Raw genomic sequence first — 122820 nt, forward strand, 5'->3', positions numbered from 1 at the left:
ATCCAGACCTTTTCAGAAAAGAAATCTTTGCTACAAAATTGCATTTCTCCGTAGAGAAAGAAGACGGACAAAAACCCTCCAAGGGAACATTTCTTGTGATTTAGAGTATTACACTAACCATTTCTCATTTCCAAATAGATACATAATTTGTGGCATGACTAAGGCCATTGCCTATTTAAAATATTGCTTGAGGCAAAGGTTAATTTCCAAGTGCACTATTTACAGAGCTCCTTGAACACACTGGACATGGCACCATCTCGTACGCCCTCATCCTGTGTTTGCTTCTCATGATTAAATGTGGCAGGATAATTTTTCCAAAGAAGTCAGCCTGCATTCAGTCACATGGTGTTTCTGAAGCAGGTGCTTCAGAAACATCATGTGACTGATCTGTGCTGCCCAGATCACCCTACTGAAAATAGCTCAGGAGACAATAAGCTCTTCCAAAAAGGAACTTCCTTCTGCACAGATGAACTCTTGGCTTGCTTCACACAAGCCGTAAAATGAAATCCAAACCACATCTGACCAGATGATTGAAGAACTCAGAGTTAAGGATTTCAACTCATGTATTTTTAAGCCCATTAATAACACAACATTCATCCTTCTGAATTTCAAATAACTTGCCTTTTTTCCTCTCTGGCTTAGCAATGAACTGTTCAAGATGTGTCTTTTCTCTGCACAGAGGAACAATAGAGATAAGATAAACCAAGAGGGAAAATTCAGCCTAAGAAAAAGTGGATGATACCTAGAAGCTTTTCAGCAAGAGACAATGAGATTCCAAAATATTTTGGTTTGTAGCACAGAGAGGGACACCTACTATCAAAACCTTCTCAGGTGTCCACAATTAGAAACACTAAAATGCAAGGGCAAAAGGGAAATCCTGTATCTTCTCTTACGTATAGTGGCAAAAGAGGAGAGAAAATGGAGGAGAGAAACTGGATGCTGAAAAAAAAAAAAACCAAACCATGATGACTGGGGAGAAAATAGCAAAGATGTGCTGCAACAGGAATGGAGGAATTCTACGAATGGATTGGAGCTGTCACTAAGAATTAGTGAAACTCTCAGAAAGTCATGTTGGATGCTGTATTTCACCTGCATGACAATGACAAGATATTTCTATGTCATCAGCAAAAGGAACGTTGATCAATGATACAAGAGACCAGCAGGTTTCCATCAGCAGATACCAGCTGGGTGACTTGAAATCTCTAATTGCTTGTGGAACTTTGGAGCAGAGATCCACAGAGGCTGCTACTAGGCTTGATGCTCTTCAACATTTTCCTCAATCATCTGAAAATAAATCTAAAATTATTGCTGATACAATGCACGGACAACACAGAGACCACTGTGGTGAGTCACAGGGATCACTTGGGGGCCGTACAGCCAAAATACATGTTCGTAAAGCCAAAAAGATCTTGGAATCTGGGGAAATGCAGGAGGCTGTGGCCTGAAATGTGCACATGATTTCTTGGGAAGAAGGGCTCTGAATAGGCTTTGGGGGTCACCAAGAGCAGGCAGTAAGTGTTATCTTCTGAGGAAAAGGGGCTAGTGAAATCCTTCAAAAGAGGAAACCATTGCCATCAAGAGAAGCTCCTAAAGATTCAGTGGGGCTGTTTATTATCAGACAAAATAAAGCAATGCATATGTAAGTGTCAAGGGAGAAGAGCTTTGTGAGGTAAGGTGTGACTTGCTCATCTCTGGGGATATTAGACCAAGATGAGATGCCCTGCTAGACGAGAAGGATTGACTCTGAGCTCTGTTCAGAGCGTAACTGGGAAGGGTGGAAAAGATTTGGCCACAGAGCCTGTCCAGAGAGGAATCATCTGACTATGCATTGCCATGAGGAGGGGATTGCAGGATCTTCCTATTTCTGTGAACCTGCTAACCTATTTTTATTTCTGTATGACTGGAAAGCTGAACCACAAGCACAGCTGCACACATATCACATTTCCTCCTTATGCAACTGTTCCAAAAACTAACACCTGTCACACAAACCAAAGACAGACACACCTCATACTACATATTGGGCAGGATGGAGGGCCTTTGTTGCTACTAGCCCAGAAAGGTGAACTGAGGAATTAAGCTGATATTAATTCAGCTTTGATGGTGAAACCAAGACCTGGGTTTCTTCACTCGGTGCTAAATGGTTGGTCTGGGACACCACTGTCACAGGCAGTCCCACCAGCTGAATGGTGATACCTGTTTGCATGGACTTGTGGACCACAACAACCCCAGGTGGGCATAAAGCCTTGCAGGATTGGGTCTTCTGGATGACTGGATGTATAAGAAATGACTGTTTGCAGTGGGAATCCCCTCTTGGGAGAAATTTCTTTTGCAGCTGTGGCCGTTACACTTCTAGGGGCTGTCACCGAGCAATGGAGGAGTATCGTTGCCTTGAAATCCCATCAAGGACAGTGGAAATCACTGAATTGCTGTGCTGGATAAAACTGGTCATCTCTCCAGTGTCCTAGTACTAATGAGGCCAGCTCTTGAGGGATCAGAGGAGAAGCAGCAAAAACAATGAAAGAATAACAGTGACAACACAGACTCACAGAAGATCTGAAGTTTACTTCACTCCATTGAGCCCTTCCTCATTTTGTGGTCTCTTAAGACCAAACTCAGTCTGTTCTTAAGAAAGTATATATGTCCCTTTTCCTGCGCTTCCAGCCAGGTTGTCCTACAGCACAAATCTGTAGATGGCACAATTTGTAGAAAGCCAGAACATCAGGGTTCAAATTCGGTAATGGAGACACCAGCTTAACCATGGGCCAAGCCAGTAACAAGTGTCCCTGTGGAGAAATGATTGAATCTACAAGGCTGGACATTGATTGACAGCACAGAGGTGCTTGTAAGCATTTTTTCTCCAGTTACTTTGATCACATTGCATGCACATCTTAAATGATCTCACTGTAAGAGAAAGCTGTTGAGACTCCTTCTGCCATGGATAACTGTCTTGGGGTGACTTTATAATGTGTATCCCATGTCGCTGCCCTATGCCCAGAAATTAACTTTGTGCCTTTCTATGCCTCTAAACTGAGCCTGAGAGGCGGAAGGAAAAACTGAGCAAAACTTTTTCAAAGCAGTGTGCAGCTCGTTCAAGGTCACACAGAGACAGCAACTTTTATTCCCCAGCTGTGGCAGAGGAGCGAGGAAGCACCCGGCTTGCTGTTTTCCAGTCAGCTTTTAGCCAGTTGTTCAGTTTCTTTTTCTCCGGAGAGAGACTGAGAGTTGGACTTTGCTTTTCCTTCCCTGGAATTTTGGATTTTCTCCCTTTTCTACTGGACTGCTTCAACCTCCGAGCACATCAGGAGGACTTTCCACCGGGCAGAGAGGGCCTGGCCCTGGGCCAAGCCCCATCTCCAAGGAGACCAAGGGGAGGACTCTAACACTTTTCCCAGGTTTTCCTCCACAGTGAGAGGCTTTATTATTTAGCATTATTTTCCTTTTCCCATGTGTTTGGTAAATAAATAGTTTTATCTCCTTCACTTTCCTTCAAGGCAAATTTATTTCTTTTCCTGAACCTGGTGGGGGAGGGGTGGTTGTGCCTTCTCTCAGAGTATATATTTCTAAATTTGGCCAAACCGGAACAATAACATGGAGTGACTTCAACATCTGAAGCGTGCAAATGGGATTTTCAAGCACAGAAAAACAGGGTTCCAGTGAAATTCAGAGGAGTATGGACAAAGATCTTCTTCCTTCACCCTTTTAATCCAAACTTTCTCTACTTATGCCAAGTATATGGCAATTCATATATAAACAAGCAGCGGGTTCGTTATTTTCCCCTACTGGAAATCTGGCCCCCAGTTTTTCTTTTAAGTAATGGGCACAAGAGATTTCAGACACTTGGAAATCCAGCAGTAAAGAACTGGATTTTTTTTTATGCTGGAGGTGAAAGTATTGCCCCTGCTGTGCATTATATCTCGCGTAATGCTTGATGTGTGATATTTTGGGGGAAAAACAGTCTAGAAGGAACACTGCAAAAATACCTTATCATGAGAAGAAATGACTATCCTAATTGAAGCAAGAGCACATATTTACAGGTCCATAAAAGTATACACAGGAAAGACAGTGACTTGTTGGAGCGAATCCAGAGGCCACCAAGTTGATCAGAGAGGTGGAGCACCTCTGCTGTGAGGAAAGGCAGAGAGAGTTGGGATTGTTCAGCCTGGAGAAGGCTTAGGGATGACCTAATTGTGGCTTTCCACTACTTGAAGGGAGTCCACAGGAGAGATGGAGGGAACTGTTTACAAGGGCCTGGAGTGACGGGACAAGGAAGAATGGCCTCCCACTGCCAGAGGGCAGAGTTAGATTGGATTTTAAGAGGAAATTTTACCCTGTGAGGGTGGTGAGGCCCTGACACAGGCTTCCCAGAGGAGCTGTGGCTGCCCCATCCCTGGAAGTGTTCAAGGCCAGGTTGGACAGGGCTTGGAGCAACCTGGTCTTGATGCCTTTTCCTGGTCTTAAAATCAAGAGTCATACATGGTTAGAAGGGAAAAAGGGATTTTACCTTGGTATTTATTTTAAGGATCCTTAGGTGCACACGTCCAGGTCATATGCATCGAAATGCACCCCGCCGAGTATCCCCAAAAGATCGGGTATAACATTATAGGTTTTACTAATTAGCATATCTATCAAAGATTCCCCAATGAGAGACTCAAGTGAGCCCCCCTCCCAAGGAACCTTCCCCTGGATGGTTCCATCTTGGTTTACAGAATGTGTTCTGGAGAGGACCTTGGTGTCTGGGGCACACTGATCCCTAACTACGAAGCTTCTAAAATGTTTAGTCTCTTAGCTTGACAAACAAGTCCAAGAATGTAGGCAAAAAGCACTAGGAATACAGAAATTGTAAAAAGGTATAACAGGGGTATAAAAGAAAAGGCAAAAAATCTTCATGGCATCAGTCTAGTGGAAGATGTCTCTGACCATGGCAAGGGGTGGAATTGGACAATCTTTAAGGTCCCTTCCAACCCATATCTGTTGGGGTCCCTTCCCCCTGCCATGGAGCCCTGGGAGAGGGGCCCTAGGGGGGAGACACGGGGTTTCCCTGCCCCTGCTCAGCTTCATTCCCCATTGGTTGGTTTGGGTTCCCTGATAACGCCAAGGACTCTCGGGTCCCGTGACTGGGGAGTTCCTGAGCTGAGCCCCGGCCATGCGGCTGGAGAAATAAACATCTCTGAAACATCTACCACGAATCTGTCCATATATACTTCGCTTTCCACGGGACTCCTGGTTTGAAATATGCTTGTTGCAGTAATCCCCGCTGCGACAAACTGGTGGAGGAATGCGAGCAAGATACCGATCCCTGAGGAAAATTCGTGAGTAAAATAACCACTCTAGACCTCTCTCTTCTCATCTTGGTTTGGATATTCTCTCTGGACTATGGAAGAATCGTGGGAAATGGGGCTCTCTGAGCCACAGAAAGAAATGTACCTAGAAGTTAAAGGAATCCTTGAACAACAAAACAAAAAAGTAATGGAACCGGGAGATCTAGAACTTTTTTTTAACTGGCTTTTCAAAAATTTCTCCTATATTTCTCGAGAGTTACTTTTTGATATTGAACCTCCTGGATCTTGTCAGGAGTGGTTTTGGGACGAGATCTTCTGGGAAATGAAAGATCAAACAGAACATGTATTGGTGATTGAACCCTTGCGTGGATCCATGGTAGTCAGTGAAGCTATTCAGGAGCATTTATATGGTCCTACTAAAGCAAAGGATGGCCATAGTCCCACGGCCGAGGCCGCGCGGCCGCCATCCCTGTGGCACACGCCGGTGGAGGTCCCTGCGCTGGATGCGCCCGGCCCCCTCGGGAGTGCGCGCCTTATCGCGGACCCCATCCCTGTCTCGGTGTCCCCGGCCACGCGGCCGCGAGTGAGGGGGTGATGCCGCAGGCACCGCAGGTGCCGTGGGCCACGAGCAGCCAGGAACCAGGCATCGGCGTGGAAGCCCGCTCCGAGCACACAGCTCGGAGAGCCCTGTGGAGGGAGAAGCGGCGGTTTCCACAGCGACACGAGAAGCCGCGCAGCGCCGAGCCGGAACGGGGCCACACCCAAAGCAGCGTGGAGTTGGCGGAGCGGAACCGCTTGCAGGGCACGGAGCCAGCAGTGATGGCAACGCGGGGCCGCGCAGAGCCCGGACACACACCGGAGCAGCGCCGCTCGGAGGGCGCGGAGCTGCCGCAATGCGGGGGCCCGGCTGAGACGTCGGAGTCAGCGAGGCAGCAGCCACGCGGGACAGGCACCCACGACGAACACGCAAGCATGTGATAGGAAGAGTTATAGCAACGAAAGTCACAGGAACTGTGAAATGGTACAATGTCAAAAACAACTATGGGTTTATAACATGAGATGATACAGGGGAAGATCTATTCATCCATAGAACTGCCATTAAAAGGAATAACCCTAAAAATTACCTGCAAAGTGTAGGAGATGGAGAAGTTGTACAGTTTGATATAGTGCAAGGAAAGAAGGGATTACAAGCAGCAAATGTTACTGGGCCTGGAGGTATTCCAGTCAAAGGCAGCCGTTATGCACAAAATTATAAACAATATCCATCCCTGCAATTTCCCTACCCACAGCCTACTTCCCCCTTTTATCCTATACCCAATATGAACCCCTTCCTAAGTTTACCCTATCCCCAGTTTATTCCTAATCCGTTTTTCACCCCATGGCTTCCCTATACAATTCCATTTCCCTACAATTCCTCTCTGATGCCGAGGGGGGGATGAAAAGAGGGAGAGAAGAAATTAAACCCTCTCCTGCCTCAGTTTCCCCACAAAGCATGCCCGGAGAGTTTTGTCTCCCTTGTGTCAGCCCTAAGATGTTCCACAGAATCTGTTTGGACATTTAAAGACTCAGGAGGGTGGCTTGTTTTGTCTTGAAACTGTTCTTGTTATGTTTATCCAGTTGTTTTCATTCTCCTTTTATTAAAATAAAACGGGTGAGATGTTGGGGTCCCTCCCCCTGCCATGGATCCCTGGGAGATGGGCCCTGGGGGGGAGACACGGGGTTTCCCTGCCCCTGCTCAGCTTCATTCCCCATTGGTTGGTTTGGGTTCCCTGATAACGCCAAGGACTCTCGGGTCCCGTGACTGGGGAGTTCCTGAGCTGAGCCCCGGCCATGCGGCTGGAGAAATAAACATCTCTGAAACATCTACCACGAATCTGTCCATATATACTTCGCTTTCCACGGGACTCCTGGTTTGAAATATACTTGTTGCAGTAATCCCCGATGCGACACATATCATTCTGTGATTTTGTGACTTGAGAAGTTTTCTAAGGTTTTGACTCTAAAGTCTGTTTGGAAGAAGTGGTGAGCACTGTGGGGAGGGTGGATAGATAAGGAGTATCGAGTTCTTCCCAAATCTCTTTGTAGTACACCTTTGGTTTAACCTTTTCCTTGCACTTTTTACTGGGGAATCCAGCATCTCATGTATATAATGCCATGCAAATTAAGACAAATAAAAATGTTGCTGTAGTAATTATGAATAATTTGTGTGTATCTAGACATAAGCAGGAAATCCATTACTTGCTCATTTCTAAGGTTGGGATGTGCCATTATTATACTATACAAATGCGTGAAAGTGAATACATTCTTTGTGATTTGGTTTTCTACTTGGAAACAAAAAACCAAAAAGTATCTTGCTTTTCTACAGCATCAGAGCAGATGATCTAATGTTGTGTTAATAGATGTAGCCCTGGCATTGTTTGGGGTTTGTGTGTGTACGTATTAAATTTAGATGCAAAGAATCCACATTTTGCTATTGTAGCAAGGCTTCGTCCTCCATTTTTTTATGCAATCCTGCACACTTCATGTAAGAAGTTTCCAGACTTTTGTATATGCTTCTATGGGCCACAGGATGCCAACATTAGGGAGTTCAATTCCCTGGACATCAGACATGTAAATAAAATTTAAATATTTGAGATTATCATCCCTGGCTCAGTTCTCTGGAACATGATTCATGCAAGCTATTTTTACCGTTTCCCTTAGGATGAGTTCTGTTGTCTCCCAGAAGTTCTTGTTTCTCTCCTTTGGCTGTAAGGCTGGAGTGAACATCTCGGGTGGAGTGGACTTCTGTACTTGCAATTTCAAACCTTCTGCCCTTCTCTTCTGCTGCCAGTCTCCCAGGTCACTGCCTGGACCAGTGCCTGGGCCTGCTGGGAAATCTGTCTCTCTTTCCACTCGTTCTAGGCTGAGGCTGGACCAGTCATCCTTTCAGGATGTCCCCAGTCACTCTAATTCCAAGTGAAGTGCAATAGAGGCATTTGTGGTAATCCTAGAATAATCTGAATAAAACATGGCTCTGGTAATAACTTTCAGCTCCTGGTTGCCTTTACTCATGTGTAGAACTATAGAACCATAGAATTACGTAATGGTTTGGGTTGACAGAGATCTTAAAGATCATCTTGTTCCAACCCTTGTCATGGGCAGGGATGCCTTCCACTAGACCAGGTTGCTCCAAGCCCCATCCAGCCTGGTCTTGAACACTTCCAGGGATGAGGCAACTAGAGCTTCTCTGGGCAACCTGGGCCAGGACCTCACCATCCTGAAAACTAAGAGTATTTTGCTTGTGCCTTGTAATTGGTTGTGGCTATTAAAATACTGCATGTGTACATTTGACTTCTTAATCCAAGGACACTTGAAGGGTCTGGACCAACATCCTCAACTCAACTTGGTGCAGCAGTTCTGATCCTGAGAAAATGTCCTCTCAAACCCTTGTTCCTCTTTGTAGTGGGTTGACTTTGGCTGGATGCCAGGTGCCCAGCAAGCCACTTCATTATCCCCCTTCTCAGTGGGACAAGAGAGGGAAAATAAGACAGAAAACAACTAGTAGGTTGAGATAAGGCAGTTTAATAAAGAAAAAAGAAAGTGAAAGTTTTTTCACCCATAAGCAAAGGGGAAGAAAGTTTAGTCTTTACTTCCAAAGTTCAGCCACTTGCCCAAAAGCAGGGCTTCAGCACACATAGCAGTTGCTCTGGAAGGCAAACATTGTAGAATAATGAATGCCCCCTGTTCTTCCTTCCTCCCTTAGCTTTTATATCTGAGCTGACATCATACAGTGTGGAATATCCCTTAGGTTAATTTGGTCAGCTGGCCTGGTTCTGTCCCATTCCAAGATCTTGCCACTCCCAGACCCTTGATGGGGAAAGGGAACGTTAGAGAGACAGCGCTGCTCAGAAGTAGCCAAAACACTGGTGTGTTATCAACACCTTTCTAGCTACCGCTGCAAAACATAGCACTGTGAAGGCTGTTATGGGAAAACGAACTCAATCTCAGACAGACCAAATACATTCATCCAATAAAAGATAAAACAGCTACCAACCTTGCCTTACAGGTATCCCTAGATCACCAGGACTACAGCAGCTCTCCCATCACTGTGAATTCGTGAGGGTCATAAGCCTCATTTACATCTTGTGATCCATTTTGGCCCAGCATGGGGAAATATGCAGCTCAGGAAAGGTATGTAATGGAATGGTTTTGGAATCCTGAGATGTGTGAATAAGATTTTATGGCAAAGATGTTTTGAGTCTTTCTCTTTAGAGCGGTTCATCTCTGTGCTGCTTAGCTCTGAGACAAAGGTCATCAGTGAAAGTATTTCAGTGGTTTACATCTGTCCTGGTTTTGGCTGGGATAGGGATAATTTTGTTCTTAGGCTTTTGATGTTCTCCACTATAAGGCAAGGTAAAGGTGGGTCCATTCCTTTCTCTTCTAATCCAGACCCCAAACATTAGCATCTTCTCAGCTGTTCCAGCTTTCTCTTTCCCCTGAATCTTGTGGCTCATTTTGCACCAAAATACTATCCAGCCCATCTGTTTCATTACCTCAACATGGAAAAGCCATGTCAGGATGGTGATTTCATTATACATTTTTGATGTGGGATAAATTATTAAAGCAGATTCATACAAAATGAAAGACATTTTATGCAGGGAAGGAGTCCTGACAGTAACCTAGACATGCCACAAAACCTGACTGCCACCAGTAGGAAAATCTGCCCCTTGCCAGAGCAAAGTAGGGTAAATTATGAAAGATGCATAAAGGTAGAAGATGGAGAAATGAAGTGACTGGAATGACAGAGCAGAAAATAAACATATCAATGTAAAGGAAACAAAAGATAAAAGTCAGTGGAGAAAAGGGGGAGTGAATGGGGTTAAATTATTCAAATTAGGATTTATAAGAGTCTTGAGGAAACAAGGGAGCATAAGACATCTAGGAATCACTGGTGGAGGGGAGGGAACCAAACAAAACCAACATGCTATTTATGGCATTAAAAAGAGCTGTTGGATATTTTGTGCCATTGAAAAAGGAATTTATTTTACATAAGCAAGCACAAGCAATAAGCATAAGTAAACATGTACTTAGCACAAGTATACATCAGTGCTTAGCACAAGTTAGCATAAGAAAGCCTGGCAGGCCTATCTTGACGTGAGTGTGACTTGACAAAAAGCTTTAGACTTAGTATACCAGAATAGCTAACAGGCGAGTAGGGAATCGCCCCTGTGCAAGGTAGCGATAAGGAAGACTAGCTGCTTTAGGCTATGTAGACTGCGCGTGGACAGCTCGCGGACACTAGCTTAAAGTATAGCAATGTATTTCTAACCACTTGCTTATCGAATACTAACCTTTGAAGTGTAAGGATGTATGGTAATTTTAGTAAAATTGCTATATAAGCCCACTGAAATTTGTAAGTGTCGGAGGAGCATTTATTTGTGCCTCAACATTGTCCGCATTTTATGTTACAAACCCATTTTCTGACATCGGCTGGAAAATTACTACATGGGTGAGCCCTAATACGTGGCATGTGTAGAAGGTGGGTAACACGTGTGTGGGGAGGGTGGAGATTGCCGACATTACAGTCTCTAAGCAGGCAACCCCTTTAGAAAATGGAGGGAAGCTCTGTCTCTGGGGGGACTTCGCCTGACAGCCGATCAGTGGAGAGAAAACTTTCACCACTGGTCTGCAAGCGACTCCCCCTGCAGGCAAACCCCTGATGCCCGAGAAAAATTTCCCTGACTAGCCAATGGTCATCCTCAAAGGACCGGATTATGAGAGCAGCCTTAGCATATAAAAATGTTAACTGTGTCATAACTGGTTCCCGCCATCTCAATTTCTTGTAGTGGAGGTTTGGCTCGTTCGATCTCTGCTCGCCTTCTCCTTGCTATCCTGCTTCTTCCCCGCCCGTCTCCCCTGTCAGCGCCTGTTCCGTCTACCCTTGCTTCGCTGCTTCCCCGCAACAGCCTGGATGCCGCCGCTACCCGCAGTAGCCGCGCCTCGAGCCTGCCCGTCGCCACTGGCAACAACCCGCTGCGCCTCGAGCCCGCTCCCACCGCAGCTGGTCCCGCCGTTGCCCGGCAACAGCCCATCGCTGCCCGCGATCCCGCTGCGACGCTGTTCATGGTTCTGATCGCCGCCACGATCCCGCCACAGCCCGTCGGGACGCCATCGAGAGTTCTGACCACCACTGCGATCCCGCAGCCTGTCCTGCCCGCCACTCCGCCCGAGCGGCGACTCACCGGGTATCCTGCCGCCCGTCGATGGGGGAGATACGCTGTCCGTCGACCATCGAAGCCATGGCTCTCGCGAAAGCTGCACAAGCTCCCCCGGCAGGGAGCGCACAGGCGCCAGCTGCCGATCCGATACCGACGGTGCATCCCAGGATCCTGGTGGTAGCGTTCTGTCCCTGTCCTCCTTTCTCTCTCTCTGTCTTTCTTTTCCTCTCTCTGCTTAACTTTCTGTCCTTCTCTGGTCGGGACACATACCCTTCCTTATGAATAAACAGTTCTCACATGTCATATTTGCCTCATTTGTGCTTGCTTTCGTCCAAGAGGCCTGTTTCCCTTGCAGTGGAACGTGACAAGGACATAACGCATAAATCAGGACAGATTCAACAGCTGCCTTTCTCATCGCAACAGTTCTGGTCACTTTACACCACAGGTGCTGTTGGCGTCAAATCCTAATTGAATCCTCCCTCAGTTCTGCCCAGGTCTTTGATGGATCTGTCTGGGAGCTCTCCTTAGCCACTGAACAACTTCAGTCGCTGCCTCATTAAAAAGAAACAGCCCATAAATAAGGAGCTTTGCAGCATTAATCCCTCATGCTGCCAGTGCTGCTGGTGAGCAAAGCATGTCCAGTGTGAACTTTACACATCTCCTCATCCTTGGGCAATGCTGTTCCCTGAAAAATCAGCAAATACCCTCAAAGCTGTGAGGTCTGGAGCCTACAAAGGGTGAAATCCAGTCTGAAACACTCTCCCAAGCACTTTCATCTCCTTCATTTTTCAGTACTGCTGCTCCTCTTCTCTAGGGGATATGCTCTCCCTGGACCAGATTATTACCCAGCTCCTGGGTGGAGGAACAGAAAACTTTGCCTCTTGCCCCTATCTCTCTCTATTGCATTAATTTCTGAGGTTGAAATACTACTTCTCTTTCATTGCTCTAATTTCTGGTCTCCTGTGTTGCTCTTATTTCAGCCTTGGCTTTTTTTTTTGCTTTGGGGATTCCCTGCTCTCCCTCAGCCTTACACACTTACACCACTGCTAACACAAACCACAGCCAGGGCTGGAAGAATGTGCCACATACACCACAGAAAAAAAGCAGGCATGCAAAATTCAGCAGTATTGAATTAAGCTTGTTGGTGGGAGGATAATTTCTATAATCACATGTATTACTGTAATACCTCAGGATAAGATCAAGATGAGCAGGGCACAAAATTAGGGAAACTTCCAGCTGCAAAGGCTTTGCAATCTAAAAGGAAAAACAAGGAAGGAAATAATCTATAATACATGGGATGGTCAGTGCAGTTAGTAGCTTGATTATGTTTGAGAGTAGGAGGAACCTGAGGAGAACACAATATGTAGGGAAAGAAAAGTTAATGGAACAAAAAGTGGAAGGAAGTAGGTGTCTGAGGATAGCAGCTGACACCAAGAGGGAGGGGAGAGAAATACTAGGAATGGAGAAATTATTACTTTTTCTTAATAAACTGTAAATATTCCAGCTTGTGGCAAAACGAAAATTTTAAGGTGATAAGGAGGTAATGCTGGCCTGCATTCCCACAGCATGGGCAGCAGAGGAGACGGAGACTCTGCCCTGTTCATGAGCTCCCCACCTGCAGTGCTACCTCCAGCTCTGGGGTCCAATATTAGAAGGACACGGAGCTGCTGGAGCAAGTCCAGAGGAGACCATGGAAATGCTCCAAGGAATAGAGCACCTCTGTTATGCAGACAGGCTGAGAGAACTGGGGGTGTTCTGACCGGACAGGAGAAGGGTCTGGGGAGACTTTTGAGTCCCTGCCAGTACCTAAAGGGGCTCCAAGAGAGCTGGAGAGGGACTTTGGACAAGAGCTTGGAGTGACAGGACAAAAGATAATGGCTTCCCACTGACAGAGGGCAGGGTTAGATGGGATATTGGGAAGAAATTCTTGGCTGTGAGGGTGCTGAGGCCCTGGCATGGATTACCCAGAGAAGCTGTGGCTGCCCCATCCCTGGAATTGTTCAAGGCCAGGTTAGACAGGGCTTGGAGCAACCTGGTCTAGTGGAAGGTGTCCCTTTTCATGGCAGGGGGGTGGAATGAAATGGTCTTTAAGCTCCCAACACAAACCATTCTATGATTTTATGGTAAGTAAGAACACTGCAGTACTATATGAAATGAAATTAGAGTTTTAAGTTTTTTTGGTTTGCCTGAAATACTGTACCCAGTCTGGTGGAAAAAACATATGTCACTATTTATGGGTTACACAAATGTTTTTTTCTGCTGTGATTTAGGTCATCATTTGAATCAACTCTACTGCTTCAAAACCTACCTCTGGGAAATTTCACCTTCCTACTTCAGACACACTTCCCTACATTTTCCACTGGTGAAATGAAAGCTGGTGGCCACTTGTTCCTGCTCTCACCTTCAGGAAACTAAAGAGGCAGACAAAATATCTGTCTTTTGGTGCATGCTTGGGTTGGATTTTCTGCCTCTCCAAGCGACTCCCTGAAAATCAGATACTGATGGAAGAACAAGCCTTTTTTTCTCAAGTTTTCCACCATGGATATCTGAGTTACTACAAATAATTCAAATAATTGTGTATAGATAAGATCTTTGGCTAACTGGACACCAACAGCTCCAGGGAACTAGAGCAAAACCTCTTGCAGGCAACCAACATCTGGCACTCGACCTTTGGACTGGTCTCCTCTTTAATAATTGTGCAATCATGGTAATTATATACAGGAACAGTTAATTTTTAATCATGTGTAACTAGAATCCTTGACCTACTGAGCGAGGCACACACTCGGTGCACTTATTCATAGGCATGTAATCTCCATCCCTTTGTAGTAAATATTTCATTAGTTACTATTAGTTACTCTTGTCAGAGTAACTCCTCACAGGAGGACTTATCTGTTCTGCCTATCAGCTGGTACGATGGCTCAGGGCATCTTCCCCGTTGCATGAATTTGCTAAATGGTGACATAACTCAAGCTGGACATCTGTCTGGTAGTGAGTTATTTCTGGCGCCATTGAGGTGGTATTCCCAGCTGACAATCTTGCGTTGAGAGTGAGATTGAAGGAAGATAAGATCAAATTTCTGACTGAAAGACACTTTACAAACTGTAAAAGCTACACAAAACTTTGACAAAGCAGAAGTCTTCTGCACATTCCCTGGAAATGTGTGGGGCTTTTCCTTGAAGTCAGGACTACGCTCCGTGGTTACGCTTCCAGAGGTTGAGTGAAAGGACTCTGTGTGTGATTGACTCATCCTCAGTTGGTGGTAAGTTACATTGACTCCTAATTTATACTATTTCTTTGCTAGCTATAATATAGGTACTTTTATGTTGTACACTGTTTTATGTAAATCTACTAGTGGTTCTTTGTTTTTACCTGTGTAGTAAGTGACTCTTTTTAAGGCCTTTTGTCTGTTAATCTCCTGTCTATTCAATAAATAATGCATTTTATAATAGACCTGATTGGCCATTCTTGAGAATTTGCGAGCCAGAACTTTTTAGGTGCAGGTTGTCTGAGTAAAGCTGCTGCCAAAAATCTGAACCTAAGGCAGGGCTGGTCTAAAGGTTCTCACTTGATCTATAACAGGTTGTAGAAAGGCAGTCGTGACAAATATTCCTCTGTATTTAATCCCTTTAACAAGGAGGTTCTTTCCAACCTTCCTGCTATGAAAGAGAACTCACCACAATGGGAACATTAGGAGGAGAAGAAGGAGGAGGAGGAGAACGAGGATGAGGACAAGGAGGATGAGAAGGAAGAAGAGGTGGAGGAGGAGGTGGAAGAGGAGGAGGCATATCATGGACTTGCATTTTCACTTTGAAATACATGAATGACTTCTCCAACCCCAAGGAAATTTTCTTAAGAACTAGACCCAGCAAGCCAAACCCTCTGGGTCTGGAAGGCTATGGAGCTGCCAGGCTCCATGGAGTTCTCCCCACCTCCAGTGAAGTACCTGCTTTGCATAACTAATTTGTGAAGGAAGAGCGGCCTTTTGCCTAAAGTTACCACTTTAGGAAAGTAAACCTAATCTCAGCTCTAAGTGTTAGAACACTTCAGCCTAAACCTAGAAATATTTATTGAAGTGTTCTGAGCCACTGCCTTGCTGGAATTGCAGTCTGGGGACTCCATGCCATCTGTACAGGACAGGCTGTAAGACTGGACTGCATCTCCCTTCATGGTGCTGTATGCATCCTACAGGAATCATAAAGGTTGGAAAAGATCTCCAGGATCATCAAGTCCAATCTTATTAATACACAGAACCTCACCCAGAAAATATGAACATACAGAACAACCATGAATTGACTAAATTTTTCCTACATTTCCAACTGTGAACAACTTCACAACTTTTCAGTAAAACATTTTTAGAAAATAAGCTGAGAAGAAATACTAATTTGCCAGCAAGTTTTGATGTCTTGTCCAGCATTTCATAAGGACTCTAGAACACCTCCCCTAAGAAGACAGGCTGAGAAAGTTGGTGCTGTTCAGCCTGGAAAAGAGAAGGTTGCCTAGATACCTCAGAACATCTTCCAGTATCTGAAGGAGCCTACAAAGAAGGCAGAGAGGAACTCTGCATCAGGAAATGTAGTGACAGGGCAAGGGCTCAGACTGAAAAAAGGAAAATTTAGGTTAGATATCAGGAAGAAATTCCTCCCCATGAGGGTGGCAGACCCTGGCCCAGGTTGCCCAGAGAAGCTGTGGCTGCCCCATCCCTGGAAGTGTTCAAGGCCAGGTTGGATGGGGCTTGGAGCAACCGGGTCTACTGGAATATGTCCCTGTCCATGCAGGGGGGTGGAACTGGATGATCTAAAAGGTCCCTTCCAACCCAAATAATTCTATGATTTGCCTGAAGTGATACCCAAATTTGTGATCAGTTGAATATTAGCAACCTCAGAAGAAGGTCTGAAATATTCTTGGCTACAACGCAGTGACGAGGGGATCTGCCAGATGTTGCACGATGTGTGCCTCACCTGGCAATATCCAAACACAAGCTCCTGACAGTGGTTAAGAATTTATAGTGCATTAAATCTTCCAAGGATCTTTGAAGAGAGTTGTTGCTTCTATCAACTAGGATTCTGGCATAATCTCTGAAATCCAATGTGATATTTCCACAAGCTATGGATGTGAATCTATCTCTGTTGCCCATGTCAAATAGGGAGACCTTTAAAACCAGTGCTGCTTCCCATCTATGAATAAAGGGAGAATGGGACCCATCTTTTTCTGTAACTTTACTATACATAAATCAAGGCACAGACATGCTAATTGTATCACACAGTAACTTCAAAATGCTTGAGAGACAACAGAAATTGTCATTCAGCTCTCATCATCAGCTTTATTTTATGCCAGCCAGACAATACACATTTCATGCAGACTATACATTTGCTTCAGCTGCTGCTCAGACGAAAGTTCCTGACTTCATGTGAGTTGGTCCTGCACTAAGGTACTTGGTTCTTGGTCTGTAGCACCAGTGTTTTTTTCAGGGGTCCTGGAAGCAGAGAAAGAGCATCATTGCAAAGCTGTCAGAGCAATCAGCTGGCCTGTGACAACAAAATGCCACCCCTGGGCTGGACTTTGCCCCATGACCAGTGGCTCTGCTGAGTGCTCCCCAATCAACCACACGTGGTGCATCCTCAGGCTGGCTAGTGAGTGGTCCTGGTCCCTGCAAGGAACTGGTCCAAAATGCATGGATGTCCACAAAACCTGTGAGGGCTTGGGCTGGATTTTTTGACCAGCCCTTGGTTTAACTGTGACCATGATCATGTCCACCATCAGTTACAAAAAACACTTGCCAATTGATTATAACCTGCATCAAACAAGTGCCTTGCTGTAAAATTGTCTCACAAAGAAGCAGTTTGTTTTCCTCATGATGAGTGGTAAAAGTCCTATCACAGTGCAACCGAGCTCTTGTGCTGCTCAGGAAGCACCTGGAGCCTGTTAAAACAACCAGCAGGAAATTAAGCTCAGCTAATATATGGTAGCCCCAATTTGAGAACACCCCTTCTCTTTGATACCCCCTAGAGACACCAGGAGGTGATGGTGGCACCAAGGTACTGGATGCCTGGTAGGGTCACTTCTGTACCTGGATAGTCTTGGATGGCAGTGTAAAAGAACAAAGGCACCCTGGAGTTAGGGTAGATGCTACCAGTAGAAGCTCTGGATGTGTGTTGGAAGGAAGGCCAGGTCTTGAGGAAGCACAGAGGGAGGGATGGGAAAGGAAAGACCTGTAGGGAACACAGGAATCAGTCTTCCCTAGGAAAGAGGAGGAGGATCTCTAGGGATGAGGAGAGACATGGATGGATGGGAATGGGTCTGTGAGGATGCAGAAAGGCAGAAAGCAGTTGACAAGGCACAAGAAACCTGCTAAGATTTAAAATGGGCAGCTTTACATGGCGATTGCATCAAGGGACTGTGGAGATTCCCATTTATCCCCCAGTCTTGCATCATTTTTGTACAGGGAATGGTTCCAGGTTAGAGGAGGGAAGGAGGGGCTGACACCATGGAGTGGCAGGTTACCATTTTCTTGGTCTATGAAATCAGCCCAACCAAGACACAAGATCACGTGAACACACGAGACATGAAACCATCTCTATGTGAGAGGCTCATGGGGCAGGACAATGTGAAGAGCCCTGGCAGGACAGCTTTCTCTCAAATACTCACCCTCACCCTGCCCTTTTTGCTTACCACAAAGAGACATTTGCTGCCAGAAGCTGTTGGCAGAGGTTGGTAGGAAATCTGCTGAGTTCTTTCAGCCCACGAGTTCCTATGGGAATGAGGTGAGCCCAGCACCATAAACCAAAGGATTAGGGGGAAAATGCAGAGCAGCTTCTCTTTGTAAAGATGCCCCACTCCCAGGGTAGACCGGGTCCATACTACTGATGCACAGGAATCTGCTAGGACAGGACCCCCTGCCTGGTCTCTAGAGAAGGCTGGAGATGCCTGCACATCCTTGCCAGTGGAAATGGTGCCCCAAGGGCACCTGCACTTGCAGGCTGAAGGCTGTCAACAGTTACTCCAGCACATCTTCACACCTCATTTAGTGAGAGAGGATGCAGGAACTATGGGGCATGATCTCAGGTTGTCCTGTGCCAGTGCGTACATGATGATCCAGGTTCAACCAGATCCTGGTGGGTCAAAACCAGAGCCATCCCACCTCTTCCTTGGTATCCAACCCTGCTCTTGCTGCTACCCTGCATTTCAGAAGAGAGCTTTAAAAGCCAAAAATCGTCTCTCCCTGAAGCAACATGAACTGTTTTTAATCCACCAGCATTTTCCTGAGCCCTTGCTAGAGTTACCAGGGGAATTCTTCCATCTCAGCAGCACTGGGGTCATCCCTCCTTGTTGAGACAGTCAAAATGCTGGTGCCTGCAGTGAATGTTCTTCATTTTAATCTACTGGCTCTTTTCCCATGACTGTGTGCATCCTTCAGCCATGGATTTCAGGCTATGAACCTGAGGAGGAAAAAGAGACTGTGTCCCATCTCATCTCCTGGCTTCCTCTTTGCATGAATATAGACAACTGTGTGATTGTCCGTGCAAACCTGTTTTAAATTGGAAGGAGTGTGAGGGGTAGGTAATTACATTATTTTCCCCAATAGTTGGTATTCAGAGACAACAGAGCATGCACAGCAGAGCAAAGCCCTGGTTGCACTCTGCAGGGCTATACAACAAGGTTTAGCCCTAGGTACCAGCCTTGGGAAGAGTGAGCTGGGAGTGTGCAAATTGGAGAATTGAAAGGAAGGTCTGATCCTGAAACATAACACACATGCAGCAGCAACATTTGTAAATTATCTTTGTTTAAGACAAGCGAGGAAAGAGTTTGGAGATCTTTGCCCTCATGAGGGCTGCTGATGGCAAATTGTTGGGTTAATTATGTGAGAAGGTGAGAAATGTAGAAGAGATGAATTGGAGGTAACAGATTTCTACTTCTGTTATGTCTGAGAGAGGTGCAGAAAGAGTATGAAATTCAGCAGGAGTTCATTTCTCAGAGGCAAGCACGAGGTGTCTGGAAATAACCAAGGATGTTCATGGGCCACCATGAGCACACACAGCACCATCTCCTCTTTGTTGGTCCTGGTATAGCCACATGGAGCTGGGATTTTGTGACTTGGGGTCTAAACTTCCCTCTGACAGCTCCAGCAATTATTATCCTGTTCCTCAGAGATGTGGAGGACCTGCTCACATCTCATCCCTGTTCCTCTATGAATTCACATCTTGATGTTTTAGTGGCCTCATATCAAAATGAGCTGATGACTTGTATTCTCTTCTGCAAAATTACTTTAGTTCAAAGCAGTTTAGATATTTGGGAGCTGTTATGAGTCTGTATAGGCCCATGGAAAATTAAAAGTTGCCTTTAGGAGAACTAAAAGCAGCAGGAATCCTCTACCAGTGCCTCAGAAACAGCAAACAGCCTCAGGCACAGAACTTTGGTGCTGAAGGAACATTTTAAGAAAAAACCATGAGAAGTTTGTCCTTTCTTTCCCAGAGAATTCAGGTGAGGAGACAGCTCTATTCTGTGGAGGAACCCACCTTTTGGTTAGTGCCCTTATCCAGGAGGACATTGGCAGGTTCATGTTCCTCAGAAGATAGAAACTCATTGATTTCTGGGCAAATGCAATTCCCAGTTAGATTATGAGAGGTTATGACAAGTCACTTCTGTCTTCTGAATGCTGTGTTGCCCTTTGTGCACTGAAGTTTATTGTCTTTACAAAACAGCAACAAAAATACAAACCTTTTTTGTCCCAAAAATGGTCTTAACATTGTACTATATAATTGGTCTCAACTGCATTCTTTGGAAAAGGCACATCAAGCAGTAGAGGTAATGCTCTAAGTTGTATCAGGGAAATGCAGAATTTCAGCCTTGCTCTATCCCTCAGCAAGCAGAGGGGTTGCTGTTCTTGCAAAGGTTGGGTGAGACCTGGAAATGTGCACCAGTTTGGGGCCAGCAAGGTCTGAAGAAGAAAGTGCCTGGTTGTGAAATCTGGCCTGATGTAGGTGTGCAGTGAGCAACAAGGAGCTCAGCCCTTCGAAGTTCAAAGCAGCAGATAGGCAAGCTCTTACAAAGCTCTGCTAGCAGAAATCTAGATGTTAGAAAACTTTTGCATACCTCCAAGTCAGATGAGGACCTCAGCAGCATGGAGGAATCATGTCCTAAATACTAGTCAGCCCTTAAAACTGTGGCTGAGATTTTTTTCAGTGCTTTTGAATGGTGGAATCTACAACTTGGAGGAGGAGGCAGCAGCACTGTGGAAGCAAGGCAGGTGGAAGTAAGTCATGGTGGCACATAGGAAAGGATGCAGGATATCACCTACATCAAGGGATTGATCCTCTTTACCAATGCCTCTTTCCAGCACCCACACTGAAATTCCTATATCCTGGAGATGTCAGGCACAACCCAGCTGCAATTCTTGCTTGTCCTAGATGGCATTTTCAGGCTCCTCACTGAGGATTTTAGCTCTCCACACATTTCATCTCTTCTGTCGGCTCATGCAGGCATGATGGGACAGGAACAGGCACTGAAGGAAGCCCAGGGGACCGAGCACTGCTTGATCCCTCTCCCATCCACGTCCACCAAACTGCTTCAGTTTTGCCTCTCATTAGGTCCTTAGACCTAACTCCTGCAGATGGCCCATGAAACCAGACTGGTGACCATGCTCTGAGCTCACTCAGCATGATCAGGAGTCTCCTTTGCTTTCTGGCAGGCTGATGTCACACCACAGGCAGTGAGGGTCACTGTAAGGGTAGAGGAACTGAGCTGCTCCTACAACTTTCCATATTTGTATGGAGCACCTGGGAAGAAGCACCATCTCCATGTGCACCAACAGCTCCAGCCAGCACAGACCAAACTAGCACTTTGTGGCCATACATTAGGACAAGGAGGCAGCAAGGAGCCATCTGAGACTGACTCACAACTGGTCCTTGCTGTACTCACAGGTAGAAGGGACCACGGGCAGGTTTAGTCCTCGCCTGGGATGGAGGAAACAGATGTCCACAGCACCTTCTGAGCCACAAGAAGCCTTCTGGGGATCCATCTCTGAAACATGCTAAGCCAGCTTTTGCTGCTTCTCCTGAGAGATGTATCTGCTTGGATTTGCACTGACACATCTCTGCCCACCGCTTTCTGTTACAAGGGAATGTCATTCCTTTACCATCAGCTGCTTCTGCTCCAGGCTACAAGACTTCTCCTTCATTCTCCTCAGCTGCTGCATTTGTTGAGCCACCTGGCAGCACAGGACATCTCTGCATGAAGCTGGGAGAAAAGCAGCTGGACAGATTCAACAGCTGGGAGAAGATCCTGCAGCTCTGAATATGCCAGGTTCCTACACTGACAACAAAGCTTGTCCCTGTGGCTGTAAAGAAAAAAACAAAGGTACCAGAGGACAAAAGCATGAGCAGTGTCATCCCAAAAGACAGACAGATCTGCAAAAGCAAGGCCAACTGCTTGACTGGCTACCAGAACAGACACACAATGCACTTCCAGACACATATAGTGAAGTCACACCAAGAAAGGAGAGAGAGAGAAGGGGCAGTTGGTAGGTGAGGTATCATTTATTCCAAGTAGTGAGTGATATCACATAGTACAGGCAAAGAAAAAGGCTTACAGTCCAAGAGAGACAGGACATGAGACAGTAACTGGGGGCGGGATGGGAAGGAGAAGGTCCTTGATGGAGCTTGGTATTTGGGGTAATGTGGAGGGGAAAGGTGCTGGAGGGGGAGAGGTGGGAGAAAGCAAAGGATTGGAGAAGCAGCTGTGGGAGAGACACAGAAAAGCTGGCAGAGAGGATGGAGGGAAAATTATTTTGAAGGCAAGAAGGAATGGTGGTGTGGTGGGCAAATGGGGTCAGACAGGGAGGTGAGGGCATTGCAGACTGCAAGAGAAGGAGCCAACAGTGAGAGATCTCTGATCAGCAATGAACCTTGGGGAGAGGGGAGGGAGCAGAGGCAAGGGAGGCAAAGACATTCACTGTCCTGTGGCTCCAAAGCACTATCTGTTGCATTAAATTCAAGGTACTCTGGGGGGTTGTGTCTCTGCAGGATCACAGAATTATTTGGGTGGGAAGGATCTTCAAGATCCTCTTGTTCCAACCTCCCTGCCATGGACAGGGACACCTTACACTAGAACAGGTTGCTCCAGCTCCAGTCCCACCTGGCCTTGAACACTTCCAGGGATGGGGCAGCCACAGCTTCTCTGGGCAAATCTCTTGGGTACAAACAGGGTGGCTACAGCTGAACTTGTCTTCAGTTGGGTACTAAATCCTGAACCAGGCCAAGGAGCAGGTCAGTCCAATGTCCAGGGGCTGCCCTCAGGATTTCCCTACCTTGACCATCTGGTATTGGAACCAAGTGCTCATGGGTGTTATTAACTGACAAGAACAGACCCATCTAACACCCATCAATGTGGGAGATTCCCTCTACCATGTTCCATGCAGAGTGCTCCTCACACTTTGCTGTGACCCAGTTCTCCAGACCTCTCTCAGAGCTAGGGAGGACACACCAGTCTCTCCAAGTAGATAGGGCAAGATCCAGCTTTGTTTGAGGGCTTGGGGTTGTTGCACGCCACAGGCTAGGTTGGAGTAGGCGGAGGACAACAAGGAGGGTTCAGAAATGCTTTCCCCTTCCCATCCCTCACACCACTGAACACATTGAAAGCACAGTTATCATTCTCAGGGCTCTCACATATCACTAAGATCTGCCACTACTCCCATCCATCATTTTTCTGGTGGTTGGTCCTTGTCATTGGCTTCCATGGAATAGACTGCCTGAAGGGCAAGCTGGCATTTTAGAAAGCATAAAGATGCCTTCAGTCCAGTAGTACGATTTTCTTTTATTCTTGCCTCACATGTCCTCCACATGACAGACAGGATTAGGGAGTTATTCCCAAGGCACCCTGCAACAGAAATTAAGAGTATTTATAAGCAATTCAGAGTTAGTGACAGACCACCAGTCCTGAAGTACTCAGAGCTGTGTTACCCCTCATCACACATCCCCGAGCTTGGAAGTAGACCCAGTGGCATTAGTGGAATTGCTCCCGACCCAGAAAGCTCAAGCGAATATGGGCAAATGGAAGTGAGTTGCCAATTCCCCAACTGGATCAAACTTACCATGACACTGCTGGAATAAGGCAGAGCAGACGCCCATGTATGAACATCACAATATTTTCCAAATGTGGAAAAGATACTGTTCTTAGAGCTGAGCACATCCATATCATCATGTGTATACTAGGGGATTTCTTCTTCCTGTATGGCTCCTCTTCTTGATCTGATGTCACTAGGGATGGTTGTTATTCCTTGGACGTTGGGAGGTACAAGCTATGTCAGAAGCATCTTCTTTAAAAGTCCCTTTCTCTCCTGCACTGGCACATCTCTAAATAAACCCTAAACCAAAAGAATATCATGACAGAAGAGGTTGTATTTGTATAAGGGCTGATATGTCAGCTGATGAAACATCCTTTTACCAGTCAGGGATGTAAAAATGACAACTGAGGTTTTCAAAGGGAGCTCAGTTGTGTGCCCAAGCTGGAGTGGAAGGATGGAGAGTGTCAAGGAAAACTTTTTCATCCACCCATGCACAAGGATCCTAATGAGTGAACACAATGTATTTAAAAGCAGCTCATTAAAATTGGAAGCATGGAGACAACTCCTCAGGAGACTGCTCATGGCAGTCAGAGCGACACCTCTGCAAAGCCACTCTCAAATCACAGAATTATTTAGGCTGGAAAAGACCTCTAAGATGCTCTGTAATTAAGTATTTGAGAAGCGGACTCAACTTTCAAAATTCAGTTTATTGTCTCCCCTCCTTGTTCACTTCACCCAGACACCAACATTGACAATTAAGACATTTCTCCTCCAGCCAGTGCCTCCACACCTCCACACTAAATGCTCCTGTAAGACAAAACACTTTATTTTCAGTAAAGCCCTCCCAGCACAGCCCTTGGAGAGAGATGGGCAGTGCCAGTCACTAGTGACTTGGCAAAGATTAAGGAGTCAGTCAGCACCAGTGGGTTCAGAAAGTGATGGTTAAAGACCAGGGAGTCCAGGCCTTCCATCAGCCCAATAGGTCCTACTGTCCCCTTGAAATGCATCCTGCCCCTTTGAACTCACTCAGCCTTGCAAAGCCCAAACGCACAAAGAACAACAGGGCAGCAAAGGCATGTTTTCCAGCATTCACTCTGGGCAGCTGCAGGGGAGCAGATGGATTACCTATCCAGACTGCAGCATGGAAAAGACCCTCTACCTTTGTGTCATGGGAGAAGGACTTTGTTGCCCATCAGGGTTGTCCCAGATAAGCCCCAATAATAACCAGTCTTTTAAAAATGAGCATTTTCTCTGATACCAGCTGTAGAGAGTGAAATGATAAATCCTGAGACCTACAGCCCAGGTGAAACACTCAGCAAATCATATAGGTAGGTGTGATTGATGAATGGATGAAGCTGGTGGGGAAGGGTGCAGGAAGGCAGGGTGATACAGTGGACATCAGAAAGCAGGACTGTTACTAGCATGTGGTCACAGATGGAATAAATTCAGAAAGTGATTTGTAAACCAGGCAGGGATGAGAAATAGCACCCTTAGCAACAGGAAGGCAGAAAAGGTTTGGTGATCCATGGATGTCAACAGAGTTATGGTGGAGCAGAGTTTTCAAAATCATAGAACCATGGAATGGTTTGGGTTGGATGGGACTTGAAAGACCATCTAGTTCCAAACCCCCTGCCATGGGAAGAGACACATTCCACTAGACCAGGTTGCTCAAAAATACAGTAATTTTCTTCAGGTTGGTGGGGATATCCATTAAAGGAGAAAACATGATTAAAATTTGAATTGCAGGCTAATTAAAAGAAAAAAGAGATTAAGCTAAGATTAGGGTTCACAATTTAAAATAAAATTGTGCCCTCAGTCCTGCTTTCTTCTCAAGTATTATTTTCTCCTGATAGCCAATGCTTTCATTAATATAAAACCACTGTTTTACATTTCTACAGACTCTGCCAAGCACTTGTTCAGCAGTGGCTGGGTTTGCAGTGCACTGAAAGTGCTCAACCCAAGAACTTGCCACCGCCTTTCAAAGAGGATTTATAGCCCCGTGACCGCTCTCATTGGCCTTTCAGGTGTTTTTCACAGAATAGAAAGGTTCGGGCTGGAAGGGACGTTAAAGCTCAATTAGTTCTAATCTTCTGCCATGGGCAGGGACACCTTCCAGTAGACCAGGTTGTTCAGGTTTGGTTCAGGGAGAAAACAAAACCTGTAGGCAGTTGAAAAAAATGTAATTAACATTGGATCTACCAATGATTAACATAATCTACCCTCCTTCCAGCTCTCAGTGGAGTTGGTCTCTGCTCCCTGAGCCAGTACAAGGTGGACATGAGCAAGGCACTGCACAGACCCTCTACTAAAAGATATTTTATATAGAAAATAAAAGAAAACTTGCTCCGTCCACATGACTTCACTGTCCATCTTTGCATTTGCAAATGTTTAGTGCTTATGCCAGACTGGTCTGAGGTTAGCAGCCACCTAAAGGGAGTCAGACTGTGCCATCCCAGCTGTCCCTACAGCAGGCATGAAAGTGACAACTCTAAGAAACACAAGCCTCATTTTGGTTGGATGGGCATTTCTTTCACTTAACTGTGCTTCTGATTGAGAAAACAAGATCAAGGAGGTGGTATTTGTCTTCAGCATTTATTTATCATTGGAAAAAGAACCCTTTGAGCAAGCGAAGATCACAAGCACGTCACAATCAATTGGCTGTACATTAACGTGTGTGTGTGTGTGAGAGAGAGAGAGAGAGAGACTTTCATCAGAATACCAACAATGAAAAAGCACCACAAGGAGGTGTGCTTCACATGTTTACAAGAGACAATTTGTGATATGCAACCAAACCCAGGCCACAAAATATTAATTAGACACTTCCTATCTGCCTCCAAGAGGCAAGAGTTTGTGGAATTCATGGGCGCCAGGCTGTGCTGCAAATGCAGCACTGGCTGTGCTGCAAATGAAGAAGCAGGTGATCGGTGTGCGAAGCAGTCAGAAAACAGGAGCTCAGTCAGAAATTAGCACCATTTTGCAGAAAGGAGTAACAGTACAATACAGTGAAAATGCAAAAGCAAGCAATAGCATGGGAATAGCAAGCAATCACAGGGTAAAAAGCAAAACATTTCTTTTTTCTTTTTACAAGAAAAGTAAAACATATTACAAATAGCAGTGGAACACAATCAGCATTGTGGTAGCTGGAAACACAGAACAGCAGAGCACTATTTCCCAGTGGGATTGACAAGCTCAGAGCCCAAAGTGAACTTGAAATGTTAGAGATTTGGTCTCCTTTCTGACAAACCTGAGTGGGTTGGATGGGCATAGAGTCTGTGGAAGGTAGAGCAATGCAGGATTTCACCCTGAGGCTTGCCTCTGCTGCAGTTCCTGGTATTCAATGCAATGCCAGCCTGTGTGCTTGGATATGTGTGTGTGCTTGGATGCATGCTGCAGATCTGGTACACATGGAACACAGGCCAGGATTTCTATCCCTATTTTGCTGCTGTCTGAGAGGGAGGTATCCAGGCCTTACCAGTCTCCCAGGCTCTTTCTGCAAAGAAAACCTTTCAAGGACCATTCATCCCACCCAAAGACAGGTGTTAAAAATAGGCAGCTCAATGGCCCTTGGAAAGTTCCTTCACTAGAGAGGGAATTAAAACCACTGGCTAACACTTTATACCTAGCTTTGTAGTGAACTCATGGAATGGCTTGAGTTGAAAGGGACCTTAAAGGTCTTCTAGTGCCAAGCTCCCTGACACCAAAGAGCTTCATGTATTATGGAAACATAAAGCTATATTCTGACCACTCACCATGTATGTTTCAAACAATGTGATGGATGCTCTTCACTGAGGAGAAACCATCCCGAAGATGTTGGATGATCAGCAGTTCATCCAGAGCCATGGAGATGCTTGGATTAGGTGGTCTGAGCATCTCAGTGGTGTTCCCTGGGCAAAATTTAGTTCACCTTGAAGTCAAGGGCTAAATTCCCATTGAATTCCAAGTGAAACAGTGGCAAGTGTGGTGTCTTCAAATGTGAAGCTTAGGGCTGAAAAATAATAGGGAGAATTGTTTTGCATGGTCTGTCCTTATGTAAGATTGGTGTGTTGAGCTATTTGAACTGTCTACTGCCTTCCTGATGTGTTCTGCCTGCTGTGACATATCTTCATAGATGATGCTACATCCTGTGATAGGAAAGGATGTTACTGAGGAGTGTGAAGATACATGAAGCATCTTAAAAGCTAAGGAATCACACAAAGTCTTGGGAGCTCATCTTCTCTGGCCAGTTGTCTCTTATGTGACAGGTAGGAAGAGCTGCGAGCAGCACATCTCTACCAGCTCAACACAAGCCTTTTGCTGAGCTGCTCTGGTGACAGAGCTGAGCAATGTTGCAGGGGCTTCTGAGCACTCAGAAAAGCAATGATCAGTATGGACAGATCAGTGTCTCCATGAGGCATGCACATCAAAAAAAAAAAAAAAAAAGCACTACATTCACAAAGATTTCCACTGTTTTACTTCCTGGAGGATTTTCCCTGGTTTCCTCCTAAGCAGTGGAGGTTTAAATATATATATATATTTCTATATATGAATATATATATTTCCACATACACAACCTGACTAGCTCATAGCACACAGTTCTAGCACACAAGCTAAGCTTGGAATTACACCACTGAATTCAGAACACTACACTTACTGATACTCAAAGGTTTAGGCTGTTAGCGCAAGGCAAACAGGACACATCACATGATACACTGAACTTGGCATTTATTCATTACTAAGGCCAGCAAATGTCACTATCTGTATATCACAGACCTTTCCTCCTCATTGGAAATTTTCACTCAACCTTGTAACCCACCACTCATTTATGTTTCCAAAAGACCCAATTCTAATGGGATGAAACCCCAAAATCAGGACTCCTCACTCTCCCAACCCATCCATTTTTCTGCTAGTTTCACTATCTGCTAGATATCTCTATAATACCCCTAGCAGTAAGATTTTCCTTATTCCACCACCTCTGCAGTAACACACCACCTCCCTACTCTATTTCCCATCTCTGTCTTCATGCTTCCCAACTGTCCTCTGGAAGTTTCAAGGTGGACTCTATATTAGAGAAAATTTGGAGCTGCAAGAATAAGTAACAAGAACCCTGTATCATAACTTGCAGCCACTCCGCTATGGGAGAGTTTAACAGCTCTATTTGGTGGGATGAAGATTAATCCTCATGTATTTAGGACCCAATCCAGAAGTTAGGCACATAAATTTGGATTGGGACCACAACTCTCCCACTGATCCAGTGACCCAGATTCTGTGGCATGCAATGCCAGTCTGTTGGGCCAGATCATACTCACTGACAAATGGTCCTGCTGTGTTTAGGGCTTCCAAACTAGTCGTGGGGATTTCCTAGAGTAAGAGCACAGTAAATATGATTGAAACCCTGAGATCTTATCTGGAGGGAGTCTAGGGATCCCAGCAACATTTTTATGGCCCTCTTGGGATGCTCATGAGCCAACATGAACATGAACAGCTGGAAGAATAAATGCAACGGGGGCTGACAGCTCTAGCCATCCTTGATGACACATTTCTTTCTACCCCTTTGAAGGTCACACCTGCAAACTAACCACTTTCTGAAACCTAGCTCTGTTGGCACCCCAGAAGTGAAGAAAGCAGACCAAGATTCAAAACAAAACAGGAATAATTAAAAAGATCCATAACTTAGGGGAAACAATAGGGAAGAACAACCTGCTGATAATAGTCTAACCTGCTGTGTGCTTAGAAAGTCTACACTGCTCACTGCACCTTCCCTCACTCACTTTTTTTTAAATCAAGGACTTCAAGTAGTGTTGATGAGTGAAGTTGCCTTGATGCAGCTAGACCTACTCCCAGCTACCGCTGGGGAGGATTCGGCTCCTTACTTCCTTCTCCTTACCCTTTGCTTCTTGGAGCAGAATTCCCATCAGTGTCACCAGGGGAAATTGTTCTTGGCCACACCACTGATTTTGTTGGATTTACAGCAGATCCATGGCAGCACGAATTAACCTGATCCTCTCTGCCTCGAAAACCCTTTACCCATTGACACCAGTGGGAGATGACACAACAATGGCCAACCCAAAAGGACCTCATGGGATGCGAGCACAGCCCCTGCATGGCTCAATGGGCACTTTGATGCTGTCAAAGCACTGAAGAACCAAGCCCGAGGAAAGGGACAAGCTGTTGGATGTAATCACGGCTGATCCATTACCTTCATCTCTTAGGACCCTGCTTATGCATTCCCACATCCCTCACTCTGTGCAGAGCCATGTTGTGCAGGCAAAGCAGAACAACCTGACCTCAGAAACAAGGATTTCTTAATCCTCCTCGGAAATAAAACAGAAAAGCTTCTAATACAATCAGAACAAAAAGCAGATTAGAAGCCTCTAATTAATTTTGTGGCCTTTATTTAATCAAAGGGGCAAAAAAAAAAAAAAGGAACAAAGGAAGAAAGAAAAGGAAAAAATGAGAAATAAAGGAAAGTGCAGTAACATTTACTCTTTTGCCTCAGCCAGTTTATTGTTCATCTCTTTACTTTTCTCCTTATCCTCTGGCTTTGCAGTGTTGGAGGTCTCGGCGCTCTTTTTCTTGGCAGCCCGGCCAGATGCAATCTGCTTGTCTTTGGCCTTTTTCAGGGGTTTATGGCTTGTTGTGGTCTTTTTTGGTTTGGAAGGCTTTATGCTAGGCTTTTCCACCTGCATGGAGGGCGATAGGCAAAACAACAACACAGAGATGAAGAAAGAGAGAGAGAGAAGGAGAGACACAAGGACAGGTGGAAAACAGGATTTAGATCTTAAACAGCACAAATGTTACTTATCTGCTCAGCTCTGCCCTGCCACAAAGGCAGGGGAGGAGCTGGGCTTATGCTGAGTTGCAAATGGCCAGCTCCTTTCAGGATGCCCTGAAGTCACAGTGCCCCTGGAGCCAGCAGAGCCCATTGTATCCAGATCAGGATAGAGCAGGGTGAATCAGAGAGGGAATATTATCAGTAATTTTATCAATTTCTGCATCTTTCTCTGACTTCACGAGGGGTTTTACAAAGCCACAGAGGATTGTCTCTCTCTGGACTGGAAGCAGAGAAATGATGCTCAGGACAAAGAGGCTGCTAGTTATAGTTGTCCCTCTCCATCTTGCAGGAGAGGACTCCTCTGTTTGTTTGTCCTTAACAGATTCCCAAAATGGAGGAAAATTACTTTGGGATACGTGAGGTGCAAAACTCGGATTGGCACATGAGAAAATTCCACAACAATGTCTTGTTTCTACAGCCCCAAAACAGGAAGGACTGTTACCAAAATTAAGGGAGAACAGAAGCCTCCATCTCCTACATGCTCTCCCTGCAATCCCTCTCAGTCCTCACACATCTAAGCACTCATCAACTCAGGGAACAACGTATGGTCCTATGTTTAAAACTTCACAGACTTTTTATATGTAGATCCTCTGCTGCTCTTAGAAAAAACGGCTGGATGACATTTCAGCTCAGGCCCTTCTCAACATATGTTCTTGATCTGATCAAAGCCAGAAGTGCATACTGTCAAAATCTGAGGAATGCTCTGAATTAACAGCAGATGTCTGGCTCCTGGCATAAAATGTAATATGGGGCTGCTATAGTTTTGGAGGGAGAAAGAAAAAGCTGCCTGGATAATCACATAGGAAATGAAAACTGAAAAACCTCTTCATCTTGGCCCTGTGCTCACTTCTATACAATTTGACGTATAGCACTATTGTCTCAGAAGTGTCTCAAGTCCTAGAGCCCATAGAATTATGGGTTTGGGTTGGAAGAGTCCTTAAAAGACCATCTCATTCCCCACCCTCTGCATGGGCTGGGACACTTCCTAATAGACCAGGTTGCTCCAAGCTCCCTCAAACCTAGCATTGGACAATTCCAGGGATGGGGCAGCCACAGCTGCTCTGGGAAACCTGTGCCAGGGCCACGCCACCCTTACAGCCAAGAATTTCTTCCCCAATATCCATTCTAACCCTGCCCTCTGGCAGTGGGAAGCCATTCTCCCTCGACTGTCCCTCCAGGCCCTTGACGGAAGTCCCTCTCCAGCTCCCCCGGAGCCCTGTTAGGCACTGAGAGGGGCCCTAAGGTCTCTCCAGAGCCTTCTCCAGACTGAACACCCTCAGCTCTCCCAGCCTGTCTCCATAACAGAGGTGCTCCATCTCTTGGAGCGTCTCCATGGCCTCCTCTGGACTCAGTCCAACAGATCCATGTTCTTCCTGTGCTGAGGACCCCAGAGCTGGAGGCAGCGCTAAAGGTGGGGTCTCGAGCAGAGGGGCAGAACAGGACAGCGAAGCAGAATACCCTCCCTGACCTCCCTGTCCACGCTGTGGGATCAACCCAGGACCCTGTTGGCTTTCTGGGCTGGCAGTGTATGTGGCTGGGACATGTTTAGTTTTTTATTCACCACCATCTCCAAGGTGGATCATGAAATGCACCTGTTGGTTGGAATGAGGATGCCACATAAGGGGAGCGAGAGCATGCAGTGTTCAGCCCAGCCTTACTGTGTTGGACATGTGCCACCAGGAACAGTGATGGCCCTGGGTCCCTTCTGCCGTGTTTCTCACCTTTGGAGGTTCTTTGTAGGGTTCGCTGTAGAGAGTGCGTATCCTTCTGCGTTCCAGGTATTTGTTATCAGCTGGGGAAGGCTTACTGGTTTCCCCCTTGAACTGAGCACTGTAACTGGTTTCATGGGTCATTTTCTCCTCTGGCGGTTTGTACTGGGGCTTCGCTTTTATCGCTTTCACAGGCTTGACGTCTATCCAGGGTCTGAACTCATTTCTGAAGATCAAAAAGGAAAAGGCTTCAGGAATTAAACCAACAGGAGAGCAGTGATAACATGGGAATGGAGTCTTGCACTGCTCAACCAAGTCTATGTGGAAAGGATTTTGCTTCCATTCGATCAGGTTTACATAGAAACTGGCTCCCAACAATTCATTTTTTACCTCATCCAAAACCCACTGACGCATTATGAGAAATTCAAATGAAACGCAGTCTATTAAAATCAGCCAGTCCTGGACACCCCTTAGCCACACCTGTAAGTAGAGATTTGTATGATTCCACCTATATTGCACCAAATTAGAAAGAACAGTTTTGTTAATTCCATACTAACAGATAAATAATTAAGACTAACATAACTAATTAACACAAAACCAACTTAGAGGTAAACTCAAGCAGAGCAGGGAATGCACAGTTTATCAGATACATTGAAAACTACAGCTTCTCTCTATTAACTGATAGCGGATTCCTGAATTACAGGGAAGAAATAACACCATCTTTCATTTCTTTTGGACTGAGCTGCAACTTCTGGTAGAAAAAGCCCCAAACACAGTTGAAAGTGTGGATCACTGTCTTCTGGACACATTCTGGTTCCCATCCACGGCTTCCTTCTCTTGCTTTTTGTAGTTCTTCCCAATGCAACATCAACAACCTTCCAGGTTTGAAGCAAACCATTTCAATTTCTCTCTGAAAATCACCATTCACCTGAGAATGGGGAAGGAGAAACCCTAAATGTGTTGCTATCTTAGGAGGTTGTACTCAGACATAGATCAAGACAGTGTTTTAAGGATCTAAACTCCAGTGGAAGCCAGGATCTGTCCTAACAGTGCTGATACAAACCCTCTGGGGGGTGAACTTTCCTGGGAAATCACAGAATTGCAGAATGGTTTGAGTTGGCCAGGACCTTAAAGCTCATCTCGTTACAACCCCCTGCCATGGGCAGAGACACCTTCCACCAGACCAGGTTGCTCCAAGCTCTTGCCTTAATTTCAGGACTTCCAAGGCATTAACCCTTTTAAGTTACAGACCCTGCCCCTCCTGCCTGTTCCACTTAACCACTTTTGGGTTGTATTACTCATTTTCAGCCTGGATTACTAGGTGTCCTGGTTTAAAAGACAGGTGTCTGCCAAGGAAGGTGGGAACCTGCCTGGAATGGGAAAGACGACTCCCTCCTCACTATTATAACTTTGAAATTATGGGGCTTTCAGGCAAAAATAAAGGAAAAGGAGTAACAATTCTTTACTAGAATATATATATATAAATATGTATAAAAACAACGCAGACAAACAACAACGACACCACTACCACCACCAAAACAGAAAAAAATCCCCAATAACAGCCCTTCTCTGCCCATCAAGCGATTTCCCCTTTGGTGTAGGTACGATCACAACCGGCAGTGGGCGCTGTTGGCTCCTGGTGAAGCAGAGGGCGGCCGAAGCAAGCTGTGAGTCTCCCCAGGGCGTAATGGTGAGAGAAGGTGGGGGGTGTTTCGGTTTTTCCCTGGCTCTCACGTGTCCCGAGGGTGTCCTGGCGACGGCAGTAGCAGCCGAGGCTCCAGTAAGCAGCCGCGAGGTGCTCCCTCCGGAGAGAGGGAGGAGACAGGGGCCACGTTTTCCCCTGAGGCGCCCATGCAGATGGTGGATCGTCTTTCTCCCAGACACGGCGGGTGCCGAAAGTCCAACGGCCGCTTCTGCGAGCAGTGATCTCCAACGGCAAGGAGAAATGGCAAGGAAGGCTCAGCTGTAGCAGCGAGTCCCCCTGGGCAGGAGAAGTCCAGCACCAAACCCACAACCCACAACCCTCCAAGCGAGGCAAAGACTGACCCACCCCCAGCTAAGAAACTGCCAACCATCACACCGCTTCTCCCCCTCCCCCAGAACCATTCTAATGATATGCCAAAGCCCTGGCTACATCTTTTGTCTTTTAAATCGACGTCCATTCACCATCTCTATGACAACAAATGGAGGAAAATTCCCTAAAGAAAAAAAAAAGAAAACCTAACCCCCAACACTGGGGAAATGAGCTCTGTGTAAGTGGGCTGCCAGTCAATCCCTTCCCGTAATACTTTTGAACATCTTAATCAGCTTCTACCAAATTTGACAAACGGGAATGGAGATACTCGGTTTCACTTTTATGAAGATAAGCAACTGGATTGAGCCCAGAGGATAAGGAAAGCTTAAGTATGGACATGCGCATGTCATCAGAGGATGCTAGGCTGCAAAAGGTCATCTGTTGTCCTGGCTGAAGACAGAACACCATGAGTTGTCCTAGCCCAGTCACCCTGCCTTACCTGCCCTGTCGTCTCTTGCTGCAAGTAAGGCGAAGTCCTTCCGCGAGTTCTAGCCCCTTGACCCAGAGAATACAAGTTGGAGCTCTAGTTGTCCTGGAGGAAGAGCGGGGGGGGTGGGGGAAAGACTGATACTACCTTTCCCTTTGTCCTTCAAACCACAAGCTCGGCTGTGGAGCGCCCATCTTGGTGGGTGTGTGCGTGTGTGTGTCCCTGGCATTTTTGGGTGTCTTTTTGTTCTGGGGGGAGTCTATGAGATTTAGCAATTTTGTATCTAGCAGGTTATTTTTGCCTGTTGCTGTTCTGCTTGTTAGTAAACTGTTACTTTTTCAGTTATCTACTCATATATGTTCCTTATTGGTGGAAAGGGATTGTTAGAACCTATAAAGGCAGACAACTCATTCCAGAGCGTTCTCCTTTAAATTGTCTCAAACCAAGACAGAATGACAAAGTTCATCTTAAACTCATCAGAAGATAAGAGGTGTCTTTCTAGGATCCACTTGTGTTCCAAAGTAGACTATGTATTTTTGAAAGGAATGAGATAGATTTGTCTTTACAAACTGTGGGTCTGCTGATAGGTAAAAGCTAGATACTGAGAGGTGAAAGAAACAATGGGAGGATTTCCACTGATTGATGAAAGGACTGAGAGGGATTTGTCTTTACAAACTGTGATAGATAAATGTTACAATATTGGCTTTCTGCAAATGTTAAAATGAGTGATGTTAAAGTAGCTTTATTATTGTGATATATATTATAATAGTGGCTTTCTACAAATACATGCTATATGTAAAAATAGCTTTGTTACAAATAGATGCTATATGTATAATGTTAAAGCAGCTTCGTTATAAAGACATAATAGTGAAATAGCTAATATAGTTATGCTTGTTGGTAATTGAACTGTCTGCTTGGTTGGATAACATCCAACCAACGTGTGTCAAAGACCCCTGCTACTGACACGCCAACTATCAGCAACTACCGCAGAAACCATGGACCAAAGCCCACTCTGAGGATGATAATAAAAACTGACTAAAAGCACAACCACGAAATGCGCATGCTCTAAAAGGGCGGACCCAAGGAAGAGCCATGCCAAACGTCCTGGAACATGTGAACTAGTTTAAGGAAAAGTTTGAATATGCATAATTGATTATGAATATGCACTAGGCTGATGCAATAGGACAGGTATGTAAAGGGTGTCCCCGAAATAACAGCTGTGCTCTTGGCTGAGTGCCAAGGCACCCGGAGCCGTGAATTTTGCTTTATTATCTTTGTCCCTTATAGTCCTTTTATTAAACTTTTAAATCCTAACAGGAGAGTGAACCTCATCTTTCACACAAACAAACTGTGGGTTTGCTGATAGGTAAAGATAGATACCGAGAGATGAAAGAAGCAATAGGAAGAACCATAAATTCCATAGGAAAAGCAAAAGGGTGGGTATGCATTAGAAGGGGGTCTGTATTAGGCGATTCGGGAAGTCTGTACCTCCCAAGTACCTCAGCCAATGGGGAAAAAGAGAGGGAAATGCGGCTGGGAAATTAGGATAGAAAGGAGGCTGCATCCTCTAACAATTTGAGAGACCCCAGGGGAATGCCCCATGGCCTCTCCCTTTATTCGAATAAAGTAACAGGACTCCTCTGTCTTTTTTTTGGACACAAACCTCTGGTGTTTGTGGATTAATTTTCCTGACATTTTCAATATACGGAAATAAATAAATAAAATGGTGGACTAATTTTCTCTGCCCATATCTATCTGTCCTTAAGATTTCTTTCCTAACAACTTCAGAACCAATTAGCTATTTTCTATTGTATTTGTGGCAGAAGTAGAAATCTCAAAGGTTAAAATCACAATACCTTTCCTCAAGATCAGTGAATGGGCACATGGGGAACATCCAAACAGTGTTCTGCAGCTGAGGGAAAGAGGTAAAATTCACATTTCTCACTCAGTGTCAAGACAGCTGAACAACCAGCCACCACTGGTCATCAGGTCAACCACAGACAAAGGATGAAAGCTGTTGTACTGCGGATGCAGGGAGTGGATTTTAAAGGTGGAACACAAACCAGGATTTATCCAATCTGCTGCTCAAAGAATGCTGGTTTATACAGAAGTCAGTTCTGAAGCAGCATGACTGTATTTCTAGAGCCTGGCAACTTTATTAGCAGCTGTATTATGCAAACATAAACATGCAGGAAGTGACAGGCTTTTCCCCCAAGCCCCTGTGATCTTGGCAGAAAAGGCACAGAAAAGCCTTGTACTCCCTGTGGGCTGTCAGGGAATGATTTCTGCAATAGAGCTTGGCTGTTAATGCAACAAGTCTCATCTAACTGAAAAATGAGACTGCTTGTCTCCACCCTGCTTTGCTGGTCTGAATGCAAATGTAACAATTCTGTGAGTACTCAGCTCCACTGTTCTTGGTGATCGGACTTGACCCTTGACTACATTATGTCTCCCAAGATGAGGCTTTGCACGCAAAGAATGGAATAACAGCCATTCTTAGGTGGATGCGCACTGATGCACTGTGTCTATCAGCTCTGGAGTAGCTCAGCCACAACCTCTGGAGATGGAGGATAGAAGGCTATTGATCTAGAAATCCCATACTTTGTTGACAAACAAATTCTAAATACCAGTATGCCACGTGGATTCAGTGCACATCTAGAAATAATGGGTGGCCCAGAGAAGCTGTGGCTGCCCCATCCCTGGAAGAATTCGAGACCAGGTTGGATGGGGCTTGGAGCAACCTGGTCGAGTGGAAGTTGTTCCTGCCCATGGCAGGAGGGTTGGAATAAGATGACTTCTAAACGTCCTTTACAACCCCAACCATTCTGTGATTCTGTGTTTATATTCTAAATCTAAATCTAAATCCTTTTCAGGCAAATGTTTTAACATCACCAGCTGTTACACTACAAACGGTCCCTTTAAGTATGTGAGAGTGCACGGGCCACATTCATATGGAGTCCTACCACACCTGGAATGGACCAGCCACTCCCTGTTGTTACCACATACACAGAATCAGACTGGTTTAAGTTGAAAGAGACTTATAAGCTCATGTTGTTCCAACTGCCCTGCCATGATGGGCAGGGACACTTCCCACTAGACCACTGAAACATCCAATGTGTCCAGTTCTCCACATCTGCCATCCAGAGCACACAGAGACAGCAGAAGGAGGAGAGAATCTCCACCATTTATGACAGCTACAGCTGGCGCAACAGGCTGGTCTCAAAGTCTATTTATGATATTCAGGCAACACATTAAGTAAGTGTTACTAGAATAAACACAGGCTATTCTCTGTCATCAGTGCCCAGGAACTCAACATGGTTAATTAGAACTAATTCCTAACTCTCTTCATCTTCACCACAGATGAGTGAGGGAAAACAACTTATTGGGAAGTGCCCTTGGAATATGCCAGCTCCTGAATCCAACCCAACAATTGCTTGGAAAAGCATCAGTTACAATGGGCCAAAATTGTAGCCACGAGTGTGGATCACCATATTTGAGTGTCAGGAAGAGGGAATTTCCTAACGCAGAGTATGAATGAGGAGGCAGGTGCCCTGCTTGGGGCCTGCATCTCTATTGCTTGTAAAGATGAAGGGGATGTCTCAGGAAGGTAACCTAAATCCCCCTTCCAAGTCTGATGACTCTCAATCAAATGTGTCTGATACTGTTTGATGTCACCATGACGTAGTGTTGTCCAAACAGTGCATGGTACAGCTACACTCTTTTAAGGCAGTTGCACTGTACTTCCTGTGCAATGCCCCATTGCTGGAAGGGTTCAAGGCCAGGTTGGACAGGACTTGGAGCAACCCGGTCTAGTGGAAGGTATCCCTGCAGGACAGGGGGTTGGAACTGGATGGTCTTTAAGGTCCTTTCCAACCCAAACCATTCTGTGAGTCTATCATCTGCAACTGGCCTGATTCACCAGGATCTTTATGTCACTCAGAGATGTTGTGTTACACGTTTAAAAACTTCTTATATGCAGCAAAGAAGTGAGAGGAAATTTAGCAGCTTTAAGAGGGTTTTTTTAAAAATTTTTTATTCTGGGTATAGTAAAAATATCTGTACTCTAAGATACCATATTGGTTGCTCCTGTAACACTAAACCTTATGCTGGTTTGGAGAAAGATCCTGTCATTCTGAGACATCCCTCATTATTGTTTAACATTCCAATACCAGTTTGTGGGGAAGGTGCCCAAAAGTTACAAATTCCTTAGGCAATCTCAAACAAGCCCTGAAAATATTGCTTTCCCCCTATTTTCAGAACACCAGGTCATAGTGGTGTCTGGAGCTTTGCAGAATTCTGCACATCAAATTAGCTCTTGAAGTATTCAAGGAACGTGCTAGAACCCATCCTAAAAGAGGTCGGTCTCACAGCTCACTTAAACCTTTGCTCAAGCAGCAAATATGAACCACGCACCAGCTCCAGTCTGGATGTAGCCAACAGGCACAGCTTTGTCCAGCTCCGAAATTCTTAATCGAAGGGATTTTAAATGCTCTTAATTTTGCTGAGAAAGATTTTAAGAACTGCTCTCTTGGCATGAAATGGAGGGTTGAACTGAAATAGCAGAAAATTACAGGTCTCCTGATTTTCTGCCTTGTTCTGGTCCCAGCCTTAGAAAGAATAATTAGAATCTACACGGAACGCAGTGCTGACCTGAAATGGCACTTGAAATAAAACTCAGTGAAAAAGAGTATGAGGCATCAGATGACCTTTAGCAAGCCAAGTTCAACATGAAAATTTCCCAGTGAGGTTAAAGAGAGTTTATCCATCTACAGACCTGATGAGAACATAAGGCTGTACAGGACAGGGCAGATGCCTTACAAATGTATAGGCAGCAGATCTTATCAGATGACAGTAGCCTCGGGAGGTAGTGGCCTGATCTATATGCATTAAAGCCAAGCCTGCTCTCCACATGTATCAGTGAACACAACACTGCTCTTGAGTGAGGTTTCATCCACCCTGCTTGTTTTAATTGCATTTTCCCCTTGACTGAGGATTGCTGAAGGTGGTGGCAGATGAAGGTGACATAAATACCCTCTTTCAGCCCAGCCAGGGTGCATTGGGGTTGAAATGAGCTCCCAGCTGACTCTGGAGATGCTTGTCAAAGCCCCATGTAGGCATGGATTGCCTTTATCTACTGATGTCAAAGGAAAGCCAAAAGGGGGAAGGCACAACAGGACAGGGCAAGGTTTAACCACTTCAAGGCTTCCACCTTCTATGAAGAACTTTAAAGAGAGGCTACATTTGCTCAGCAACAGCACAGGGTGTTTAATGTATTCTGCTGACAGTAGCTCTGCTGGCACTGAGCCAGGCCAATTCCCTCTTCTTGATGCACACATACGAAATAATGAATAATGCAGAAAAAGGAGATGGGGGACTTCATGGTGGAGTCCTGCACAGGAGGGATATTTCTAGCTTAATCTGGAAAAGTACATCTCGATGAAAAAAGAAAAATATTCAGATTTTTCACTGAAAAAGAAGATACTTTACAAAATGTTAGGCCTGAAGCATTTAATTAATTCTAAAATGAAAATTTAATTTTCTTTTTCAGTTTCTTTAATTCTTTACCATCCCATAATTTTTTCCTTATTCTACTCAGGACAACACCAAAGACTATGAATCCTCTTATGATGCAAAACATCAAAGTGCTTCACAAGGAGTATTTCAGAACGTCAGATTTCTCTTTAATGTTTCTCTAAACAAAACAGCAATGAAAAGAAAATACATTTGGGCCAAACTAAGTAGAAAATATGTCTGGGATTTTCAAATTATTTTGCCTTCCTGGAATACAGTGTCACTTGCTCTTAAGTATTCTCCAGCTCTTAAAGCAGGAAAAGAGATGTTTGGTGAATGAAATAGTGGGAAACCCAAATCCATGATAATGGCTGGTTGAACTCAGTGCTAAAGGAGGACACTGAACTTCAGTATATAATGAGATTTAATTCAGTCATGGCTGTTTAGATGGATATTGAGAGTATTCAGAGTTGTCTTCAGCATTTAACTGCTCCCAAAAAACAACCACGGGCCAAAGCAGGAGTTATTCCATGATGTAGGAATCTCCTCCAACCTCCCTGGGGTTGTCTGGTTCTGGCTGTGATTGGCCGAAGACGCTGGACTACATGGATTCCAGGCAAATTCAGCTCAGAAAGGATTGCTCAGATGAGGAGCAGGCTTGTGTTTCAATCCTAAAGCTGTTCTCTTTGCTAATGTGAACAGGAAGAAATACATTTGGACTCAGCATAAACAGGTGCATCCTCCTGCAAACACAACTGATTTTAAAGACAGCCTGATACAATAGTTTCTGCTCTGAAAGAGCCAAAAACCTGCCCTCTAACTCATTTCCAGCATCAAAGGAATGCTGGCCCATGCTGAGGTCCCTCATGTCATAGTAAACAGTGCAATGTGCTCTTGCCTCCCAGAGAAATAAACCTTAACTTCTGGGCTGGAGTGATTCCTTGCTTCTGCTGACAGCCTGACATTTTACTGCGACATGTCACCTGCACCCCAAGACACTGGAAGCTGGTTGGAATGAGTTTAGAGGAGGCAACGAGAGATGCTGTGAGGGCTGGAATCCCTCTGCTCTGGAGGACAAGCTGGAGAGCTGAGGTTTCACCTGGAGAAGGCTCCAGGAGACCTTAGAGCCCCTGCCAGTACTTAAAGAGACTCCAAGAGAGCTGGAGAGCAACTTTAGACAAGGGCCTGGAGTGAAAGGACAAGGGGAATGGCTTTCCGCTGACAGAGAGCAGGGTTAGATGGGATATTGGGCAAAAATTCTTGGCTGTGAGGGTGCTGAGGTCCTGTCATTGGTTGCCCAGAGAAGCTGTGACTGCCCCATCCCTGGAAGTGTTCAAGGCCAGGTTGGCCATGGCTTGGAGCAACCTGGTCTAGTGGAAGGTGTCCCTGCCAATGGCAGGGGGCTGGAACAAGATGATCTTTAAGGTCCCTTCTGACCCAAACTAGTCTGTGATTCTGTGATCCAACCATTTAATCATGGATATTGCGTTGCCTGAGTGTTAGGGAGGATGAAAGTTTGGTAAGAAAGTTTCACAGATAAGTAGGCTTGACAGAAAGATCTCTGAATGTAGAAACTGAGGATGAGGTAGAAATGGAAGCAAGTTTTGATATAGAGTAAAAGATGTTTTGCTGAAACACTGATCGCTGAGTAACTGAGAAGGCAAAGGTTGGAGATGAGTTGGAAGGAGATTTTTAGGAGTAGGACAAAGGTATGTGACTACAACAAAGGACATGTTTTTCACCAAGTAAAATAAGTCTCAGGAAGAGCATAAGTAAATAGAAAAACATGTCTTTACCAAAAGAGAGATATGGCAGGCAAACAAGAAATGTCGATGTAGGAAGAAAAAGAGAGGTTTGAGAATTTTCTGTTGTAAGCTTAAATTGTAACTTACTTACTCTTGTGATTGGGTAATAATGACTATAATATGGTGATGGTAGTAGTTATGATAGGCTATAGGCAAATGTAAAGGTATTGTGTATGGTGCTTATTGGTTGTTATGTATTAAGATACTCTGCAAAGAAAAGTATATAATGCTTTGTAACGTGAATAGAAAGCGGCTTCAGGTATGCCTACAGCTGGAGCTGGCAGCTGTAGGGCTGGCTCTGGATACTCACTCCCTGAAATGCTGTAACTTTACCTATGCAATAAACAGCTTTCAAGAGAGCCGCCTGAAGTCCAGACATCCTTCGTGAAACTTTCTCCTATACCTGAGGAACATGGAATGTGGGCTTTCAAGAAGGAAGAATTACTGTGCAGGTTGTCATGACTAAAACATCACAAAACCAGGACTGAAGGTGATGGTGAACACTGCAGAAGGCCAAAGAGCTGAGTGAGAAACATAGCTGTGGGTGAGTAACTCTATGAGTAACAGCCCAGCCAGTGTGTAGAGGTACATGTATGATGCAAAAGGGTGAGATAAATCCTCACACTCAGACTCATCTAGGCAGCTTTGTCACACAAAATCAACTTTGTGAACCTCAGGGTAAACACCAGCACCCCCCAGATTGTTTCCTTCTTTCCACTACTGCCTTCACGTTAGATCTGCTCTCCAGCTTCCCCTGCACTCAGTTCCTTGTGCTGCCCAGCCACAGGGAGAGCGTAGTCTGAGCCTCATAAAAGATATCTATCAGCACCTGCAACAGCCCAGGAGCCCAAAGCCATCCCTACACCCTGGCAGCTAAACACCTGCCAAAGGGAGCAGCATGGACTCTGGGGAGCATAACACTGGGAGATCCCACAGCAGAAATCCCAGAAACCAGGAAAAGGTGTATCTGGGGATCTGGAGAGAGGTTAAACTAAACAATACTGAGACCTCCTGGTGTGAATCACCACCTTGTGGAAATCTTCCAGTTTATACCACTCTGAACTTCCCTGCATATTATAAGCTTATGGGTCCTGCTAAGAAAGGGACACATGCTGGCCATTCCATATAGTAGTTTTCATGCTGTCTCCACATAGGCTCAAGCGTGTACAGATGATAAACTCGATATTGGTGTCAACAACGAAGCCAGCCCATCCAGCCTGCTGGAAAAGCTCCCAGGGCGATCACAGCCTGAGCTTGCTTGCAGAAGTAATCCATCTGCAAATGTCATGTTCACCCCTGGAAAATGGGTCAGGATCAGGTCAAAGTTCTGCCAACATCCCCTTTAAATGCCTGTATGTCTATTCTCCAGTGGGTTGGTCTAGGAGCAGCAACTCAGCCCCCATGTCCTCCAAAAGGACAAATGACTAAAATCTGCCACACAAACAAACAAAGCAGTTCACAGCATGGATGCTTTGACACAACACCATATTTATCGACAGAGTGCTGTAGGATTGGGAAAAGTGTTGCCACAGGCTGATCTGGATAGGCTGCAGGAACCTGAAGAGCATGAGGAGAGCCTGTAGCAGGACTTCTGCCCCTGCCACAGGAAAGCTTATCTGTTGTTTGTTAGCAGGCACAATAACTCAGGGCATCTTGCTTCAGAGCACCACATAAGCCCTGGTGAAAGACAGTTTTGCCTTGTGAGTTATTTTGGTGCCATAGGATTGATGCTTTCAGCTGACAGTAAACATCTTGCTGCGGAAGCAGATGTGGGAAGGTAAGCTGAAATTTCTGACTGACAGGCATTTCACTTTACAAACTATAAAAGCTACACCATATTTTCACAAAGCAGAAATCTTCTGCACATTCCTCAGAATGTGTGGAGTCTTCTCCTGAAATCGGGATGCTGACTTTCATGGTTACTCTCCTGGGGGTTGAGTGAAAGGACTTTATGTACCACCTCATCAATTGGTGGTAAATTACATTGATTCCTAACCTAGGAATTTCTTTGCTAGCTATAATATAGATACATTTATATAATGCACTGTTTTATGTAATCTAGTAGTGGTTCTTTGTTTTATCCTGTGTAGTAAGTAACTCTGTTTAAGGCCTTTTGTCTGTTAATCTCCTGTCTATTCAATAAATAATGCATTTTATAATAGACCTGATTGGCCATTCTTAAGAACTTGCAAGACAGAGCTTTTTAGGTGGAGGTCACCTGAGTAAAGCTGCTGCCAAAAATCTCAACCTAAGGCAGGGCTTGTCTAACACTCTCACTTGATCCATAACAGAGCCAAAGTGCTCTTTTGAGAGTTTGCTGGGCCAAAGAGCATCACATATATGACTCTCTGTTCAAGACAACACACACAACTGCACAGAAATATGGACATGTGAATTAAGTAGGCTCATCTATTAGGGTCCCAGGGATAAAAACCCTTGAGAAGAAACCTTCATGTTGGGAAAAGTGGAAGAAATTGCAAAGACAACATAGCATTGGAAATTCTTCTCCTCTCTAAGTGCAGAGATTTTTTAGTGCAATTCATGGTGAATGCAATGAACTAATTCAAATATCCAATGGGATGCAGAGAAACTGTCAGCTGCCTGCCTCTGCTCATCCCCATGCAAAAAGGGCACAATGAATCACTGAATCTTTAAGAAAGACAAAGCCTTCTAAGATCATTGAGTCCAACCAGTCCTCCAGCACTGCCAAGTCCACCACTAACCCATGTTTCCAAGTGCCATATCTACCTGGCCCTGTTAAATCTATCTGTTAAATCCCTCCAGGGAGGGGGACTCTACCACTGCCCTGGGCAGCCTGTGCCAAGGCTGGACAACCCTTATCTGATGGCCTTGTGAGCCTTTGGTTCTAGTGGGATTCTTGGCAGAGAGATGTTTTCAGCACCTCATTTAAAGTGTCTGAAGACAGAAACTGCAGATGAACTAAAAATGCCTTATTTCAGTTCATCAAAAAACTTCAGCACATGCATAGTGGCCCTTAGCTGCTCCACAGATGTAAATATGGACAATAAACAACTTCCTGAATCGAGCTTCATACTGCAAAAGCTACATGTGAATCCACGATGTGACTTGTAAGAGGGGAATCTGGTGCAGCAAGATGTGCTAATGAACACATAGGAAAATGAAGATTGTTAGGCCAAATGAAGCAATTGCATTTCACAAACTCATAGTGTCATCAGTCTTTGACAGAGATCCAGCAGCAGGATGGGGAGAGAAGCCAAAGGCATCACCTTTCAGCAAAGACAGGACAGATGGTTGGTTAAAGAATTGAAGAGCTACTGCCCAAGGAGATGAAGGACAAGTGCATCTCACTGACTGGCAGCGCTGACAACAGCTCTGGTCCAAATTCGTCGAATACTAGAACGGTTGAAGGGACCTTAAAGCTCATGTCACTCTTAATTGCCCTGCCATGGGCAGGGACACCTTTGTAGTGGGTTGAACCTGAGTTGATGGACAGTCTTTTAGACTAATGACGCTTCTCATAATTTACATATTTAAACCGCACGGAAAGGCGCGATTTCCCTTTTGTCCCAGCTCGCCTGCTGGACGGTGCGGGGGGCTCCGAGCGTCCCGGCCCCGCCGGGCCAGGCTGGGGCCACTGCCCCTTCCCCCTTTCCCAATGCCGCGGCAAGGACCCTGGGTCGCTGGGGGGGGGGGGGGACTGTCCCAGAGCCGCAGGCAGCTAAAACCAGCCATAGACTGCTCACAGCTAAACCCATGCAGCGCGGCTTCTGGGGACAGGCGGGTCCCTCTCCTCTCCATGCGGAGCCGGCGGAGTCAACGGGAGCCGGCAGAGCCTCCTGTCTGCAGCCAGCACACTTCGTGCTGAACTGAAGAAGACACCATGCAGCCAGCAGCACAAAGGGAGCAAGCCTTTTTCTACCATAAAGCCTGAACAAGAACACTCTTCAACATGGCAGCTTCAGAGTCAGAGAGGAAGAGAAAGTGAGCCATGTGAGACGAAGCTGGAAATGGCGACGGGAGAAAAGAGGGCAGTGCCGCGATTCTGGCGCGCAGCTTAAAAAAACTTCTTGCATGCCGTGGTAAGAAACTGTAATACCACAAACTGTTTGTCTCTTTAATCCATTTGAAGAACATGGGGGGATGGAGAATCAACGTGTGGCCTGTGAAGATTGTGAAGAGTGCCTATGCCAGGCTATATAGAAGCAGTGAGAGGCTTCTTAGAGACTTGTGGCGAAGAAAGCCTTCGTGTGCAGGCAAAAAATAACTTATCCTTAAAAAGATGAATAACCCCATGTGATGGCCTATGTCTTGCAGTGTGAAGGAACTGTGAGATTTTTCATGGGAGAGATGTTCTACACACAGCAGATTGATTGTTTCCGGGCGGGTCTGCTGTTGGTGGCAGTTTGGGAACCACGTGCAACTGAAGGAAAACCCTTTTTTCCTTAAGCATAAGAGAGAGACTTTTCAAGAACTGGAACACTGACTAACATCCCATGTTCTGTTATCCTTTGTGTGAGTTGGGTAAAAGGAGAGAAGTGCTGGAAGGGGGGGGGGGGGGGATTTGCTTTAATTTCTTGTTATTTCTCTTTACTTTTAATTCTATTAGTAATAAAACTCTTTCATTGTACTGCAACTGTTTAAGGTTTGTGCCTGCTTTCTCCTAATTCTTACCTCACAGAAGGAAAATAAGTAAGTAATGAATATTTTGAACCAAAACCACTACACTTAATTGGTGTTTCTGCCCGGTTTCGAACTCAACCCACTACAACCTTCCACTATACCAGGTTGCCAGAAGTCCCACACAGCCTGGCCTTGAACACTTTCACGGATGGGACTGCCACAGCTTCTCTGGGAAACCTGTGCCAATGTCCATTCACACTGCTGGGGGGGAGTTCATTAAGTCCATTTACTCTCATAGTGCTGGGCAGGGACTGCTGGGGATACCCCCTCCTGCCGAGACTTTATGGGAAGATCTGCTGTGAAGCTGCTTGAGCCCATTGTCAGCTCCTGTTTCCTAAATCCTGGCCCTTCTCCAATATGTGATACTGCATGGGAACTGCGAAGTTTGTCCTTGAGGCAAAAGATGGAGATGGCTGGTGCTTGTGACCACCAGTAAGATTTTGTCTGAATTTCTTCAATTATCATCCAAATCATGGATACAGAAGGATGGGTCTCCCTGGAGAAAGGTCAGGACATCACTGTTTGACAAGAAGTAGCTTTTCTGATGCAGCAGTATAATTCGACTTGCTGTATTTTGCTGCTCCCTGCAGGGAATCATTACTTCCCTTCTTCCTCAGTGTTGCTCTTCGATTTCATTTCTAGTCTGCATGACAGTGTAATTGCTCACATGGGAGTAGAAATAGATTAACCAGTAAAGTGGGTAAAGAAGGAAGATGGTGAAAATTAAATAGCTGCTATATTGTTTTGCCACTCCATTGATGATTTGGGCAATATTATCTGCTCCTCACTACAGTAGCTACTATATGACTGTATCTCAATATCCTTTAAATGCTGATTGTGCAGGTGTCCTAATTTAACTGTACACATGAAAAATGGAGAAATTAGTTAATCACATGTCTTGTAGTGATTTATGATGATCGTCTATTCCATGATCCTCTGCTTTACGCCCAAAAATGGTTGTTGTATCTTTAAGGCCCGGGATCGGGTGTGTGCGGGGCCGGGGAGGGGGGAGCTTTGAGCTCTTCGGCTGGTTTGTCCAAAGCCTTACTACCCAGGCGTTCCATGGGCCTGTGCGGTTTGGTTTTGCATGGCTAGCTTGGTTCTGTTGGCCCAGGAGAGAATCTTTTTCCTTCCCTGGCCTTAGAGAATCTGCAGCAGCAATCTTTCAGCTGCCTTTGAAGTGAACTGAACAGCTGGTAGACTGAGACCAGAGAAGCGCAACTGGCGGCACTGGGAGACGGATCGCTCCGTTCCAGCCCCCAAACTTCGGGAAGCCAAGACGGGGAGAGAAAGCACAGCAAGAGGCTCCAGCCCAGCTGCTTCGTCTGCTGTGGAGAGGAGGTTAGCGCCAGAGAGTCACCGAATTTTCATCTGCTGCTCAAACTGCTGTGTGAAGCTCCTGTTTGGTTTTTTCCCCTGAGAGAGAAGCTGGCGCCATTTTGTACTGCATGTCGTGAGCGGGTATTTTCCTTGGCATTTTGGGTTTTTGTTTCTGTGTGTGTGTGTGGGTAAGGTCTGAAAGTTTAATATTTAGCAGTTATTTACTTTTTTCCCCCCTTGCCTTGTGGGCATTCTGTTTGTTAATAAAATATTGGGTTTGAGGGTTTTTTTACTTTCAGCCATTAATATTCATTTCCTATTGGTGGAAAGGGAACCCTTTTAGAGGAGACGACTCATTAGAAGGGTGTCTTCTCCTAAATTTGTCTCAAAACTGAGACATCGCAATCTGAGTTTCAGTTAATATACGAAAGCAATTCCAGTATGGGCTTTCACAGAAGAACTAGTCACCTGGTTTCAAATAGTTTACATGTCCGAGGTGGCAACAAGGCAAATAAGAGGAAAAGGGAGGTAATGGATAGGGATCTCCATGAATATTCATGGCGGAGACATTGAGGAACAAAGACCTTGAGCACTAAACAAAGAAGCAGTAAACCAAGTCCCATGGCAAAGTTAGCACCCAGAATATCAATTGAATTGCAGAATGGTTTGGGTTGGAAGGGACATTAAAGACCATCTTGTTCCAGCCCCCTGCCATGGGCAGGGACACCTTCCACTAGACCAGGTTGCTCCAAGCCCCATTCCACATGGCTTTGAACACTTCCAGGCATGGGGCAGCCACAGCTTCTCTGGGCAACCTCTGCCAGGGCCTCACCACCCTCACAGGAAGGAATTTCTTCCCAATATCCCACCTAACCCTGCCTTCTGTCAGTGTAAAGGCATTCCCCCTCGTCCTGTCACCCCTTGTCCAAAGTCCCTCTCTGTGTCTGTTGAAGCCCTTTTAAGTACTAGAAGAGGCTCTAACGTCTCCCCAGAGCCTTGACCCTGTGGTAATTAAGTTTTTCGTGGCACTGGGCTGGAGCAGTGACACACTGCTGAAAGTCCAATGCAAAGAGAGTTTTGAATACCACCTACTTCTTCTGTCCATACTGCTCGTGACAGGTAAATTTATCATCTAACTCTGCAGTGGTCTGGCATTCCTGCCTCCATCTTCAGTGACTCTGCAGAGCTGAGGGAGATGCTGATGTGAGATCACAGCTCTAATTGCTCTCATGCCAATGGATGCCTACAGGATGGACAAGCCTGCAGCTCGGCTCAGAGACCAAGCAACCAGGATAGCCTCTTGTTTTCTGTTTGATCACTGCACTTGGGGTTGTTTTAACAACCAGGTACCACCTAAGTGATCTTAACATCTTTGACATCTCAGAGCCTCCAAGCCAAAAGTGCCTCCTGTGAAAGCAAAGCACACACACATGCTTAGGGTCCAAAGACACCCAATTTTATCCCATTTTAGTGTATAAAGTAAAATACAGACATATAATCACAACTTCTTGTATTTATATATGCCTTGGATCCATAATATCATATTCTTCGAAATGGAAAGAGAATTCAAATCCATGATGCTTTATCCATCCTCGAGGCACATCTTCTAGTGGCACTCCCACTGTGCAGAGGTTTAAAATCATAGAATCATGGTATTGTTCAGGTTGGAAGGGAAAGATCATATAGTCCACCTTCCCTGAAATGAGCAGGGATATTTTCAACTAGATCAGCTTGCCCAGATCAGGTCATGGTTTATGGGGATAAATACAAATAAAGTAATTTAAAAAAAGCATAATACTAGTAAAATACATAAATTTTAATATATACAATATAAACATTTATACATACTGTATAAAATGCATAGTAATAAAAATACTGTTGCAGATATTTTTTGCAAGAACTACTCTGGCAGAAAACCCTTGAATCCATCCACTGAGGCACCAGGTGCAACACAATGAATATTCCACAGCAAACATTTTTGCAGCTTGATTAGCTGCATTTCCCCATTTTCAACCATGTTCCAAGTGTGTAACACAAGTCAGGAATAGTGAGACATGCTACACACAACATAGGCAGTGTGACAACAACACATCCTTGAATAATGCAATACAGATGTGGATGAATGCAGATTAACCTACATTTGGTCCGATCGCCCGCCTCTGCCATGCTTGTGTGTGTGTGTATTTGAGCTTGTCCTATTTCTTTACAAAATTTTATACATATTTATAATGAATCTAAAGTATTTTTTAACATTCAAAAGTGTCAAGCCAGTCACTGGCTTTGACTGAATTCTGCTTGTCAGTTTATGCTTTCCTGCGCAATGCCCCCATTGAATGTTTCTGTTGTTGAAATTAAGAGACTGTAATTCTTTTCAACTAGAAAAACCATAACAGATCTGGGTGTGATCTAAGTAGATGAAAGAAGAGAGCTGAGGTTTGAGCAAAGATCTTAAAATAAAGGATTACTAACCTAAGAGAAAGGCTGAGTTGAATTTCCCCTCCCATCTTTACCCTTAAATACTGTGCTATTGCAAAGACTGCAAAATCCAGTTATAAAATTGGTTTCTGCTGTAGACATTAAGGTGCAGTGTTTGCATAACATACATGGAATTACTGGAGAGGAAATGTGGATTATTCCATTGAAATCACCCTTGGTATGAGGAAGGTTGTTGTAAAAAGCACCATGAAAGTCTAGGACAAGGCAGAAGGGGTTTAAACTGGAAGAAGGATGATTTAGATTAGATATTGGGAAGAAATTCCGCCTTGTGAGGGTGGTAAGGCCCTGGCACAGGTTGCCCAGAGCAGCTGTCACTGCCCCATCCCTGAAGTGTTCAAGGCCAAGCTGGATGTGGCTTGGAGTAACCTGGTCTAGTCGAAGGTATCCCTGTCCATGGCAGGGGGCATGGAACTGGGTGGTCTTCTAAGGTCTCTTCCAACCCAAACCCTTCTGCAACTCTGTGACTAAAGTGGGATGAGCAGACAGTTTCAGAGAACAGTATGGGAGAACTGGGAGGTGGGAAAGCTTTGGGAAGAGACAAAGCTTAAAATGCCCATGCATCCTTTTAGGAAACCATACAACACACCAGCACAAGTCACTGGGACTGTGTTGGTGTAATGGGGAGCAGAATAAGGGTCATTAAAGTTTATCACTTTTAACATGTAATACTCAGTTCATTCCACTTCCAGATAACATATCTTTCTTTAGAAGTGATCCCTGCCAGAGGGAGGCACAAAAGTTAGATGAATTGCAGGAAATGATAGAATGGTCTGCATTTTTCCACCCCAAGCTTGGGAAACTGCCAGGATCACTTAAGCATCAATCATGTTATGGGGAGGACTCACAGACTCCAGCTCTTTACGAACTAGATTAGTCCCATGGTACCAAATCTGTAAATACTGGGACCACCAAAGCTGTGTCGGGGGAGTATGGGGAAGAGACAGCAGAAGGCACTGGAACAGATGGCTCTATTGTGAAATCTCCTCCTAATTACTTAAAAAGGAGGACTGATATGAGAGAATGAAGCAGCTCATGGTATCTGCAGATACCACGCTGTCCACACCAAAGCCGTCACAGTGAAATATAAAGGGGTAAGGATGACTGTAGGAAAGCTTTATATGGAAAACGGTGAGAAAGCATGTTATGGAAGAAGGTTGTTTTATAATTAACTGGTTATTTTCAAGGGCTCCTTCAGTGTTTGCAAGGAGTGTGAAGCTCTGAAAACAAAGCTCAGACCAAATGGATTATGTCTTTATATGAAAGGTGCTCATGTTCAGAGGGCCCCACTGTGCTCCATCAAAAGCATGGTGCTGATCACACCAAAAATATCAGGGAGACACACCATTCACACATGCATGAGAAAGAAAATCCCAGGCTATGTGCACAGCTACCTGTGCCAGCAAAGGGGCTCTAGACATGTTGTGTGCAGGAAACAAAGCCTGGAGAGCTGCACAGGATGGGACAAAACCCCAGAAACACTCAAGAGACTCAGAGCCTATTCCCATTTTGGGGAGCATCTTGAGTTGTCATGATTTGCGAAGCTGATGGGATATTATAATGCAGGGATGTCCTGGGGTCTTTTGGCACCTCCAGGCCCAGCCTGAAACATTCAGAGGAGGTTGCAAAATGGGCCACTTGCTTTGAGACAGTGCTGCACTGATGCTCATGTGGCCAGAGGATGGTGCCTCACCTGGTCTAGAGGATGGTGCCATTGTAATGCGGCTGTAAATAGCCTTAAAAATATATTTGGATCATGGAAACCCACTTTCCAAGAAAGGTATCATTAACATAGAACTGAATAAAAATACTCCTCCACTGCATGCTCTCCACATTCACCACCCATGCCAGACCTACCTGCCAAACCCAGCTGCCAGCACACAAAAGAGTGCCCAGCAATCCCTTTCCTTAAGAAAACAAAGCTCCCAGGCAGTAAATTTAGGAACTAAAAATTAAAAGCACCACTTTTATAAGTCTTCTGTGAAGAACTAGAAGGAGGATTTGTTGTTACAATGCACTTTTTCCACACAGCAAATGTTTACAGCCTCTCCAAGCCATTTGTATCCTGCTGGGTTTAATAATTTATCTCATTTGAAAATGAGGCGATCTGCAAATACTTCTTCCTTTGAAGTTGTTCCAAGCTTAATCGAAAAATAAAACATGCTAGGGACAAACATATGCAGCAGGTATTTAATTGAGAGAAGAGATGATGGAAAAAGGCAGAGTTCTCATCTCCCAGGCAGAGCATGCAAGCTTTAAACACACTCTTAGACTGATATTTATTGCAACTGACAGAGCAGAAAGGTTCAGAAAAAGCACTCCTTCCCCTCCCATAAATAATTCACCTCCTGCAGCAGTTCATAAAATGTTTATATTAAGTAATAATTCAATTTTGCATTGCAAAAACCCCCAAACTAACATGCTAGGCAAGAGAAAAATCAACCCAAAGGAAGATGGGGGAAATGATTGCTTGGAAGCGGTCACGTTGGATTTCCTCTGCTAAAGCAGTTAAATGGGGTCATTCTTGCTTTGTTGGGTCAAATCCTGATCTTGCCCTGAATAGGGTGTTTTCCATTGATCTCTGCAACAGCTACATGAAGCCTGCTCTTGAGTCATAGAGTCATAGAATCATTTATATTGGAAATTACCTCTATGATCATCAAGTCCAACCATTAACCCAGCACTGCCAAGCCCACCACTAACCCATGACCCCAAGAGCTACATCCACACACTTTCTGAACACCACAAGACGTTTTCCAGCCAGGCAGGGCAGGTTCAGTGGTCCCATATTAAGCTCTGCTGTCAAGAAATGACGCTTTTGATTTCAAGGCACCATGAATGTGAGGAGGCTGTGAGCCCACTAACAGGTTATTTCGTCTTGGTTGCAAAGATACACAAGGTCCAACAACATGGGGTAAGACTCCCAACAGTTGGACCCCAACATGGGCTAGAGGATGAAGAACATGGCAGGGAGGAGAGAGGGCAGTGGGACAATGACTGATGATCAGCAGAAGCCATCAAAATAATAGAAATCAAATGTCACCATGGATACACCCAGGCAGCTTTTATTAAAACTCTAATTGCTTGATCCAACCTGTGCCCTGGTGAGCATAAAGAAAAGCTAGCAGCACCAAGGTCACTGCAGACAAAAAAATCAATGCAAAGAATGAGTGATAGTGACTTCTTTTCTCCTAGATTCACAGAGAAGGACTGTGGAGATATCCTCCTGGCATCTCCAGAGGTACGCCATATCCCTTGGACTTTCTCCAGGAATGCACTTAATACATTTTTAACTTTTGACATCCAAGTTTTGCTCCTCTTGGCTGTGACAACAGCAGGTTTGAGCATCCTAACCCACTGTTACATTTCATAGATGCAAAGATAATAATCCATTTCTCTCTTCCAAAACCATTCCATACTTTCCAGCTTCCTGCAACGACCGTGTCTACTGCACTCCTGGCCTCTCTAATGGGTGTCCTCAGAACCTTCTCTGATCCATGACTGCTCAAGTACAAAATCAAAACCTGAACAAAAAAAATCTACATGAGTCTTGACTAATGTGGAAAGATATCACATCCTCTCCATATATCTCAGTACATTACTTGCCCCAAAGTATTTATTTTTGAGTGCTTTTGTTGTTAATTTATTGTTTTTTAGATGAAATAACATTACTGACATGTGATTTGTGATTCCCTGCAGAACTGTTCCTCCACCAGCTGTTCCCATATGCACTGGCACCACTGCTGATCCCTACCTCTCTGTCATTCCCTGCCCTCACCTCTCCTAAACTGCCACTTCTTTGTTTCAAACTATTTCTTCAATATGTCAAGATCTCTTTGAATTCCAATTCATGCAAAATGATTTAGCCAAACATAAGTGAAGGGCTCAGCACAAGATTACATAGATGAAATACGGCTCTGGACAGGCCCTCAGGTGGGAGAAGCCTAATGCCACATTCTGCCCTTACAAATCTCTTACCTGTAATAAGGTATCAGTTAGAATTACAGGAGGAACATAGTGCTATATATTTAAATTGCCTGTGGGATATTTAAGGCATCCTACACCTAGAGAGGCTCCAAGAGAGCTGGAGAGGGACTTTGGACAAGAATCTGGATGAACAGGACAAGGGGGAATGGCTTCCCACTGCCAGGGGGCAGGGTTAGATGGGATGTTGGGAAGAAATTCTTCCTTGTATGGCCCTGGCACAGGTTGCCCAGAGCAGCTACGGCTGCCCCATCCCTGGAAGTGTTCAGCATCAGAGAGTCCTATTGATGGGCTATTCAAGGATGAATCTGAAATAAATAACCCCTAAGTGATATGAAAGACCTGCCCAAAACTGAGTTTGTAGTCGTCAGCTGAGAAAAACCCAAGGAATGACATAAGAACTCGAAAGCTGGTGTCCCTCAGGCTGTCCACCAGTGATCCTTGTCAGATCACCTGAACATGGACATCTCTCTACCTGCAGGGTGGGTTTAAATGAGTGAAATCAAAGAAAAAAGAGGAAAAAGCTAGTTTTTTATGTATTTTGTAAATTAATATCTTCTTCCACAAGATCTTACACTGAACATTATACAGTAATATCCTATAATATTTCATAAGTAGAATATCCTTGATCATTTGTTCCTGTGGAAGCCTGAACACATCTCCAGCACCTGTGCAGCTTTCCAAGGGATGTCTCCACACAGCAAAGAGGGGATAGAGTGTGCACAAATATTGGGGTCATGGTGATTCCCCTCATTTCCCCGTCTGCATAGCACATCCATGCAGTTTCTATATCAAGGGCATAGTCCTGAACCTGGACACTGCCAGGCTCTGGTCTAGTACCCAGCAATACTCCTGTGGGCTGGAATGTAGTATCTGCCGAAATCCAGACTGGGGACCAGGTTAAATCGGAATTGCTGGCAAGTGTTTTGAGACCTTAAAACTAAATACAGCCTCTATTTCAGTGCTTCCACCTCCCCTCATTAGAGCAACACAGGTATGAAAGTGAGATACAGCAGTGCACCACCTTCAGACATCTTCACTCTTCCCAGGCCATAACTGCAAGACAAGCCTCTGTTTCCTCCTATTTTGCATCATGTCCTAAGTCTGACATGAAAAGACCAATTTTACACAATCATCCAGTATGACTTCCCACCCAATTTCCCTATCAAACATCAATGTGATATAGTCCGAAGCCTGGTTACTAGATCCCAGGACTAACTCCTTGGAGCACCCCTGTAGGTACAAAAATGCTGCTAGCGAGGGTTTTCTTGCTATTTTCTAAGTCCGTGAGAGATATTTCTCTCTCACAGAAGAGGTAGCAGGGAATGTAAACAACCAAGCCACCTGCAACCTTGAAAAGTCTAGTTTATGGTATAGTAGAAAATATTTTGACAATGGATGTTTTAGGATTTAGGCCAATCACCCCCAAGGGGTGGTTGGTCCTTTGTCCAATTAGACTATGAAGAAAAAAGTCTATAAAGAGTTTGTAAAATAATTAAATAAATCCATCTTGCTGCACAATGCCTGCCTGCTGGATCTTCTCTCCTCCTCCTCCCTATGGCTGTGGGACACGGTGATATACCGTAGGAACCAGGCCTGCGGTAATATTTGGTGCTGCCCGATGTGATCTGCCCTCTCTGACGTGTTCTGCTGTTGCGAGCCAAGCTGAATTTCTCTAGAGGTACGTTGTTCCCCTACCGGGAGGTCCGACAGGACTGAGAAATGGCGAACAGCGGCTCACAAACCGACACTGTGGTACTGGTCTGGAAAGGTGTGTTTAGCATATTGCACACCTCCATTCCTCAAAACTCAGTTCGGGAATTATTAGACTGGGCTACTTTAAAAGGGATTTCCATGGACAGAGATACTGCCCTGGACTTTGCCTTATGGCAGGAACTCGGCTGTGCTGTCCGACACGAGCTCCCGACTGGGGACCCAGCAGCGTTAGAATTATACAAAACCTGGCGGTCCTTATTTATCCTGCTGACAGACCTTGACTGTGATAGCAGGGCTGGCTCGCCTATTTCGGTGATGAGTGACGGAGGAATGTCCGAGGGGGGCCCCGCTGACTGGGCTTCCGGGGAAAATGATGGTGGATTCGGAAAACCTCCCCCCCGGCTCCACAGGCAGAGCCTGCGCCGGCTCACCCTGTGCAATCGCAGGACTCCACAGCCCCAGGGACCCCGCGCCGCCAGAGGCGGTGGGGTCAGGGCAGAGACAGGGTGCACAGCCTGCCTTGCCGTTCGGCTGGACAGCGGCCACGGCTTATCCAGGGCTGCAAATCAGCGGCTTAGCCAACTGGACCCCCAGAGCGGCTCCTAGCTTGGTTGCGTATGCACCTGGATCCAACTTCTTAGCCGGCGTAGCGCCGGGCGTGCCTGCCCCGAGACTGCCTCGTTATGGTCCGCTGCCCTCCCTGGCGCTGGACTGTTCTGCGCAGTCGCAGAACCGAGCCATCGACCTTTTAATACAGCATCTGCCTTTGCTGACAGAATTACCGAACCTATCCCGAAGGATGGAGGACCTGCTCAGCCTGCTAGAGCGGCGGATGCCCGAGGCACCCTGCCGTGCGGGGCGCGCCGAGCCCGCGCCGGCCGCGGGAGCCGCGGCTCCGAGCCAGGAAACGGTGGGGCCAGCGGTGAAACCGGAAGCAGCGCTGCCACGGGAAAACCCGGAAGCGGCGGCGGCTGCGGAGACGCGGCCAGAGACGGCGGCGCCGGGCACGGCCGGGGAGTGCGAAACAGCCGTGGGCAGCGGTGCCGAGCGCGGCCGGGGAGCACGAAACAGCTGCGGGGGCAGCGGCGCTGAGCGCGGCCGGGGAGCGAGAAACAGCAGTGGAAGCGGCGACCGCGCCGAACGCAGCCGCAGTGCAAGAGGCAAGCGCGGCGCCAAGCGCGGCCGCAGCCCCAGAGACGGCGGCTGCAGCTCCAGTACCGGTTCAGTTGGGACCGGCCGAGACAGCATCCCGTAAAGAAACTGCTGTCCAAACTGCCGCACAGCCAGCTGCAGTCTGTACTGTCTGTTCTGCCTCTAGCGAACTTAGCCAAAGTGCCCCTATCCGTCCATTTCTGTTCACTCCCAGCACCGCAGAGTTGCCTTTGCCTGATGACTCATCGTCAGGCAGTGAGGCAGATGAGGTTCTGGCCCCAGGTCGTCAGGCGGCTGTAGCCGCGCGGCGAAGAAAAAGGCTGCGCCGGTCTCACCCCTGGACCTTTCAGAACTGCACGGTAACACTGCGTCCAACCCACTACGGTCGCTTCTTAGAGTCAGTTAAGATGCGAGCATTGGAGGAGGGTGACTGGGGGTTATTAGAAACCCTTGGAATGCCAAACAGATCTGAGGATTCTGGGGGTAACCGGGGAGCTGTTACACTCCATCCGCAGGCTGTGCCAGTAGTTCCGGATGGTAGTGGTTCCCCAAAAGAGATCCAAGCTTTCCCAGTGTATAAGGCTCTCCCAGATTCAGGGGAGCATGACAAGCATGAGGTAATTGCTTGGAAAGTTGCCCAGGACCTCCAATCCAAGGTGGCACAATATGGGCTAGGTTCTGCTGAGGTTATGCAGATAATAAGGGTGATAAATACAGATTTGCTTTCTCCATTTGATATCAGACACTTAGGTCAAATTCTATTTCAACCTGTACAATTTACACTTTTTGAAAAAACCTGGAGAAAGCTGGCCGGCAAGGCTGCATTAGCAAATATGCAGCTCCCTGCTGCTGATTCTAGACGGACAGCAGGAGTGGATGCTTTGATGAGGACTGGTCCCTTCTCTGATCCCAGTCTACAGGGTAACTTGTCCTCTAGCGTCCTGCAGCAAGCACAACAGGTCGGCATGGCTGCACTGTTGAAAATCATAGAGTTGTCAGCACCCAGAAAGCGATATACTGAAATAGTTCAAGGGAAATCAGAGTCATTCCTCTCTTTTGTAGAGAAAGTCGCTGCTTCTCTCGAGAAGCAGGTTGAGGATGACGGGTTAAGACAGTTGTTGTTAAGGCAGTTAGTGAGAGATAACGCAAATGAAGAGTGCAGAAAAATCACAGATGCCTTACCAGGGGATCCTGAGGTAACAGACATGGTCGAAGCCTGTGCTAAGGTGGGATCTGGGAACCAGAAAAGGCCTGCTTTGGCTGCGTTCCTGCAGCTTGTTCACGCATCTTCTGGTCGTGAACCAAAGCAACCAAAACAGGTGAAGAAACGGAAGCCACCTAAGCCGAGCCAAAAAGAGAACACACCGATCCCCCAGTGCAAGAGGTGTGGCAGGCCAGGGCATTGCTCGGACTACTGTAGATCCCAGACTCATGCCGATGGTTGGCCGTTGCCGGGAAACTTCCGCCGGGGTGCAAGGAGGGGGAATTGCTCTCCGTTGCAGTCGCTCCCCCAGAGAGTGGCACAGGTACAGGCACAGGCCTACCCAGCCACGCTAGAGACAGCACCCAGGGATCAGACGGGCTTGACGTCCACACCACAGCCACAGTCGTCTTAGACTCTAGCGGTATTTATAAGGTTCCCTTGGATGCATATGGACCCTTAGCCCAGGGATCCAGTGCGATGCTGGTGGGAAAACCTGACGTTGCCCATCAAGGAATCTTAGTGCACTCAGGAGTTATTGATGCTGACTTTAAAGGTCAGATTTGCGCTATGGTCTCCACGCAAAAACCCCCTGTAACTATTCCTGAAAAGACCTGCCTTGCTAAATTAGTGCCTTTTAAGTCTTGTGTCCTCAGGATAGAACAAACTCACGAAGATAATGGCAGTGGATCTACGGGACTTCTGCAGGCCTTCTGGACTGCAGACATCTCTGACCAAAGGCCACAGATGACATGTACCCTGATCCTGCCGAACGCCCGTCCACCCTGGATTCAGCTTCGAGGTTTGATTGATACGGGTGCTGATGTAACGATCATCTCCTTCTCTGCATGGCCTCCCTCATGGCCTTTAGCCCCGGTGGGATCGGCCATTGCAGGAGTAGGAGGAACCACACGGAGCTATTTAAGCGAACGGCTTGTGGTGGTGAAGGATTCAGAGGGGCACACAGCTACGATTAGGCCTTATGTTGCTACCACTTCCCTTAACCTTTGGGGACGGGATGTGTTGGTAGCTTGGGGCATACGGATTGGGACAAATTTTTAGCAGGGGTCACTGTGCGTAAGGGCGCACAGTATCCTACACTGCCTTTGCGGTGGCTGATTAACACACCAATCCGAGTCAGACTCTGCTCAGTTAGTTGAATTAAGGGCTGTTATCATGGCTTTTCAGCGATTCTCACAGGAACCTTTGAATTTGGTTACTGACTCTGCTTATGTAGCAGATATCACCCAACGCTTAGATTGTTCACTTCTGAAGGAGGTGAACAATGCGGCTCTGTTTTCGCTGTTGCAAACCTCGTGGTCTGCAATTCAGGCTCGAGTGCATCCGTATTACATTCTGCACATTCGAAGCCACACCAATTTACCAGGGTTTCTAACAGAAGGCAGTGCCAGGGCTGACATGCTGGCCAACCCTGCGTGGGTAGGGCCTCAGCCTCACAAAATTGCACAAGCCAAGGCATCGCACGGTTTCTTCCATCAAAGTGCACATACCCTGCAGAAGCAGTTTCATTTAACGCCAACCAAGGCGCGCGACATTGTCAGCGCTTGGGCTGACTGTCACGGACTCGCTGCACCTTTGCCAGTGGGGGTAAACCCCAGAGGGCTAAAAGCCTTGCAGATTTGGCAAACGGATGTAACTCACATCCCAGAATTTGGTCGGCTGAAATATGTGCACGTGTCTATTGACACTTTCTCCTCGGCTATGTGGGCTTCTGCTCACACTGGAGAGAAGGGACGTGATGTCATTGCCCACTGGAAATTGGCTTTCTCAGTCCTGGGCGTGCCAGCTTCTGTGAAAACCGATAATGGTCCTGCCTACGCCTCGGAGAAGACGCGGCAGTTTTTACACCTATGGGGTGTAGACCATACCTTTGGTATCTCACATTCTCCTACTGGCCAAGCCATTGTTGAATGCGCTCATGGTACCTTGAAGCGTGTTTTGGACAAACAGAAAAGGGGAATGCATGGAGAAACCCCACAGAGCCGACTAGCAAAAGCTTTGTATACAATTAATCACCTTACAGTACCACAAAATTCAAATAATCCTGTTATTCTGAATCATTTTCTCTCATTGCAGTCTTCAGGCGAGACACAACTGCCCCGGGCAAAAGTCTGGGTACAGAATTTACTCACTAACCAGTGGGAAGGCCCGCATGAGCTTATTGTTTGCGGTCACAGGTATGCTTGCTTTTCCACAGATACTGGGGTATGGTGGCAACCTTCAAAATGCGTTCGCCCTGACCTACGGCACCAGAGGCAGAACAGGCAACCTCCAAATGATGACCAGAACGCCAACCATCCAAATGGCCACCAGAATGTAGATCATCAGCCTAATGACTCTTCTGATGATGACCAGGATGTCAACCATCAGGCAGATGGTCCTTCTACAAGCAGAGACTGGGATGGTCCTTCCACAAGCAGAGACTGAACTTTAAATTTCTTGTTATGGAGTCAGATAGTTAAAGCCTTAAGGACATATTTAGAATTAATAACTGATGTAGATTTCTATTTAGGATTAATAGTAGAGTTGTTATCTTATAAAACAAAAAGGGGGAATTGTAGGTACAAAAATGCTGTTAGTGAGGATTTTCTTACTATTTTCTAAGTCCGTGAGAGATTTTCCTCTCTCACAGAAGAGGTAGCAGGGAATGTAAACAACCAAGCCACCTGCAACCTTGAAAAGTCTTGTTTATGGTATAGTAGAAAATATTTTGACAATGGATGTTTTAGGATTTAGGCCAATCACCCCCAAGGGGTGGTTGGTCCTTTGTCCAATTAGACTATGAAGAAAAAAGTCTATAAAGAGTTTGTAAAATAATTAAATAAATCCATCTTGCTGCACAATGCCTGCCTGCTGGATCTTCTCTCCTCCTCCTCCCTATGGCTGTGGGACACGGTGATATACCCTAGGGCCCAGGCCTGCGGTAATACACCCCTACTGCCCAAGAGGGTGTGAAAAAGATGATGATACGTATGTCACCACTGATGGACTACTAGACATTAAGATCCACTGGAAGACCAAAGATTGAGATAAGAAGGGCTGGACAGACACACCTGGCTACAACTCACAACCACAGTATGTTGAGTTTTCAGTTGTTCACTGCCAGCTTTGGATATTGCACAACCCTGCAAGATCCTTGTTCTAGAGGAAGCTGAGGGCTTCTCCAAACTACTTAACTCCAAGAGCTGGGCTTTGCAAACACTTAACGAAAGTATTGCCAAGACTTCAATGACTAGAGGTACCAGCAGAAAACCAACTAGAAAACCACCTTCTAAGGCAACAAATGTGCCTGTGTTTTCTGAGGGTTTCCAATTCTCAGAGCAGCCAGGGAGACAAATTGCAACTGGTCATAAAAATCTCTCTTGGGAGGATGAAAATCCTCCATGTACAGGGATCAGCATGCCAAGTTAATCTGCAGTCCTAGAACAAGCAAGAAAGGGAGTCTTGGGAAACGGGGCTGGGGAGAATCTCAAGAACACATTCAATTCATCCCATGCTCTGGAGTCAGGATCAAGCAATGGACCTTTATATCTCCTCTGAAGGTTGGCTGGCTTGCTGGAGATGCTACAGACAGTCAATGGCTGAAACAACCTGTCCTGTGTCATCCCAGAGTTCACACCAGCCAAATGCTGCAGATCCTCTCAGCCTTGTGGGTTACACAGAGCCAAGGGAGAATTTCTATGAGACACCAGGAAATCACCTCTCCCCTTAAAGAAAGTTGTGGCTGCCCCATCCCTGGAAGTGTTCAAGGCCAGGTTGGATGGGGCTTGGAGCAACCTTATCTAGTGGAAGGTGTCCCTGCCCATGGCATGGGGTGGAACTGGATGAGCTTAAAGGTCCCTGTGATTCTGTGATCCTGCTCTGCTGCTATGCTGTCAAAAGCTTTTACACACTAAGGAAGGCTCAATCACTGCAACTTTCAACACCACCTTCACTGCTCTCTGCATGATGATGCTGTCAAAACCCATCCCAGTTCCCCAAAGCGAACACATGGTTTTCCTTGTGTCCTCCCTCCACAGGGCTGCTTGCCAACACATCCCTCTCTGGGAATCCTCTCTGAGTTACCATAGCTACTGACTCTAACAAGCTCTATTGCTTGGCTGAGACCGGTGCCTTCATCCCCTGGATACACAGGGTACCTGGCTGGGGGCTATCACCCAGCCATGGCAAACCCAACCCAGGGCTTTCATACTTTTTATGGGCAACCTCCAATCCCACCTTTCTTCCCTCATCTCAGATCTTCTGCACATCCATCTATATCTAAGTAACAAGAGCACAAAACATGTTCAAAGTCCCAATCTGCAACCCAGCATGCTGGTGTCCACAAATCCAGCACACTGGAATAATCAGGCCTTGTCAGCTAGTTCCCTCCCTAGTTTTAGGAACTTCACCGATAGTCTGCTCTGATGCACTGGTGGAAGTGTGGCTCAGGCTGCAAAAGAGTTTGCAAGATACCAAGGGTCCTTTCAGCTTCCTGCTGAGGCTCACGGTGATGGAACTACACAGTCAAAATGGATGTGAGAAGGGAGAGGAGCCACCTGTGCAGTGAAATGGTATCCTGAGGGCATCTGCAAATTTTCCTTTAAGGTCTCGTCCAATAAACCAACCAACAGCCCGACTGCTGCCTAAACCTGGGAATGGGCCCAGTCAGGGTTCACACCCCTGCCTGTGTTTCCAGCCCATCAGTGTGTGATGCTGATTCCTTTCAGGCAAAGCTCCCTGCACAAGAGCAGACATGCAGCCTCCTTCAGGGTGAAAGGCAAAGTGAAATTTGGGAGGGAGCCTGAAGCTCAGCTGTCAGGTCTGAAGAATTTCCTTCTCCGGCATCTGGATAACCTCTCCTTTTCCCATTCATCCAGCACAAAGACACTGTTAGCTCTCACAGGGTGTTTATCTGCCCAGCCTTGCAGATGCTGTCTTAGAAAACAGATTTCTCACTGGAATACTTTGCAAGGTTGCTGGTGCCTGATTAATGGTGCTTGGTTGCTGCTTTTCTTTTCTTGTGTTTTAAAAGGGTTAAATATGTGTGACACTGTGTGGGTTCTTTGCTGCTCAGAAAGGGGAAAAAAATAGAAGGTGATGGTCTTAAAAAAATTAGTGGCCTTCTGTAGTGAAGCTATATACTAATCAATCAAATTATTTAATCCCAGAATGTCTTGGAATGGGAGGGACCTTAAAAATCATCTTGTTCTGACCCCCTGCCACAGGCAGGGACACCTTCCACTAGACCAAAACCCTGTCCAACCTGGCCTTGAACACTTCCAGGCATGGGGCAGCTACAGCTTCTCTGGGCAACCTGTGCAGGGCCTCACCACCCTCACAGGGAGGAACTTCTTCCCAATATCTTACCCAAATTTCCTCTACTTCAGTTTGAACTCATTCCACCTTGTCTTGTCACTACAGTTCCTGATGAATAGTGCCCCTCTGGCTTCTTGTAGGCCCCTTCAGACACTGCAAGGTGCTGTGAGGTCTCCATGCAATATTCTCGCCTGCAGGCTGAATTACAGCTCCACCAAAAAACAAACCAACCACACAAAACCCACCCAGCCACCCACAAAAACCCAGATCAAAACTATCAAACAACTGAAAAATAGTTTAAAATTAAAACTTAAAAAATTTTAAAATTAAATTGGATTTTAAAATTAATTCTTAAAAATGTAAAATTTTATTTTTAAATTAAAATTTTTAAAACATTTATAATTTTTTTTTAAGAATAACAGCCTCCATGCCTTCTCAGCACCAAAACCTCCTATTCCGTAGTGTTGACAGCACAGCTTGCAGCCAACTCACCAAAGCAGCAATAGTCTCTCCATATGCACACTGTGTGTGCAAAGTGCTGTGGGGTCCCCACAGCTGGAGGCAATTTTTGATCAAAAAGAAATTACTAACTGAAAGAAAAGTTTGCCATATAATGAGCTATTAATCAAAATAAAGCAGTTATTAATAGAAAGCAAAATGTGCTTGCAATAGAACACTTGAAGTGCTGGATTTGGGGAGGAGATATGAGTTGGAGGCTAAAGGATTAACTTGGTGAACAGCCCAGTTTTTGTGTATAGTATTTTAATAATATATAAAAATAGATACACATGTATATAAACATATGATATAAAATATTAGTATATAAAATATATTAATCTAGAAAATAAATAATATATAATTACAAATATATATATCTCCTTCCAATGTCCTTTATATAATAATACATATATATATATGAATGACATTGGAAGGATATCCAGAATACTGAGTTTTACATCATGAGAATTAAAACTTCCATCCTATAAAACTTCCCTAAAATGGCCCTTTCCCTCTTGGCTGGTGCTGATCATGGTAGCAGAAGAGCATCCATGCTCTTCTGCCCAATTGGACAAGGCTTAGCTGAAAACACCATATGAATATATATATGTACATATATATATGTAAATACATTCAGCTCAGAGCAAAGAACAGTGAGATTGATGCAAGATTGAGTGCAGAAGTACTTAGAAAGCCTTTTTAGCTGGTAGGAGACAGGAAAAGGAAAGGTCTCTAAATGTGAGAGGAGACAAATTTATAACAGATCTTACTGATTTATTTGAAAAAGAAAGGATAGATAATCTAAATTAGTTGTAGTTGATCGCTCTCCTCTTTATTTACTCTTTTATTTACTCTTTGTTACAGTGGTGACTTGAAGTCACCAAGTCAAAGTGGCATCTGCCCTACAGCATCAGCTCCTGCATCCCAAAGAAACCGGTGGTCTCACCAGACACAGAAGTGTGTGGAAGGGGAGGAGGAGAGATGTTTGACATGTCCTTTGACATGATAACTGACTTAACAGACAAAAGAAATGTGGAAAACTATTGGGTTTCAGCAAAGCATTTTATCCAGGGCCATGTGGGAAATTCTTAATTAAGCCAGTGAACATGAACATTAGCAGAATGGAAAACCAGGCAAGGAAAATGACAGTGATGAGTGTTGGAAGGCTGAGCAGCAGCCCAGAAGGAGGTTAGCAGTGTTTAATATTTTTAAGGTTGACTTTGGCACAAAAAAAGTAGGGCAACACTGATGGGACCTCCTAATGACACAATGTAATATGCAGCACCAATGTGCAGGAGGATCGGGAAATCACAGAAGAAGGAGGGGATTGACCTTGACTGCCATGTTGAAAATGGAATGAAAATTAGTAGTTAATTCTAGGCTTGGTACTAATCACCAGGATTTTTTGCTATGGCGTGTGACTGCCTAAGAAGGAGAACAGTATGGACATCCTTGTTATCAAAGAGTAAATGAGGGATCCATAATGAATCCATGATGCCCACAAATATGGCTCATGAGTCTTCAGTAGAAATGGGGACGTCATCTCCAAAGGGCAATAGTCTGCATCTCCGTTTAAGAAACAGATTTCATCTAGGAAGAGCTAGAGAGAAAAGGCTGATACCCAGGAAGTAAAAATTTTTACTTCCTAGCTACAGAGCCAAACAATGTGGATACTGTACTTGGAGACACTGAGCAGTGACATTTGGACAGGAGAAAGTCACTAAGTATGCCAATAAAACAGAAAAAAAAAAAAAAAGAGAGAAATAAACCAAATAAAACAGCAAACTACAACCTCTCCATTGATCCAGACTGGAAATGAGTTGCAAATTATCAAAGACTGAGGTCTTGGCACAGCCTTCCTGCTGGCATAATGCAGCTAAAAATTCTGCATTTCTGAGACAGAGCCTTGGGTGTTACTCATAAAGACTAAATAACAAACCAGGTAATTGCACTTCAAGGTTCAGAGGGTCCCATTCAGCCCTATGTGCCTAAAGGTCTCTCTGAGGTCACCCAGCTGAGCAAAAGCAGATGAACAGGTTCTCAAGTATGTTGACTCCATCACCTGAATGCCACTTCCACCGCTTCCTCCTGCTCCACCCAGTCCTAAGGCATGCACAGACCAGTTCCAGCTTGCACACAGTCAAAGCAGCAAAATTCAGTCTTGCCTACACTGCTGAGAACCTCCCCGTTGGCTTTTGGGGCTGGATGTTGTCCACCTTAAACTGATTGCAGGGAATACACTGCCACGTACTCCAGCTTGGAGCTACCTACCCCCAAGTGTCCCAAGCTTGGAGACACCACCTGTCTTTCTCAGCTGATGGACTATATCCAGAGGAAATCAAGAGCATGGTAGAATAGCTCTCTGCCTGCATGTTGTCGTTTGACACTGGCCAAATGCCAGGCACCCACAACAACTACTCACTCACCCTCCCCTGCTACAACTGGGCAGAGGAGAGAAAAAAAATTAAAGGGTTCATGAGTTGAGGTAAGGTCTGGGAGAAAACACTCCAAGGGCAAAACAGGCTCAACTTAGAAGTACAAAGTGAATTTATTAATAACAAAGCCAGAGGGGGATAATGAGAAGTAAAATAGCCCTTATAAACACCTTTTTTCCCCAACCCCTCCCTCCTTCCCACCGACAGTGCAGGGAGATGGGGGGTGGGGGCTTTGGTCAGTTCATCACCCAAGATCTTCTTCCACTGCTCAGGGAGAGAAGTCCTTCCCCTGCTATGCCATGGAGTCCCTTTCCACAGGAGACAGTTCTCCATGAAATTTTCCAGCATGGTTCCAATCTCACGAGCAGCAGTCCTCCCAGAACTGCTGCAACGGGAGTCCCTCCCATGGGCAGACAGTCCTCCCAAAACTGCTGCGGTGTTGGTCACTCTTCCACGGGGTGCAGTCCTCCAAGGACAGGCTGCTCCAGCCTGGAAGCAGGGGCCCTCTCTCTCTTCACCCAGTCTCCCAGTGGATCACAGCCTCCTCCAGGCATCCACCTGCTCTGGCATGGGCACCTCCCCCACGGGCTGTGGGTGGATCTCTGCATCCCCCGTGGATCCCCATGGGCTGCAGGGGCACAGCTGCTTCACCATGGTCATCACCACGGCCTGCAGAGGAATCCCGTCTCTGGCACCTGGAGCACCTCCTCCCCCTTATTCTCCACTGACCTTGGTGTCTCCATGTTTCCCTCACATGTTCTCACCTCCTCCTCTTCTCTGGCTAGGAAAAAACTGTGCCCCACTTTGTTTTTGATCTTCTTCTTAAATACATTATCACAGAGGCGTTACCACCATCTCTAACTGGCCCAACCTTGGCCAGCAGCATGTCCATCTTCAGAGCCATCAGGGATTGGCTCTGCCAGACACAGTGGAAGTTTCTAGCAGCTTCTCACAGAAGCCACCTCTGTGGCTTCCACCCTCCCCCCCACTACCAAAAACTAGGCCATGCAAAACCAACACAGCCTGCATCATCCATCTCCATGCTCTTTGTGTCTTAGTGAACACCAGGGTCATTAGTTACTCGGGCAGCCAGTCCCTGTCGTCTCAGCAGACGTCGTGTCTCCTCCTGCTACTAAAGGTATGCATCAAGTGACCCCTGAGACAGAGCTCAGCCTTAGCCAAAGCTGCCAAACACCTCTCTGAACAGCCTTTTCTGGATAGAAGAAAACATTCTGCCCCTTTCCTTCCACCTGAGAAGAAAATCGGACCCATCTGCCTACGCGGTTACTTTAATAAACACTCTCATAGCTGAAACAACAAGGATTTGGAGAATGGTATCTCCCAAGAAATGTTCTCTGACAGTGGAGTCTGGGATAGCCCTCAGTCATGCTATTAAACCTCGTTAACCTCTAAAACCAAGGTGGTTGCATCCAAACTGCTTGTAGGGATAAGTTCTTAGCTTGGGAGTGGGTGCTACCAAACTCAGTGTGAGAAGAGGGCTAGAGACAGTTCCAAGCACTAGAGTGAACATGATGTTTCCACACCCAGAAACATGTCCTGGGACTCTAATTTACTAGTACAGACATAGCCTACAGATCTGATCAGAAATTTCAGAAGGCAATGGAAAATTTCCCATCTTACAGCATAAGCAGTGCTATTAGCATTCTCACCAAGATGGGAAATGTCCTCCACTGGAGATTTTCAAGAATAGGTTAGATAAAATCACAGAAACACAGAACGGCTTGGGTTGGAAGGGACCTTAAAGCTCATCTTGTTCTGACCCCCTGCCATTGGCAGAGACACTTTCCACTAGACCAGGTTGCTCCAAGCCGTGGCCAACCTGGCCTTGAACACTTCGAGGGATGACGCAGCCACAGCTTCTCTGGGCAACCTGTGCTAGGGCCTCAGCACCCTCACAGGGAAGAATTTCTACCCGATATCCCATCTAACCCAGCCCTCTGGCAGTGGGAAGCCATTCCCCCTTGTTCTGCCCCTCCAGGCCCTTGCTCAAAGTCCCTCTCTGGCTCTTGCAGCTCCTTTAGACACTGGCCTAAAGGTATCCCCAGAGCCTTCTCTTGTCCAGTCTGAACACCCCCAGCTCTCCCAGCCTGTCTCCAGAACAAGGAGAAGTATGAATTTCCTGCCCGTGTGTATCTTGGTCCAGCCTTCCTGTGTGGGCATCCCTCCCTAAATTATCTCTGCTGTATCTCTGAAAACCACACAGCAAGTCTCCAGTGCTGACTCATTCATCTCTATAGCTACTACAAATCCTCATTTGCTCCACATCTTTAGTACCTCCAGGGTTTGAGATGAATGACAGAACATTAGCAACAGGCAATTCATTAATACAAGAGGCAGTCCAAAATTTTCCATTGAAGCCTTTATTGTTTTGTTTCCTCTGCTAGGAAAGGAAGTTGGTGGGATGGAAAAAATAATTGGTTTGGTAAAAAAAAAATCTGGTTTCGCAATATTACTTCTCAGGGGTAAATGCATTTTCTTAGTACTCATTTGGACACCTTACAAAGGGGGGTAAGTGGTTCCTTTCCCTTTTGTATCTTTTTTCTTCAGGGAATAAAGGTAACAAGAGAAGGCAGAATGTAAGACAAAGGAGAAGGGGGGAAAAACACCCAAGAAACAACTAATTCTGGCATTTTTCCACAATTTCCAAATAAAAAGGGAAAGCATTCATTCATTCCTTCTTTTATTTTTGCCAAATGTGCTTCTAATTGTTTCACATCCACCAGCAAATGCCACTGTCTGCACATTTTGTCGCCTGCTCTCTCTGGTCCCAAACCCCCAGGGTCAAGTCCAGCCTTTGGTGTAGCAGGGAGAAGTGCTCTGCCCATCCTGTCCAGAAGTTCAGGGGCAGAAATCCCCTTACCCAATACAGATAAAGCCCTCAATGATGCCACCACATCACAAATTGAACAAGAAACAGCTCCATCCACCACCAGCGGCTTTTCAAGCTGACCTGACTGAAGGATTCCCTGGTCCTTGGTCCCTCAGGGTCCATGGACCACCCTGAGAAGCAGGACCACAGGGAAGAGGGGGGGTGAAGGAGATGTAACCTGCCTTGGTTACCTGTAAACTTGGGCAGCTCATGTGCTGGGGAGGGAAAATGAGACAAGAAGTCCCTCAGTTCTGGAACCTGTGTCATGCCAAGCCACACCCAGTGACAGCAGTGGGAATAAGTACATAAATAAATCCCATGTATAAGTGAATAGTTAATAAATTATTGTTAATAAATATATCAATATAAATAATGTAAATACTATGAATAAGATAAAGAAATACTAGAAATATTGGAAATAAATCCTATTTATTCTGTAGGATCCCTGGGCACAGGCAGTCTCTGGCAGACATCCACAGTCCTGCCACTCTGGCCTCACCGAAGGCTTCTGGCTCAAATGCTAATACAAACAAATCATTCATCCATCTGGCTGGGAGGAACCTCCATCTTCCATGGACATCACCATCTGGTACCACCTCTGCTCTCTAACTCTGGGCAGACCTGGGAGGAGATCACAGGCACATGGTCTTTGTGATACTTATCTGTCTTAGTATACAGAGGTTAAAAAGTCCCTTTAACATGGACTTCCCCCATGACCTTGGGTGAGTTGCTTACTCTATCCCATGCTCTCAGGTATTCCTCACATGGAAATAATACCCAGTGGGACAGAGCGAGCTTAAAAACTATTGCTGGTCTGCTCTTTTGATTTCACCAAGGAATTGTTTCCCAACCTTGGAGACACTGATTTGCAGCAGTGGCAGAGGACTGTAAGGAAATCTCCCCCTGACTCTCTGCTGATGGGGAGCCTTCATCCATGCACAAGGAAGAAAAGCCCCATGTGAGCCGTCCTTGCTCCTCTCTAGCAAGAAGCCATTAGGAGGTAATTTTGGGCTGCTGCACGGCCCACAAGGTTGTCCCAATACACTGTGGAGTCTCCATCCTTGGAGATGTTCAATACCCACTCAGTATGTCAGCAGCCAGGTTCTTGGCAGTAATAAAGATTTGGAGAATTTGGTTTTTAAAAAGAACCCAAACAATAAACAACACTTATAAGATGCCTAATTGGAACAGAAAAGAGAACAATTAGCCAAAACATCACTTATGCATTAATGAAGAGGTGCTTATGTTTTAGGGCTGAGCGTCAGAGCAAACATTTCTCCTGCAATATGTGGCAAGGGAAGAAAAACATGGAAGTGGGAGAACACTTTCCCAAGTGGAAAGAAAAGCCCTAAGAGTATCGTGAAAGCCAACAAGCAACACAAAGAAAGCTGAATCCTTCTAGTTCTTCTTAGGTTTAACATCCCAGCTGACCCAGCCTTGGGGAGGAATCCTAGCCCAGTGCCTTAGGAATTTGTTGGAGCAGACTGGAGGGATAGGAAGCTGAGCTATCTGTATTTAAATATGCAAGTAAGTCTAATTATCCTTTGTAGCAGCGGAAGAGAAGCAACACAAGGGCTCTCCAGTTCCAGGAGAGCTTTCTGCTTTAGCTCTGCCATCTCCAGCATGAACACAGACCTTGCAAAGTGAGCAGACAAAAAGCTGAGTCTCTCAGATCACAGCAGATTTAAGGGCTGTGTTACTCCTGGAAACCCCTTTCCCCACACTCTCCACCCCTGCAAAACAGAGCCCCCAAAAATCCCTGGCCATTTTCTTGTGTCTCAGCCAAGCACCACCTGGATGCACCTGAGCCTCCAGCATCAGCCAGTGAGAGCTAGAGCTGATGCCAAATGACAGCAAAAATCAAGATCTTACTGCTTCAACTGTTTCCCACTCAGGAAGGGGGGAAAGCAGATGACTGTCAGCTTTGCTGTGCCACCAGTGGAACAGAAGAGTCAAGTCCCAGCTTCATCTTAAATATGCATGAATGTACTACCTGTTTGATGGCCAGGTGTCACCTCTAAATCTCCCCAACGAGGAAAATAAATCATTCAAAGGCATGAACACCTCAGCATTCACACAGCTATAGGGAAAAGCAAAAAGGCTGCCATCACACTTTTGTCACCGCAACCCCCAGCTTTGCTCTCTGCCACCTCCACTTTGGTCTCAGCAGCGGTGGGCTCTGCCAAAGAAAGTTCTGGAAAACACAACTGCAGCAAACCCTCCTTGCAAACGTACATGCAGGACAACCACCCCATCACTTTTGTTTTTGCATTCCCAACACATTGAACCCCTTGACACGGAGAGAAAAAACAGCAGCAGCTCACTGCAATGAGTTTCATGCTCTGAATCCCAAACAAGGTCTACTGCTGAGCTGAAATAAAGGCATCCATTTCTAGTTGGTTGGGGAGGTGGGGGGGGGGGGACAGAAGGATGTGTCATCCCCTGCTGCGCTGCGTTAAAACATGGCAGCATCTGAAGGCTGCCCCACCCAAGCGGCCTAGGATGCGTGTTCCTCATCCTGGCACATCCCCCACCCCCGGGATGCTTTGTCTTGAGGGTGGGCCAGCCTGGGATGCTTCCTGGGACGCTCCTGTGTGTGGGGCACCCCACTCGTGCATGGGACCCCTGGGATGCCGGGGGGTTGGTTGCAGCATGGCAGCCAAGGATGTGCTTGGAAAGGACCAGAGGCGACTTGCACATCCTAAGGAGGTGACCCCAAACATCACCCGTGTGGAAATCCAAGGTGGTGGGTGTCTGAATTTTGGAATGCAGTGGAGGGAGGGGGACACAGAGAAACTCAAACCTGCTGCCAAACCCCCGACAAAAAGTGTTCATGTATTCACTACCTGCACAGTACCTACTGCCCCATCATCGATCCCCAGAGAAATGAGGAATTTAAGGATACCTCCCCCCCGGCAGGAAATCTGCAAGCCCCCCTGGAATGTTTCACAGCCTCACTCCCAAGGTGGGATGCTCCTCTGGGGATGTGCAAAGGGGGACTGGATAAGAGCTGGCAAGGGGCCGGCAGGTGTGGGGATCTAGATGGATGGGAGGCAGGGGGAGATGCCCTCTCACCTGTAGGACGAACTGACCCCCGCCGCCACCTCCTCTTTGATCTGTCTGTTGACAGCATCGGCAGCCGCCCGGCCTCTACTCGGCTCCGCCGGCTGCCCACCCGCCTCCTCCACCTTCTTCCGACCCTTCTCTCTCCCATCCCCAGGCCGCACTGTTTTGGGATGCTCATCCTCCACCTCGGGGTGTTCCTCCTTCTTTTCGGGAGCGAGGTGCACCTTCCGCCGCTTCTCCTGAGCCGGTTTCTCCGGGGGATCGCGGTCCAGGGCCAGGACGGGGGAAGGTCCCGGTTTGGGGATCCAGGGATGATCGCCCCTCTTGGGGATGGGCCAGGCACGGAAATCCTTCTGGTACTGCGTCTCCTTCTCGAAGGGAGTGTCCGAGGGCTGGTACTCACTCTTGGGCTTGCAGCTCGGCTCCGGCCGCTGCACCTTCCAAGGCTTGTAGTCGTGCCGCATGACCGAGTCGGCCGGGGGAGAGGCGTGCGGGGCCGGGCCGGGCCGGGCGGGACCGGGAGCCGGCTCACCCCCTGCGGCCCCCGCCGCCGCCTCGCCGCCGGGCTGGGTCTCGATGGGGGCCGCGGGGCGCGGCGGGGGCGCGGGGGCGGCGGGATGCTCGGTGGCCTCCGAGTATTTGGTGAAAACGAGGGGGACGGCGATGTCCGCCTTGTCCAGCTGGTTCCAGAAGCGGGCGATGCAGCACGCACGGGTGATGCAGGGCCACGCCATGGCGGCCCCGCGCCGGGAACGACCGCTCCGCGCCCCGAACACCGCACTGCTCTCCGCACCGAGCTCAGCGCTCCGCCCCGCCCCAGGTGGGCGGGGCGTGGGGGCGGGGCTTGCACACGCACAGGGGCAAGGCACGCACACGCGCAACACATCTGCACATCAATGCACCTACACACACGTGTGATACATGGCTATGTGTGTGCCCACACCTGCACAGCCACACAGCTGCACACACACGTGAGACATGGCTATGTGTGTGCACAGACCTGCACGGCCACACACACTTGCAAACACACGTGAAACGCACTCAGACATGTGTGCACACATACGCTTGATCCCAGGCCTACACACACATGTACACCTGCACATACATATGTAAGACATGACCATGTGTGTGTGCACACACCTGCACTGCCACAGACCTGCACAGCTGCACACCTGAACACACACGAGAAGACACACCCATGTGGCCCATGTGTGGACAGACCTGCATACTTCATACACACCTGGACACACACACGTGCACAATCACACACCTGCACACACATATGCCAGACATGCAAACCCAGCACATACTTCTGTGTGGGTGCACACATGCATGGTCACACACCTGTACACACATGGGCAAGTCACATACATGCATGTATCAACACATCTGCATGCTTGATCACACACCTGTACACATATGTGCAAGGTGCCCATGTGTGCAAACACATGCATATGTGGTCACACACACCTGCACACATACATGAGAGATGCACACGTTTGGGTGCACACATACACCTGCACAGTCACACACACTTGCACACGCATGTGGAGATGTGCCCATGTATGTGTGCACACAACTCCATGGACACATACCAGAGCACAAACATGCAAGGAATGCCCATGCGTGTGTGCACACACACAAATGCTTGGTCACATACCTGCACACATATGTGCAAGGTGCTCATGTGTTCATGCACATGAATGCATGGTCACACGCACCTGCACACATGTATACAAGACATGCACATTTGCATGCACACACATGCTCAGCCACACACGTGCAACACGTGCCCATGCACATGCCCATGTCCATGCTTGTGTTCATGCACATGGAAAGATGTGAGCAGACACACTTGCACACGTGCACGTGTACATTGACACAGAGGGGTGCACACTCACACCTACACACATGCATGCACAGGAATGCAAACACACATGCAAGACACACTTCTGTACACACACCTGCACAGGCATATGTGCACATGCACACACATGTGAACTCACAAATACACACATTTGCACACAGATACATGGACATGCAAAAACACAGAAATCACATTCACAAATACAGGTTCTCATGTAAGTGTACATGCAGTGCACACAGACATTTGTACACACAAATGTGCACACATGTGTACACACACAACTGCACACACGTGCAAACAAATCTACACACCTGCGTATATACTCAAACCTGTACACATGCACTCACCCCCATAGACACGTGCAAATATGCACATGAACAACTGTGAAAATGCACCCCCGTGCTCACACATGCACAATGTGCACACCCGCATTCACATGTGCAAGCACATACATGCACACAGACATAAATATGAACATGCACACACATATGAACACACACACAGCTAGACGTGTCTGTCCACATATGTGCACTGCTGCATATGCACATTTGAATGCACAAGCACATGCCTATAAGCACATGCATGCACACATGTGCACATACACACAGATGCCCACACACATCCAATCTCACAAATGTGCACATGCTGTACACATGTGCACGTGACCAGATGCACGCATATGCACACATACATAGAAATGCATGTGTGTTCCCATGTGCATACACTCATGCACAGATACTTGGTTGCACATGTACACATATGCGAGCTGCCCATCTGTATGCACAGGTATGTGCAGCCACACACACACACACACATACACGCATATATGTTTTATTCTTTCCTTTTACCTCTTTTTCAGTTGCAAACCCAAACCAAAACACCCCCCAGCTATCTCCTGCTGACGGCTTCCTCTGAAATCTGATTCCCAGGGTGGATTCACAGCCCCAAATCCCACCCTCCTTTCTAGCCTTGCCTCCACCTTCTCCCCATCATGCCAGCCCTCCAACCCTTCCTTCATCCCTTCCTCCATCCCTCCATTCCTCCATCCTGCCATCAATCCCTCCATCCCTCCCTCTCTCCATTCCTCCCTCTGTTTCTCCATCCCTTCATTCCTCCATCGCTCTATCACTCCATACCTCCATCTTTCCATTCATCCCTCCATCCCTCTCTATTTCCATCCCTTCATCCCTCCATCCCATTCTCCCACTGTCCCTCCATCACTCCATCAACCCCTCCATTCTTCCCTGCATCTTTCTTTTTATTCCCTGATGCCAATAAAGTCCATTTGCACTCAAATCGCATCCACACTTGAAGCCCTCCAGTCTTTGTCAGCCTTGAGGCACTGCCAGCATTTCTACCAGGAGCAGAACTCCAATAAAGCCAGTGAAATCCACACACCCAAATGCTGAATTACAAAGAGAAAAAGCAATTCCCCCTCATCAGTGACTGCAGCTGCTGGGAGTGCAGTGACAGGCAGGAGCATCCCTGTGGGGATTGTTTCTCTAGTACAACGCTTTGCATCCCCTTACTGATTCTTAGGCCCTGAGGATTTTGGGCTTGGGTTTGGTTTTTTTCTTTGCTTGACTTTGCCTGGAATGGCTTAATTTCATTCTTACCTGTAGGCAAATTGTGGAAACTCATTTTATGGATGGTATTGGAGCACTCAGTGCTGGGGATGGATGGTTCAAAGAGCCGCCTTTGGAAAGAAAATAAATAAATATCAACTAGAGATGCCTATACACAGACATTGCTTTGTCTTCCAGATTTATATCATTCCTGCTATTACATCCAGTGCTATTAAAAGTGAGGATTACAATTAAAGATTTAGGAAGCTCCTCAGTATTTCCCAAGTTGGGACCCAAGCCATAGTGTTCTGGGGCATCAATGCACTGTGTATCAGCTTTGAAGGTCTGCAGTGTGCTCCTGTGCATCCACGATAGATGTGCTCATCTCTGCTTAGGCTGGGTTTTGAAATAGAATCACAGAATCACAGAGGTGGGAAAAGTCCCCTAAGATCACTGAGTCCAACCATTCCGTCAGCACTGCCAAGGCCACCAGTAAACATGTCCCAAATGCCACATATACATGGCTTTTAAATTCCTCCAAGGATGGGGACTTCACCACTGCCTTGTGCAGTCTTTACCAGGGCTTGACAACCCTGTCCGTGAAGAGTATCCAATCTAAACCTCCCCTGGTGCAACTTGAGGCCATTTCCTCTTGTTCTGTCTCTTGTTACCTGGGAGCAGAGCCCAACCTCCTCCTGGCTCCAGCCTCCTTCCAAGGCACTGTTACGAATGGAGACAAGCTTAGACAAGTCCTGCCTTTGACTAAGATTTCTGGCAGTAACTCTGTTTGGGGCGGTCTGCACCCCAGATCGCTCTCGTTCACAAGTTCTTAATAATGGCGGATTAGGTCTATAGCAAAATGAATTATTTATTGAATAGACACAAAATTAACAGACATAAGACTTTAAACAGACTACCTACTACACAGGAAAAAACAAAAAGAACTACTAGTAGATAAAATACAGTGCACAATAAAAAGGTACCTATATTACAGCTAGGTAAGAAATAGTACAGATTAGGATTCAATGTAACTTTCCATACTGATGATGGAGTACACATAGAATTCTTTCCTTCAGTTTTTGGGAAAGTATCCATGGAATTTGCCTCCAAACTTGGGGAAGAAGTCCTACACATTTCCAAGGTGTGCGTAGGAGGCTTCTGCCTCTTTTATAGTAAAGTGAAGTATCTCTCAGTTAGGAATTCCAGCTTATCTCCTCACATCTTGTTCTCAAGGCCAGTTGTTTATTGGGAATTCCACCCCTGGTGCCAGTGAGAGAAATAACTCACCAGCTAGGTGTCTTGGTTTTGAAAGACAGGTGTCTGTTAAGGAAGGCAGAGGCCCCCCTTGAAGTGGCAGATATAACCCCTTTTCCCTCCAAGTTATTATATTTTGAAATCAAGGGCCTTTAGGCAAAGATGTGGGAAATAGGAATAACAGTTCTTTACTCTCTCTCTATATATATGTATATAACCAGTCAAACAAAACAACAACAACTATGGCAGTAACAGCAAACACAAACCCAGTCCCAGCCTTCTCGGCTGTCGGGCCCTTTCCCCTCGGGTGCAGTTCCGCTCGCAGCCGGCAGGGGCGCTGGCGGCTCCCGGTGAGCAGGGCAGGTGCGATGGTTCCCCCGCGGCTGCAGGGGGCGCTCCGGAGCGAGCTCGGGGAGCACGCGGCACCGGTGCTCCGGGGATCCCGGGGAAGGATGGAACAAAGGCTTCACAAACCCCTGGGCAGCCGATCCTGGACTCTCAGGAACAGCAGGCTGGAACGGCAGGCTGGAACGGCAGGCTGGAGCAGCAGGCTGGAACGGCAGGCTGGAGCGGCAGGCTGGAGCGGCAGGGACGAACGCAAATCCCGGGTGGCAGACGAGATGTATGCAGATGGGAAAAACCCACGGAGGCCCAGGCAGGCAGGGCGAGCAGGGCTACAGCGTAGCGAAAGCTCGAAGCAGCAGCGGAGCAGGGCAGCCACAGCCCGGTCTCCAGCAGGGCAGGGAAAGCAGCTTTTGGGGTCCCGGCGTTGTTTCCAGCAGGAAGAAAGAACGGCCAAAAAGAAAGAAGCAGCAGCTCCTTTCTCTGCAGCTCCTCTCTCCGGACGCTCAGAGCGAACTGACCCCACACCCAGGTGTAGACAAAGGAGTAGCCAGGCCCGCCCCACTCCCCTTTTTGTTTTTCTTAAGTACAGCTATTTGTCCCCTAGCAACATGCATATGGGAGAAAATTCCTTTAACAGGAAAAAACTAAGACTAAACTAAAACCCCAACACTAGGCAAGCTGGCCTGGGTTAGCTCATCAATTCATGTGAGGGGGAGAATGTCCGGAGTTATCGCACCAGCTGATGGACAGAGCAGATAAGCTCTTCTGTGGTAGGGGGGAAGTCCTGCCACAGGAGTTGAAGAAAGTGAGAAGGTTCCCCCTGAGCCTCCTTTTCTCCAGGTTGAACCACCCCCATATCCCTCAGCTGCTCCTCATGTTCCAGACCCTTCTCCAGCTCTGTTCTCTTCTTTGGACATGGTCCAGCCCCTCAATGTACTTGTCAGAGTGAGGAGCCCAGAACTGCCCCCAGGACTGGAGATGCCTCAGCAGGGTCCAGCACAGGGGGATGGTCACTGCCCTGGTCTGTGGGAACCCAGAGTGCCGAGAATATTTCTCTGCCTGTTTTTAAGGGTTCTTCCCACCTGAACAACACTGTTTTAGCTTCAAACCTTGGAAAAAATGACCAACAGTCAGACAAGAACTAGAAAATACGGTGGTGTGAATTAGGTGATAGACTACTATGTAAGATTGTCACAGGGTGAAAATTTTAGAGGTTTTGGGCTTCTCTTTGTAGTACATAGATAAGAGTAAAAAATATCAAAATGGAGAATTGTTGTTGTTTTCTAAACCTTCTTTTTCTTCTTCTACTACTCCATGTTCTGCAGTAAAAGTAGTTTGGAATGATTGGATAGAAAATTCCGCAGTTCCTAGCCGTGTTACTGAATAATTGGTAGGAAAGTGAAAATAATGTAGATTTTTAGTAACTATTAGTTAAAATATCTTTAAAAGGCTGTGTAAATCTTGATAATTAGACTCACTCCTACTTTTCTTCCTTCTATGCTGTACCTGGGTCACGCTAGTGGCTCTGTTCCTCTGATAAGACTTAATAAACAACCATCTGCAAGCATTGAAACTAAAGGAAAAGTCTCAGCTTATCTTTGAAACTCCTTGCAAAGACTTTCAGTAAATTCTTTCCCATCCGGAGGGACTTGATTTATGGCACGGTAAAGTGTCACTGGTCCTTCAGGACACACCATTGCTGACACAGGCGAAGTGCCCTTGGCCTCTTGCCTGTCTGGGCACACCTGGGCTCATGTTTAGCTACTCTCAACCAACACCCCCTGGTTGTTTTCAAGCAGCAAAGATGGTAGAGTCATCCCAAAACTGCTGTTGTCAGACCCCAGCTCTGTGTTTCCATGCACACTACAGGTTAATGGCAAACAGCTTGTGCATTGAATGGACTATGGTATAACAAAAAAAGTAATATATGTATGGAAACAGGAACAAAAAAAATTGGAAAAGAATGACCTTATGATGGTGACCCAAGGTCTGCAAGGAAGATGTGCAATCAAAAGATTGCAATGGGATCAAGCTTGCTGGCTGGTGAAGTTCAAGATTGTGTTTCTTTTTAAATACTCTCAGTAATTTCATTTATCTGAAAGCTGCCATGGTGATTTTTGAGAATGTGAACCCCATCTTGGTCTGAGAACTGTTGCCCACAGAGGCCCCACACATGTTTGTGGACTGTCCTGCAGAAAACCTTTCGAAGTACATCTGTGTTGCTGTTTCAGAATTTGTTGCACTGAGAGCTGTTAGTGAAATGAGTTGTTCTTAATATAACAGGGAAGTTTTGTGGGAAGAATGATGTGGACCTGTTGCAATGAGTCCAGAGGAGGCCACTCAGATGATCACAGGGCTGAAGCCCATCTGTTCTGGAGACAGGCTGGGAGAGCTGAGGGTATTCAGACTGGACAAGAGAAGGCTCTGGGGAGACCTTAGAGCCCCTGCCAGTCCCTAAAGAGGCTCTAAGGGAGCTGGAGAGGGACTTTGGACAAGGACCTGGAGTGACAGAACAAAAGATAATGGCTTCCCACTACTAAAGAGCAGGGTTAGAAGGGATATCAGGGAGAAATTCTTCCTTGTGAGGGTGCTGAGGCCCTGGCACAGGTTGCCCACAGAAGCTGTGGCTGCCCCATCCCTGGAAGTGTTCAAGGCCAGGTTGGCCAGGGCTTGGAGCAACCTGGTCTAGTGGAAGGTGTCCCTGCCCATCGTAGGGGAGTGGAATAAGATGATCTTTGATGTCCCTTCCAACCCAGACCATTCTGTGTTTCTGTGATTCTGAGATATTAGTGTGTTGCTGGAGGGTGCAAGCCTGCATGAATCCATTGCAGCAGCTCCCAGTCTGGAGCTAATCCATGTCCTAGCTCTGCATTCAGCAGTGCCATCACACAGGGATTTGCACAGCATCTTGCACCTATTTGGGGACTGAGGATTGGCATGCGCACGAAGGGCTTTTGAGCCTCTTTTTGAGTGTCCCTCATATGCAGCAGGCCTGGGCTCATGCCACATGGAAATGCTCAGTCATGCATTAATCATCTTTATTTATAACAAAAGTCATGGACAAAACTGCCTTGTGAGGTTTTGCAGCATCAGGAGATTTTGCTGCTCTGCAGATACCATGCAGAGCTGGATGGTGTCAGAAGCTGCAGCGTTAAAAAAAATTGCTTAGCATCTCAGTGAAATATATGGTTATCTGTATCTTGAAGCATGGCTGCTCATTCACATTCAGGAATCAACAATGGAAAAGCATTATTATTATTGCAACCCTAGGGTATATTACCATGTTCTGCAGCCATAGGGAGGAAGAGAGAAGATCCAGCAGGCAGGAATTGTGCAGCAAGATTGATTGATTTAATTATTTTACAAACTCTTTTATAGACTTTTTTCTCCATAGTCTAATTGGACAAAGGATCAGCCACCCCTTGGGGTGATTGGCTAAAATCCTAAAACATCCATTGTCAAAATACTTTTCTACTGTACTATAAACAAGACTTTTCAAGGCTGCAGGTATTTGGTTGTTTACATAACTCTGCTACATCTTCTGTGAGAGTGAAAAGTCTCTCACGGACTTAGAAAATAGCAAGAAAATCCTTGCTAGCAGCATTTTTGTACCTACACATCATCCAGTAAAATCCATTAGTTCTAATCAGTGTAATTGATGTGCTGGCTGCAAACCTCTCTGAGAGAGGATGGAAGTTAAATAAAAATCTTTCTGTTTTTAAATTACAGCCACCATGGCAGGAAGGAGAAATTCCTTCTCCAGCCACCTCTGGGAAAACGGCGTGGCCAAGTGTGATGCCACATCATGGGACAAGGGGGCTGGCCAAGGACATTGGTGTCATACAGCATCAGATTGTATCAGTCTGGGGCACAATCCTGCCAAAAAGTTTATTATTAGGAAGAAATTCCTCCCTCTGAGGGTGGTGAGGCACTGTCACAGATTCCCCAGAGAAGCTGTGGCTAATCCATCCCTGGAAGTGTTGGACAGGGCTTGGAGTAACCTGGTCTAGTCGAAAGTGTCCCTCCACATGGCTGGATGAGCTTTAAGGTCTCTTCCAACCCAAACCAGTCTGTGATAGTATGATGATGCTAAAGGCACCATGGTGCAGTACAAACCGGAGCAATACCAGTATTTTGCAGCACCCAAAATCATCACTGACTTTGAGCAGAGCAGTGGTTCCCTGTCCTCTCCATGCTGGGATCCACTGGTGTGGAGGCAAGGAATAGCTCCAAGCATCTCCTGTGCAATAACTGGGATGTTTTGGAAGCTGATTAATAAGGTACCTGATCAACCTTCTTCTCCTGGCGTCCTCACATGAAGCCAGGGCACCTTTCAGTCAAGCTATTGGAGACCATCCAGGGACAGTTTTGACAGTTTCTCCTGCATTTTGTGACGGCATGAAGAGCAAGATGACTGGCAATGATGATGTGAGCAGATGTTTATGCTGCAAGAGCTTTTTTCTGCATGACAATCTGATGACAAAGGTGGATTGGCTTCTTTTCTCAGACCACCAGCTGACATCTCATCACATGCTGCTGTACATATTCTCCCCCACACCCTGCACACACATACCCATCCATTCTTTTAGGAAATAATGCTATAGCATTGTGAGAAAGGCATGGCAAAGCTCATGACCTTATAGGAATGGACAGTGAGTTTATTTAGGGAAAACACCCCATACAGTGGTAGCCATCTCAAAGGTAGGCACCTAACTCCTTGTTAATCACTGACGAGAGTTAGAGGAAGGGGATGGCAGCTCATCCCATTGCTCTCAGGAGGTCACTGATAAAAGCTGAAATGAAGTGAAAATGGAGAAAAAAATCACGTAGGAGCCCCACATCTCCTTAGAAGCCTTTTTCCCCCATTATAGAGGGACCCTGGGCATCTGCTTCATGGGCTAATATCAGCTTGGGGTCCGGTGGTGGACAACCCGGTGTGTTGCGACCTTCCTAGAGAAAGTGTCTCACCAGGGAAAGGCTTTTCCAGGGGCTTTAGCAACTTCCCTGGGTGACAGGTTATTTCAGCAAGTGTAGCAACTTCTCTGATACAAGTGATATCAGCTCTTTTTGATTCGGCTCTTTGTGAAATCACCCAGGCAAAACTCGGGGACAGAGAGACAGGAGCCTCGTATGGCAGTTCCACAGAGGTAGCCTTTATTGTCCAGCAGCCCCTGTGAAGGGGAGGCCAGGGCCAAGACCTCCCTCTCTTCAGGAGTAGAAGCAGAGGTTATATGGGGAAGGCAGGGGGTGGGGTAGAAACCAATTAGCCAACAGGGTACAGGCTATTACCGTAAAGAAGCAAGGCATGTTGGGAGTGGCTCTTTTTGTCACCGTGACCCAGAGAAAGGTTGCTTATCTCTGGGGAGATTCTTTTGGGCCTCAGGCCTCTCTCCAAGGGAGTGCAGAGGGCTCCTGCATCAAGGGCTCACAGCCCTCCACAGGCTAAAGGTAGGTGAGACTCCATCTCCAAAGCCAGAGTCAAACCACACTTGCAGCAGGTTGTTCAGCTCCACACTACTCCAGTGAGATGCAGGAAAGTTCTATTCACTCTGGCTGTTCCAGGCACTCGCTCCACTCTGCAGGAGATGTCTTGGCACCAATTGCTCCCATTCCTAATATCTATCACCAGAGACAAGAGAAACATGACAACACTGCAGGTGACAATTTAAAGGGGAGTTTTAGTAGCCTCCTATCACGGTGTCCCGCAGTGGTAGGGAGGAGAAGAGAGATCCAACAGGCAGGAATTGTGCAGCAAGATTGATTTATTTAATTATTTTACAACTCTTTTATATACTTTTTTCTTCATAGTCTAATTGGTCAAAGGATCAGCCATCCCTTGGGGTGATTGGCTGAAATCCTGAAACACCGTTGTCAAAATATTTTTCTACTGTACTATAAACAAGGCTTTGCAAGGTCGCAGGTGTTCATAGTTTATAGAACTCTACAAATATCTTCCGTGAGAGAGAAAAGTATCTCACGGGACTGGAAGGAAGCAAGAAAAAGTCTTGCTAGCAGCAATATTTGTATTCACAGCCTCCCACATCTTAAATCATTTTATAATCATGCACAGCTTCTGCCTGGTGGGTTCACAAGGTTCTGCCCTGGGGTGTTCTTGTCTTCCTTGCCAATTTTGCTTACGATTCGTGTATGTTGTGAGAGTGTTTTGAGGCCAAATGGGACAGGAGCCAAAGCAATTCCATATCAGAGTGCTGCATAAAGAGAATAATTGAAATCCATAAAAAGAAAATTTGACCAATAAATCAAGTGTTCTAAAGGACATGAAATTCTTTAATGAAAATCACTGGCATAACACAGCCAGATTTCAGAAGAAGTGATTTTGTACCGGGTAGAAGGGGGAGTAAAATTTGAAATAATTTGCATTAAAAAAAACCCCAAACCAAAATTCCCACCCGGCAGACATGAGCTTCTCTCACACCCACGCTCTCACTCAGAGCTGGAGAGGGACAAAGACCAAGCTTGGTGCAATGGTATCACATAGGTTTGGGGTAGTACAAAGGAGGAGAACCTTACTACTGAAGGAGTGATGGGTCAGGAAGGAATAGAACTCAGAGAATCCACTGGGCAACTACCAAGATGGTACATTCAGTTTCCTTCTGATAATTTTTCCCATTGGAGGGTAAATTAACTCTAGGAGTACATATGAATGACTGAGAGGCTTTAGGGTAAATAAAAGGGGATTGTCTATGATTGGAAGAGAGGAGCAGTGATCTGAAGAGTGCTTATAGCTCTTCTGCTGGAGCACTAAGTTCCATAGGATCTATAAGTGGTGGGATTTCAACAAGTGTATTGGGTTGACCCTGAGTTGATGGACAGTCTTTAAGACCAATTACGCTTCTCACAATTTACATATTTAAACCGCACAGAAAGGTGGGACTTCCCCTTTTTGTCGGAGCTCGCTTGCTGGGAGGTGGGGGGGCTCCGAGCCTCCCGGCCCCGCTGGGCCGGGCCGGAGCCACTGCCCCTTTCCCCCTTTCCCAACACTGCGGCACGGACCCTGGGTCGCTTGGGGGGGACTGTCCGAGAGCTGCAGGCAGCTAAAACCAGCCATAGACTGCTCACAGCTAAACCCATGCAGCGCGGCTTCTGGGGACAGGCGGGTCCCTCTCCTCTCCATGCGGAGCCGGCGGAGTCAACGGGAGCCGGCAGAGCCTCCTGTCTGCAGCCAGCACACTTCGTGCTGAACTGAAGAGGACACCACGCAGCCAGCAGCACAGAGGGAGCAAGGCTTTCCCTACCGTAAAGCCTGAACAAGAACACTCTTCAACATGGCGGCTTCAGAGTCAGAGAGAAAGAGAAGTGAGTCATGTGGGACGGAGCTGGAAATGGCGACGGGAGAAAAGAGGGCAGTGCCGCGATTCTGGCGCGCAGCTTAAAAGAAACCTTCTTGCATGCCGTGGTAAGAAACTGTAATACCACAAACTGTTTGTCTCTTTAATCCATTTGAAGAACATGGGGGGATGGAGTATCTTCGTGTGCCTGTGAAGATTGTGAAGAATGCCTATGCCAGGCTATATAGAAGCAGTAAGAGGCTGTTAGAGACTTGTGGCGAAGAAAAGCCTTTGTGTGCAGGCCAAAATAACTTATCCTTAAAAAGATGAATAACCCCATGTGATGGCCCATGTTTTGTAGTGTGAAGGAACTGTGAGATTTTTCATGGGAGAGATGTTCTACACACAGCAGATTGTTTGTTTCCGGGCAGATCTGCTGTTAGTGGCAGTTTGGGAACCACGTGCAACTGAAGGAAAACCCTTTTTTCCTTAAGCATAAGAGAGAGACTTTTCAAGAACTGGAACACTGACTAACATCCCATGTTCTGTTATCCCTTGTGTGAGTTGGGTAAAAGGAGAGAAGTGCTGGGGGGGGGGGGGGGGATTTGCTTTAATTTTGTTTTGTTATTTTCTCTTTACTTTTAATTCTATTAGTAATAAAACTCTTTCATTGTACCGCAACTGTTTAAGGTTTGTGCCTGCTTTGCTTTTCTCCTAATTCTTATCTCACAGAAGGAAAATAAATAAGTAATGAATATTTTGAACCAAAACCACTACATTTAATTGGTGTTTCTGCCCGGTTTTGAACTCAACCCGCTACAACAAGGAAGTCCACAGGTAGCTATGGCCAGCTGCTCCTGCCAACTATGAAGTATCCTGGCATCCTGTATGAGCCACTGCATTGTTCCTTGCATTTCTTCCTGCAGATCCTCTGTGTTACACTTTTTTAGTGCTGATCCTGGATCGTGGCCAGTGTCCATGTACAGCCTGTGAAGTCTCATGGGCATGCCCTACCATGCCGACTCGCAAAGCCTGGTGACTTGAAAAACCCACAGTTCCATGACTCTGAGCTTACAGGTTCCTCACACTCTGAGAGAGACATTGCTCCACTGAGTCACAATGGCCACTGACAGAGGTATTACAGAGATGACTTATTGAGGGATTAAAGGAACCTGATATTCCCAGACTAAATGCAAACCATAGGAGATTAAATAAATGAAACTATATATAACTGAAAAGGGAAAAGCCAAGGGGAATGTAGTTGGAGCTTTATCATGGCCCATAAGTTTGTGAATGCCTGAGTTGTTAGGAAATAAGACCGACTATGGTATCAGGATATAAGATATAGAGATCAGGGCTCCGTGTTTGGGCATGTCACGTACTGGTTAGCGAGTTCAGAGACTGATCTTCCCTAAAACAGGAAAGAGGAGGCTGAGGGGGGATGGACACCTTCTTGCTCTATACAACTTCTGTCAGGAGGATGGAGCTAGGAGACAGTCAGTCTGTTCTCACAGGGAACAAGAGACAAGATCAGAGGAAAAGGCTGCAAGTTGTGCCAGGGCAAGTTTAAGCTGGAAACTAGGAAAAAATTATTCCCCAGAAGAGTTGTCAAGCCCTGGAACAGGCTGCCCAGGGCAGTGGTGGAGTCCCTGTTCCTGGAGGAATTTAACAGACATGTGGATGTGGCACTTGGGGACATGGGTTAGTGGTGACCTTGGCAGTACTGGTGGAATGGGTGGACTCTATGAACTTAGAGAATTTTCCAACCTAAATTGTTCTGTGATTCAGTGATTTTAAGTCACAGATTCTATTTTATCTACACTCAGCAAGGAGATGCATCTCTTCCAGTTCGTCCTGAGTAGAAATCTATGATTCCTCTCTTATTTAAGCAGAAGTTTTTTAGCCCTCCATAAGTAGTTATTGTTCTGTCCTTAATTAAGAAAGTAGAAAGACAAAAAGCAAGTGACATAACCACCACAAAGCAGGACATAAATATTTCTTACCTAGCTGAGCATTGCTTAACTCAGCTCTTCCAAGGAGCCGACTTGCTCATAAATCCGGAGGATGAGCCTTCCTTGTCATAATAAGCCACAAGCAAACACCTGTGACTCTCTGCAGTAAAACTGCTTTGGTAATAAGCAATACAACTGGTCTAGGGCTTAGCCTGAAATTTCCAGGAGCAGAAAGTGCTTTCCACATGTCTGGGTGTCCCCAGGGCACAGGTGTGACTCTTTCCACTAGTGAAAACCAAAAGAGTTCCTTGGCATGGCTAGTCTCCAACAAGGACAGGAGTGCTGGATGGAAAACACCCCGAAACATCATCACTGGACCAGAAGGTTCCCTGCAAGTACTTTTCATAGAGTCATAGAATTTTTAAGGTTGGAAAAGTCCTCCAAGACCATTCAGTCCAACCATTCCTCTAGCACTGCCAAGCCCACCGCTAACGCAAGTGCCAGATCTACATGTGTGTTAAATCCCTCCAGGAATGGGGACTCCACCACTGCCCCAGGCAGCGTGTGCTAGGGCTTGACCACTGTTTTGGGGAAGGAATTTTCCCTAATAACCAATCTAACCCCTCCTTGGTCCCACCGTCCACCTCTCTGACGGTGTTGGTGTTGCAGCCCAGGAAAACCAGGAGCCCTGGGCCCACAGATCTCCCCACAGAATTTTGGAAATCACTGATGGTTTCTCACCAGGAAACATCCTGTCTCCAGGTAGCAGTGCTGAAAGAATTAAAAACCTCCTTTGTTTTCTTGAAGTAGGCAGGGTCCTGACATTTGCAGCAGAAGACAAAGGATAGGGAGAGATTTGAGTGAAATCTAAACCAGTTTTAGCTCAATTAAAGCAACTGATGCCTTTAGGAAAAGATCCCTTTCACCAGAGCCCTGTTGTCATAGTGATTTGGGAAAATGGAGTCTAACAGATCCCTCATAGCCCAGCATCTTGCTAGGCCTGACAAAGGGGAGGGATTATTTTTCAGCTAACATATCTGATTTGCTTCTGCCAAGGTTGGTTTTACTTTTGTTCTGTAATTCTTGGCTGCAGTGACCTTGGGATTTGAAATGCCCCGCACACATGTGAGTAAAGCCTTTGTACGTGGCCAGTCCTTTCATAGTGCTCACTGCTCAGTGCAATCTGTTCATGATATTATTCTGTATCCTGGTTACAATGAGACCTTTGGTTTTCCCAGCCCTCCCATGAGATGATTGCTTATCTGAGTGTCTTTTCAGTTCCTTGAGGTTTTTTCCCCTAAAATTTCAGATTTTTTTTTTCTCCATATAGTAAATTTCATCTCTTTGCACATGACAAGGCAGAGGCTCAGACTGTGCACCTGCTTGGACACAGAAATGCAAAACGAGAGTAGTATTTCCTTTCTCTGCACCTATATAAATGTGTGCAAGGATGCACATGGACACTCATCTGCCCCATCCATCCACCATCCATTCATGTCTTGGCAGAGGCATGAGGTTGCTCATGTACCCTCTGCTCAGCAGTGAAACACCCTTGTGTTGTCTCCCCACCTCCTTGGCTGAGACTGAAACCCATCCATATCACATCACTTGTGAACAAAACTGACCTGCCTGTGCTTGTCCCTTCTGCTTGTCCCTTCCTGTTGTGCACAGGGTGATTTGTAGGGGAAGGGCAAAAATAAAACTGGCTTACAGGCATGAATGCCTCATTGTCTCTGCCAACATCCAAATATTGCAAAATTTGAAAGAGACAGGATCTTGAAGGCAGGATCGGGTCCTGAATGGAGTTTACTTCCCAGATTTCGGTGGTAGAAGCATAAAATTGTCACCATCTAACAATGTTGTGAGTCATGATGGTGTAAAGTCCGTGACACCTCCCTCTCCTCCCTGTATGGGATGGTGCTGTGTGCAGCCACCACTGCCACTGTATGTTGCACAATCCCTTCTACTGTAACACTGGGTAGATATTGACAGGTGACTGCACTTTGCATTCACCACTTGCTTCCTTCTCCTTGCAAGACGTGCATGCAGAGCCCAAGATGAAGGTTGAGTTCGCTCCGCTGTCTCTGCCACTGCAGAGAAGGCTTCAGACAGCATCAGTGGTTCAATGGGTCTTCAGCTTCCTGGGTCTAGGTAAGAGACACCTCTTCTTCCTTTTTCTGAGAAGTCAGAGAAGCTTTCCATAGAATTGCAGTATTGGGTTGGAAGGGACCTTAAATATCATCCAGTTCCAATCCCCTGCCATGGGCAAGGACACCTTCCACTAGACTGGGTTGCTCCAAGCCCCATCCAACCTGGCCTTGAACAGGTCCCCAAGGGATGGGGCAGCCACAGCTTCCTTGAGCAATCTGTGCCAGTGTTTTTGGCTTCTTCTCACCACCTGATCAGAGCACGGTGGCACTAAGGAAGTGTATGGCTGCCTGCCTGTGCATGGGAATATTTACAGGTCTTATGCAGCATCTAAACCTGGGTGGGGTTTTCAGTTTCTCTTGCCCTTTAGGTTTAGAGTTTTCCTGGTTTAAGCTGTTGGTCTGCTTGGTGTTAGGGATGGGAAACAGAATTACCATGCTTGAGGAATGGTACCATAAGAAGAGCATTGAGGACTCTGCTTTGCAGCCCTGGGAACAGACACTTCACTTTTTACAGATGCCCCTGAACATTCGAAAAGGTCGTTTTTCAAAGAAAACCCAAACAGTTGAGGAAAAGACACACCAGCAAACGGAGATGCAGACAAACTCACTGCTTGGTGGATGGCATCAGGTGCTGATGGAAATGACACATATGCAGTTTTGGATAGGATGCACAGGGAAATAAAGAGATGGGAGACCCAGAAGTGCGTCATCAGAGAGTACAAACTGCCTGGAGACATTTAGAGCCCATCAGGCTGGAGGGTGGCATCCCAGTGTTTCCTAGCGTTAGGGAAATAAAGAGATAGGAGTATCAGAGGCAGGTAATCATTGTAAAATGTCAGGGACCATCTGCAGCCCATCAGGAGCCAAGCTAAAAGGTAACATCACAGAGTTTCCCATTGTTATGCCAGTTGTGAATCTCAGATGGGATATGCATAAAGCTCCTCATTTGTTGTGGCAATACAGTTGTTGACTAGCCCCAGAACATAGCAGGTCTTTGTGTGTATCCATTTCCTGGTACACAAACATCTCCAGAACTATACCTGCACAGAAAGCACAGGCTGTGCTTCTGAGTCCCACTTGGTTTCTGAGATGGGCCCTTCCAAATTCTGCCACAGACTTAAGTCTGAATGGCCACCTTTGCACCGGTATCTGATGGACCGGAGGACTGCGCCATACTGGTCCAGATAGTGTAGCTCTTTAAATGTTTCTTGGTGTAGGATTGGTCCATGCTAAGTATCACTCTTCTGAACTACACATTAGCCCAGTTTGGGCAATTCCAGAGGCCAGGGGCCATTGCTGGTCACCGGGATGGGTGAAGCTACCTTTTTTTTGGAAGAGAAGTGCCAAACAGCCACCCTTGGCTGCCATTGTGTACTTGTGTTATAAACCCTGGGGGTCTCCCTGAGCAGAAGAGATGCCACCTGTGATCAACATTCCAGTGAAGAAGAGATGCCACCTGTGTTCAACCTTCTGCCACCAGAGAACACCTGTCAGGAGGAGACATGAATGTGTCCTGGCAAGAAAGATGGAGATCTGGCAAGAGCTGTGCAGCCTTGGACCCAGCTGGCCAAGATGGGACATTTTGGGGTGCTCCATGATTCCCTCTCTGTCCCTGCCACCTGCATTTCCTTCCACAGTACATGAATCAGTTGGGATGCAGTAGAGATGTGGTCGCAGTGCTAACAAGGGATCCAACAGCACATCCCCATTCCCAGCATGGATGCAGTTGGGGCTTATGGAGTTTTAACAGTATTTTCCAATAAAACAATTTGTACTTGAGGTTTTTTTCCTTCTTGGTATTGGGAGCAAACTGGCACTTGACTTTCCACAGATGAAAATTACTTCTGGAGCCAGCAGAATGACAGCAAATGGCCAGGAGGAAGGAATCCTCTACAGTTGTAGGAGTTACTTGCAACACAGGTTCTATCTCCTGCAGGGAAACGCAGCTTGCTCTGCATGGGGATGAGACCCAAACCCACTCCTCCTCCCATGGCTGACCTTCCAGAACTTATCTTCTTTCCCCGGAAGAATTTGATTTGTTGTTTGGGTGTTTTGGTGTGTTTTTGTGGGTTTGTTTGTTTCTGGTTTTGGTTTTAGTTTGGGGTCTTTTTGGTGATACAATCTGAAACCAAAAGCAGTTAAGAAATGCTCTTAAGAAGGGCATTAGAAAAGTGATAACAAAACCTTATGAAGCAATTCCAGCTGGTTTGGTTCATTTTACAAAGTTTCTTTGAGCCTGGAGCTTTCCACCCAAAATCTCCCAGTTAACAACTGCATAAGGTAGATGCTAAGAGATACCATTATTTTCATCGTGAGCTGCCAAGCACCCCTTGTTGCACTGTTATAACCCTCAGGCACAGAGCTCAGACCTTCCGTGGGCAGGATTTAGCTGCTGGCTGCTCCATTGTTTGGGAGACAGGCTTGTGCTTCTGCTGCCAGAAGAGGGCTTCTGAAAACACCCATTTGACCGCTGCACAGGTCTTCGACCAGAGATCCCAGCAGCACTGATTGCAGGCAGCTGTTGCTATGGTTGTGCAAATGCATCGCCTGAAAAGCCAAGCTCTGGGCAAGGGACTCATTCATTCCTGGCAGGATGGTGGGTGAGGGCAGCAGCTCGGCCTCAGTGCTGGCAAGGAGCTCTGCTCCAGCATCCCTTGCAACAGGCAGGCATTGTCTGCCCTGCCAGTTTTCCTGAGGATGTTCCTGACAAGAGCATGGAGACAAAAGGTTTCATTTTATTTCAGAGGCTGACAGCTGCTGTAGGAAGAGTTCAAGGTGTAAGAATGGGTTGCAGGGCATGGAGTGAGGACCCCATTGCCTCTCCAGTACATGATCCGAGTACCGACCAGTGCCCCCTCGTAATAGAGGGGAACCAGGCTACTGCAGAGAACTGAAATCAGCAGGCTGGTGCCCAAGCCTGCTGCACTGCTTCCTGCTGCCTCTCTCATTCCTACTCTCCACTGGGCATGGACGTCCATCCAGATACACCATGCAGAACCATGAGTGCAGGGCTGAACCATGGCAAACAAACCTAGTGCAGGGGCAGTAGACCTGGGCACGCTGCCTCTGCAGACCCAGCATAACAAACCCAGCCTTCAAACCCTTCGAGTCATTAGGATTGGCTTAAAGGGCAGTGTGGTACCAGTGTGATCAGGCTTCCTTGGCAGCTAAGTGTAGTCCACAGTCTGCCCAGATCAGCTGTGCCCAAGGGTGCCGTATCAGTGTAGGTGGTCACTATCAGGGACTCCAGGCTGGCACTGGGGACCTCAGGAACATGCATCTTGGAAGCATTCAAGGCCAGGTTGGATGGGACTCTGAACAACCTGGTTTAGTGGAAGGTATCCCTGCCCATGGTGGGGCAGTTAGAACTGGATGGTCTTTAAGATCCCTCTAACCCAACACATTCTGTGATTCTGTGATGATTTTGCAAACCTTCCTGACAAGCGCAGTATGAATCTGACTCACTTTGTGGCTGTTGCGATAAAAAAAATCTCTTTCTGTGTGCTGCAGTTTTCCCTGTTTCAGGCTGAATGAACAAATTCTGGGTTAGCAGCACTTTGATGGGACATGGTCGCTGCTTAGACTTGGCCAGAAGAGTCCTCCATGTGCTTTGAAACCTGTGGCTTGTTTGGAACCCATGGCTCACTTGGACCCCATGGCATATTTGTGCTTTCTGTGATATGGCCATTTTTTTGTCCAGAGAGGGATTTGCAGCTCACAGCAAAACTACTCAGCATAAGAAACCCACCACTTCATTTTTGCTCTGAGCTTCTTTGAAGGAATCTATCCCAGGAAACCACTTGGCCTGTGAAAGAATACAAGTAAGCCATCAATTGATGTCTCTTTTCTTTGCTGAGTCCCATACAGCCATAGAGATGTGAGATGCTGAGTCCTGGACCATGAAAAGTTGCTGCAACCTTGCTCAACAGGTGCAGCGCAGAGTCCAAGACCATCCAATGAATGCTTCATCCAAAGCCAAATCTCACCATGGACAACCACAAAGAAACCTTCTTGCATCTGGACTGATCAGAAAGTGCAAGATTTAGGGTCTGCACATGGCATTCCTTCTTGTCAAGGACCCTTTGGTTTTAGTTTTGGTTTGAAGCAGTCTCCACTTTCCATGACAGTGCAGACAGTGCAGCAGCTAATCTCAGCCCAGCCCAGAATTATCTGGCTATTTTCAGATAACAGAACTGATGCATCTGCAAAGACTTGCATGATGCCCTTAGCCCTGCTCTTACAGCCCTTGTCTGCCTTGAAAGGGCTCTGTGTAAGGGCTTAAGCCATTTTATAGCAATTTAGTATGTGCAATTGGACTATAGCACAAGAGTCCAGACCTGCAGAGGGAGGAGATGAGGATCACGCCTGTTTGCAACCTCACACCCAAACCTGCCCATTTCTTCTGAGCAGTGGGACTGGTGGTGGTGGACTCAACCTGGGGACCTGACATGGCTTTTGGGAAGCACTAATAGAGCTCTGTGGCAAATACTCTGCCACTGGTGGCCCAGAAAGTCTCAGTGTCCAGACAGTGCTACAGAGTGTCTCCTTCTCACCAAACTACAGACCATAAATAATCAGGTGCCTGCCTAAGGTTGGAATTGGTTTGGATGAAGATTTAACTGTACATTTTCCGGAACTTTCCTGTCTCTTTGGTCCCATCCACAGTAACTTTCAGACTGACAGTCCATTCTGGGACAGGAATGGGCTCCTTTCCCACAGAGCACCAAAAGGTTTTAAAAGGACACAAACCCCCCAAAACTTAAAATTGAATGAAGGTCACTGAGTGCAAATTCTGCTCTGAAAAAAAAAAAAAGGTGAATTGCAAATGAATTGAGGAAGAACTTAATAAGTATATAATTGCGAGATAAAGCATGGATTTGGACCAGAACTACTCCTTCACTTTGCAGAATGTACTTTGAGCTTTGCACAGTATGATAAAAAGAGAATTAGGCACTGCACAGTTTTGCAGCAGGCCTGACAACCTAACTCCCAGCTGTAGTAAAATTGTGTTTATTTATCATGTGGACCCTGGAGCTGCAGTTCATGTTCTATGCAATTCCTGAGAGCTATAAAGTCTATGTCTGAGGCATTTGAAAAAGAAGCATGAGCTGCAGGTTGAGGGAGGGGATTCTCCTCCTCTGTTCCACTTTTGTGAGACTCCAGTTGGAGCGAGTCCAGAGGAGGCCACAGAGATGCTCCAAGTGCTGGAGCCCCTCTTTTCTGAAGACAGGCTGGGAGTGCTGGGGGTGTTCAGCCTGAAGAAGAGAAGGCTCTGGGGAGACCTTAGAGCCTCTTCTAGTGCTAAAGAGGCTCTAAGGGAGCTGGAGAGGGACTTTTGACAAGGCTCTGGAATGCCAGGACAAGGGGGAATGGCTTCCCACTGCCAGAGGGCAGGGTTAGAAGGGATATTGGGAAGATATTCTTGGCTCTGATGGTGGTGAGGCCCTGGCAACCACAGGTTGCCCAGAGAAGCTGTGAGTGCTGCATCCGTGGAAGTGTCTAAGGCCAGATTTGAGGGGACTTCTATGATTCCATTAAAAGTGTGGCACCAGGTGGGAGCAGTAGTTCTTTCTGACCTGCAGGATGCATTACAGGTTAGAACTGTTGCTTTGCAGAGAGCTGCAGGTTTTTTTCCACTGGAAAATTTGTAGTGCCTACCCAGGTGCCTGCTGCAGTGTCTCTACTTATAGGAAGACAAACAATCCCATTTCAGCTTTAAGGGGATTTAGGATCCTGTTAGATTATTGCACTTTTCCCCCCCATAGGGATTATTGGTTCTATCGTGACAGTGTTTTAAAAAGGGGCAAGGATTTGCTTTTCCATGCTTTGTAATCAGGGTGACTCATCACCAAAAAAGAAAAGCTACAAACATGATCCACTTATTTATCCATAAGTGAAAGCAAACAGGAGGTACACAAAGGTCTTAGATGAGAGCATCCTATTCCACTTCTCTGACAGGCCTTAGCTGAGATGAGGTGGAGAGAGCAGGTACGAGGGGATTCCCAAAGATGGAAAAGATGTCTCAGAGCATGAGGGTGTGGATGCATCTATATCACAGCTGAAGCTGAAGCTGAGCAGGGCATCTCCATCCTCATATCTTTCAGCCCTGGGTGTGGATCTGTGATGAAGACCCAAAGTAGAACAAAATGTATAAAACATTATGTAACCCATGAGCTGGGGAGGGCAAAGGACTTGGATGAATCTTTGGGTATTTTTCAGCTCAGTCTTTCCCTTCACAAGCAATACTAAGGCTTCCAGAGGAACAGATGGAGAGGACACAGCTCTTCCCAGGCGCACATCTGCTTTACCAGGTGGCAGCTTGGTGGCTGATCATCACTTTCCAGTCTCTGCAGACAGTATTGGGCTTGAGTGGGATTTCATGTACCAAATGATGTTTGTTTGCACAAAGACTTTTCTTCTCTTGTTCCCATGCCAAAACATAGGGTATAAGGGAGGTGGGAGGTAGAGGTAAAAGCTGAGCACTAACTGGAGAAAGTCCCAAGTTATGGAAGTCTTAGAGAATGAAATAGAGCATTCTTATAAAATTCATGATGACATCGAGTTGAAAGAACTGAAAATCCTCTAGACTCCAAGATTAGAGTTGAGACTGAACCTGAGAAGTGGAGGAAAGGGTCCAAAATCAATAATAAAAAACTCAGTAAAGAGTAAAATCTTATCTATGTGTATAAATCATGGACACAACTAAAATAGGGAATCATTAGCTCAAGAAAAAGCTATTGGGGACTGTACAGGCTGGATATAGGACCCTTTTTGCTGCCATTGCAAAGTATCAGGTGTCATCAGGGGGTATTAACAGCAGTTTTGGAGTAAAACAAGGCCATTATCATTGCAGAGATTAGTCTGACTCCAGAGAAAAGCAAGACAGCAAAGGATAGAGAGCTGATCCATGAGAATGTGAATCCACTGTGAATGCAGTGAGATCCATCAGTCTTTTGGGAAGAGGGGGACATGGTGGCCTTTGGAAAAATTGGTGGTTGCTACAAGGCAGGTGCTTGGTGTCTTTTCAGGTTCCTGGGGAGGATAAAAAAGAAACCACCTCTGCATCAGAGGTTCCTTCACACTGACATATTCAGCAGCAAGCTCAGTGGAGGCTTGGGCTACATCCCAGGACCAAAATGCCTCTCCAAGTGAACTATTCCTCTCCCAAAGTCCACCTAATCCAACTGCCAAGTCACTGCTGGCTTTTCTTTCAGCACAGTGCTGTACAGCTGCCTTCATCGCCCTCTTCTTCACTCGTTTTTGGCTGGTCAGTACCCTCTATGCTGCATGGTGGTTAATAGACAGGGAGAAACCCAGCAAGGGTGGGCGGCGGATCCACATCCTCCGGAACTGCATCATCTGGAGGTACATGAGGGACTATTTCCCCATCACGGTAAGTGCCACCGATCCATCGGCTCTTCAGTGTTTCAGGGACCAGCTTTGTCCTTGGAGTCTGGATACAGTCTGGGATCAGCAGTCATAGCATGGGGTGCTAGAAGTTTAGTGTTGAAGGATAATCTTCCCAGCTCCCAGATTACTGGAAGACACAGTAAAAAATGGAGATCACCATGTTCACAAACCACATCCTTCAATCATCTGTCTTTTCCACACCTATTTAACCTTGCTGCATTACAGCTGTTAGGTAAATCTCACCTTTGTTTTCCATGTCTATATTGCAACATTCCTGCCCTTCAGGTTGTTCAGAATTTACCTATTTGGCACAGGGCCAAGTTTTAACCAAAATCAAGAGATCCTGGGTGTTCTGCAATGTCAGTATCCCCTTCTGCTGAGGAAGGGGATGGATGGGTAAATCTGTGTGTGCACTGGGCAGTCTCACAGAGCTGCTGTTCTCTTGAGAGGGGCTTCTGTGACATTCCCTGATTTACTTAATGCATGTGGCTGGCCTTTGCCCTTACTCTTTTATCTGGTGTCCCCTTGGCATGGTGTGGATGCATGGAGTAGCAGCAAGTCCTGCCTCAGAGCCATCACCATTTGGTACAAATCTGAGGAATGCAGCAGAAGAGCTCATGGGTTGTGCAAGGAAGAGAGCTTCAAGGGTAGATCAGGAAATGGGAATTTCTAAGGTAATTCCTTTAGAAACCCATTGCCTGTTGAGAGAACTCAGATGGGATGCACCCAGCTGGTCAGAAATCACCTGGAGTCAGAAGCTGGGTGCTGCAGTCCAGGATAATGAAGTCGGGAGCCCAAAAATCCAAAGAACCCACCAGCCCAAAAGAAAAAATAAGAACCCAGCCTGAGAGTCTATCCTGAATGGAGTAGGGCCTGGGATAAGGATTAAGGGGAGCCAGAGCAAAGTGAGGACCAGAGATGACATGCCCATCAGCTTTCCTGCTCAACCAGAAATGACCCTCTTCTCTGCTCTCATAAGATCCCACCTGGAATACTGTGCACAGGTCTGGTGCTCCCAACATAAGAAGGTTAAATGGCACTTCTGGGGCAAGTCCAGAGGAGGCCACGAAGTCAAAAAGGGGACTGGAGCGCCTGTCCTATGGAGACAGCTGAGAAAATTGGGGCTGTTCATCCTGGAGAAGGTTGTGTGGACACCTCACAGCACCTTCAAGTATCTGAAAAGGCCTTACAGAGAAGATGGAGAGAGACTGTTAATCAGAAACTATAGTGATGGAACAAGGGGGAATGGGTTCAAACTGTAAGGGAGTAGATTTAGATGGGATATTGGAAGAAATTCTTGGCTGTGAGGTTGGTGAGGCCATGGCACAGGTTGCCCAGAGAAGCTGTGACTGTGCCGTGCCTGGAAGTGTCCAAGGCCAGGTTAGACGGGCCTTGGAGCAACCTGGTCTAGTGGAAGGTGTCCATTCCCATGGCAGGGAGTGGAATGTTTTTAAGGCCCCTTTGATAGTGAAATCGGCCAGAAAATAAGCTTTCTAATACAATTTGAAGTGTTAGAAAGCAGGCATTCTTTATCTGTGCAGAACATATTACAGGGGTATCTCCTTTTATCTAATGTGTGTGATAAGGCTTTACAATAAGGTATTTATCCATTATAATCATACATGTTCATTAAAGCGTGTCTCCTAGCTAACACATAAATCATCACTTTTCCTAGAACTTATTTGCATGCCTCCTACTGGAAATCATTTTATGATCTTGGAGGATCCTCTAAAGGGATCTCTGGTGGTCCTATTCAGTGAATACTTCGATTTGAAAGGTGACCTTTCCTTGAAATTTTTCTTTAGGCATATGCTGTTGCTTCTTGTTACCTAACTTGCAAAAAAACCCCACTGTAGTCCTCTTTATCTGTTCCTCCACTGGTAAGACGCATTTATCATCCAGCGTGCATACCTTTACATCCTTTTATGGGGTTTTTTGCTAATTAGGCTTTAAACTCTATTCAGCAACTTCAGGAGAACTGAAAATTTCTATTCTCTATGTTATTTGTCACATTCCAACATTAATGCAATGATTTTTGTGACTGTAATAATTATATGCAAATATATATTCTGTAAATTATCTGCGGCCATAATCCACCACTTACGAAGTGTTGGACCAACATCTCTGCTGAAATTCAGCTGCCAGCTCAGCCCAGCAATGATCCTTCTCCTGTCCCTTTCTAATGGACATGGAACCTCGCTCCTGAATGCTTCACTGCATTCCGTGTCTCTCCTTTCTTCTAAGAGGACCACTAAGACCAGTAGAGGGAGCATGGTATGGGGTTTGGCTGCAGCTGCCTGGGGGAGGGCCGGGAGGGTTCTGTGGAGCCTTTCTCCCCATTTCTCTGGGAGAAAATAGAGGAAGTTCCACAAAAGGACAGCAGAAAAATTTAAAAAATATATAATATAGAGAGCATTATAACCAGGCAATCACATAATACTATTTCTCCAAGATATTTTTTCAGTCATAGAAACATGGAATCATAAAATGTTTTGGGTTGGAAGAGACCTCAATGAACATGCAGTTCTAACCCCCCTACCATGGTCAGGGACACCTTCCACTAGACCAGGTTGCTCCAAGCCCTGCCCAACTTGGTCTTGAAAACTTCCAGGGATGGGGCAGCCACAGCTTCTCTGGACAACCTGTGCCATCAGCATCCTCATAGCCAAGGATTTCTGCCAAATATCCCATCTAACCCTGCTCTCTGGCAGTTTGAAGCCATCCCCATTTGTTCTGTCCCTCCAGGCCCTTGTCCAAAATCCCTCTCCAGCTCTCTTTAAACCCCTTTAGGCACTGGCAGGGGCTCTAAGGTCTCACCTTTTCTTCTTCAGGCTGAACAACGCCACTTGCCCAAAGTCCCAGCACAAGGGGCACAAGGAAGTGAGATGTGGGGACACAGACTGGGTTGGCATCCAGGACTCTGGGCTGTATTTGTGTGTAGATTGAGTTTGTTAAGCCCTGGAGAATTAGGCATTCTGGGAAGATTAAGTGTGCCTCCTAATCCTACCAGATCCCAGCAGCAAACATAGCATGGTCAAGTGTTTGGAGGCAGCATGTGCTGCCTGCTGTCTTATTTTAGGAAACAGCTTTAAACACTGCTTTTAAGGGATCCCTGTGCATGTTTGCTATCTTGGAAGCAAAGAGAGGTTGGGATGAGCATCTGTTCTCTGGGCAGTGTGAATTTGCAGTATGCTGCAGTACATGGAGCATGCCAGTGATGAGCTAGGCCACTGCAGTGTGTGCAAGGTGTGCCTTCTACTGATACCACCCTTGCACAAGTACCACTTTGCTGTTGGATTTATCCCCCTTGGAACTGATTCCATTTCAATTAATGATTTGAGAATCAGAGCCAGGCAGGACCCAAATGAGCTTGAGTGTTTTCAAAAGGGGGATGAGAAAAACTGCAGTGAGAATCCAAGTCAGGGTCCAGTTCATTGCCCAGAGAAGTTATTTCTGCTTAGTTTCTCTGCATTTAAAACCTACCTTTAAAAAAAAAAAAGTGTGTGTGTACATATATATTTATTTTTTTTTTTTTTAATATGCCCTCATTGTAGTCCTTCAATTGGCCTGGAATTGTTTCAAAATTGTGTAGATGTGGCACTTGGGGACATGGTTTAATGGTGGTCTTGTCAGTGCTGGGGTAATGGTTGGACTTGATGGTCTCAGAGGGCTTTTATGACCTAAATGAATCTATGATTCTTCGATTCCAATACATGGCTGAGCTCAGCTGCATTATAAAGTTGTGAAAAATACACCAAAAGGTGTAAAATTAATCTGGTTGGGCTAGAGTATGTCTGAACAGATGACCAGTGATGTCTGCTGTGTTGATGTTGCCTACAGAGTGATTTGGATGCTGTGGACTGCTCTATCTATGCTATGTTGAAAAACTAGTCAGTAATCTGTCTGCTGCTGCCCAAACCCTATCTCCGTGTTCACAATCCCTTCCTCATCATTTATCAGTGCATCTTTACGATGAAGAATACACCCAGCCTAACAGTAAAAACAAATTGCATCCTCTGGGCAAGTGAATGGACATTGTGGCTTTTTCTCCCCAGTCCCATCCTGTCCTGTCACCATCCTCCCTCATACAGCCATGGTGCTTTGGTAACCCCAGATGAGGAAGGTGAAACTGGAAAAGTGTAAGCATAATCTTGACAAGATCTATCTCTACCACAGTCCTCAAACAGAGGTCACCATATTTCTTGCTGACTGAAAATTGAGGCTGGATGCTTGGCTTAGGCAAGACATCTCACCTTTGGATCACAAAACCTGGGTTATGAGTCCATTCTAGCAGTAGGAAGTGAAAATTAACGTCTTGGGGGAAATTTTGGGGACTGTTGTGGTTTTTTAGGTTTCTCAGTTAATTTCTTCCCGTTGTTTTCAGGGAGACGCTAGAAGGGGGAGGGGGTGACTTTTTTGGGTGAATAGCCAGCGATCGAGACACAAAAAGAAGTCCCCTGGCATTCCAGTGGAGTTGTTGTGGGGTTGGGGAGTTTTTGGCTGGGGGATTGGGCTTTTCTGTTCAGGGTTTTTCGGGAGTTGTGGCGTGATGCCACGGTAAGTTGTGGACTCGGACCCGAGACTTGATGGGGGTGGGTCCTGCCTTCCTTCCATTCGGGGATTGAGGAGAGCGTGGTGCTGCGGGAGTTTGTGTATTCGGCTCCAGGACTTTGCTACGCTACAATTCGGCACCACGATCGAATCTGCCTGCTTTCCCTGCTTCTGCCAGCTGCTCCTTGTTAGTGCTGAGATCGAACCCTGAGTTTGCAAAAGGAGCAAGTTCCTTCCTTCCCTCCCGGCGCCGGCTGAGGGGATCCCGGCATCTCTCTGCCTCGCTAGAGCCGGCTGCGCCCCCTGCCGGCCGTGATCATAACTACACCATAGGGAAAAACTGTAGTTGGTGGGTTGGAAGCTTCTGCTATTGTACTGTGGTTTGTTCTGTCCTGATACATATATATATATATATATTCTAGTAAAGAACTGTTAGTCCTTTTTCTACTTTTTTTTGCCTGAAAGCCCTGTAATTTTGAAATTAAAATAGCTTGGAGGGAGGGGTATTTTCTTCCTGTTCCAGGAAGGTTCCTGCCTTCCTTGGCAGACATTTGCCTTTTAACCCAAGACAGGGACATATTTTGTTTTCAGCTGCTGTCATCATTCAGAGCAACCCCAGTAGGGTTAATCATGCCGGCTTTATTCAGGGCAGCCTGGAAAGAACCTGCTGTACAGGAAAGGCCCCTGTGGTCTTCGCCACACTGTTTTCTCCCTGTGAAGAGCCACCAGGACATTTCTTACAAGCCTTGGGGTTATCTAAGTGCCAGCTGGACCTTGTTGTCTGCAGCAACCTCTGTCATTGTGCTTGTGGCCTTGGTGGTGTTACTGGTTTTATTGTTAGCATAACTAAAATGAATTATTGGAGAATTAGTTGAACCCTTGAAGCTGTAGTTTGGGAAGGCTCCATCCCGTGGCTCATTCATTCTCATCATTGCACAAACCGTGATGGAGGTTATTTGAATGTTTTGTGATTCTGGGGAATTACAAGGCACTGTAGAGGGGACTGTTCCAGTTCACGTGAACCAATCACTGCCAGGAATGTTTCCTTTCTTTTCACAGAAGAGTGGTATTATTTGTAACTGGGGACTTGTGTCATGGCCCATGACATTAAATACAATTTCTGATTTCCAGAGGTCTTGGCTGTTCCCTTTGCTTCCTTCTGTTGGCTGGAAGAGGGATTGTCAGGGAAAAAGAAAGTCATGGCCAAATGGCCCAAAGCCACCTTGCTATCCTTTTCTGAGAAACTTCTCTGTCCCATGTGTTGGCACTCTTCTGTTCTGGCGGGTCCTTAAGTAAGAGGGGGGCCATGGCTGTGATCTATTGGAGGACTGTCCCCCACCATCTGCACTGCTAATCCACTGGCTAAAGGAAGTCCTACAAGAACAAGGGAGGACTTTGGACCTTCCATCCTTACCAAGCCTTTGGAGTGAGGGTGGTGAAGTCCCATCCAAACTCAATTTAAATCCACCTAGCTGGTCAGATTCTCCAATATTTGCTGCAAACGCAGCTCTGACATGGCATTGTGACACCAGGAGAAAACCCCAGGGCTCAAAGATCTCACTGTTTCCAACTGCCCCTCTCAGACCTTCACCATTGCTGGGACCTGAAACCCACCCTCAGCAGCTGCTGGCAGTACTCAGATACTTGCCCTTCTTTTGGTCTCCCATTCAGACACCCTTGGATGGGTGACCTGCCTCTTTTCAGCTTGGCACAATTTGTCCTTCTTCAGATCTGGCTGGGTTTCTTGGATATCTTTGTTGGGCTTCTTCCCACAGAGAAACTGACTGCCTGTTTCATCCTGCAAGAGATGCTTTTGGGAGGTGCCCATGGAAAACTAGAGACCTGAGGATTTGTTTAGTACAAAGTTGAAAGGAGGTTTATCCCACTTAAGAGCAGATTACTGACAGTAACATCCACAGAAGCAGAGTTTGGGACCAGAGAAGGATAAAAAACAGTAGCAATTCAATTTGGGAGACTTTAAATGAAGAAGGCAGGAGCTTGCTGATCAGCTCTCCTAACCTCTCCTCCTCCATCACATCCTCTTCTGCTCTCTGAATGACTGTGGGGGTAATGCCATGCTCCTCCCTCTCTCCCACCTCATGTTCGTTGATCCTTAAGGATGCAATGACATGGCACATCAGTGTCCTCCCTGACTACATGCCCCCTGACATGGTATGCACCATGCAGTGCTCCTACTCATTTCAACTTGACTTGATTAATTCCTCACTTAACAACTTTTTAACCCCTTCAGCCCTGCAGACAATGCATCTCCAGGGGTTTCTGGAGCACCCACCCTCCAAACCTTTAGACTCTGGGAGAATTTTATTTGAATCATAGAATCACAGAATGATTTTGGTTGGAAGGGACCTTAAAGATCATCTAGTTTTAACCCCCTGCCATGGGCAGGCATGCCATTCACTAGACCAGGTTGCTCCAAGCTCCATCCAACTTGGCCTTGAATATTTACAGGGATGGAGCATTCACAACTTTTTTGGGCAACCTGTGCCAGTGCCTCACTACCCCTTCCTCAAGCATTAGTGCACCAGCCTTAAACAGGGAATTGCCTGTCCTCTGTCTTCCCATGGTTTGGGACAGGACAATCCAGTCAGTAGGGAACAACTAGGAGAACCCAGCCACATCTCAAGGGATGAATTAAATCATCCTGGTTAAACCAGTGCTGAACTCCTGGGCTGATAAAGTCACTCAGAAGCCCTAGCTCCAATTATCTTAATTCCACTCCAAAATTAATTAAAACTAAACCAAAACAAATATGAAATGAAGAGCACTTTAATACCTCATCAATATCATCAAATTAATAATCTATTTGGGATGTTAATGCCATTTAACTAATCCAGTTAAAAATAAATTTGGATTAATTTGCTTGAGATCCTCACTAGTACATGGGCTCTTATCAGAGCTCCTGTAAATCTGCATATGCATTTCCCTAACACAGCTGACAGTGCATGGAGCAGGTCCCACCATGTCTCTTGGGGAGCTGAGGGAACTGGGGCAGAGTTTCACCCATGTCCTGGACCCACATTTGAGTAGACAGAATAAAGGGAGTTTTCTATTACAGAGTACTCACTGCAAGCCCTGAAAAATTGTAGCTATCAAGCTATACGTCTCCATGATGAAGCATAAAATAGACCTCATCCTTCAAAATTTAAGTTCATTAAGTTCTTCACTGAAAGGGTTGTCCAGTCGTGGCACAGGCTGTCCAACACAATGGTGGACTCCCCATTCCTGGAAACACTTAAAAGCCATGTGGATATGGCAGCTGGGGACATGGATTAGTGGTGGCCTTGGCAGTGCTGGCAGAGCGTTTGGACTCCATGATCTTAGAGAGCTTTTCCAACCTAAACAATTATGATTTGTTAGGAAGGCCAAGATCATCCCACATCTGGGATCCAGAAGGCTTCATAGCACTTTTGAGAATGCAACATTACTGCTCATCAGCAGGCATCCTGACCATGCCAAGGGGAATCTCAAGGAAGTCAACAAACCCATGGCTCAGCTTGGAGAGCACAACCCTGAGCTGCTAACAGCTCATTTCTTTCAGACCACAGGTCATACACATTAACTTGGCATCTCAGACACCTCTGAGATGAGATACTGCTCTTAGCTCACCAGAAAAACCTTGGGTTTTTTCATGCTCATGCACACACCAGCTTGGTTGGACCCTTAAGTACTTAGACAACTATTATATGTTCAATTCATTCATAAAGACCAGAATAGCAAGTGCCATCCAGAGGGTGTGGAAAAGACAGCTCATTCAAGGCAGGATGGAGGATAGTCCCACTCCTTGGCACCTCAAACCCAGCTCCATTAGGCAGTTCGGCTGGACACCAGGAGAGGGAGGCTGTTCACAGTCACATTATTAACTTTCCTGGCAGTTTGGGAATGGAGACTGACCTCTGCCAGGTGGAGAGGGAAGAAGTGAGACAGTGGGAACAATCCAGAAGGGAGGATGGAGTTTCTGTGTGGAAGAGTTTCCAGAGGGAAAAGGGTAGTGTAGAGTCTAGACCTACAGTGTAAGAGACTTTGCCCAAGTCTCTCCTCTGCTACAGATTTCTTTCTTAGTCTTGTATAAGCTCTCTGGTTTCTCTGTGAGTTTTGGCCAAATCATCCAGATGTGAGCAGATATTGTGACAAACTGAGGACATTCTTTCCCCAGGGCTACTGCAGGGGACAGCTCTTGCAGAAACATTAACCAGATCCATCAAGTCTTGAGGGACTCAACTGCTACCCTCCAGCTGCCCATGGCTTAGGCAGAGAGTCAAAAATCACAGACTCAAATACCAGGGTGACATTGGAAGAGAACTCTGGAGGTCAACATGCCCAACCCCCTGCTCAAGCAGGGCCACCCAGAGCCAGTTGCCCAGGACCATGTCTTATCACAGAATCACAAAATGGTTTGGGTTGGAAGGGGCCTTAAAACTCATCTCATTGGAACAAGGACACCTTCCACTAGACCAGGCTGCTCTAAGTCCCATCCAATGAACACTTCCAGGGATGGGGAAGCCACAGCTTCTCTGGGCAACCTGTGCCAGGGCCTCACCACCCTCATCATAAAAATACTTCTTCCTCATAGCTAGTCTTAATCTTCCCTCTCTTTGTTTAAAACCATTCTCCCTTGTCTTGTCACTCCAAGCACTGTCCTGTGTTCTTTGCTTTCCTGTCCTCCATCCTCTTTCACTGCGAAGAGCACCAAGACAGCAGCTGATTGTTTCCTAGGGAGGGTTTTTACAGATGTGTGGTGTCTTAGCACAGGCGAACTCTCACATCAAGGAAGTTTGCACAGTTCAGTGGCTGCTGTCTTGTGCCCCCCTCCGCGCTTCTTGTCTCCTTGCACATACACAGCCAGAAATGTAGCAGTTTCCAACATGCCTGAGCATCTTGTTTCCCTGCTTATAAATCAGTTGGAGATGAAAGGTTGTTTGGAAGGTGAAGATGAATGCAGGAAACATTGATGCAAGCTGAGATTATTCAAAATAGCAAATGGTAGCAGGGGCCTTGGGCATTTAGTGATTCAGCCATCTGCTTTTCTTCCTGCCTAGAGACCTCTGCATCTAGGCAGTGATGGGACTTTTGTTTGTCCATTCCCCTCATTAGGAGCAGGTGCTTGAATGGGCACATGTACAGTCAACAGTGCCTTCGGACAGGTGGAAAATGAGCCATGATGTAAGAAAGTAAAATACACTCTCATGATTAGCCTGCAGTTCTAGCTGCTTCTAGGAAAATACATGCACCATTAACTGCACCCTGAGTGCAGATTGGATCAGGGTGCTTGGAGGGGTGACACTGAAATGCATAGGGCTTTGGTTGTTCTTGAGCACAAGTGCCTTTGAGTTGTCTGGAAATGCATGGTGCCTCTGTGATAACAGAATCACAGAATTGTTTAGGTTGGAAAAGCCCTCTAAGACCATCGAGTCCAACTGTTGCCCAGCACTATCACAAATACCCACTTAACCATGTCCCCAAGTGCCACACCTACGTATTTTTTGAACAATTTCAGGGATTGTGGTCTCACCACTTCCCTGGTCATCTTGTTTCAATGTCTGACCACCCTTTCAGGGAGGAAATGATGTGATGACTAACCTTGGAAAGGTTCATCCTCTGCTGCTGCTGTGAGCATCCTCAGCACCCACAGAAACAGTGCAGAGATGTTAGCATTCACTTTTGCCTGCTTCTGCCTGGGCTGTGCACATGCTGGCTGATATTGGTCTTCTTGATGCCAGAGCTGGAGGGTGGGTTTGTCACACCAGCTCCTCTCCCCTGGGCAGTCCATAACAAGTGTAATTAAGTTCAAATCCCAGTTGTTCCTTATCTCCCATTAACCATCCCCTCTTGTTCTGTGGTACCCATTCTCCCATGTAGTCTATCCCAGGCTTCAATGTCACTTTCAGATAGGCTGAGGATTTTAACAAGCTGCTTAGCCAGCCCTCAAGGGCTGGCCATGAGCTGCACTGTATCTGCAATCCATGCTGCCCATCCCTAAAATGCTGGACATGGGCATTTCCCGTTCCCTCCTCCTGCTAAAGTTGCTGCAGCCTTGGGCAGACATCCACTACTCTTTGATGGAGCTGGGCACCCAACACAGACACAAACAGCTGGCCTCCTGCAGGCTTTCCCCAGTGGGAAGAAAACCATCAGCTTCTCTGTTAGATGTCTGGGAATTAGATTTCAACTTACCATGTGTGAAAAACATCCTGGAATCACCTGGCACATGCTTCAGGACAGGATAAACCTTGGATCCACACCAAGCTGTTGGGTGGGACATGTGCTTGTGCTGTGTAGTAGGTCTACCAGTGATTATGCACTTCCTCTGCTGTTCTGGTTGTGGGATCAAGAGGGATTGTGTGGAAAAAAATCATCCTTTTTTCACTTTTCCCCCCAAATTAGAAAATGTATTGGAGGACATCTTAAACAAAGTTGGTTCCCAACATCACCTAGACCAGTTCAAGGCAACATAAGGAACTGTGCCATTAGAAAAGTCATTTTAGGCCAATTGGTAGGAGGAGATGGAAATATGGGCAATGAAATACATCTCAGTGAAAAATGAGGGAGTTGTTCCAGTTGACCTTTTCCAACAGAAAGGCACGGTGGGTGCGAGGCACACCCCTCCAGGAATGCCTTATCTGCTCTCCATAGCCAGTGTTCCACCCTGCTGAGGTGACAGCACTAACTCTGGCCCCTTTTTGGCTTCATCCCTGGGTCTAGTTGATGAAGACAGCAGAGCTGGACCCTCGGCAGAACTACCTGGTGGGATTTCATCCCCATGGAGTCCTGGCAGCTGGAGCCTTTCTCAATTTCTGCACAGAGGCATCTGGCTTTTCCATGCTCTTCCCAGGCATCACCCCACATCTGATGATGCTTTCCCTGTGGTTTCGCATCCCGTTCTTCAGGGACTATGTAATGAGTGGAGGTAAGGAGCATGGGCCTCTGGCATGCAGTGGTATATGTGGGTGCTTTTTAGAGGAACACATAGTGAAGATACATGGGAAAGAGGAGTCAAGGGTCTGTTTTTCCCCATCTGGGGCCAATTGGATCCCATTCATGGACACAGCTATTAGAGATGGTAACCCAAAACCTTTGAAGTTAAAAATTGCCCTCCTCACTGTTATCTCTGTTGTTCAACTTCATAAATGGTCTCTGTGCTCAGGGCATCACTCTGCCAGCTGCTGTGTAACAGCAAAATGCAGAGCAAATTGTGAACAGAAACACTGAGAGCGGCAGGGCAGGGTGTTCCTGTATCTCTTTCCATAAAAATTATATTCAGGTTTGAAATTATGAGGAAAAAAACCCCCTCTTTTTCTGAAGCATCTGCTGCTTCCAGGGAAGTAGCATCCAGGGACAGAGGATGAAAATAGCAGCTCATGCTACTGCAATGGAGTGTGGCAGGGAAGGAAGATGTAGTGAAAAGGAATAGGAAAAGGGACAGGTAAAAATTAAATGGAGAGAGGCGAAAGGGAGTTTTGAGAGATTTTTGGACACTGGCAGAATGACCTCCATCTCTCAGTAGTGGGCTTGGCAATGGTCACTTCTCCAGATGAATGTGGGCAGAATTCAATAGGCTAAACATAGGCATCCTGTTCCATCTGATGTACCTTAGGGCATCCGTTACCCTGTTTTCCACATAAACCCTGGCTCCTGCTGCTGAAAAAATATTTACATAGAGAGTGAGAAATCCAAACAGTGAGATATATGAGATACTTATGACCCAGGTGAAGGCAGGTTTAATCACTGTAATGTGGGAGCTGGGTGCATAACTCAATTTCAGGTCAATTTAATCCATTTCACAATGAGGTTTTAATGTGCAAATTATTTCAGCCCCTGAAACAAGGATTGATGTTTTTTTAAATAGTCAAAACAATGTTGCTTTTTCATTTCTGAATTAAAGATTTCTAACTTATTCAAGTAAACAACACCAAGGGACCAAATCCTTCATTAAATTCCACTTTAAATTAGCACCATCCACTGAAACGTGTGTTTTGACCTAAAGCAAATGTTTCTCTGACTTCAGAATTATTCAGAATTGGACACGGTCTCACTTGACAACAAACTGAAACAAATTTTTCCTAGGGCTCAAGTGCAGCTAGTTCTCAGTTTATTTTTTTCCTTATTTTTTCCCTCATTTCTCACTTCTGAGCCAGACAGCAAATGGATAATTTTGTACTCACCCAGCAGAGCTGTGGACAAATCCAGCACCTTTTAAGGGAGTTGGGCTGGGGTTATCAACTCTGAAAATAAACTATTTAGCACCTCTCCAGAGATGGATTATGGGGGAAAAAGGTTCAGAACAAACCACAGTCAGGTGTGTTTTACAGATGGGTTTTACTTTTAATTCCTCTCTGCTCTCCAGGCCTCATCCCCTCTGACAAGGAGAGTGCATCCTACGTGCTGCAGAAGCCAGGGGGTGGGAACTTGCTGGCCATCATTGTCGGTGGGGCACAGGAGGCACTGGATGCCCGGCCAGGATCCTTCACCTTGCTGCTGAAGAACAGGAAGGGATTTGTGCGCCTGGCCATCCAGCACGGGTGATGCAGGGGGTGGGGTCCAGGGGTGCTGAGGGAGGGGTGCTTGGCTCTGTGACTGATTAATGGGTGTTTCTGCTTTGGAGAGGAATGAAGGGGTTTTGGGATGGACTTTGCTAATCATGTCACCCTACTGGTTTTGACTCCCTGCAGCACCCCCCTGGTCCCTGCCTTTTCCTTTGGGGAGAATGATGTCTTTGACCAGGTGAAGAATCCCAAGGGCTCCTGGCTGCGGAGGATTCAGCACCGGCTCCAGAAGATCATGGGCATCTCCCTTCCCCTCTTCCACGCACGAGGCATCTTCCAGTACAGCTTTGGGCTGATACCGTACCGACGGCCCATCTGCACCGTGGGTGAGTCAATCCACAGAATTCTGACATGATGCCAGACACACTCAGGCTGGCCAAACTGGGGAAACAGGGTCAGTCCCAGAGTTGTGACATCCTCCTGCCAGGCTGAAGCATCATGCCAGAGAGCACGAGCAGTAGTGGGCTAGAAATGTGGTGCAAAGCAGCATCCCCAACTGTTCTCGTGTCACACTGGTTTGGCAATCTGGTTTGATCTCCTGACAGATCTCCAGTCATCTGGGTTGTGCTGGGAAGAGCCTCAGAGCAAATGTGGCCACCTCATCACTTCTGTGAGATACAGACAACCCCAACACCACAACATGGTGACAAAAACCACTCCAATAGGGTTGCGTTAAACATCTTCCAAGGCAGTTTTACAAACACAAGTAGGACTAGCAGGTCAAGGGAGAGGATTCTGCCCCTCTGCCCTACTCAGGTGAGACCCCCTCCTGCAGTGCTGCCTCCTGCTCTGGGGTAAGAGCATCAGAAGGATGGGGAGCTGCTGGAGTGAGTTCAGAGGAAGCCACCAAGATGCTCTAAGGGCTGGAGTGCCCCTGCTCTGGAGACAGGCTGGGAGAGCTGGGAATGTTCATCCTGGAAAAGAGAAGGCTCTGGGGAGACCTCAGAGCCCCTGCCAGCGCCTAAAGGGGCTCCAAGAAAGCTGAACAGGGGTTTTGGACAAGGGCCTGGAGTAACAGGATGGCAGGGTTAGATGAAAGGGAAGAAATTTTTGGCTGTGAGGGCCTGGCACAGGTTGCCCAGAGAAGCTGTGGCTGCTCTGCTTCTCTGGAAGTGTTCAAGGGCAGGTGGGACAGGGCTTAGAGCAACCTGGTCTAGTGGAAGGTGTCCCTGCTCATGGCAGGGGGGTAGAATGAGGTGATCTTTAAGGTCACTACCAAGCCAAACTATCCTGTGGTTCTGTGAACACTGAAGCAGTTTGCAGGTTTGCTCAGTGTCCTGTGCAAACACATCTGCAAATCCAAACCTATTTGCATGTGAAATGAACTATTTTGACCAGAGACCATGTCTGTGGGAGACCAAATTTCAAGAAAATCTTTGGTTTTGAGTAAGTTTTTCGATGTCTCCATGCTTGGCCCACTAGCGTGGCTGATGCTCTGTGAATTAATGTAATTAAAAATGCTGTTTGGAATGGTTAGAGCTTACACCACTGATTAAGTTTGACAATCAGCAATTACTTCTAATTGTATTACAACCTGTTTGGATTGTCTCAATGGTGTTATGAGCTGTGTAGCATCACATGGACTCTTCATTAATTGGATAAAGAATAGCATTATAAGATGTTGAAACCCTCTGTCAGTTGACAAAAACAATTTGAGTAAGACACCGGAGCAAGAGAAGTACCTCACGGACTTCTCTGACCCCTGCCAGGTACCTGGTCCTGCCCCTGGTAGCTCTGGGAGATGGAAAGGCTCTTCTAGTGATAGGAATCAAAATAATTAGATTTTCTGTCAAATAAAACATGATTTTAAGAAGATAAATAAGTGCTTGGTTCCTAATAAAAATCAGATGTTTAATAGAATCTTTAATCTGAGCAAAGTGGAAGCACCTCCACTGCAAGTGTATTTAAATAGTGTGGGGCTCCCTTGTTCCTCACCTTCCCCATTTGCAATGCAGATTCCCAGGGCCATGTGGAAACAGCTTGGAAAGCCCAACCTAAATATTATCCTGTCTTTATATTGTGTTTATCTGCAGCACATCTGAGATGTGAGAAGCAGATCTTGGGACTGCATTGGGATATACCACTTATTTCAAAAGACTACACAGAGGGTCTTTGACATTAACCAACTTTGTAGATGAGTAAACTGAGGCAAGGACCAGTGTGATCCTGGAGACCAAGAGCTTGGTCAGGATCTGAGCCACCATCCCTCCTTGGCTCTGCTATCTCCCAAGCTCCAGGAAATAACTGGCCATATTAACCTGTCCATCCTGGAGAGGCTGACCTCAGCTCTGTGCTAGGGTGAGCAGTGTTCAGACTGAATCCTCCTAACACCTGTGCTTCTTTTCCAGTTGGGAAGCCAATTCCAGTGCAGAAGAAGCACAGACCCTCTGAGGAAGAAGTTGATCAAGTCCATCAAAAATACCTAAATGAGTTGTCCAATCTCTTTGAGAAGCACAAAGCTAAATATAATGTCCCAGAGGACGGCCACCTGGAATTTATATAGAGTGCCTCAAGCAAGGTGAAACCATGGAGATCAAGCTCCAAGTTTCCCCTTTCTCTGGAATTACTTCACAAGCTCAACATACTCATAGTTAGCATATAGTCTGTATAGCACAGGGAAAAGAGCTTGATTTTCCAAGTATTTGCATGGGTGTAGAGCCAGGTTTTTAATTTTTTCTCCACGTAGGACACATAAAAGATATAAAAGAGAAGAAAAAAAAATCCCATTTGTGGTCAGCACAATTGAAACTCCCCAGCACAAAACTCGCACTTCCAGTCTGGCATGGATGCCAGTTTATACAGATATTTCCAGGCAGATCTGAAGTATTGAAATTATTTCCTTTGCATTATTTTCATTTTGAAATGGAAGAATGAGCCATAATTTGTGCTGAAGGCATATGGTTTTTAAAATATAATTCATCTAGATAAACAAATGAACATTGTTTGTTTGGTGCTTTTTATGTTTTTAATTGCTCTGGGCTCTTTTTTCTGAAGCACAGTTTATCAGAAAGGTCATATTCCTAGTATGATGCCAAGCACCCTCAGCAGAATGATGCCATAGCCCACTGGGGAAATAGAGATTAAATAAATTCCATTAGAAATATGTATTGGAACTATAAAATAGTTCTAATTATTGTAAAGAAACCAGAAGCCACTCTGGCAGTTATACTCGCACCACCTGAGCTGGGACTGAGGCCCCTTGGCAGCTTCACACCACACTCACACAGTCAGACTGGGCTTCCTTACTGGCTCAACCCCTGGTTTCCCATAGCACAGTCTCAGACATCCGTATCGTTCAAATAATTTAATTGCGCAAGAACAAAATAACACCTTGGGGTGGGAGCCTCCAGAAGTGAGGAGGAATCTCCAAAACCAGAAACCCTCGGCTTATGTGCCCTTACTATCTGAGTGTGTGGGAAAGTCTGGGCTCTTCTTGCTGAGTCCCGGCATCCTGCAGTGTCTCAGAGCATCCATTTGCTTGGCTGTGCCACAGGTCCCTGTGCCCTTTTGTTGGGCAAAGGGTTGCCAGTAGCTTCTTGTCTCCACCTCTTGCCTCCAGAGCTCCATCTGCAGCTGTCACTGCAGCTGCCCCTGCGCTGCCTGCTCTGAATATGTTCTTAAACAATTAGTTTAAAAATATAAATAGAATTAAATTTATAAAGTCTAGGGACTCATCCAAAGGGTTCACCGTACCTGGGCTCTAGGAGTCCTGCTTCCAATTTGATTAGTTTAATCCCAGACATCCCTGCACAGGAACACGACCAGTCACCAGCTATGGTAGCAGGGTCACTGTGCATTTTGTTCTACAAATGAGACCATTTTCTTAGGAAAGAGGACCAAGACATGGGGGAAGGCAGAAGTGATGTAGACTGGAAATATCCATTGAGGTTTGGGGGAGACACATTTGGCAGGTGATCAAGGCTTTAAATATCTGCTTCTTTTTGATATCCAGAACTTCATTAAACTCTGCACTTAATGGGATTTTGCAGTGTGGGAGTTTCAGGTGGCAGGAAGCCATCTGCTCAGTTCACCCTTACAGAGCCCTGATACTTTCATCCCTCCCTTCATTTCTTTCTCTTCCTCACATCCCATTCCCCACTTGTGAGGAGCCACCAAAAATCCTAGAGACCACATGCACTTCATTTTTGTTCCTGAAACTGCAAGAATTGCATTTAACAAGAAAAACTTGTTTAAAACTTGAAAACTCTGTCTCAACTGACAATACCAGGCCATCATTGGCGTTTGTTTCCTTTTCCTGCCTCCTGCCCTGACCAAGTTATTCCACCATATTCTTAATCTGAATGACCCACTGCAAATCCTTCCCATTCCCAGAAAACAAGCAGCAGCAAGGAAGAATTTAATGGAGCCCTGGTTAACATTCTAAACATTCCTGTAATCCCACACTTAATCCAGTCCAATAAACCAGGTCATATATGCTATGATTTCTTGCTTGCTTTCTATTTTTCTTTTTAGTTAAGGACAGAGGTGCCCAAGCAGGAGGAAGATTTTCTGCACCAGAAACAAAAAAAATGTATCTCCCACCCTTTTCTCTTGGAGTTCATCACCATCCAAACTTTACCCTAGCTCCAGGTGTTTTTCTCTATCCTTTCTTCTGCCTTTCCTTTTACTGGCCATCCACCCACAGATCTCAGGAATGTTGCCATGGCCTTCTGGAAACATCCCAGTGGGGATCAGTGCCAGAGGGAAGCGATGGGTATGTCCCCAGGGTCACATCACAGTGTGCTGTGGGGATGGGGGAGGTCTCCAGAGGTGAGGACAAGGAGCTGATATTTTGATGCAAGGGGAAAAAGAGAGAAGGTGCTGCTGTTGGAATGGAAGTTAGCAGTGAGGGGAGGGAGAAGATTTCCAGAGATGTCAGATGAGTGGTTGAATCTGGTGATGTGTTGGGGGTGTAGGAAATGGAGAGGGGCAGGATGCAAAGTCATGGACAAGGACGGCAGATATTTGTAATGACAAGAGGGGTTTGGTCAGTAGAAAAGACTTCTACCGCACTGAGAAGCCATGTTAGAAGGTGTGCTCCCAATTGGCAATGGAGGCCTCGGTCTTATCCGCTCAGGGCTGTCACAGTGATACCTCCAGTGCCAGAGACACACCTGCTTGAGAGGTGGGCTGGCCTATCACCTTTCTGGCTTGTGATACCAGCCAGAAAGAGAGAAAAGGCAGAAAATGGGTGGTCAGGAAAAAATCCCAGGGAGGCATGGGAAGGAAGATGCTGGAGCTGTCTGAAAGTTGTTGCGGTGATCAAGGAGATCCAAAGGTGAAGAAAGACCACGGTGCTGGAGAGGAGTGGCCAGAGGAGAGTGTTGGCTGTACATAATTGGCTTTCTTTAAGGTCAGTTTTATCTCACAGACTGGAAAACAGACTTGATTCCTCAGGAACCTATATAACCCAGGAGGGAAAGGTCAGTGCCTGGGCTTGTATTAAATATAACATTAAGAACTTTAATTCATAGGCATCCTTACAGCCAGGACTATTTAGGGGGCTCAGCACAATGAGAGGTCCCATCTCAAGAAGCCAGAGCTGTCTCTGAGAGAAACACTGTAACTCAAAAAGCTTTTGTGCCATTTCAGCCTCGCACAGAGCTGTCTGCAGGATTAAAACTCCTCTGATGCTACACAAGGCAGGAGAAGCCTAAAGAAAAGTGTTCAAATCAACCAAACCAAACAGTGTTTAGGTTTGAACTCTTTAGCTTGGAACTGGCTCAATTGCAGGCACCTCCAAGGCACCCTCAATTTAGGGACCTCCGAGCTGTCACCTCAATATAAGGACCACTTAAAGCTAAAACAACACTCTATGTTTCCTTCCAGCATGTCCACTCCCTACTTACACAGCTGGCTTTGATCTGAGAAACAAGCTCAAGGAGAAGAGATATATCCAATTGCCTTTCTTGCAGAAATTTCAAATGTCACCCTTTTTGGGACTTACATGGAAATTCTAAAGAAAATACAGTAAGAAATAAAAGTGTGGTGATTCGGTATTCCCCTTCTGCCTGCCACTTCCTCCCACCTCTTCCCTCCTGATCTCTCCTGTATTTCTGTTGTCAGAGGCTCTAATCTGGATTTGCCTTACTTAGCAGGTTCAGATCATGAGGCTCAGAAGAAAACCTCTGATGACTGATGTAGCGGGTTCAGCTCATAAACCAGGCAGAAACACCAATTGAGTGTAGTGGTTTGGTTCGAAATATCCATTACTTGCTTATTTTCCTTCTGTGAGATAAGAATTAGGAGAAAGCAAAGCAGGCACAAAACTTAAAAGAATATAAAGAAGTTTATTAAACAGAACTAAAAGGAAAAAAAAATCAGAATCAGACTAAACCTTCAGAACACTTTCCTCTCCCCACCTTTCTCCCTTCCCCCACTGACAATGTAAAAAGACAACCCTTGAGATTATCAGTCAGTTTACCATCCCTACAATAATCTTTTTTCAGTTCACTTAGGGAGAGGATTCTCTCTTGCTCATGCTATGGAGACATCTCCACAAGAAACAGTTCTCTTGTGGCTTCAATGTCACAGCAAGACAGCCACCCGGGATGGTTCTCTGCTCGCATGTGAAAATCCTTTCCCTCAACTTACAGCTTTCCCCACAACTGCTTTTGAGGGTTCAATCTTTAGCTAATGAGGTACCATGTTAAGGATGAGCCGTTCAGAAGCAAAAGATTCTCTTCACCTATCTCTGGGATCATCTTCATCTCTAGGATCAGCGGTCTTCCTCCCTGGGAGCAAGGGTCTTCATCACTTTCATCTCTCTCTGTTCAAGCGTCTCATCAAATCACAGCTACTTCAACATTTGCTTGTTTCAGCACAGATACTTTTGCTCATGATTGCAGTTTGAATGCTCCACCCTCCATGTTTCATGAAATTACAACAGGTTCTCTGATGTATCATAGTCCATCACCATAGCTTTACAACAGAATTTCAGCTTCTATGTTTGAAGCATCTCCTCTTTCTCCTCTCTCAGGGTTTCAGCTCTTCCTTCTTCACTGACTTTGGTGTCTCTATGGTGTTTTCTACACGTACCTTCACCTTTCCTCTTCCTCTGACTCGGGAGAGGATTGATGTCTGTAGGTTTCATCTGTTCTGGAGAATCTTACAGCACTAAGAGAGTTAATCTCACCTGGGCCTTGCAGCTGGAATTCTCCTCTCTAGGTTGTTGGTCACCTAATCTCTGCCAGGCAGTAGCCTCAGATGAATTTTGGCTGCATTAGGTGAGGGCCGGCCTGGCCGAACCGCACCGCGGGGCCACCTGCATGGAGCAGGGCTGCGAATGGAACAGGGCTGCGGATGGAACAGGGCCGCACGGCTCCAGGATGGCTGTCTCCCGGCCGGCCTGGGCCGCACTGAGGGGGCTGCGCCAGGTGTCCAGCGAGCCGAAGCGTCTGAGATCTTAGCCAAGCCGTGTTGTGGCTGACCCGGCCGACCCAGCCGAGCACCCAGCCGAGCAGGGCCCAGCCTGGCCCCGCTGGGCCGTGCCGCGGCCTCCCCCCCCCCCCCCCCCCACCGCTACCTGTTCAAAAGCCAGAAGCAAGAGAGGCTTCTTGGGGTTTGTTCATTCTTAAATGTGGATAACAAAGGTGTGTCAAGCTTCTTAAGTGGCTTAAAAATGTTGCCAATATTCAAACTAGCCAGTTGATTGGTTCTGTCGGGTCTAGAGGAAGCTGTAAGCACCTCTTTGCAAAGAATCACTTCTGTGGTTGATGGAGCCCTCCTTAACTAAAAACCCAAACTATGCTAAACCATGACAACTAATGAATACAAAATATGGACTAGTTCTCCAAGAGGAGGAAAGCCAAGCAAAAAATTACTTTTTGCCCTTCTTCAGCTCTAGTGCTGCAAAGTTGTTTTACTGCCCTGAGAATGGGATTAAAAGACTGCCTGCTGTTGCAAACAAAATTAAAAGGTTTTCTACCGTTGCAGAAAAATGTGTGGTTTTCTGCTCAGGGAAAGATTTGCTGCCTTTACTTCAATAAAGTCCCAAAATGTGGTGTGCTAAACATCCCTCTCTTATGGCATACCTTTCAAGAAAGGAAATAAAATTGCAAGTGCATCTGAAATCCACCACTTTACATTAAAAAAGCAAACAAAGAAACAAACACAAAACCAAATCAAAACCAAGAAATTACTTTTTTTTTTTGTTTTCTTTTCCATTTAAACATTTGGAACACTAACATTTAAAACATTTAGAAAACCACAGGTCTCCTCACGAATACGGGCACTTATTTTTTGGGGTAATCTGTTAGTTCTGTCTGACTTGTACCCAATGAATTCCTTTCTGCACCTCCCATCATGTGAGCTCACCTCTTGACACAGCCTTTCTCGGAGGAACCATCTGACACAGGATTTTGGCAAACCACCTTGTTCAGGTTATAAAAACCCATCAGTGAAGAAATAATCTGCAATGACCAACAAGGCAGGAGGGTATATATTGGATTTAAGAAATTATTGAGTATGATTCATCCATTTTTCAAGCTTGTGCTTGGTTTTACTTCTACCCATCTCCTGACCCCGGCCCCCTTGGAGATGCTAAGCCATTAACTTTGGGCTGGCAACCTACTGAGCCACCACATCTCTGGGGTACAGGGGGCTTGTGTGCTTCAAGCAACACATGACCTTCAAAACAGAGAATACACTTATCAGGAGGGAAAACACCTGTAATATCAGGTAGTTGTGAGCCAGCATCTTGGGTGTCAGGATACAAAATAATTCCTGTGAGCTAAAGAGATTCACGTTTTATTAGATTATAAGAAAAAGTACAAGCCCAAACACGATTTCAATGAGCAACTCAAGGTGCACAGAAAAGCACTACAGCAAGGATTTGAAACCACTTGGGTTTATGAAATGCTTGCAGAAAACCATGAATGCACAGAATATCATGCATTCACAGAAAACTGTGCATGCACAGAAGAAAAATAATGCAAAGAACAAAAATTCATGCCTAATTCTTGGTGAAGAAGGTTTTCTGATTCCCTAGAATTCAAGGGGAACAAGTGCTAGCAAGCAATGCTTTTATCTTCACCACTGCCAGCAAGGGCAGAACTTGGTTGCTCATCACAAACAAAATCTTCATGGACAAGGATGCATGTGGATGCTGAGGAACTCAGCTCCACATCACAGAGTACTTTGAACTGAGAGACCAGTGCTGCATTGTCAAGAGCACATAAACAGGGCTGTGATGTCAGGATTTTCATAATTGTTCACAAAGTGCTTAGCTTCTACCTTCTGAGAGGGAGATCCTCTAAGCTGCCATGTGGCAGGATCTCCTAGGAACGCTAAGATAATTTTCCTCATCAGCAACCCCAAAATCTCGAGATGCTCACTTGCTAAAATCACAGTGTGTCCCTGAGAGGAGGGAATGAGCTGGGTGCCAGATTTTTCCATGCTGTGTTTTTGACATTACCTACAAATCCCACAGTGTGCCTTGCTTCCAGGAACTGTCAAGCACTTTAAAAGTAAATAGGATACATAATCCCTGGAGAGATAGAGCAGGAGCTCCTTTAACCTCTCTGTTGATGCTGGGCTACTGTCAACCCAAGATCACGAATGTCACAAGGCCAGAGAGCAAGAATAAGCATGACCTGTGGCCCAAATTCCCAGGTCATCTAGATCCATGTGATTTTTGGCTGGAGAGAGGAAGACTGTGGCAAAGGTGAGACCTAGTTCCTCCTGAATCATATAATAGCTCACCACCCTCATTGTAAAAAACTTCTTCCTTATATCTAATCTAAATTGACTGTCTTTTCTATGAATACTTATATTTAAACATAGAGAGGGAGAAAGAAGAATATCAATCTAGGAAGAAATAGGTCAATCAAGTTGAAATTACAATTATTTTAAAGCAAGCAAGCAGAATGGTTAAATTCTTATTTAAAAATTAGAAATGTAGAGGTGATGACCAGATTTGACAGTTATTTAGTACAAAAATTGTTCCCTTCCTTGGAAAGTGCAAATGACACAGAAAAAGGATAGTGATCCATTATCCCCATGGCTGAGGAGTCCCTACAGCCTCACGTCCTCTTTCAGTGGCCATCTCTCTTAGTCTCTATTTCCACTCTCCTTCCTTCTTAGCCTGCTACTCTATTTGGCATCAGTTCCCTTGTAGAAACCCTTGCAATCGTGTTGTATCAGACCTCATTGTGTCTGGGATGTCCACATCCTTCGGCCAAAGACTGAGATGGAATGGATTTCACATCTTGCTGAGAGCATGTGTGCAGCAGCACAGAGGTCACTGCAGCCCTGGCACAACACAGTGATGATAGGATGTGCTGCTGGTTCTCCCTTGCCAAACTTTAGGGCTGGCTGTGGCTGGAGCAGCAGGAAAGGTTAATCTTTGTTGAAAGCTTTATTTGGGTAAGGAGGCCTTCTACCACTTCACTTTCCTTTGTATTAACCAGTGCAGAGCATTAGGAGTATTAGAAGCATTAGAAGCAATGAAACCCAGTAATAAACAAAGCAATTGGACACTGATGTCTGTAAGAAGGAAGAAATATTCATCACTTCCTAGCAGGTCACGCTAAAACTAGCCTCATGAAAGATCTTCAGAAGCCTATTAGCTAAGGCACATCCTGAGGGAAATCCTCTTAGAGCAGTGGAAGTGACAATGTAGCTGATATTACTGTTCCCAGCACCACAGTCATAGAGAAACAAGGCTGGGAAGGGGTATTAAGAGGTCAGTGCGGCCATGCCCTTTATCTCAAGGAAGGATCAAGTCCATGCATGTAATGTGTCACCACACAGACACGGTGTTAATATGCTCTTGAAGACTTTCTATGATAAAGATGACACAACCTTCTCAGAGGATTTATACCTAACCCAAATTTTAACTCAAATTCTCAAGGATGAACTTTGGCTCTTGGCTTTTTTTCCCCATCCAGTATGGGAATGAAGATAAGATTATTCCCTTCTCTGTCTTCATGTCATCACATGTGATGTCTTCTCAATCCACAGTTTTTCAGGCTAAACCCTGTTTATTTGATCAGTTGGATCCAGTAAAATCTCCATAATAATCTCTATCAGAATGGGTGCTTGATTGTACACAGACATGTATATTTTGATGATCATCTCACCTTCTGGAGTTGGACAACACAGGGTTGTTGGAGGACACATGAGGACTTCCATGAGTCTGAAAATAGTCCAGCACAAAAAAGTTGATAGAAAATGGCCTGTGAAAGGAGGATTTCCCTTCTTCCCATTTATACCCCAAAGCTGTTGATCTGTTCTTGGATGTCCTCAAAACACTGGTCCATATTTGGCCAAGAAATTTCTCATATGGCAGATCACTGAAAAGATCTGCAACATAGTCTAGTTGAAGATGTCCCTACCCATTGAAGAAGGGGGAGTTGGAATAGATGGTATTTCAAGGTCCCTTCCAACCCAAACCATTCTACTATTCTATGATAAACATTGTTTAGAAGACTCCAGAAAAATGGGAAGAGATGAAGAGCCATTGAAAGGCTCTGTAGAGAGTAAAGACAACCTCTGGTGACTAGATTAGTGTTTTGTCCTTCAGCCTGTAGATGGCACCAAGAAGTACCACTCTTATTCTGCACTTCCTGGCCTGTTCCTGCAGCCGTGGGGGTGCACAAGGAGCATCTGCAGAAAGAGTCTTGTTGCAGTTAGCGAGACTCCCTGGTGAATAAAGGGTTGCAAGACTGAGTCTCTTTGGTGCCTACAGCCCACGTGCACGTGTGGAACAACTCTACTGGAACCTGCAGGAGTTGTGAAACAAGGCTGGCACCTTCTTCGTGCAGACTCTGTTAATTCTTAGTTTATTAAGTTTTATATTTTATTGTGATGCAACCCCATACATTTAACAGCATGGCTGACTGAGACAGCTCTAGTCCACCACATGTGATCACATCATATGTAATCTCTACATCACATGTCATCTCCATATCAAATCCTGCAGTAGCAGGGCTGTGAAAAATATTATAGAAATTACATGCTTTCCACATTTCAAGCTATTATAACACAGTGGGGAGGTTTAGGTTATTGCTCAGATTGGCTGACCCAGGAGCAATTAAGATTCAGCCTCCCACAGGCTGTCCACAAACCCTTTCTGCTGTGTAACATGCAAAGTGCAGTGGGGATATTGTGTTAGCTGCCTTCCTGAGGGAAGGAGAGGAATTTCTATTTCAAGATCCTTCTTCATCCACAATGGGGAGGCATTTTGAACCATGCATGGCTTCTAGAGATGTGCTTTGAAATTCAAGAGCCAATATAGAATATCCAACCATGCATGAGTCAAAGTGCCAGAGAAAAAGGTATTTTGGCACCAGAGTGCTGTCAAGCAGGGTCTTTTGGGGTTTTTTTTTTAGTAGCAAGTGGTACTGGAGGGTGTCCAGAGAAGGACAATGGAGCTGGGGAACGGACTGGAGCACAAGTTCAATGAGGAGTGTATGAAGGAGCTGGGGGGGCTCAGCCTGGAGAAAAGGAGGCTCGGGAGGACCTTCTCACTGTCTACAGCTACCTGAAAGGAGGGTGCAGCCAGGCGGGGGTTGGGCTCTTCTCTCATGGGACAAGTGACAGGACAAAAGAAAACAGTCTCAAGTTGTGGGGGTTTAGGTTGGATATCAGGGAAAATGTCTTCACCAAAAGGGTGGTCAGACATTTGAACAGGTGGTGGAATCACCATTCCTGAAACTGAAAGGCATGTAAATGTGGCACTTGGGGACATGGCTGAGTGTTGCCCCTGGCAGTGCTGGGGGAGTGGTTGGATTCAATAATCTTAGAGGGCTTTTCCAACCTAAATGATTCCATGACTCTACAACTTTAGGACTCTAAGTGCCTAAGAAGAAACCAGATTGCAAAAAGAGCATGAGGAGAAAATCAGGTAGGTCCTGACACTTTGCACTAGGAGTTCTATGCTTTTCTCTCTGCATCTGCATTTCCAATTTTTTAATTGAGCATTTAACTTGGAAACATTCTTGGAAAGGAGACTTGTTCAGTCTGAGACCTTCCTGAGTCCCCTTGTTTGGCTTCCAGCCCCTCATCAGTAGAAAGCATTTGGTTCAAGACCTCAAAGGGCAGCTTGGACAGACTAACATGGGCCTCTGCACTACCCATAAAGCACAGTTAGGTGGGTGACAGTGTGTCCGCAGGCCTGCTGGCAGACCCACACCTCACACAATGGGGAAAATGGTGCAGCAGATGGCCATGTACTTCTTCTCTTGCACCTTTCCCCAGCATAAATCTCACAGAAGTTCTGGTCCTACAGACCAAGGATGGGCCAGGGCAGCTCCGACTCGAGGAAGT

General features: G+C 46.2%; 2 protein-coding genes and 1 long non-coding RNA gene across 3 annotated transcripts; 2 read left to right on the forward strand and 1 right to left on the reverse strand.

The window, feature by feature from the left end:
* The first annotated feature begins 14272 nt into the window (after nt 1-14272).
* On the forward strand, nt 14273-21872 carry LOC116438710. The gene is made up of 2 exons (XR_004237885.1): nt 14273-14735; nt 21394-21872. It is a non-coding gene; the product is annotated as an uncharacterized LOC116438710 (long non-coding RNA).
* A 2349-nt stretch (nt 21873-24221) lies between these two features.
* MAP6 (microtubule associated protein 6) lies at nt 24222-73433 on the reverse strand. The gene is made up of 3 exons (XM_032097700.1): nt 72617-73433; nt 32067-32280; nt 24222-30193 (listed from the first exon to the last, which is right to left on the reverse strand). The coding sequence occupies exons 1-3, from the start codon at nt 73339-73341 to the stop codon at nt 29993-29995; spliced, it is 1140 nt and encodes a 379-aa protein (XP_031953591.1). The 5' UTR covers nt 73342-73433; the 3' UTR covers nt 24222-29992.
* A 15503-nt stretch (nt 73434-88936) lies between these two features.
* MOGAT2 (monoacylglycerol O-acyltransferase 2) lies at nt 88937-112334 on the forward strand. Its single transcript, XM_032101323.1, has 6 exons — nt 88937-89030; nt 96244-96422; nt 107711-107915; nt 109353-109527; nt 109678-109877; nt 111900-112334. Exons 1-6 carry the CDS (start codon nt 88937-88939, stop codon nt 112052-112054), a joined length of 1008 nt encoding a protein of 335 aa, XP_031957214.1. The 3' UTR covers nt 112055-112334.
* Nucleotides 112335-122820: the final 10486 nt, after the last annotated feature.

The sequence above is a fragment of the Corvus moneduloides genome, chromosome 2 (assembly GCF_009650955.1).
Source record: "Corvus moneduloides isolate bCorMon1 chromosome 2, bCorMon1.pri, whole genome shotgun sequence".
Taxonomy (NCBI): domain Eukaryota; kingdom Metazoa; phylum Chordata; class Aves; order Passeriformes; family Corvidae; genus Corvus; species Corvus moneduloides.

Coding starts and splice junctions, on each gene's coding strand:
- MAP6 (XM_032097700.1), bottom strand. CDS start 73,341: ATGGCGTGGCCCTGCATCACCCGTGCGTGCTGCATCGCCCGCTTCTGG. Junction 32,281..72,616: donor GGGGTCAGTTCGTCCTACAG/GTGAGAGGGCAT, acceptor TTTGATCTTCAG/AAATGAGTTCAGACCCTGGA. Junction 30,194..32,066: donor CCTACAAAGAACCTCCAAAG/GTGAGAAACACG, acceptor CCCTCCATGCAG/GTGGAAAAGCCTAGCATAAA.
- MOGAT2 (XM_032101323.1), top strand. CDS start 88,937: ATGAAGGTTGAGTTCGCTCCGCTGTCTCTGCCACTGCAGAGAAGGCTT. Junction 96,423..107,710: donor GGGACTATTTCCCCATCACG/GTAAGTGCCACC, acceptor CCCTGGGTCTAG/TTGATGAAGACAGCAGAGCT. Junction 109,878..111,899: donor ACGGCCCATCTGCACCGTGG/GTGAGTCAATCC, acceptor CTTCTTTTCCAG/TTGGGAAGCCAATTCCAGTG.